Raw genomic sequence first — 102,582 nt, 5'->3', positions numbered from 1 at the left:
GGTTACGCTACCACAATAATTATTATCAGAAATAATTCAGTTTATATACCATTTACATGATTTATCAGATTATCTGAGAGTTTTTAAACTCACCATATTATCAACAATTTATTATTTATCTTTACATTATAATAAATAAATTGGAATTAGGACTTAAATATGCACACAGCATCAACAAATCATGAAAAGCTTGAAAAAAGACTGAACTAATCATTTGTCAAAGCAGTTTTATTAAGATTTACTGAAACATTAAATAATATCTTTGTAAAAAGTAATTCTTCGCTTTAAAAACTTACAATTGCCACATAAATTCCCAATTTTTAAACAAAGTAATCCAAAGGATCAAACGCATTGAAAATACAGAAGATAATGGCACAAAGAAAGAAAAACATACTTCATTTTTGCAAATTTCATTTTTTATATTATTAATGTTAAATTTAATAACTAAAAATAAAGTTACATCACAATAAACAGTGGCAAAGTAACAGATAAAAGCAATTTAATGTCTGTTTACACACAGAGTAAGAAAGTGGTACAAGTTATTAAACAAATAATAAGTAATATGGTATGTTTTAAAGGTGGTTGGTTATTTACTCTTTTCATTACAGTCTTGTAAAGCAGGAATTTGAATCACGTTACATATAGCAATAAAGGTGATAATTACAAGAATGCTGTATCTTTGGTTACATTATTTTAATTATTCTGATAACTACAAAAAATTACTTAATTCTATAAATTATAAATGCAATTAAGCAGAATTTTGACTTTTAGTTATTTAATTTGACCAAAATAACATAACATATAACTTGATTTATTGTGATCTTATGACAGGTCAAGCTGAAATAGTAAATCAAATGGAAATTGATTTTTCATTGTACAATTTAAATGAAAACATTGTGTATTTTTTATCTAAGGTTTACATCTGTCGAGGAACCTTGGATACAAACAGACTTCACGAATGTGGAAACGATTCAGCAGCCAACATAAGAAACGCTCCAAACCTAGACCATAACCTCCATGAGGACAGCTACCATACTTCCTCTGCAAATCACACAAGACACAGATAATTACTTTTTTTAAATTTAGTACTCAAAATAATCATACTGTAAATTAAATTCTAAAGCAACATAATGCTACATCACCCAGCCTGGTGTAGGTGGTTTAAAATCATATTTTCTATCACTACTCTAACTGGAAACATAATATTATCTGTATGAAATTAGACATATAACACTATAGACATTTAAGATTTGGAGCTATTTGCTTTTTAAAAAAGGGCTAAAACTCGCTTCATTTCACAGAAATATCATAATATAAGCTTACCATAACAAATTTTATTTTTTTTAACATACTTGTATAAGTTATACTAAAATTTATAAAACAAAAGTTGTCTATTTCCTCTACAACACAACTTATTTTGGGGAATCAAATTCATGAAAAAATAACAAAAAATTTCAAAATTGTTAAACAATTAACTTAAGAGAAATAATGAATGAAAGTAAAAAACAAGTTTAATACAATTCATTTTAATAACACTGGATTAATTTAATCCTTATAAATGTCACCAGCATTTTGACAGCCGCAGAAAACTATAGTATAATATACCACCTCACTCTTCAGTTTCTACACTTGCAAAGCTTGTTGTTCTTTATAACGTCTTACGCAATTTTTTTTGTAATGGTGTCATTTTATATCAAATCACTCAATTTAAAATTAATTGGTTCTATGACCATTTTTGACTGTAATTTTTTGTATACTCATTTTCTCTTTCAAAAATTCAAAGGTAATTTTTTTTAAATAGTTTTTATGCACTAGGTTAAATTTTACAATGCCCTGCAAACCAATTTTTGCATTTTATTGGCATTGTAATTTTTTCAATATCTTAGAAACTGACTTCAAGACTTAAAACAAAAACTGTTGTATTCAACACAAAATTACTACACATTATGTTATGTACATCATTTTCCTATCTTATATATTTATTCCTGAACATTAGCTCTGAATTAGAGCATTTGAAATACAAAAATTTAAATTTTTGAATAAGTATTTCACTGTGAAAGAAAGTGACATCAGTTCCAATATTTATAACCTTTCTTAACATAGTTCTAGAGAGCCTATTTATGAATTTTTAAGTCTGATGTCCTCTTCCTTTATTACTTCCTTGTACAAAGTGAAGGAAATATTGCAATCGTGAAAAATTTCGGTTTTCAGATTTCAACACAAATATCCATTTTGACCATCCCAAAATCCATTTTGACTAGATTCAGCATGACGTCGGCACGTACGTCATGTATCTCACATAACTCAAAAACGATTAGACATAGAATGTCAAAATTTTGTATTTAAGACTGCTGTAACACCTAGTAGTGCACCTCCCCTTTTGATTGTAATCAACTTGGCCAAAAAAGCCCAAAATCCAAATTTTTGGATTTTGGACTTTTTCTTAACTACAGTAATAAACCTGTGTTGAGAGCTTTTCAATGACATATCATTAGTGGTACTTATTTTCATTAGTTCCAGAGTTATAGCCAAATAAAATTTTAATTAATGAAATATTTGGATCTTACAAGTGGAAGGCACATCAGTTCGAATCTGACTTCATGTACATATGTTTTTTTTTTTAACTTAAATATATTGATTGATTAATTATTCACTTTTTGATAGAGAAAAAAAATTGTTTAATGTTTTTAATGATAGAACGATTTCGCTAATGCTTTTTTTTATAAATAGCCTCAAGCACATCCCAAATTAATGTCAAACTGTAATCGGCTATCATGTTAGTATTCCATTTCCCTTTATAGCGGCTTTCCATCAGCAAAATGTCTTGGTGGAAATGTTCACCGTGTTCGTCACTTACGTCTCCGAGGTTATCCGGGGAAAATCCAGATGTGAGTGGAGAAAATATATTTTCAAAGACATATTACATCCCATGGCTCTGTATGAAGTAAGAAGTTGAATAATAATATCGTGGTAATTATCGGATTTTTGTTTGCCAAGAAAATTTTTGCATACATCTTTAAATGAACCCCAAGCTGCACTTTCTACATTATTTAACATTGAGTTAAATACATCACCTCTGACCAACTCTCTTATTTAAGGACCAACAAATATTCCTTCTTTAATTTTTCCTTCACTTACATTAGGAAATTTCTGTGATGTACAAAAATCCAGGACTATCCTTCTTCATTGCTTTTACAAGATTTTTCTTTAGTCCTAGCTTGATATGGAGAGGGGGTAAAAATATTTTATTGGGTTGAACTAAGGGCTCTTGAATAATATTTTTCCCATTTGTTGTCTCGTTTATCTGTCGTCTCGTTTCTTCCACTCTTTGGTAACATAATGTTTATCCCTAGCTTGGCTGTAGCATTCGCAAAGAAAACATATGTACTTAGTATAGCCTAACTGCATGCCTAACAAAATAGCTATAACTTTCAAATCACCACATATGTTCTAGCTATGTTTTTCATAAACATTTTTTTTTTTTTGAATGTCTTTCATCTCATCATATGTCTCTTTCAAATTAATACCACAAGCAATTGATATCGAAGCATATTTGTTACCATTGTGCAGTAGAGCCACTTTAAACTACACTTGGATGAATCAATGAAAAGGCACCAGTCCTCATGTTTACGAACTTGTCCAAGTGCAACATAAGCTCATCAATATTTGTGCAATAAACCAAATTATTTTCATTTATAAAGTACTGAGAAAGTTCTTTTTGTTGGCTTCAAAAGTTGAAATTTACTTAAAAACAAAAAATACAAAACTTTCAAAGTAAATTTCAACTTGCAATCTTGATCCTAACAGTCCAGCTTGATTTGTTGATAAATTTAAATCCCTATCTCCCTAACTAAGTCATTTAATCCACCTTGTGATATAAGATGTGGCTTATTGGATGATAATTCAAAATCAGAATCATTGTTGTCTTCTTTAGTACTGCCCAATTCTTCACCACTGCTTTCAAAACATACATTCACAGGTGGCTCAGAAACTGGAATAATTTCACTGTGAGATACAGGCCTGATTGCAGATTGCAATGAAGGATATTTTACAGTATGTTTAGATTTTTTTAGAAATTCCAGTCATACTTGTTAAACAAAAGTAACATCAGTTACATGATCCTTTGGTTCACGCCAAACCATAGGTACACCAAATGGCAAAACCTTCTGTGTACCTTTCAGCCATCCTCTTAAATATACAGAACAATTAGTGCATACTATATGAGAAGCCGATGTCTTATCCTCATCACCAATTTTACACTGAAAGTACAAATGATATGCTTTTTTAATTAAAGGTGTAATGTTTTTTTTATTTGATTTTACGGTAAACTCACCACATACATAACAAAAGGCATCCACATCATTTACACAATTTTGAGGCATTATGACACTACACTGTTAACAAACTTAAATGACTGAACAAAATTAATTCATTCCTAAATCTAGTGCTTAATACAAACAACACAGCTGTGTTTTCAGCTATATGTTTTGACCTGCAGAGACATAATTAATCTTATCCAAGAAGGCTCACTCTTCATTATTAGATATGATGTCATAATATGTGACTATGATATAATTTAATTCTTTGTCCAGTATTGTTTATTTATAGCTTAGAAATAATGTTAACAAAGTAAACAATAAAAAATTAGCTAATACAACAATAATACAAACAATAAATAATACAACATAGGAGTTTAAAATGCAACTATACAGTAAAAAGTAAAAAAATTCTTTAATTAAAATTTAAACATTTTTCAAAAATGTAGGTGATAGAAAGATTCTGAGCTCATATTCATTACAGCATCAAAAAAACAGATTAAAATCATGTAACACATGTTAGGAAACAAAAATTATGTTTATCAGTGTTATTAGTCTCTGACTGTAAAAAAAATTTAACAAATAATTGTTCAATAATAATACAAAAAAAAAAAATGAAAAAAATTTGAAGTTACTAGTGAAATAAAATTTTAAGAACTTTTCATTTTAATTCAAAAAATGTTACATTCAGAGGTTAATAATAATTAATAAATCAATATATTTAAGTTAAAAAAAATATATGCATAATGAAGCAGAGGAACTAAGAGAAGTACAAAATTTTGCTAAAAAATGGGATGAAAAATATCCAGTTATTTTTTACATATGGCAACGAAATTGGTCTGGCATAGCTCCATTTTTTAGTATATGAAGTCTGATTTAAACCGATGTGTGCACGGTTACGGATCCAACACGTTCTCACACCACATATCTGCTTGAGCAATGTGAAACAAAATTAATATATAATCCAATATAAAATGCTATGGAAATTTTTAGGGCCATTTTCCTTGAGTATAACTGAATATTGCATCTTAGTATTTTGTGATGATATATAAACAGTATAATATTCACACACACAATATGGTTCAAATCGGTGTCCCGAAACCCGTGCCCTCCCCTTGTTAGCTACAGTAATATGGATCTTAGGTGCCTTATACCGATTTAACTTTTTATTAAAAAAAAGGTCACTATAGCAATTTTCTTTCAGAATTAGAAATAATTTGCTTCCGAAAAATAATTTTTTTTTAGACATTAAGCATGATCTTAATATAGTAGAATAATTTTATTTTCAAAGCCTATCTTGTTTTAACTTTCATAGATTCTCAAAAACAATTAGTCATAGAATACTGAAATTTCATATTTACAGCTGTTCTAACACCTAGTTGTGGTGCACTTCTCCCTTTTTGATTGCAATCAAAATTTAGAATAATTGAATGTTATATTGGTAATAACCATGTATATTATATCTGATTATTTAATGTTAATTAAAAATTATTATTTAGAATCATATAATTTTTGGATTTTCTTAGCAAAATCTTTTAAAAATTGTATATTTATTTAAAAAAAAAAATAGTTTTATTTAATTATTTGACAGAACAATAAAATACAATGTTATGTTATTATTAACTGTACATTTTTAAAATGTATTCTATTCAAAGTGATTGTTGAAAATTATTTTATTAATTACTGTTGACATTTGAATTAATTTAATTTTTTTCATCCACCATTTCTGGCTACCGGAAATGGTGGACAAGAGTACCCAAACGTACTTTATCATTTCTGGCTGCACTGAGTGCCTTTTCTGGAACTCCACATCAGTGTCATCAAGAGCATCCCGGAACATATCTACCGTTCAACTGATGCCATCCATGTTACGAGAATACGCTTTAATTTCCAAATTTGTGGTCAGGTTACGTTCAACAAGAGACCTCAACTCTTTAACGTAACGTAAAAGAATCGCCGTGTTATTTGCCATACATTTCAGCCACTTCTTAAGATCTTTACCATCACCAACTTCTTGTTCCCCCTTCTCAATTCGAGAAACCACTCGGGGATATGGAATGCCAACGACGGATCTGGACACCTTTGGATTTCTTCTTCTCTAGAAGCCGCCTGCGATCGGTGGGGGGGTGGAAAGATGTAACCTCTGTTTCCCAGATGTCTTCGGGAGTCCCTGCCCCGCCGCCATTCATCATCAATTTTTATTTAGTCGAATAAAGATCTACTTAAACCTATACCCTCATAGTGACAGTAACTGATAGTAACTCACAGTAACTGATAATTTAGCCAACTATTCGAACACATCAGTATATCTGCAGTGAAGTAATTGTATTAAACCAGATTGCGATAGCCGTCAGAGGGACATTCGTAAATTTTCCACTACCAGAACGTTTGATTTTGTATTATAGCAGACCACAAGAATATGTTCCACAACCACAGGCAGCTTGCTACATGACAATATTAAGAAAATGCCCGTTCATTTCAATTTTTACTTTGATAAGCAAAATGTATCTTTTTCACGGTAAATTTTTAATTTTATTTTTTGTGAATTAAATTTCTAGTAACTTATTTTGTCCCCATTTACCAACGGATATCCAGAAGCAAGGTCCATTTTCTTGCGCTCTGATTTTTGTAATTTAAGTTATATTTTTTATTCGCTTTAAGTTAAAACAGAAATTATACGTGAAAGGACAGCTTTCTATTTCTCAGTGATTTATAAAGAAGTGAAAAAGCTGTACCAGAACTGCGTTCTGGCACCAGTGCACCCCTGAATATCGTACTGTGTGTATCAACATTTAGACAGTGACAAGTACACATTTATGCCAAAAGAGTAGTTGAAAATATCAGGCGATTCAAAAAGGATTCACAACTTTAAAAGCATATAAAAGTTTATTGAGATAACTTACAGATTCGGTTGAGGTCTCATTTCATAGAAATACACATCAAGTTTGTCATCCAACGTTCACTTTGATTTGATATAGCTTCCATTTGTAATGCAATATACATCCCACCTGAAGTCGATTTCATTCCAGACTGTGGCCTGGAAGTCGGGCGTTACCTCTGCAACTATGGCTTTAATTCGAAGGCTTGGCTCAACAAGGTTAGCAGGCAAAGGTGGTACATCATTAATGAAACCCCTCAAGAAAAAAACGGGCAAACAATTGTTTTTGCAGGATACTTCCACACTGTAAGTGAGGACAAGCAATTGGTTTTTGGGCCTCTTTTCAACTTTCAACTAAATTTTTTTTGGGGGGTGATAAGAATTCACTAACACTTTTACACTGAAAATTTTTTTTTGTGAAAAGCAATGTTTTTTTGAAAAATTTTTTACTGAAAAAAATGTCACCCAAAGAACAAAATTTAATCATAAACGTAGGTAAATAAAAGTAAAGTTAACTGTAATATTTAGCGATATCACAATATGGCTAATTGCTGAAATGCCTGCTACATAAAGCCGAACGTTCAGAAATACAGCTGTTACAGAAATACATAAAATTAATGGAGGATAAAATATGACCAAGAAGAACTGTAATGTCAACGAGTAGAAGACATAAACCAATTACGCATGAAGTAAAAGAATATAATCAAAAATAATTAGATAGAAGAAACCTACCTACCTAATTGATATGACAGAGGGTTATGAGGGGTGGAAAAAGCTGACAACAAATTTGTAATACTTTCCTGACAGTGATAGTCAAATATTATGGTTATTAAATTCAAAAACGAAATTATTGATTTTAAATATATAGAAACACTTAATGGATTTCTAAAAAAAACAAAGGCTTAGGCTAGCTAATAAGTTATCTGACAAGCATATATTTTATAGAAAGCACATAAATATTTTTGAAAAATTTTTAAAAGGAAAAGTACGTAGATGGTAACATCTTTGGCTACTTAAGTAATAATTCTCAATGGTTATTTATTGCACTTTAATTTTTTAATTTTTTTTTTTTTTTGTATTATGATTCAAGATAAGCAATGCATATATTTTAAGAAGAAAAATAAGGTGTATGAAATTATAGATGAAAAAATATCAGACCCAGGCCAGGAACTAAACCTAAGACTGGTTGATTTACAAACCGATTTAACAGATCATTTAACAAATTTTGTAAACAAATTGTTCAACAAATTTTGTTTTTTATGAACTCATATTCTCCTTATAACGGTAGGGATTTTAAAACAAGTTAATCACTTTTCTTGTGCTTCATTTATTTCTTCTCTACTTTTGGAAAAATTAATCCAATTCAATATGCATCACATTAAATATGGATCAAAAAATTAAATACTTAATTTTAACATTTTTTAGTAAAAGTTAATATAGCAGAGTTTAATGTACTATAGCCAACCCACCGGGTTGGTCTAGTGGTAAACGCGTCTTCCCAAATCAGCTGATTTGGAAGTCGAGAGTTACAGCGATCAAGTCCTAGTAAAGCCAGTTATTTTTACATGGATTTGAATATTAGATCGTGGATACCAGTGTTCTTTGGTGGTTGGGATTCAATTAACCACACATCTCAGGAATGGTCGACCTGAGACTGTATAAGACTACACTTCATTTACACTCATCATCCTCATTCATCTTCTGAAGTAATATCTGAACGGTAATTCCCGGAGGCTAAACAGGAAAAGAAAGAAAATGAACTATAGCCAAAAAAAAGCTAATAGTATATTCATTAATTGTATAGCCAATATATACAATTGAATTTGTTTAAAATAGGTATTACGGATAGATTTTTTTTAAAAAATCTTTTTCGTTATCAAAGATAAGAGATAATCGTTTACAGTCATCTATTCTTCTATAATGATAGAGTAATTTGATATTTTGTATGATGTACTTTATCTAGAAAAATGTATCCAAATTGACATTTAAAATTTTTTTATATAAAAAAATAATCATTTTAAATCGTTATTTAAAAACTTTTTTGGGTATTGATCTAGTCCAAAGTTTTCAATATTTGGAAAAAGTACATCATTAGCGATTATAAAAAGCAAGTAATTAAAGAAGTGTAAGAAGTTAAAAATTAAAATAACAGTAAAACTATTTACAACGGTTTCTGTTTCATAGCAACCGTTCAAAAAGTATGATTAAAAAATAAACATTCATATTCATTATACAATTTTGAAAGTAGAAGACATGAGGACATAATTAGGAGAAATATTGAAAATAAACACAGTTAGTTAACAGTGGATAGAGGTATATAATTATTTTATATTTTGGATACTGGACGTAACATAAGGTAAATTTGAAAATATAGTTGTCTTTATAAATCTATAAAAAAATTCTATCTTTGACATGTTTGTCTCTATTTTTTTATTTAAATTTATTAAATATAATATTTAAATATATTTATATTAAAATTCCCTTAATTTCAGTGTTTAAATTTTTCTTTAGATATTTTAAGTTGTTTTTTTCAGATAATATTTTCATGTTAAATAGATTTTTTTTTTAATATCTTATTTATAGTCGCATCAACAATTAGCAGTCAGCAACTTATCAGTGCAACTGAGCCAGTAAATGTGTAGTTTTGAACAACCTCAGACCGACCGTTCCTGAGGTGTGTGGTTAACTGAAACCCTACAACCAAAGAATACTGGTATCTGGTGTTAAAATTAAACAATTTAATTATTATTTATATATTATTATTTTACATAATAAAATGAGTAAAAGAGTACTTGAATCCAGCCGACCAAATTCAAGACTTTATTGTAAGTAATGTTAGATGTGCATTCTAACAGAGCGAGTTAAAAACGTTAATACAATGTTAGATTTTCATTCTAACGAAGCGAGTCCAAGACTAAAGAAAAATTAAATAAAAAACAAAGGCTTCAACAAAATATTTCTTTGAATAACTGCTATTCCAGGAATACATACCAGTAAATATGCTTACATACACATTCTCCTCCTTCCCCAAATAAAACTTTTGGGGGCTGCAGATTAGCAGGCTCAGATTGTCTTTGTTTAAATGTTTTACAATACATTACATAAACAATAATTACTAAAATTAAATACGATAGTAAAATTCAGAGAGATACTTGATCGTAATAATCGTTTGTTTTCTGACAGACGACAAATTATTCAAATTACTTTTATCTAAATCTAATGTTTTTATGTTCACAGAAAATTCTATGTTGAGCCTCATCAAAATTTAATTCATTATTATCCAAAAATGTTGGATGCCTGCAACTTTCACTTGCATACTGTAGAGGGTTATTTCTATATATAATTTTGCTATTATTAAGATTAATAAGGTATATTCCTCGGAGTGTTTTCGTTATTGTTTCCTCACAATTTAAAATTTTACTTTTTTTCCTTTTGCTGCGGTATCGCCGAAAAATATTGCATCTCTGGTATTTATTTACTTAAAATTTTCATTAACTTCTAAAGAAATATTTACAATTATTTGCATTACTAGATTGAACAATAAGTTTTCACAATTTATTTCTTGATGCGTTATTTCAAACAAACATAAATATTTAGAGTACATTTTATCGCCGCATTTAAACCTATAATTTTTTTTTCCAATTCTAATTTTTGTCATAACAAATTTCTACTTTTGGTGTAATTGTCATATATTGTAATTGTTTTTTAGTGGAACAGAAATCATTTTATATAAATTAAAATCTAATTGTTCTACAATCTGCACCTTAAGAAAATACACTATATCCTTAGAATTAATCTTACAAATAACTTTTAATAAATTTTCGAATTGTCTTATATTTCCTAATCTTGGTTCCGATGACAGTCGGTTATATAATGCGGAAACCTTTTATATTTCATTAAATAACTTTCTAATAACGCTGTGGTGCAGCATTCAAAATTTACAAATGTCATAGAATTATCAATATCCTGAACTAAACTTTAAAAAATATTTAGTCCTAAAAATATTTGGTCGCCCAAACTACAGTAATTCCTTTTCTATTGTGGAATAATTTATTTCAGTATCACTGAGGGTCCAACTTGCATATGCGATGGGTAGATCTGTGCTGTCTTTATGGCTTAACAGTTCCGATAGCAAAATTGTTGGCATCTGTGGTGAGGTTAATAAAATACATTTGAGTATCAGCTCATTTGACAAAATATTTTTACACATTTCAAAACATTTTATATAATATGGGTTCTCAATGTACATTTCACATTCTTTTTTAAACATTTAGTAAGTGATTTTGTTATAGTAACAGAATTTTTTATAAATTTTATATGATACCTAATAAACCTAAAAATCCTTTTTAATTTCTGTTTCATCTAATTGAATTTTGAAATTTGCCTAATCTAACAAAAACTTTTTTTGTTCCTTTGAACTAGTTGAATAAATAAATAATACCTTCAAGATAAACAAGGCAAATTTCATTTTTAATTCCGCATAGTACATTAGTCATAATTTGTTGGAAGGTTGGTGAGCTATTTTTTTAATTCAAATGGCATCCTTAAAAATTCAGTGTCCTGTTTTTGTGGAGAATGCTGTTTTCTCTGTTACTGATCCACCTCTACCTGATGAAATGCTGTGGCGAGTTCCAACGTACTAAACTATTGGGTTTTTCCTACCCAGCTCGTCTAAAATGTTTGTTATATTCGGAAGCGGAAATTTATCATCTATTGTTTATAAATTTAATTCTACAAAATCAATCGCTTATCTAAATTTTTGTTTTCACAAGACGTCAGGTTTTTTCAGTACTATCCAAACTGGAGAGTTCCTGGGCGAATATGAGGATCGAATAATTTTTTTTATATATCTTGAATAAGGTTTCCGGCTTTATTTCTATATTTTTTGGGATAGCGGTAATTTCGCATGTAAACTGGTATCTCATCTGATATACGAATTTTGTTTTATTGGCTCGTAAATGTTAAATTGTTTCCTTCAATGTGAAATACATCTGCAAATATTTTTATAAACTAATATTGCTCCTTTCTCTTCAGAATTCATATGATCGAATTTTATGACGATTCAAATGTCGATAAAATTAATTTTTTCATTCCGCGACTAATCTTATTAAAATTACTACTCTTTATTATTAGCCTAATATTTATAATTTTTATTTATTATTGGTACACAATTATAGTAACTTAACGGTTCTGCTAAAATTGGTTTAATATATTAATTTTTTGTTTACTAACGTGGAATTTATTACTGTACAGTAGGTTACGTTGTCCTTGATCGTAATTATATGTTGTGGTATTTCAAATCCAATTATATTTCTATAAGACAATACATGACTTCACTGTTTTTTACGTTTCCTATGTGAAACCAAATATTTTGCATTGTGCGTACCTGCACTTTGGAACTTATTTTTTTAACAGATGTGCTCTGTTTGCATTTCTTCAACTATATTAAAATAATATATAGGCATTACTATCTTTCTACACGTTAATTTATTATTTACAAAATCTAAACTGATTTTCATTTCCTTCAAATCATCTAGTGCTAATAGCAAATCAAAATTGTTATCAAAATCAAATAAAAATAGTATTTATTAATTACTTATTTATAATAATTATAAATGTATATTTATCAGTTACTTCTTAATGATATTAGAGTAAAAATTCTTCTTTTGACAAATCATGGTCATGGTTACTCGAAAGGGTCTTTACCTAGATACTCTAAAGCCAATAAATATCTTACAAAAGATCTGATACTTCCAGTATCAATTAATATCCTATATCTAGTTCAAGCACCGATGTTATATGACAGTCATTAATTTCCGAATGTAAATTTGTAATTGAAAAACAGTTCCTGAGTTCATTCACTCAAAAAAAAAAAGAATCTGTATCAAATTCTACTGTTTTATTGTTTTTTAAACTAATTTTATTTTGTACATTGAGATTATCTATTTCTCAGGAAAGGTTAGCATATTGTTCCGCTGTTTGATGTAGATTCGTCACTCGTGCGTTACTATTATTTCCTGGCATTTGATATAATTTAGGTTATTTGTAATACTCGTGTGTGTTTCTTGAGTCCTTTTAAACTGAGGTCTGTGGTTCAGGTTGTATTTTGAGAGAGTAGTCGTCTGTTGAAATTTGGTTGTAATTTTTAAACTGCAATCTTACAAAGGAATTGGGATTTCTATAAGGTAATTTCTGGGTATTGAATTTTTTGAAATCTAATTTGATTTGAATTGTTGCGGGATTCGGTATCGGTTAAATCTAAAATTATTTTGGTTTTTGATTGGAGTACATTTTCTTACACATTAATTATTATTGCTATTAAAAACACATTTACTTATTTTAAACTAAAAAACATTCGTTAACATGCTTAAAGCATCTTTAAGTGAACTGCGATTTTAATACGTATAAGTGAACCTACCGGTTCTGCAAACAATTTAATAAAGACTCTTGAAGCTAATTTTCTTAACATATTCCCATACAACATTTGCTATTAGAGGTTCTCTGTTTGAAAATTTAATCATTTTTAGATCTTTTCATAAAAATTAAAAGGTGTTTTGTTCGTTTCTTATTGTAATTTTGCCATTTCTAAATTTAATCTGAAAAAATCATGTTTACCTAAATAAACGTTCAATATAACTTGTCTTTAACTATTTCAACTAATTTTAAAACAGGCGATTGTTCATTCTGAAAATCTGGGTTGCCGTTTACATAAAATCTTGTTGTAGCAAAATAGCAGTAAATTGATTTAATAAAGTCGGATCACCTTAAAATTCAGGGATCACGTCAAAATATTGGCTTTCTCGACATTGTTCTCGTCATTTTGTCCGAATAAGATTTCTTTCACACAAAATTTACACAAATCAAAAGCGACTAATAGTAGAATTCAAATTTTATATTAATATTTTTCTAATTACCATAAAATTATTTTGCGATCATAAACTACTTTTTACTACTTTAATTTTTACTGATTCACACTGATTTAATTTTTTTTTTCACCTTTTAATAAATTTAATTAAAAAAAATATAACACATACAAAAAATAAAATTATTTTGAATAATATGTAGTTATTCATTACACTCCTTAGAATAATATGATTTTATTCTCGTTGTTTGTTGTTTTCACGAACTATGGAAAGTGATGAAAAATGATGTCTATTAACTCCTTGAAGACATCCTACCGACTGCGTCAGTTAAGTTATTTCTTAGCGATGAATATTTAAAAAAAAAAACAAAAGAAACTTACTTTATTATACATATAAAATAATTATTTCACATACATATTCTTTCTATATTATAGTGGATATACCTTCCAAATACAAGACTCTAGTGAACTATGTTAGATGTACACCTAACAGTACGTTTTAAGCAAATGAATAAAATAATGTACATAAGAATGACTTCAACATATTTCTTGGAATTACTACTAATCCAGGAATACATACCAGTATTAAACGCTTGCATTTGCTAAATAATATCTTCTAATGTACATGCGTGCGTGCGTGTGTGTGTTTTATGTGTTTAAAAATATACTTTATACATAACTGTATGCTTTGAAATTAATTTGAAAATTATTCATTGTTATAAATTATGATTACTTAAAAATTAAACTTAACGGTTTAGTTGTTTTTCATAAACATTAGACAATGTTAGGAAATGCGTTGATAAGTGCATTGATGTCAATGGTGGAATCTTCGAACATTTATTGTTAATTAATGCAGTATAAAACACAATATGTATTTTTTAAAAAGAACAGTAGATTAAAAGTATTTTAATTTTTTGAAGGTTTAATTGTACAAAAAATTATTTTTTCTGCTAAGTTTTGTTTTTAATAATAAAAGTTGACTTTTTTTGTTTTTTACAGGTTTTATTACATCAGCTTTCTCATAATTGAATTCTCTACAAGTTTTGGTGACAAAATTTACTCATTTATTACTTTTTATTATTTAATTATTTAACAAAGCTGCACTTAAACTTAAAAAAAGTGTCTTTCATCATCGAATGTTTGTTTTACGCGTTCGTATACTATTCGTGTGAACTACCGTATTCGTGTGAAAACTACACAAATACAGTTCTTGGACCTGGTAGAATATTCGATTTTTTCCAGATAAAAAACATAAAAACTATATCGAGTTTACCCTTATACAAACACCGTAAAATTCATTCAGTTTGACTTCATTGGTCATGTTATATTTGTAAAACCATATTATTTATTATATATTCTTTCTCATTTGTTAATATATATTTTCAATATATATATATATATATATATATATATATATAATATAATATTAATAGTTGAAATGGTATAATATTACACCATGTCATATAACAATTGGTTGTTAGCATTTGAATTCTTAAAACTTGATATCTCGTGATAGATTGAAAAGTTAAATAAACTAATTAATATTATTTACATATTTAATTTTTAAGTAGAATAAATTAATTGATATTCACAATATATTTTTAAAAACAATAATAAATTAAATCAATTTTTAATACTTTACGGGAATATTTATTTTTATTTTATATTATAAATTAATCTTTTTGTTAAACCTAATTTTCGTAACTTTTTTTTCAAACGATAATTATAAACGTATGTGTAATAAAATCTAATTAAGATGCAGTATGAAAATTTAAAATACCATTGAATCTTTTACATCCTAAAGATAAAATTGAAATAAAATATGATAAAATTTTTGTATCTATGATAACGGAATATTAAACTTTCATGTATTTTTATGATTTATTTTCAGGGAGTTGTATCAACAGAGACGAAACGCCGGAGAATTCAGCGAGTTCTATCATCCCAACCCCCATAGGGGAAGACACCCAACTTGTGACGATTGCAGTTGCCACCCCCTCCCCGTTCTTAGCCCTGATGGGCTTTAACACAGGAGTCGTCTTATAGACCATCAACTGATTACACCTCACAGTAATACGCCAGGCCTCGGTTGGGATGCCACCGATGTAAATACCTCGGTATACATTTACATCGGTGATTTTTAACTCGGCTTTTGCCTTTGCTGCAGGCCTCATACAGACATCTTGAATGTCCTACATCGTTGCCCTCTAAACTAGCTAACCGAGTTCGCGGAAGCACGAACTAGCCTAGTTCTATATTTTACAGAGCCAATTTGTAAATGTCGCTTAGATCGAGGCAATAGTATTAATAACATACCAGCAGCAATGTTGTGCTCACAACAACGGAATTTACTCCTAGCTTTCTTAGTGAACTCATTTTTAGTTCATACTCCAGACTTAGGAATAGTTGCTCCGGTCTGGTCTACAAGGGAGAGGTGGACAGACTGCCTACTCCCACTCAGCTCCATCGCAGAGTCCCGTGACATTTACTTCATTTAATACTATCAAGATGTGCGCGCAGTCACCATTCCAACCCCGTAGGGAAAGCGCCTTGTGACGCTTCCGGTCGACACAGCCACCCGCATTCATAGCCATCCCGCCAACAGTGGTTTGCTCGTTTAAAATGCCCTTGTCGAAATGACGCTATGCCACGGCTGAATGGCCACACACAACCGGTAGCACAGTCGCTGCTCCACCGACAGCTTACAATCAGATTTTAACGCGAATTCTATCAGCGGAGATGAAATGCCGCAGAAGGGAGTGGTGATCAGCGGGTTCTGTCAGCGGAGATGAAACGTCGCGGAACGGGGTGGAGAGTCGACGGGATGGAGATATTACACATCCGACGAGTGCCAGGAGGGTAGCTAAGTGGGAGCCCTTGAGTGGAATATCGGGAGAGGGGAACTCTGCCGAACGGGATAGAATTTCATTGGGATGAGGGATGTACACATCCGACGGACGCCAGGATGGCCGCTGGGTGGAAGGCGTTGGATATGGTATCGGTCGGGCGCGTTAGAAGTGGTATCGGTCTGGATGCAGATTGGAGGTGAAACTGTCCAGTCAAGGTCACCATACTCAGCCTACGAGGATTTCAACGTACGTAACACATTTATTTGCAATGTATATATTTGCATTTATATTAGATCTAGACATTCTGATTATCTTTACTATTGAATATATCTTTCAATTTTATCTTCAAATATATATTTCTTTAATACAACTTTAAAACCTGGCAACATCATGCTGATGTCCTAATTATATATCATGTCTAATAAAATCTATTTAAGATGCAGATGAAATTTTAAAATACAATTGAATCTTTTATATCCTAAACATAAGATAAAATTGAAATATAATATAAGATAATTTTCGTACCTATGATAACGGAATACTAGGCTTTCGTGCATTTTTATGGTTTATTTTCAGCAGTTGTGTCAGCAGAAAGGAAATGCCGGAGAAAAGAGTTCAGCGAGTTCTATCAGCGAAGAAGAGACGCCGCAGAAGGGAGTGGAGATCAGCGTGTTCTGTAAGCGGAGATGAAACTTCGCGGAACGGAGTGGGTAGTTGTCGGGGTGGAGATGGGTAGTTGTCGGGGTGAAGATACTACACATAACATACAACGGGCGCCAGGAGGGTCGCTGTGTGGGAGACCTTGAGTGAGTGGAATACCGGTCATGGCATGTTGGGTGGAGTATCGGACGGGGCGCGTTGAGTGGGAGACATGCTAGATGAGGGAAGTTAGCTAGATGTGTGGTAGGTAGAGGGAAACGCTGCCGAGCAGGATAGTTTTGTTGGGATGAGGGATGTACACATCCAACGGGCGCCAGGAGGGCCGCTGGGTGGAAGGGCGTTGGGAGTGGTATTAGTCGGGGCGTGTTAGGTGGGGGAAGCGGCTCATCCAACGTGTGCTAGATGCGCGGTAGGTAGAGGGAAACGCTGCCGAACGGGATAGTTTAGTTGGGATCAGGGAGTACACGTCCAACGGGCGCCAGGAGAGCCGCTGGGTGGAAGGGCATCGGGTGTGGTATTATTCGGGGTGTGTTAGGTGGAGTATCGGTCGGGGAGTGTTGGGTGGGGGAAGCGGCTCATTAAAAGTGTGCCAGATGTGCGGTAGGTAGAGGGAAACGCTGCCGAACGGGATAGAGTTTCGTTGGGATGAGGGATGTACACATCCGACGGGCGCCAGGAGGGCCGCTGGGTGGAAGGGCGTCGGATGTGGTATTATTAGAGGTGTGTTAGGTGGGGTATCGGTAGGGGCGTGTTGGGTGGGGGAAGCGGCTCATCCAAGGTGTGCTAGATGTGCGGTTAGTAGAGGGAAACGCTGCCGAATGGGATAGTTTCGTTTGGATGAGGGATGTACACATCCGACGGGCGCCAGGAGGGCCGCTGGGTGGAAGGGCGTCGGGTGTGGTATTATTCGGGGCGTGTTAGGTGGAGTATCGGTAGGGTCGTGTTAGGTGGGGTATCGGTAGGGTCGTGTTAGGTGGGGTATCGGTAGGGTCGTGTTAGGTGGGGTATCGGTAGGGTCGTGTTAGGTGGGGTATCGGTGGGGGCGTGTTAGGTGGGGTATCGGTGGGGGCGTGTTAGGTGGGGTATTGGTGGGGGCGTGTTAGGTGGGGGTATCGGTCGGGGCGTGTTGGGTGGGGTATCGGTCGGGGCGTGTTGGGTGGGGGAAGCGGCTCATCCAAAGTGTGCTAGATGTGCGGTTAGTAGAGGGAAACGCTGCCGAATGGGATATTTTCGTTTGGATGAGAGATGTACACATCCGACGGGCGCCAGGAGGGCCGCTGGGTGGAAGGGCGTCGGGTGTGGTATTATTCGGGTCGTGTTAGGTGGGGTATCGGTAGGGTCGTGTTAGGTGGGGTATCGGTCGGGGCGTGTTGGGTGGGGTATCGGTCGGGGCGTGTTGGGTGGGGGAAGCGACTCATCCAAAGTGTGCTAGATGTGCGGTAGGTAGAGAGAAACACTGCCGAACAGGATAGAGTTTCGCTGGGATGAGGGATGTACACATCCGACAGGACAGGAGGGCCGCTGGGTGGAAGGGCGTCAGGTGTGGTATTATTCGGGGCGTGTTAGGTGGGGTATCGGTGGGGGCGTGTTAGGTGGGGTATCGGTGGGGGCGTGTTAGGTGGGGTATCGGTGGGGGCATGTTAGGTGGGGTATCAGTGGGTACGTGTTAGGTGTGGTATCGGTCGGGGCGTGTTGGGTGGTTGAAGCGGCTCATCCAAAGTGTGCTAGATGTGCGGTAGGTAGAGGGAAACACTGCCGAACAGGATAGAGTTTCGTTGGGATGAGGGATGTACACATCCGACGGGCGCCAGGAGGGCTGCTGGGTGGAAGGGCGTCGGGTGTTGTATCGGTGGGGGCGTGTTAGGTGGGGTATCGGTGGGGGTGTGTTAGGTGGGGTATCGATGGAGGTGTGTTAGGTAGGGTATTGGTCAGGGCGTGTTGGGTGGGGGAAGCGGCTCATCTAAAGTGTGCTAGATGTGCTGTAGGGAGAGGGAAACGCTGACGAACAGGATAGAGTTTCGTTGGGATGAGGGATGTACACATCCAGTGGGCGCCAGGAGGGCTGCTGGGTGGAAGGGCGTTGGGTGTGGTATCGGTAGAGTCGCATTAGGTAGGGTATTGGTCTGGACCAGATTGGTGGCGAAACTAACTGGATTGGTGGAATCAAGGTCACCATACTCAGCCTACAAGGATCTCAAAATTCAATGTACGTAACACTTATTTGCAATTTGAATTTCTGATTATCTTTAATATTGAATATATTTTTCAATCATCTTATCAAAAAATATTTCTATCTATGGTACAACTTCAAAACCTGGCAACATCATGCTGATGCCCTAATTTTACCAAAAACACTTGCTTCAGTTTTAATGTGTGAATTTGGAAATGATGGACAAAGTCTAATTACCTCTAAAAAGCCGTATCCTGTAATGTAGAATAATTATCTTTGGTAAGTGGTTTGTCTGCCATAAGCTACTTTACAAAAAATAAATATTTAGCATATTTTTTTTATTTTCTTCAGTTAAGACTGATTTGTTTTTTAAATATCAACCATCAATTTATGCTTCACACAGAATATCATTAGTGCCTGAAAAACTAAAGCAAGTGATTTTGGAAATATTAATGATACTAATGTACTATTTTCATGAACATGTTGCAAAAGGAAAAATTTAAATGAAAAGTTAAATGTTTAAACGCTTTGCCGTTTTTATTTTAGATATCGATATGTATCTCTATCTATATATGAAATAATAATTTCACATCGGGTGTGAAAAATTACTTCTATATCGTATTCAGTACCATCATATCTAGTTGATAACTAAAAGAAATATATTTAAGAAAATGATTACTTATAACAAAATAATTTTTTTTTATTAGAAGATTCAATTAAAAAATGGTATTTAGTTTATTGAATAAACATAAATAAAAAAGAAACGTTGCAGTTAATTTCGATGGTTTTTAACATTATATATTCGTATATTATTTATTTATATATGTATGAACCCTCGATACATTTAATAAAATAAAACAAAATGTGGACATTAAAAAATATTTTAGTGCAGATAGAAAAAGAACCTAATTTAATAAAATCTCTTTCCATTTTAGTTTTGCTGAAAATTTTGATACGTAAAATATATTTTACACTTAGTTTTTAATTATAGCCTGAAAAAAGAAAAATATTGTAAAAATAATTATTAAAATTTGACTCCTAATAATACTTAATGAATCCAATTTGAACACGTAAAAAAATATTCCTGTTATTAAAAATTGATTTAATTGTAATAGTTTACAATTTTATTTTTTATGAAATATTAAAACTTTGATATCAGGTTTTGAGTATTCAAATGCTAACAAACAATTGTTATATATCAATAGTGTTTTGCTGTAATATTTTCCCTTTACAACTCTTATAAATATATCTATAATTCATATTTATACTGACATAGATGTTATATATCTATATCAACTTTTATATATGTATATATTAGCGAGTTTCAGTAGGAAGAGGAAACGACTTTTGGTCAGGTTATTTTAGAATAATTAACTCAGCGTCAAATAAAGGGCAGGCAGCAGTACGTTTTGTAATGAACAAGAAGATAGGTAAGAGAGCAGAGTGTTTCAAAAAGCTTAACAATAGAATAATTGTAATTAGGATAAAATCAAAACCTAAGCCGACAACGATTATTAACATAATTATTAACATGCCTACAAGTGCTCATAATGATGAGTAGTGTGTATACGAAGAAATTGACGAAGCAATTAAACACATAGAAGGAAATGAAAATTTAATAATAGTTGGAGATTGGAATGCAAGCATTGGAAAAGGCAAGGAATGAAAATATTGTGGATGAATATGGGATGTACAAAAGGACTAAAGGAGGGGACCGACTCATTCAGTTTTGCACGAAGTATAATTTACTAATTGCCAACACCCAGTTTAAAAAACATAATAGAAGAATAACCACTCTTGGAAAAAGCCGGGCGATACTAGAAAGTATCAGATAGATTATATCATAGTTAAGCAAAAACTTAGAAAAAAACTCGTTGACTACAAAGCATATCCAGGAGCAGACATTGATAGCAACAGTAATTTAGTGATAATGAAATGTAGTTTGGGATTTAAAATCCTAACGAAAATGTGTCAGATGAATCGGTGAAATTTAGAGAAGCTTGAGGAAGAGGAGATAAAGATTTTTGAGGAGGACATCACAACAGGTTTGAGTAAAAAAGATGAGGTAGAAAATATAGAAGAATGGGAGAATGTTAAAAAGGAAATTCTTAAATCAGCAAAAGCGAACCTAGGCAGAACAAAGAGAACTGGTAGAAAATCTTGGATATCAGAGGATATATTGCAGCTGATGGATGAATGTAGAAAGTATAAGAATGCTAGTGATGATGGAAGGAACTATCGACAGTTAAGAAATATTATAAACAGGAAGTGCAAATTAGCGAAAGAAAAGTGGAATGAAGAAAAGTGTTCAGATGTAGAAAGAGAAATGATCATCGGTAAAACAGACAACGTGGTGCATAAGTTAAAATCTAATGTGTTAAATAAAGATTGTAAACCAATTTATAATACGAAACAAAAGGTTGATAGGTGGATGGAATATAATGAAGACTTATACGGAGAAAATGAATTAGAAACTGGTGTTATAGAGCAAGAAGAGGAAGGTGAAGAGGATGAAAAGGGAGTTGCAATACTGAGATCTGAATTTAATAGAGCATTAAAACATTTGAATGGAAGAAAAGCTCCTTGAGTAAACCGGATACCGCAGAATTACTGCGCAGTGTAGGTGAGGAAGCGATAAATATATTATACTCATACAAACTGGTGTGCAATATTTACAAAAAAGAGGAAGTTCCATCAGACTTAAAAAAGTGTTATTATCATGATACGAAAGAAAGCAGGAGCAGAAAAATGTAAGAATACAGAAAAATTATCTTAACTACTCACGCATCAAAAATCTAACTAGAATTCTGTAAATAATTGAGAGGAAAGTGGAAGAACTGTTGTCAGAAGACCAATTTGGTTTCAGGAAAAGTACAGGGACAAGAAAGCAATTTTACGCTCAGATTAATAGTAGAAGAAAGATTAAAGAAAAACAATCCGACATATATGGCACGTATAGACTTAGAAAAGGCATTAGTGTAGACTGGAATAAAATGTTAACATTTTAAAACGTTTAGGGATCAAGTATAGCGATAGAACATATGCTAACATTTACAGGAACAAGTGCAACAGTAATAATCAAAAAGCATAAGAAAAAATCAATAATAAAAAAGGGAGTCTGACATTTTTACATCAAACTAGCTGTTAACGATGTTAAAAAACAATTTAGATCCACAGTAACAGTGCAAGATGAAAAGATAAAAATGCTAAGATAAAATTTGCTGATGATAAAGTAACAATTTGCTGGTGATATATTAATTCTAGCCGAGACAGAAAAGATTTCGAAGAAACAGTGAATGGCATGGATGAAGTCCTTTGCAAGAACTACCCCATGAAAAAAAAAGAACAAAATAAAAGTAATGAAATATAATAGAAATAAAGTAGATGGACCACTGAATATAAAAATAGGAAGAGAAAATACTATGGAGGTAGAATTTTGTTATTTGGGAAGTACAATTATTAAAGACAGACAAAGCAGGAGCGATATAAATACAGGGAGCATAGCTTTATATGTAAGTGAAACTTGGACGATCGGAGTATTAAAAGCTTTTGAAATGTGGTGCTTTAGGAGAATGTTAAAAATCAGGTGGGTGGATAAAGTGACAAATGAAGAGGTGTTCGGGCAAATCGATGAAGAGGCATTTGGAAAAATATAGTTAAAAGAAGACACACTTAATAGGCCACATATTACGGCATCCTGGAATAGTCGCTTTGATATTGAAGGAACAGGTAGAAGGGAAAGGGAAAAATTGTGCAGGCAGGCAACGTTTGTTATATGTAAACCATCATTAAATTTTGAGACAAATTGAAAATAAATTTTAATTTTTAGATGATTTTCAATATTATGTACAACTGAAGTATCTCGATGGCTCGTTCGGGGAAACGGATGCGCTGTGCAAGCTGCCTGACGGAGACATCGTGATATTTGGGAGCAAAATATTTTACAATTAAAAAGACTATATACATATATTGATTTGATTATTTATTTTACAATTAAGACTAAATAAATTCAGAATACATTTAAACAATCTTATATCCAACCATCATTGTGATTTATTGATAGAATATGATTAAATTTTGAGTGAACATATGATTTGTTATATCGAATCAAGTCAGATATAATGAATACGTGTAACTCAGCTGTATTTAAATAATGCAGTCTCATTCAGTTTGTGCCATCACCAGGGTAAGATAGTGGTTGTTTGAAAGAATTTAAGTATTTCTATAAGCCACCTAATATGACAAATATCCATTCCGAGATTATAGGGTTCTGCCTATTCCGTGTAAGTCTTTACAAAGAAGACAGGCATTCACTTAATAGAGGCATTAAGACAGGCATTCACTTAAGACAGGCATTCATACATAAGAGGCATCGTTAATCCGATCAGTATAGATTTTAAACAACGTTAACGTAAATGATCGCGTAGGTGGGATGTAAGCCGCCCTCAGACCCGTTGTGCAATTGTCTTTCTTTGCCACTACCTCTCGTGCCAAGTAAAAATTATAACTGGAACTTGACCCTGAGTAATAATTTGAATAGATCTAAAATCCCATTCGGATTGTATAACTGCTTACTAAAAAAAAAATGAAAAAGAATTTTAAAGGCGGTCAATCTGCTGCCCCCTAAGAGAGCGGTTGAAAAATAACCAATGAAAACGCACATCCTTCTATCAAGGTCGGAGACTACATTTAATACGAACTGTCCTTGGAAACTAAATTTAAACCAATTAAATCACACATTCTTCATTCAGCATCACTGATGACAGTTAATGTGCACTGCCCTGGCAGATTACTTCTGCAACTACCCAATCAAAGTAGATAAAAATGAAATCAATGTAATGTAATGTAGCATCGAAATATTCGCCGCACTCAGAGTACTTTGGTAACTGTACAATCACAGTAGGAATGCCGATAAAAATTAAACCAATGAAAACACAGATTCATCATTTAATATCATTGATTACACATACTATGTACCGCCCTCGCAGATTACTTTAGTATCTATTACTTTAGTACCAACGAAAACATTCAATATCGTAGATTACAGATTACACCTAAAATACATGGCTCTCCTAGATTACTTCAGTATCTAATAATAAGAAAGCCGATAAATATTTACCTATCAGCGCTTGCGTTTTGGAGAGTTACTCAATTCTCGCGTGTCGGAAATTTAGCCGCCCACCAAATCCTTATATTTCACGGTTTATACCTTTTTTCACAGTGAGTAACGGAACTTCATAAAAAATCTATACTTTCACATATTTTAAATAAAACACATTAATAGAAATTAAAAGAAAATGTAAATACAGTAAAACATTAATTGCCATTGCTTTATATTTTATTATGTTTTACTGTATTTACATGTTTTACTAGAAACCAATGAAATCACAAAAGATATCATAAGACTTTAAAAATATCTTTTGATATTTTTTGCTTTTCTAGTACTGTTATTTAATAATTTTTCTAGTAAATACAAAATATTTGAATTCAAATTTACTAGAAAAATTATTTTCATTTATAATTCGAGTTATGTACTACAGAATCACTTTCCCATAACTCGAATTGAAACACATATTATGCACTCATGAAATTATGTAACTTTTTTCACTTGTGCATAATATGCTTCTTACAATTCTTGTCACATAATATACTATTCTAGATCAGTATTATTCATATCTTCATGAGTTGTTGATTACTTTGAAATTTACATTTAGAATTGATGTTCCTTCCCCTCTTAGTGAAATACTTGTGGAAAAATTTTTCCATTCTAAAAGTTCTGATTCAAAGCTGATTTTAATACATAAATATACAGGATAGTAAAATGATGTACAGAACATAATATGTGGTAATTTTATGTAAAATACAATGTTTTTGTTTCCAGTCTCTAAGTCAATTATTTTCAGAGATACTGGAAAAACCACAAATTCCAAAAATGCAAAAATTTATACCCAGATCATTGTAAAATTTAACCTAGCGCATGCAACTTTTTAAAAATAAACTAAAAAAATTAATTTTGAATTCTTGAAATAGAGAGAATGAATAAACAAACAATTATAAAAATCAAAAATATTGCAAAATATTGCAATAATATCAAAATATTGCAACCATCATTGGGTGACTTGACATGGGTTGACCCAATGATGTGCGATAATGGTAGTTAGGACATTAACAGACTAGTTTCATAAATATCTACCAAATATAATATTTATCCAGAAATACACTGACTTGAACAAAGGCTTCATATAAGCCTATTATTCACCAAGAAGAATTAGTTTAAGTTGATTTTAATTAATAAAATAAATTTTTTTAACTAATGAATTCTGTAACATACCTGATCAGTATACCAATAATATGGTGTCGGGTCAATACCCTCTCTCTCATAGCCTTTTAAAAGGTTTTCATAATCCCAAATACGCATTGAACCACCAACTATCTCACCCACTCCTGGTAACAGCACATCTACCTAAGATCATTAAAAATAGTGTAAGTTGACAAAATCAGTTTATTATAAACAAAAAAATATGAAGAACACTTTTAATCTACCCAATGCAAACTGTTCAGAATAAATTACCATTCACTGTTCCAAATTACTTCCTACAGAACTAACATTAACCTACTGATCAATTGAGTTTTCACTGATAACTGCAACAGCACATTTTAGTTATAAAAGAAAAACTCAAGATGATAGTAAGAAAAACAGAATAATATTCCCTACTCTAATCTCTATTCAGGGGGAAATATACAGGTTAAAGGATTATCTGTAGATAATCCTTTAACATTATTAGGCATTTATTAGGTCTTATGACCACAGCAACTGATAGACAGAAAATAATTAGTTTTAATAAAGTCTCAATGATTTATCACAAAACTAAACACACTATATGGTATTAACAAATAAATTACATGCTGATCAGTAGTTAACTGTAGCACCAACACTTATAATTTTTACCTGTATTAATTTAATCATCTTGGCAACAGCTTACAACAATACAACACACTTATTACAATTTTAAGAGTCATTACTGAATTTAAGAAAAAAGTGTGGCAATTTGGCGATTATTCATCAAGTAAACTGCCAGAAGCATTATCATTTTAGCACAACTACAGAAAATTTCAGAATGAAATCTGTTGAAAAATTATTACATAACAGAAAATACTTTATGTACACTGTCAAAGTCCTAGGTTGATAGTGTACTATCCTCATAAATGATCCCACTTTTTCATCACCTATTCCTTTCCCTTATCCTTGATCCTTCTACCCCATTTAATGGTTCTATAGGTGCAAGTCTGACCATAATATAGATTTTTCATGCTGAGAATATAGGCCTGAAGAATCACTGCCTTCTTAATGCCTGGGGGAGCAGCTACCTGTGGACACACTGAGGAACTCTGTTTCTAATCCGGTGATAGCACAGTAACCCTAATGGCTGAAGTAACCATTAGGTACAGGCAGGCATCCTACTCCCTCTAATAATCAGTGCATTAATATTAAAATTTTAAATACACATACAGTAACATCAAATAGCATTAGTGGTCTCATTTTCTAAGTACTATACAAGGTCTTCAATAAATAGTAACTTTTTCAACTCAGAAACAGAAAGCACTTAATCAAAAATGAAAGGGGAAAAGAAAGGAGTTAAAGGAGGGTTAATTTCTTGCCATTCCTTGCTGACCATCGTGAATTATGTTTTGTTTTTCTAGTAACAAAGAATTCTAAAATAAATCATGACTCAAAACAAATATATTTCTAACATTTATTCTCATCATGTAATGTGATCTTGAAAGAAAATATAGTGAATATTTTGGAAACTAATAAAATCCATCATACTGCAACTGACAGTGGTTAAATAATGTTTATTTTGCGTTCTATACAAATGCACTAAATTGTTTTAAATTGCTCTACCATATTAGAATTAATACAATATGCTACAGTATAATACTGTTACATCTAATTCTATTCATTTAAGCATTTTGTAGTTGGTGATTCATGTAGCTCGATAAATCTTTAGTGATTTAGCAAAAGCAAAAGTTAATAGTTCTAATTTTATTTTTTATTTTTAAATATTATTCTCATTACATTACATGAATTTTACTTTACTTACCAATTTTATTCTGGTTTTTCATTTTCAAAGAGACTGAAAGTATACATAGAACACTAATTTCAAACAAGAAAGCAACAGAATAGAATCTGTTAATTTTAAAGTAACACTTTAGCAAAATAAGAATATACAACAAAATAAGAAACAAAAATACAATATTCTATGAAAATTAACAATAACAATAACAATGTTATTACAATGTTTGGAAGTAGGTTCTGTCTTATTTTAAGAGCAACTATTAAACTACACAAATTTAAGATTTACCAGTGTTAGGAATAATGACAACAGACAATATAAAAATTGAATTTGAAGCATCAAATGGCTGGCTTGAATACTTTAAAAACAATAATGGAATACACTGAGGAATTAAATTTGAATGAGGTCAGTGATATTGATACACTAACAGTATTAAAATGGCAGAGTAAATTAATGTCCCTTAATAATAATGAAATACAAATAACATACACAATGATGATGAAATAGGGTTATTTTTTACTGATCTTAAAAATAACCCAAAATTTTTTTGCTTTTTTTTAGCCAAAATCATTTGCTGAGAAAAAGATGAAAAAAAATTAAGCAATTTAGGAGTTGCTTCATTGCATTTGTGAAATTAGATTATATTTTATTAAAAGAATTTTGAATTATCTGATTTAATCTTAATATGTGATTTCTATGCTTAATCTGCTTATACTATAGTGACATCACTTTTTTTAGTTTATGAAGCAATAGCTATTAAGTGGATACCTATTAAAGCAGACTTTTTTTGCTTTACCTTTTTTTTTTATTTACCGAGTACTTTGTATCATTTGCTATTAATTTTATACAAATAAATTTGTTAATTAACACAATGTACATAGTTTTAGGCTCTTTTAATCACACACCAATTTTATGTTGATTTTTTTTGGCAGTATTTGTTAATTGTTATTATTGACAATATTTTTATTTTTATAAATAAATACCCAGTTTTAACTTACTCCTTTTATATAGTCTACATTTAAAAAATTAAATGTATTGTTTTCTGTTTTAATTTTTTTTATAAATCTTTATAACTATTTAATCTTTTAAACATATCTATATATTCTTACTTCATCTGTTTATTGAATACTGCCAAGATATCACTAACATATTTATACCACAATCTCATTTTGTGGGTATTTATAATATCTAGCTTCTATAATATCAGCTTCTACAGAAGCTGCTGAATTCAAATGATAGGAAAAATGGAAAGATTAATTAGAAAAGAACAATTTTCCGTTTAATAAAACAATATTAAAATCACAATTGTACGACAAAATTACATCACATAGAAACTGAAAAACAAAGTAACGCATTTTGATGACTTTAAAAAAAAACACAGGCATTACATTCTGCGACTTCCACCTAACTAAATCCGATTGATATGGTATGGTCAACTCAGAAAAGAAGATAAGTTGGTAGTAATAACAACATTTTTAATGTCAAGAATGGATGAAATGAATAAGGATAACTGGAAACAAAATTGTGAGCATATAAAAAAATGAGCTGATACTGACTATAAAAAGATGGAACCACTATTTAACAAAATGACGGATAAGTTTATCATATATCTACACAGTGGTAGTGAAAGTGACTGAAGACAGTGACAGATGATCTGTGATACCTACACAGATGAGTTCATCTGTATAAATAAAGTACATACAGTGGTAGTGAAAGTAAAAACAAAGAAGATGGTGAACTTGCACAGGAACTGGACATATAATGAAATTTCAAATAAATTTTAATAATAAGAATAATATAACAGTACAAACAACAATGAAAACAATCGTACAAATGAAAAAAAAACGTTTAATTCTAAATAGAAAAATTTCTAAATATTATGCAAAAAAGAATTGTACAATAATAATTGTACATCTCTAATTATGGATGCAATATATACTTTCAAGCACTAGTTAAAATTTTATTTATTGAATTATGGAATAATGAATTATAACTAACAAAACATTAATAATTTAAACATGCATAAATAAAAGTTTAGCAATTATTATTGTTGTTCTATTAGATAGGTGTAAATGTTTTCAGGTACGATGGTAATGTAATCTCAACCTTCTCTAACACAAGCTTTTATTTTCCTTGTATGCACTGTACTTCACTGATGATTACAAGACTTAGATTATATGATAATTTATACATCCCCTACGTGCAAAACACTCAATTTTAGGTTTTTAAAAATACATCATGTGCAATGTATTTGTATTTAATTAATATTATACAATGTTGTTCAATACATATTGTATATATATATATATATATATATATTCATATTCACATTTTCAATATATGTTGTACAGTGTAGTTCAAATGTATCTAGTATACCCACTAGATCGTGGATATCAATTTTCTTTGGTGGTTGGATTTCAATTAACCACACATCTCAGCAATGGTCAACTGGAGGCTGTACAAGACTACACTTCATTTACGTTCACCCTCATTCATCCTCTGAAGTAATACCTTAAGATGGTTTAGGAAGTTAAACAGAAAGGGAGAGTATAATTCAAATGAATTTAATTTCCAACTTAAAAAAGTACTTTTTATGTTTTTTTCATTAAAAAAAAAGTGGCAATTTTGTAATAGATCAACTTTTTTACTAACTGAATGGTCCTCAGGTACATTATAAAAAAAAAGCTATGGCCAATGTTATTAAATAAATTATTAATTATTGACCAATGTCTAAATAAATTAAAGTTACATTTTTAAAAAAATAAATCAGTCAGATAGTTTTGGAGCAAACTTATTGTAAGAAGTGGAACATTGTACCACTTTCAATAGTACATATAAAAATACTAATTATTAATAATAATTTATTAACAATAAACATCAATGTTGTAAATCATTAGCTTTTGAATTACTATGAAAGTAGCTTTTTGAATTGTTTACTACGAGAACCAAGCTTTCAAAATTGAAAGAGACCTTCCAAGAACTTCAAAACAATTAACCATGAAATTTTTTATTGTCTTGAAAAGTAGAACTGTTATTTTTCTCTTTAAGTGAAAGGGAAAGCTCAGATCTGTAATGATAACAGGCCCCAAATTTGTTTAAGTAACATTGTATAAATGCAATTTTGTCATGCTGAAAAATACTTCTTGTCTGGATTAGATAAATAAAAGTACTTTGACTTTAGATAAATGAAGTACTTACTGACTCTGTAAGTTCATGGTTCTCTGGACACCGCTGCATATAAAAAGATTTTATTTCTACTGGGAAACGACAAAGCATAATAGGTTTATTTATTTCATCTGTCATCTTCCTCTCAGGCATTTCAGGAATATCCTGAAACAATAAATATTATACATTCATAAAATATCATATTAAATATTTGGTCAGAGGCCACTTGCACCAGCCACCAATGCAGAGAGGTAGCATCTTGACCTTTCATCCAGAGGTCCTGGTTCAAATTCCAGCCAGGCATGGCTTTTTTCATACACTACAAAAATAACATCACAATTTAATAAAAATACAGGATGGCGATGAGAAAGGGAACAGTTTTAATTTGATGTTGGCAGCCCTGTACGTGTGCCATAAGTGGAAGAAATATGTTGAAACTGTAGAGCAGTAACAAGACATTTAGTTGTGATGGAGCAGTGGAATGGTGTAGAGCATATGGTTGCTGTAAGGGCGTTTTACTGACATGGTGACAATGTAACAGCTACGCAGTGTTTCGGCGTCATTATGAAATCCTGCCCCATGGACAAGTTCCTTTTCCATATGCAATCAAAACACAGGTTCATAACTTATCTAAGAGACTGGTTTGACTCTGAAAAACATACTGGGCATGTACTGACTGTACGTACACCAGAAAACATTGATACTGTGAAAGCTGTAGTCGTAAGAAGTCATCGTTCGGTGGAGAAAACTGCCTTGTCATTGGAGCTCAGACGTTGGAGCGTGCAAAGAGTACTCCACAACCTGAAGTCTCATCCTTACAAAATTCAAATTGTCCAAGAACTGAAATCTAACGACTGAGTCACTGCATCTGCAATTTTGTGAAAAACTGTTGTCTAAAATCTGAGATTTTAGACACCGTGAAAATCGTTGGATGTCAAATGAAGCACATTTCCACTTAAATGGATATACAAGTAAGCAGAACTTCCATTACTGGGCACAAAAAACCCTACTCAGCATCACCAACGTCCGTTACATAGTGCTAAACTTACTATATGTATGGTGTGCAGTTTTGTGTCATACAGTGATAGGCTCTTACTTCTTTGAAGATGAAAGGGGAGACACTATGATGTCTCAACATTATGTCAACATACTAGACATTTTTTGCTCCTAGACTCCATTCTCATCCAAACCTTGACCTTCAGCAAACCTGGTTTCAAGAGGAAGGAGCCACCTTACACACTGCCTGACAGCCTATGGCAGCAGTGAGACATTTGTTTGGGATCACATAATTTCAAGGACTGCTAACATAGCTTGGCCGCCCAGTCTCCAGATCTTTCAGTCTGCGACTTCTTTTTACGGGGACCTCTGAAGAGTATTGTTTACCAGACTAGACCAAGAAACCTTGCCCAGTTCAAAACACAAGTTGAAGAGGAAATTGCCAACATTTTTGCAAAATTTTCAGAATCGATTTACTGAATGTGTACACAAAAATGGACAGCATTTAATTGAATTTTTAAAAACTAATGTATATTGAAATTTCCACTCTTGTAGAACATATTTTCAACATCAAATGAAGGTTAGTAACTTTACTTCATTTTTTTCTAATTATTTAAAATTTTCCCATTTCTCTGCACCACCAGTTATATAAGATCAGAATAACACAATGACAATATAGCAATAAAATCAACAGTAACCTGGATATGAGTAACTGTTCTCATAACTTCATAACACAAGATCAAATCCTAACCAATTTGAACAGACATCCAAAATATTAGACAGCAGATGAAACTTTTTTTTCATATCTTTCTTTAAAATGTTAGCATCCATGATAGGACATTTCCTCCTCTATGAATCATGAGACCTTGCCGTTGGTGAGGGGGCTTGAGTGCTCAGGGATACAGAGCAGCTGGACCGAAGGTGCAACCATATCCATATCGAAGAGGTATCTGTTGAGAGCCAGACTAAGGAATGATTCCTGAAAGAGGGCAGCAGCTCTTTCAGTAGTTGTTAGGGGCGTGAGTCAGGACGACTTAAACGGCCGTATCAACATCACTCAGTCCTCTGAGTACTGCGCAGCTGAAAGCAATGGAAAACTACAGCTGTTTTTTTTTTCCAAGAAAATGTGGCTCTGCATTTTCAAAAGCAATAATGGAGGCGCCTTCCTTGGTAAAATATTCCGGAGGTAAAATAGTCCCCCGTTCGGATCTCCGGGTGGGGACTACTAAGGAAGGGGTCACCAGAAAAGTAAAAAATAACATTCTACGAGTCGGAGCGTGGAATGTTAGAAGCTTAAAAAAGGTTGGTAGGCTAGAGAATTTAAAAAGGGAAATGGATAGGGTAAACGTGGATATAGTAGGAATTAGTGAGGTTCGGTGGGAAGAGGAAGGCGACTTTTGGTCGGGTGACTTTAGAGTAATTAACTCAGCGTCAAATAATGGGCAGGCAGGAGTAGGTTTCGTGATGAACAAGAAAATAGGGAGGAGAGTGGAGTATTTCAAGACGCATAGCGATAGTCATTGTAATAAGGATAAATTCAAAACCTAAACCGACAACGATTGTTAACGTCTATATGCCTACAAGCGCCCATGATGATGATGAGGTAGAATGTGTATACGAAGAGATTGATGAAGCAATTAAACACGTAAAAGGAGATGAAAATTTAATAATAGTTGGAGATTGGAATGCAAGCATTGGAAAAGGCAAGGAAGGAAATATAGTGGGTGAATACGGGCTGGGCAAAAGGAATGAAAGAGGGGACCGACTTATAGAGTTTTGCACGAAGTATAATTTAGTAATTGCCAACACCCAATTTAAAAATCATAATAGAAGAATATACACTTGGAAAAAGCCAGGCGATACTGCAAGGTATCAGATAGATTATATCATGGTTAAGCAAAGATTTAGAAATCAACTCGTGGACTGCAAAACTTACCCTGGAGCAGACATTGATAGCGACCATAATTTGGTGATAATGAAATGTAGATTGGGGTTTAAAAACCTGAAGAAAAGGTGTCAGATGAATCGGTGGAATTTAGAGAAGCTTGAGGAAGAGGAGGTAAAGAAGATTTTTGAGGAGGACATCGCTAGAGGTCTGAGTAAAAAAGATAAGATAGAAAATGTAGAAGAAGAATGGGAGAATGTTAAAAAGGAAATTCTTAAATCAGCAGAAGTGAACTTAGGCGGAATAAAGAGAACTGGTAGAAAACCTTGGGTTTCAGACGATATATTGCAGCTGATGGATGAACGTAGAAAATATAAGAATGCTAGTGATGAAGAAAGTAAAAGGAACTATCGGCAATTAAGAAATGCTATAAACAGGAAGTGCAAACTGGCGAAAGAAGAGTGGATTAAAGAAAAGTGTTCAGAAGTGGAAAGAGAAATGAACATTGGTAAAATAGACGGAGCATACAGGAAAGTTAAGGAAAATTTTGGGGTACATAAATTAAAATGTAATAATGTGTTAAACAAAGATGGTACACCTATATATAATACGAAAGGTAAAGTCGATAGATGGGTGGAATATATTGAAGAGTTATACGGAGGAAATGAATTAGAAAATGGTTTTATAGAGGAAGAAGAGGAAGTTGAGGAGGATGAAATGGGAGAAACAATACTGAGATCTGAATTTAAGAGAGCATTAAAAGATTTAAATGGCAGAAAGGCTCCTGGAATAGACGGAATACCTGTAGAATTACTGCGCAGTGCAGGGGAGGAGGCGATTGATAGATTATACAAACTGGTGTGTAATATTTATGAAAAAGGGGAATTTCCGTCAGACTTCAAAAAAAGTGTTATAGTAATGATACCAAAGAAATCAGGGGCAGATAAATGTGAAGAATACAGAACAATTAGTTTAACTAGTCATGCATCAAAAATCTTAACTAGAATTCTATACAGAAGAATTGAGAGGAGAGTGGAGGAAGTGTTAGGAGAAGACCAATTTGGTTTCAGGAAAAGTATAGGGACAAGGGAAGCAATTTTAGGCCTCAGATTAATAGTAGAAGGAAGATTAAAGAAAAACAAACCAACATACTTGGCGTTTATAGACCTAGAAAAGGCATTCGATAACGTAGACTGGAATAAAATGTTCAGCATTTTAAAAAAATTAGGATTCAAATACAGAGATAGAAGAACAATTGCTAACATGTACAGGAACCAAACAGCAACAGTAGCAATTGAAGAACATAAGAAAGAAGCCATAATAAGAAAGGGAGTCCGACAAGGATGTTCTCTATCTCCGTTACTTTTTAATCTTTACATGGAACTAGCAGTTAATGATGTTAAAGAACAATTTAGATTCGGAGTAACAGTACAAGGTGAAAAGATAAAGATGCTACGATTTGCTGATGATATAGTAATTCTAGCCGAGAATAAAAAGGATTTAGAAGAAACAATGAACGGCATAGATGAAGTCCTACGCAAGAACTATCGCATGAAAATAAACAAGAACAAAACAAAAGTAATGAAATGTAGTAGAAATAACAAAGATGGACCACTGAATGTGAAAATAGGAGGAGAAAAGATTATGGAGGTAGAAGAATTTTGTTATTTGGGAAGTAGAATTACTAAAGATGGACGAAGCAGGAGCGATATAAAATGCCGAATAGCACAAGCTAAACGAGCCTTCAGTAAGAAATATAAGTTGTTTACTGCAAAAATTAATTTAAATGTCAGGAAAAGATTTTTGAAAGTGTATGTTTGGAGTGTCGCCTTATATGGAAGTGAAACTTGGACAATCGGAGTATCTGAGAAGAAAAGGTTAGAAGCTTTTGAAATGTGGTGCTATAGGAGAATGTTAAAAATCAGATGGGTGGATAAAGTGACAAATGAGGAGGTATTGCGGCAAATAGATGTAGAAAGAAGCATTTGGAAAAATATAGTTAAAAGAAGAGACAGACTTATAGGCCACATATTAAGGCATCCTGGAATAGTCGCTTTAATTTTGGAAGGACAGGTACAAGGGAAAAATTGTGTAGGCAGGCCACGTTTGGAATATGTAAAACAAATTGTTAGGGATGTAGGATGTAGAGGGTATACTGAAATGAAACGACTAGCACTAGATAGGGAATCTTGGAGAGCTGCATCAAACCAGTCAAATGACTGAAGACAAAAAAAAAAAAAAAAAAAAAAAAAGATAGGACATTAAAACAACACAATGTTTATTACAATATTGTTAAACTCTTTCGTCACAATATTCTTAAATGCGACAACCATTTTTCAAAACAGAACCTTTTGTTTTTTACATATTTGGTCTGCTGTTTACTCTTTCTAAAGTAGCACTTCACAGTGTGTAATATTTTTTGGGTAATCAGTCATTTGATTAATTAGATGCAATCCTCTATTCCTTTCTGTTCTGCAGCTGTCTCTTATTCTCAACATAACTTCTATGTCTTAGATATTCTGATCTTATTTTCCTTTAGTGTCAACCATCCAAACTTCCTACTTGAATGAAATTCACAAAACTTTATATGTAATATTTTACCCAGCAATCTTGTCCTTTTCAAACAACATTCTGCCACACAAAATCTCTCTACTTTAATTCATTCTAATTGGATTCAATCAATTCACCAAATTTTCAAAATTTTCCAACAACAAAACTTTTCAAAAGTTTGTTATTTTTACTTATTTTCCTTATATCCATTTTTAACTATTACAAAGCATTATAACAGTTTTAAAAAATTTCCTTCAAACTCTTAACATATACATTAAATAACAATTTTTTTCTGAATAAATGCTCTCCTAGCTTATGCCAGTCTGCTTGTGCTATTATCTTTTCATCTGTTCCCAGTAATTTTACTACCCAAATAACATAATTTGGCATGTTGTGCTCTCCTGTAATAATATTACTAAACTAATCTAGCTTTCTATCATACCTCATTAACTTTTGTTTTTGTTTTTGTTTACTTTCAATCCTAATTTCTTCCCAATGTCATTTATTCTGTCTCATTCCTGGTTTCACACAAAATAATGATGTAATCAGAGATACACTTTTATATTTTATCTCTTGACTGTTCAACTAAAAAAAAATGTATTGGTTCTCTTACTACCTTTACCATACACAGATTAAAAAACAATGAGGACAGATAAATCCTTGTCTCATTCCTTTGTACTGAAATTTTTCTATCAATTTCAGCTGATATCACAATTACACATCACTTGCATACAAAAATTGCAATTAACACTCTCTAAATTTCACTTAAACATTTTATTCTACTGTACTTCAAAAAATGTATTTTCAAGATGTATGAATGATAGTAGTACCTTTGTTTTTCTTTCATCTGCAAAAAATTAACCTTACAATTAAAATTTCTTCGCATGAAACTATACTTTTCCTGAAACCATTGGTCTACATCCTACTATTTCTTTTGTATACCTTCTTTGTTCTTTCTTCTAAAAATTTTTAATTTGATAACACGTGGAAAAATTTTAATTTGTGCTTCTCACATTTATTACCTTCTTATTTCATTTCTAGGATAAAAATACTTAATACAAATCCAAAGATACTTTTCCAATCTCGTAAATTCTGCATAACTTGATCATCCTATTCAATCCTATCTTTCCTACATAGAACAGTAATTCAGATAATAAAATCATTGATTTCCACTGCATGACATGACAAATTTTGAAGTATAATATTGTGCATGCAGTATGACAACTAAAAATTAGGGGTAAATTAGCAGGATAAGCAACAAAGTAACTGTAATATAAAATCACACAACTATATAAATTATGCTTCAATCAGTAAAAGATATCTTCAAAATAAAGAAAAAAAATATTTTAGTTTAAAATAAAGTACACACAAAAAACTTCAGGTTTAACATTGCTGTTTCTATAAAAGACAAACAGAACAAAACAAGATGTGCTATTCAATTTAATCTGTAGTTACTTCAAACACAACTAGCCAATTAATATGATTTATTGAATACGAATTCTGGAACTTAAAAATTTAGTCAACGCTGATAACTTAGTCATAAATTATAAGCTTTATGACAGAAAATCTGACTCTGAAACTCAAGAGAAACCAAGAAAATCTGTGACATTTTCTTGTATGAATTCTTAAAACACATCTGCAAAGCAATTTTGCAAAAAACTTAATTTGCTTTTAAATAAAAAAAAAACGTTTCACAACATTCTATAAATAATTTCATATCTTTGTCATCAAATACACACACTTGATGACAAAAGGTTACAATTTTTGAGCTATAAGATAAACATTTCTAACACAGAATGTCATCCATAGTCATTACAGTTTATAATTTCATTATAAAAATTGTCTAATTAAATAGAAATGTATGGGATAATCACTTGGTTTTGAAGTACTTAAGTTTTACTGGAAACTTCTCCATTTAAGATTTATAGGCCTTCCCTAGGAAGCATATTCTGAGAACATACCATCAGTTTTTCTCAGCTAAAAGTTATTTAACTTGCATAATACTAGTTTCAATAATATACGACTTTTCTTGTTGTGTCAATAAAAATCCAAAAGATATTTTTTCAATTTTTCAAATCAGGACACAAACTGAGAATATAAATAGTACATAACTTTGATGTATTCATATTTTTAATAATAAAATATACCTCATACATTTAAATTTGGAAATTGTTAAATTATTTTAAATATAAGAGAATATATTATTAGAATGTATTTTTAGGAACACCATTTTAAAGGTAACTGAAATTTTCATAAAACAATGCTCTCATAGATTTAATACCAAAAGATAAAGACACTTCATTATGTTAGTCAATTATGCATTCCAGTAGAACTGAATGAGTTATATTCTGGTCACTGACAAGTCATTTCGTCACTGAAGTAACCACAGGCTGATCTCCAATAACAGTTACAAAAGATGGTAATAAATAATGAATTTCTAAGTATGTGAAAAATGTCAAAACCTATCTGGAATTATAATTCAGACATTCTGAATGCAAAACAAAAATGTTACCACATTGTCACTGAGATTTTATGATATTAAGAAATCACAATAATTCATTTTGTTAGGGATCTCATTTTTATATAATTTATTATAATTACAAACACTGTTAGCACAATAATCAGACCAGGACTCATTTCTTTAGAAGCTAGAGCTTCTCTGTGGATCATGCAATGTGTCAAAAGACACACTGTGGAGATCTTTGTTTCATATGTGCTTGTATACTTTGCAATCTTCCAGACATTGAATGAGTACAATCGGTGTATATTCCAATGCAATTTCCACTCTATGTGCCTCATTTATAAAATCATTTAAGATAGAAAATAATGCAAGTACTGTTGCTTTGAGTTCTATTGATTTACAGAAAAGTAGTTGTTCTACTGATGAAATACCACTGCAAAATCAAACAGGCAATGAAATAAGCATTTTTATTGCTACCTGTTGCCTCATCAAGCTTAATTGAAAACTATTTGTCACGCAACTTCCCAAAAAGCTGATGCTGTACATCTTCAGCTACATCACCAATTTGACAGGCAACAGAATCATTTGATAGAGGTATGGACTGCAATTGTTTGGAAAAATTATCTCCAAACATAGTTACTACAATCTCTATTGCAGCTGGCAAAATAAGCTCTTCATTAATGATGCAAGGCTTTTACAACTGGCTATTTTATATTAAACTTTGTAAGAGGCAAGTAGGGCTTTTATCATTCACAGACAAAATTTTTTTAAAAATGATATTTACTTTTCATATGATTTTAATATTAATTCAAAGAATTGTCGGGGTTTGTTAACGTACTCACCATGAAGTGTTTCCAAATGTTGTTTAATTTTTTTAAATAACGAAAATGGACCACTGAATGTAAAAATAAGAAGAGAAAAGATTATGGAGGTAGAAGAATTTTGTTATTTGGGAAGCAGAATTACTAAAGATGGATGAAACAGGAGCGATATAATATGTCGAATAGCATAGGCGAAACAAGCCTTCAGTCAGAAATATAATTTGTTTACATCAAAAATTAATTTAAATGTCAGGAAAAGATTTTTGAAAGTATGTGTTTGGAGTGTAGCGTTATGTGGAAGTGAAACTTGTACGATCGGAATACCTGAGAAGAAAAGATTAGAAGCTTTTGAAATGTGATGCTAGAGAAGGTTGTTAAAAATCAGATGGGTGGATAAAATGACAAATGAAGAGGTGTTGCGGCAAATTGATGAAGAAAGAAGCATTTGGAAAAATATAGTTAAAAGAAAAGACAGACTTATAGGCCACATATTAAGGCATCCTGGAATAGTCGCTTTAATATTGGAAGGACAGGTATTCAGGAAAAAATTGTGCAGGCAGGCAGCATTTGGAATACGTAAAACAAATTGTTAGGGATGTAGGATGTAGGAAACCGAAATGAAATGACTAGCACTAGATAGGGAATCTTGGAGAGCTGGATCAAACCAGTCAAATGACTGAAGATAAAAAAAAAGTTTCATGCTGTCTGCTGCCAAAACTTTTGAGCAAATGACATACAGGGGCCTTCCTTTCTTCATTTACTTCAAGTGCTGGTAAACCCAAGATTTAAATATTCTTGAGAAATTTTCTGGATTTTATTTTCAGAACCACGTTCATCTATGCACTTGATGCTTCACTCTCATCTAATGCTCGCTTACACCCACTTAAAAATTTATCTATGATTCTGTATAAATTTAGTGCCTTCTACAATTAACACACAAATTACTACATACACATTCACAATAGATTCAATAACAATAGAAGGATTGGATTGACTCAACTGAGACTGTCTGGAATCGAATGAGGTGCAGCATTTATACACGTTTGCACAGACGTTCCAGAATGTCCAAGACAAATCGGAACTTCTCACAAAGCCACGAGAATGTCCAATATGGTGGATGTAAGACAGAGAGCAATAGAGAGGCATCAATTCTGGTTTTGTCAATGCAGTGGATTGGTGTTGCCAAATATCAATAAATTTACTTATTCTTGGTAATTTGTAAGGTTTGTAATTAAGGTTGTAGTGTAGCTTTAGTGTCAAAATACATTATGAAAATACTCAAAATACATTGTATACATTGTTATTGTATGAGAGGGGGGACGCGATGAAAATTATGATTGAAAGGTTGAGAAACACTGCTATAAAACACAGATCTTACAGTAAAAATTAAAAGCCAATTTTATTTATTCACAAATAAAACCATTTATTAACAAAATGAATTAATTAAATCTGTAAATCCCTCATAACTATGAAATAAAAAAAATGAAATCTATTCTAAGAAAATCAAATTAGCAAAATTTACTCATTTGTTAATATTTATTAATATGCTAAGAAAATTTATTTGTAGTAAAGCAAATCATATTTCCTACACAGGAAAACGGAAATCTGTTAATATCAACTGAGAATCTTGTAATGGTATGCTACCATCCACAACATAGAAAATGAAATTATACATAAAAATCAGCAGTACTTACCTCTCCAAATTCATAAAATGATCCATCTTCTTTTGTTATATTATGTTCCTTTAGATATTTAATAGCATCAGAATAGTTCATCCTCAAGAATGGCTTCGTTGGAGGTTTAAAATTCTAAAATCATATAATTCCATTAATATGATTTTTTTATTAGTCAATTGAATCATACTAGTGATTTGTCAGTAAAAAAATAAAAAATACTATTTACTAAATTACCAATTTTAATTAAAATAAATATTATAATAAATATTATAATATTATATTAATATTATAATATTATAATAAATATTAATAATTAAAAATAATTTGCATCATACATTTATCGTTTAATGAACAAACACTGGTTATTATTAAACAAACTGTTTGTTTTTTTCCATTTAAAATTTCTTTAACAATAAAAAATTACATATCAGATAATACAACATTAATAAAAGAAATTACAGTAGTTTTTCAAAATGGCGGCCTCATTCAAAATACACGCATCCAGGTATCTTTTCACAGACGGCTGGACTCTTTCAAAGATGCCTGGTGTCTGACAAATCCTCTCAATTCCATTTAAAATTCATTGGTACAGTTCTCTTATGGAATCCATGTGTGTGTTGTATACTACTTTCTTTACACGGCCCATAAGAAAAACAAGAGGATTGAGATCAGGAGACCTTACAGGCCATACTAACTGGGCCTCCTCAACCAATACATGTTTCAATTTCATGCTCTATTTAAGTGATCTCAAACTTTTAATCTGTAATGAGCTGCAGCCCCATTAAGCATGAGTTTAGTTCATGTATTTTGCAACCATTCTGTTGCGTATGTTTATTGGCAAATCTTCCAGTAAAAGTGGAAGATCAGCCATAAAGTAATGCAAATATCTTTCACATTGAGCGTTTCAGGTAAAAAAAAAAAGACAAATAAGTGGTCACCTAGAATACCACACACATTTATAGAAAACTGATATTGGTGATGGTTCTCTGAAATGGTTATGAGGGTTAATGTTTCAATTGACCTCATGTATGTGTTGTGGGTGTTAAGAATGCCCAATTTTTAAATCTGCTTCATCAGTAAAGAAAATATCATTAAAAAATGTTGGATTACCATATTTTCAGACAAGCCATTGGAAACTTGCAAACGAAGCATTTTATGAAATGTGTTTATATGAACTTTTTCTATTATTTTCACAAGTAGAATAAGTTACGAGGAATAAGTCCTGAGAGAAATTTATGATACACCTGTATATGCAATTTCTGTAACTTAAAAAAATTTAATAAACATGCAGAAAAGTTATACAAAGATGTAATGTAAAAGTCAGGTGTTTTTTGATTTCATGTGAAACATAAGTAAACAGTCTTTTTTATTTACACTTTCCCTCAGCTTCCATAAGGTAGAAAAAATAATCAATTATTCCCACTGCCCACACAGTAATTTCTTTAAGTGGTGGAAGGGGTGTAAACAACCTATTACTAACAATTCCATTTTAACAAACCATCTACCAAACTAACTTTATAAAAACAGTCTTTATTGCTAACTAACTAAAAATTTCCCCTTCAACACAAGAATTGGACTAGATAATTACACTCAAGATGGTATGACTGGTATAATTACTATGACTGGTATTGCTTATAACTTAAGTAATAAGATAATGTAAACCAACAAAATTTTATATACAAATGCACGCAGTGGAACTTGGTGTTAGCATTGTTCAAATGACAAAACAAATTCTGACATTATGTCCAAGGGACATTATAAAGATATCTGAATAATATTTTAAATAATATAGATGGACAAGTGGAAAAACTGAAATTACACCATATATTATTTCATTACAAATGAAGATAGTCTTTTTAAAATTGAAGTATTTACTTTTGCTTACAGAAGTAATCTGTAATTTTCTTTAAAATTTCTTTCCTTTAAAACAAACTCTTTCTAAGTAGAGATAAAACAACAAAATTCACTATATTAATAACAAAAAGTAATTCATGAAACGGGTTTCAGCATAACAGTTTCATTGCCACCTGCAATGTAGAACAAAGAGAAAATGATACTGGTATCAACCTTTTGTTCAATTTCTTCAGAGTATTGTCTCTTTCTTTTTACTTCCTTGATAATTGGTGAAACGCTTGGAATATTTTTATCTAGTCATCCACTGGCTAAACGAAACAATTTAAAAAAAATAAGTACATTTTTAAATTGTTCAGGTAACACACATAACAAACTCTGACACTGGAAAGCCATTTTGTTTTTTTTCATCACTGTCAGATAAATTGTTTGCAACTGTGTTTTTTACACACTTCACAATTCCATTACAACTTCAATTCTACCATCACATCAAATAAATAAATTGCAATCATAAACAAATTCTCACCATGAAACCCCTCACAAAATTATAGTCTAGTCAGTAAGGATTGTTTTGGTAAAAAATTAGTAGAGTTTAGGGAAGTACATGTTTTGTTAGATTAAATGTTTTTGTAGATGGTTATTAAGTATAACTTGTTTATATGCGATTAAATAAAATTTTAGCTAATTAGACAAAATGGTGGCTGTTCAAAGGTGGTGAAGATCAGTTTTTCAATTTTGTGGGCCAAGATATATTTCCTATGTGAATATGTTCTGAATAAAAGTTGTGGGCATTTGCAGTACCTATAAAGTCCTTAAACGTTGAATTTTGTTAATTAGTGATTGCAAAAAAGCTGAAAACCTTTAAAAATGGCAGTTTTTTGCAAAGCCAATAATATTATTCCAAAAACATTTTTATTATTTTAAAAGTTTTCTTGGAATTCTGAAATCAATGGTTATACAAGAAAATTGTTTTTTTCTTATTCATTACTGAGATATTGTAATGTTTTTATACAAAAAATCTTCAGGTAAAACTCAACTATTTTGGCTTTTAAGAACTTTTTCATGTCCATTTTAAGTGCAATCTATTCTTCAAGACTTGTACTTTCAAATGGTGAAAAATTTTACACCAAAAATTAATGTAAAATTTGTATAAACCTCTTCGATAAAAAGAACAAAAAAGAGAGCATGCTTACGCAGTAGTCATGGAGGAGGAAGCGGTTCCCCATATACATGCACAAATAAAGCTGAATTCGTAACTTCAATCGTTTTTAAATAAATCACCTAACAAAAATTAAAAAAACAGCATATTTTACAAGCAATAGTTTCAAATACCCTCATTTAAACGACATGTTTCATTCTTATATGCATTTACTGGCTGTGTTACTACTTCCATATTTTACAATCAAGAACCAGAAAATTTAACAGAAAAAACAAAAATTTATTATGAACTGCTGCTAACTGCGAAAAAATAATTGATAATGGCTTGGAAATTATCAAAGCCATGTATAGCTCTAAAAGCAATAGGATGTACAACAACAAACATGATAGGAAGATGTCATTGAATGAACTGAGATTTGTACACTTCAAGCACCCAAGAATGAAATCTTTTTTCAAGTTAGAAAATTTGCCACCAACAGAAGGTGCCTGTGAGTATACTTGCAAGTTTAAGCGTGGCAAGAGAACAATTTCAACCCAAGCAAGTACGGCTGGATGCTAGGTGACAGTGGCTTAGAACTGTGATATTCGCTCGACTGTCTCATTCCTGATGAAGTTTTAAAACAAATTTCTTGCAGGTGTAAACAAGGCTGTACAAAACAGTTATTAGTTCTCTAGTAAGTTTCTTCAAATATCGGCCTTTTTTTACCCTATTGATTGGACTATCAAAACAATTAAACAATTCATATTAAATATTAACATATTGTTCCGTTCCATGTCGAGCCGTCTGGTGCTGCGATCTAGTGGGTGCTAGTGCTAACCGGAAAGTTAAGCTCACACTAGCATGCTACGTTACAACCCCGCTCGGTGCGGTCACATTTTTCTATTCGTCTGAATGGACAATCAGTGTTACTCATAGTTACTAACATTCAGCGCTCGAATCTGATCCAAGGCATCCACGTCATACTCTTAGTTTGGATGGACTCCATTCTTTGTTCGGATGAAAGTTAGTTTTAATGTTTTATTTAATTTTATATTTTTTTATTTTTATATGTCAAGTTATACATTATGTTACAATTCATTTCATTAACTGTCAAGATGACAATTCATTAAACCATTATTCAACAAGCAAGGCGTTGTCTTCATTCATCACCTACGACAACACAGTCCAACCTCGCTCTAAAATCTACCACATATAAATTATTATTTATTTATTTTAATTTTTTTCGTATTTGTTCTTTGATTATTTATGTTAACATTTTTATGTAATGGATACCCCAACTTTGTTTTTTCAGTTTTGTTGGATCCCTCCTCAACTCACACCCTATTAGAATATATTTGTTGTTTTTCCCCATCATAATTTTTAGAAAATTAAATAAAATGTTTTAGTTAAGTGTCAAACATTATTAATTTGCATCAGACAATAATATAACTTCACTTGTGTCTGCCTAAGGAAAATCCAGTATTTTATAGTTACAGCTGACATATAGTGTGTTACAGCTGACATCATCTTTTAGAATTAGTAATGAATTAGTTCATTTGTGTAATCAATTGTGAATCAAGAACTACAATGAGTCTGAGCAGAATTAAAATCCTTGAATTAGAAACTCTGAAGTTAACATAGCATCTCAGAAATTGTAATTATATTCCTAGTAAATACATTCACTAGGAATAAAACAACTTCTCCATATTCTAAAAAAAATAATTTTTTTATTAAAACTGAATTTTTTAAGAAAAAATTACATTTTTACTAATAAAAAAACTGATATAAAAAGCAAGCATTATAAAAAAATGTTACATTATTTAGACAAAAGAATAAGGCTACGAGTAATTAATCAGAAAGTTTTACATCTTATATTCTAGTTTCCACAAAACTACACATTTTAGAACAAAATTTGAAATAAGAGTAAAAAATAAATTAACTGTATTTACTGACAGGATTCAACAAATAAACAAGTTCTCCATCAGGCGAGTTGAGGACACGGTTAACTACATCACATATCAAATCTTCAATTCTGTCAAGAAGTTCTTCAAAAGTTAGAAATGGGCTTTCACTCTCAACATGGGTATATCTAAATAAAATTAATGAAAAACATACCCATCAAACAAATACTGTGAAAATACATGAATTAGTTGAACAATCATTAACATATTATTTTATAAATGCTGTATCTATGGGAACATGCATACATGGGTGTGCATGATTGTATGTGCATTATACACACAACTCACTCATTCTCTTAAATTTTTTGTCAATGTTCGGAAAATTTTAGCCACTCATTTTTTTTATTCTAAAAACCTAGTTTTTTATTGCGTTTTTTAAAAACCAAATCAATTAATTTTTACACATCGAATGGATAGTTTTGCAGTAGGGATCTTTTTTTTGTTGTATACACATAAACTCAACAACTACATTTTGAAGAAGGTCATCAGGTCCAGTAATTTTCAAAACTCTAACCCCGTTTTTACCAGAGTTGATAATGAAACTTCATAAGTGTTTTCTGAATTAATTCATGTACTACTTACAAATTGTGCTCGCTATCAGTTTACTAATACTGTTTTACATCAGTTTAGCATTGTTGATTATGTGTAAATTTTGTAATTAAATTGGAAAGAACAGTGAAAATGCAGAACAAGCTATTTAAGTTAATTTATAATTCACAATCAATATAACCATATAGATTAAAGTATGGTAAACAGAAAAAATTTGTTAAAAATAGAATATTATGTTTTATAGAAATTTATTGAAAATTTAGTATATTTGAACATTATGTAGTTACAAACACAAGTCGACAGTTCACATAATGTTCATGAAGATCTTTTCAGAAAGTATAATATTTTTTTACAAAAAGGTTATTTTTAATATTAATATTTATTTTTAATATTAATAATTATACAAGCCTGTTTGTTTTTCATTTTTGGTAAATGATTATGTATTTTTTTAGTGCTGAATCAAAAATAACCTTCATTTTTTCCATCAGGTCAGGATTTATTGCAAATAAAAATTTCAAAATTTGTAAAGAAGTTGAAAAATTATGAAAATGTGATTCAATAAAATAGATAATTTTTTTTTTTTATAGCTAAACAGTTGAGTGAGCCAAAGAGAAGGATAGGGAGGGTCATTGACCCTTAATTTCTAATGAAAATTGCCACAAAATAAGCCTAATTTCTATTATACTATATTTTTAAATTAATTTATTTTCATTTATTTAATTAATTTTTATGAGGTACATCATGCCTTTGGAAACCAGTCCCCCTCTTCACCAACCCTTAATGAACAAAGTATGTAAAACACTAATAATTATATTCCATGTGTCAAAGTTTCTTTGGACAGCTTCCAAAGCTCTGCTTCACGCTTTTCCATCTTTGTTCTCTACATGGTTCATCTCAGTATAACATCCAGCAATAGTCTGCCAACACCATAGTTGTTCACTTTCCTTGATACTTCCTTTCCATTTCTTTCATGCATTTCCTGATGTAATCTCTCACCCATCTCTTCACTAATGACATCCAGATTTTCTGGAAAGTAGTCAACATGTAAATTTAGGAAGTGAACCTTCAAGTTCATGGAACAGCCTAAATTTTTGTACTTCTGCAGCAATGCAGAAGTACAAAAATTACTTAACTTCTCAACAATTGATTTGAAGTTCAGATCCTTCTTATTGCCCAGAAACTTGGTTACTATGTCTTTAAAGGCTCTACAGGATTCTTTTTCTGCAGCTTCCATTTGTTTCACAAAATTATCATCTTTTGAGAAGTTTTCTAATGTCAGGACCAGTAAAAATACCCTCTTGGAGTTCGGTGGTTGATAAGACTGGAAATTTGCTAGAATGTATTTAAAATATTTACCTTCTTTTGGTATTGAAAAATTGCTTCATCAAGCCTAAGTTGATATACAGAGGTGGGAGGAAAACTTTATTCAGATCTATGAGAGCTTTTTGGAGCACATCTTTGGTTCCAATCAAATGAAGCTAATGAAGCTCTTTTTAGCCAATCTTTTCTTATCCAATGATTTTCTCTGTCTCTGCTACCCCATTCACATAAAAAACATGGAAAATTTGTATATCCTCCTTGCTGTCCTAAAGCATCGACATTATTTTGAGATTGCCACATGTAATCCACTTATGACTGTCATATTTAATTTCATCGTGAATTCTAAACTATCGTAACCCTCTTTTACATGGACAGAATGTCAATCAAGTATTGATGGATATATGTTCCCATTGTGAAGAACAATTTTGAGGCTTCTTTTGCACGAATCTATGAACAGTCTCCAATCGGTACTTTTGTAAGGAATGTTAAAGCAAGTAAAAAGTCCAAGTACATCAGTGCAGAAGATTGATTCTCTTTCTTCTGAAAAATATGGGGGGAAAATCCTTTTCTCTGTACCTCAACCAGGAAAATGAGATGCCAGCTGCTAGCAGATTCTTCTCTTTAAGCCTCGAACCAAGCAATTCTGAATTTTCTTTGGTCAGATAAGTCTTGAACCAAATCGTTTAGTTCAGACTGTGAATAAAACAATGTTATCAATAACCTCAATGTTATCTTCATTTAAATTACCACTGGAACCATCTATTTCGGGTAATTTTCTGGTGGAATTGGTACTGGTATGTCTATAGACCATGAAGAACTGGGCATAAAGCATATGGCATATTTGGAGAGACAATTCTGTTTTTATTCTTCAAATTGAAACTGTGAACACCAGTCGAAAAGTAACAATCATTGGTGTCATTTCATGGCTCTCACCAGACCATTGGAACTCAAAATCTGAACACTTTTTGTTCACTCTTTGACCTCCGTCTAATTCCTTCAACACATGTGTAGCAATCATAATGCAGTGCCCAAGTTTTGTCTCTTGATCTCCTATTTTCACTCCAAAATATATGAGGTATACTTGTCAAAACTTGTTATATTTCTATTTTGCCTTTCCATCATTTACTCACTACAAACATAACAAAAAGAATTTGTAGAATTTTTGCAACCTCTTGAAGCCATTTTGAACAGCAAGTTTGCTTTATGGCCTGAAAATATATTTTCCACAGACAAAAATGCATTGATCACAGAGGACGAAAATAACTCGATTTACACACACTGTTGGTTGAAACAACACTAATAGTAGTTGCACAATGCAAGAGTGGTACAGACAGCTGCTAATAAATATGTTACATCTTGTTATGTCTTGTCACAACCTGTCGGCTAAGCTCTCCCACTTTCTCATCATTTTCAACCCAAACCCTTCCCCACCATGAACAGTTGAGTAGTCTGAACACCACTTAAAACTGTAGCTATAAGAATTCATAGTAAAAGCCCAAAAAGTGAATATATTATATTAATTTATTATTTAAAAAAAAACAGTTTTAAGTCTATTTTATACTATCACATTTTCTAAATTTTTCAACTACTTAAAAATTTTGAAATTTGCGATTTGCAAAAACTCCTTACAAGATGATAAAAAATGAAGGTTATTTTTGGATTCCGTGCTAAAAAATACATAGGAATCAATTATCAAAAGTTAAAAAACATTCCACAACCCAAATTTTGCAGGCTTGTGTTATTAATAAGTAACATTAATTACAATAATAACTGATTAGTAACAATATTATATTGCTAGTATTAATGGTAATTATTATATTATTAAATATTAACCAGTCACAGTACTATTCATCTAAATTTGACCCATTTGAAGTTAAGAGCAAATGTATTACTAGGATAATTATATGTGTACTGGAATAGGCATTGTATTGCAATCAACTTTCATACAAAATAATTTTCAGAATTAAATTTTCTACCAATTTTATTACTACTTTATTTCTTTATTGGCAATTGAGAAAAGTTAATTACATTAAACATCATGTATTTCAACTACAATTTTTTGAGTTACACAATTTTCTTAAAGACTGTAAAAAATACTCCTGGGGCAATTTTTCTCCTCGTCAACTATCACATAAAATCTATAATTTATATCCAAGAATTACAGCAGAGCATTATTTTATCTTTGGAACAAATATTAGAGAAATATTTTTACTAGCTTCTTAACTCAATATTTCCAGATACATACCTATATGAACTTTTTGCTTTAGATGACTCTTACGTGGCAAAATAACTCCTAATCAATATTTATGTGCACACAAATGTATGCGTGACTGTAGAAAAAGATGAACATCCCAAGCTCACTGAAGGTGAAAGCATTGAAAGCATTATGCGACACTTTCATTTTATTCTACACAGTAACTGGATCTATAGTGAATAGCATTCTACTCAAGAGAAAACAAGTCTTAACTAGTGCCACTTGTATCTCAAATACTTTTTTTTCATGTCTCACAGATATAAAGTGTAAGTCATTAATTAATAGCAGTTTCTTTAAAAAATAATGTACTATATACCATGCCTCTTCTCATTAGGGGACTCATTTTTAATTATTTTTTATATACTGCTTTTATTTGTTTTACAAAGATTATCTAAATTTTTATAATCTTTTTTTTTACCTTTAAGTTGTGAATCTTTACTACTGGAATATAGTTAGCATAGAATCTGAAAGTCCATTAAATATTTCATTTTACACTATTTGAAAACATTTTCACACAGAAACAATCAATGGCAAACACACAATAACAGTTAGCTAGATACCAGATAGTACTGTGTTCATACAATCACACAATTAAATGTTATTCAGTCCTTCCCATTTTAACTAAAGAAGGATACCATAAACATGCTCTTTTCCCACAGACCCTGATTCCTTAGCATTGCAGCAGTTTAAAAGTACTGAATAGCAATAAGATTTCTAATAATAAGGATGTAAAAACAATTTTTACTGATTGGGTAAGTAAATCTTACATTTCATTCCGTTGCTTGTCTTGTAAGATAACATTGGTATACAAAATTTTGTCCTTGGCCAAGTAAAGGTGGTATCTAAATATATTTTTCCCCTTGAATTCAAAAATATTAACAGAATTTTTCTATCACCCTTAGATTTCAAGTTATACCCTTCAAGTTCAGTGTTGGAAATTATGCAATTACGGTATTATGCATTTATAAAACAAATTAATAAAAAAATTGTATTGATTAAGCATTTAAAAATGTTTAGTCTGTTATGAAAGAAAAGCTGCAATGGTATAGAACAATACAACTGGATGCATACATCCAGCTGTTTTGACTGCTGGATGTGATGAAATTATAAATGAGTGAGAAGATGGCTTTCTTACAGACTTAGTCAACATTGTTTGTCAAAATGATGTCACAGCAACATCTGTTTTGATTATAATGCCGTAATTACTGCTTCAAGCTATTCATTGTTCTTCGTTCAGTGTTCACTCTGCTGACACATCTGTACATCTTTTGTGTGGATGTGCTAATAAAGTATAGTTCAGTGTAAATGTTTCTCAGTTATGACGTATTCAAAATTTATTCATCTTTTGAATTCAAGACATGTGTGAATATTTTTTGTAGTGTTTATATATTGTATGATTTTGCAAAATGCCTGGAAAAATGTGTAAACCCCCAAGAAAGCTTTTGCTACATTTTTAGTGAGGTAACATTAACATTTCTGAAATGTAGTTTTACTTCTCTCATCAAAAATTTATGAGCTTTATTTTGGCTGTAAATTTGATGACCAAGACAAACATTGAATAATTCACATTTGTTGTGTTACTTTTTCAGACCCCTTACAAGCTGACTGAGGGTTCTCAGCTTATGAACTTTGCTGTACCAATGATTTGGCAGAAACCAAAAGTTCATGTCATAGATTGTTGTTACTTTTGTCTGACTAATATTGTGGGCATTAGTTCGAAGTCAAAGCACACTATTTCACAACCTAATTTATCATCTGCCATGGGGCCTGTGGCTTACAGTGAAGAATAGCCTGTGCCTAAACTACCAGAAAATATCATACTTAGCAATGATCAACAACACAAAGATTTGGCAGAGGATAATAATTATGTAAGGATTGATACAACTATGATGCTTCATGTTCATCTGGTGAATAAGCAAAATGTACTTGTACTTCAGACAATGTTACACATCTCATCAATTACGCAAAGTACCATTGTCAGTATGGTATTGGTTGTTGAAACAGCATATTTTCAGAACAAAACTATTTTTTAGCTCAGAAGGAACTGTTAAAACAGAAAATGCATCATTTTTGATCTAAACGTATACTGACAACAGTGGACATACTTACAAAGGTAATTTTATAAAGAATTTATACACATGAGTGAGAGCATAAATATGTGTATGTACGTGCATGCATATATACAAGAGGAAATACCTGTTGAGTTCAATCTGAGGAATATGTAAAAAAAAAAAACTCCAGTAGTTTATTACTTTGGTAATTTCAGTATTTATTTGTTAGCAAAATCCAATATCAACTGTAAAGATTATTTACTTAAAATATCTTCTTCATAGCAAAACAAATTTGTACAAATCTTTAAATGTTGCTTTCTTAACAAATTTTTAATAATTTATTTTTCTGAAAAATCTACTTCTATTTTATGATGAAGTATTTAATTACTCTGGTCTTCTACTAATACAATTTCAGCCCTTTATACACACCAAATGTTTGGGAAAGAAAGGAAGAAGGGCATGATCTTTAAGACTTAATTTCAATTAATAAGACATTTAAATTTGATTATTACAACTTTCTTGTATACAATGTACCGGAAGCAATTAACCCCTTAATGGTCTTTGCCAACTTAAGTCAATAACCAAGAAATTTATCAAACGTGTTTCTGTCAAATTATTTTGAAAAATTTTAATATAAACACAAGGATAAGTGAACATATTTAGTTTTCTAAATATAGGTATATACAATTCATACTTACAGGTGATAAACAATCATACTTACAGGTAAATAAACTGAATGGAATGGGTCAAACATTTCTGACATATTTTGAATTGTGTAACATCAAATAAAGTCAATGGGCAACTGAGCAATCTACTGACCATTCCTTGTACTAATAGCATACACATTTCAATCTTGATTTATCATCATTTGAAGCTTCTGACAACAAAATCATGTATTCAAAATCGCGTAAGAAAGCATTAAGCAATTTAAACATTTAATAAATATGTATATGTGTATGTGTACATTTAATGCTTACTATTTACATAAAAAAGGGAGGCAAATTTGATTCATTGGAATTTCAAGAAACCTTAGTTGAGGAAATCATAAGACACACAATGAAGACAACCAGCCAAAAAAAGAAGACCTTCCAATGAAGAAAATCCTCTACAGCTCATCCATTAAATTTTCCAGATGCTGAACCACTTATCAGTGCTAAAAAGGGTGGTTTATGGGTATCAACCCATGAAATAAGAAAATCTTCTTATTATCAGTGTACTGAATGTGATGTAGGGATGTGTGAAGTGTCATGTTTTAAGAGTTACAATACTTAAACAAATTTTTAGATAAAAACTTTATAGTTAAATTACATATTTTTGACATATTAGAATCTCCTGTAAATTTTGAATAAAATATGTTGATAAAGGATAAAAATTAATAAAACTATGGTTTATTTTTTAATTAAAGTTTTAGTTTGACCATTTCAATTTAATGGATTTAGAAACTATTAATGGACTAATCTAACTAGCCCGAAAACTAGAAGAGGTTACATATCTATATATAGAAAATATACTAAAATCCGAGATATCTTTTATAAAATCTGTTACATTATCCGTGCATAAATGAAATGCTAATTATCTACAAAAAAAGAAATCTTACTCAGCAAGATGTCTTCTTGTGCGACTTTGTTCAGCTCTGTAACTCTGTGCTATACAGTAAACATCTCCCAATGAAGGTAAACAGGTTTCAAGGTACAGCTGTGAACTCTGAGTCAAATAAGCTTCTTCACTGCAATTATGAACAAAAAAAGGATCAAACAAATATAAAAGCAATAAATGCATGGTTTAAAAATTTTTGAACTTTTAAAACAGTAACTCATTGTATCAAAATTCAACATAAAAATGGGTAATACAAAAAAGTTTACATCATATTAGTGAATTTGTGTTTTTTTTTTAATAGGCATTATAGTTAACATATTCTACCAGATATCACCTGTAAATTACATTAGATTACATTACTCTACTTGTAATGCTTATGTGTAACCTTGGACCTTTCTGAGAACTCAAGTACAATATATTTCTCACACCAGCATGCATATCATATATGCTGCCTTATATACAGAGTAATATTAAAGTATGGAAACAACTTCATATTTCAAAACTGAAGGATACTAGGAGGTAGAAACAAATGTGAATACGCTTAATGCAACTTGTCAGCCAATAGGATTTTACAGAATATCCAGGAAAATTTTGTCCAATTAGATAATTTATAGTTTCAGCCAAATGAGGTGCCATCTTGGTGAACATTTATTTACTTACATTTTAAAATTAAACATTGTGATAAGTAAAGTAAATAATACCAGTTGACAAAGTCTGTAGTAGTGTTCCAAATTATTAATTATTGTATATTATTTTTATTATTTATTATTGTAAAGGCTAATATTAGTGTTTGGGACATTAATTCCAACACTAGCAGTTAAAAGTTTGTTACTGGATATAATTCTGAATGTAATATGAAATAAAAAAGTTACTATGAGGCACTTTCCCTCATTTCATTATTGCAATTTTTCCATAATTGCAACTTTGATTGCTTGTAACTCGAGAACAAAGGCATTCATCAAGAAATGGCTTTTGCCATTCATTTTTCTCATAATATTATGCATTAAAATTATGCATCATGCACCACCTTTATATTTAAAAAAAAAAAATAGCTTGATTCAATGTAATGGATCCAGGATGGTGAATAAAAATTTCAAACTTTAATAATCTTATAGCCATATAGATCGCCTGTTTTCACTTCCTTTTTTTTTATAGAGGTGCAGGAATTCCATTTACGAGCACCTAAGCAGTATCGGGCTCACTAACAGGTTCTGCAAGAAGTTGTTAAAGTACATATGTATACCTGCACACTACCAACTAAACCTCCACCCCTGGCTACCCAACCTTCCCCGTACCGCTAGTGAAACATTTCATCAGGAAGGGGGTAATAAACCCCTCACACACAGTTAACACCACAGAAAAGATTACATCAGACCTTGCATGTAAATACAAGATCACATGCCAGAAACATTCATACATTGTACATCACATTAGAAAGACATCAAATACAGAACAGAAAATACACAATACAGCACATAACACACAGTACAACAAATATCAAAACATAAAACAGCACAAAATACAAAAAAAAATCAATATATGTACATCATAATGCATAATACATCATAGAAAGAACATGAAAAACATCAAAGCATTGTAAATACTCAATATACATACATCATAGCAGATAAGTACATCATAATAGATCACAGGATACACCATAAACACTCAAAATACATATTCATATCATTATTTTCTTACCACCTGTGGTCACCATCATACATACAGGCGGACTACCCCTGGCCTCAACGCACCCAGCCGACCCTCACACATACAGGGGGTGTTTCCACCTCCTAGTGTAGCTCAGTTTTGAGGGATATTAGTAATTTCTTAATATCATCAACAGCATGGCATAAAAATCAATGATAACATGTAAACATCACAACAGCAACATAGAACATAATGAAGAAATAAGAGTACCAACTGCAATCATAGTATATTAATGCACCGATTACCAATACACAAAAAAATCTATGTGGTAATAAAAACACAACTAGACTAAGCAATAATAAAATACATGAAAACATTTTTTAATACCCAAAATAATCTAATTTAAATAAAGTTGATCCACCCTCAACCTGGGTCTGCACTAGAGTGGGAGTAGTGACTTCAGTGTAACCTCTACTTGCATAATGTTCCCTAAAAGCTTGCAGAACAACTGACCTCATTTTTAGTATTCGTGCAGTCTGAAAACATATAATACAACATTAAAATTACAATTAAATTAATTTAATTAAAAAATTATAATACAGAATTATAATTATATTTACACCAATATATTCAGTGACTTTTCTAGATAATACTGAATAGTATAAGCTATTAGAAAACCCAAAAATTTTATTAACTGTAATCTAACACCTTTATAAATAACAAGCCTGCTTGTTATGATTTTATTGTTCCTTGTATTATATATGTACTCACTGATCTGTTGAAATACAAACTGATTAATTTTATTGCATTAATAATTTTGTATTGCTCTTCTTCGTGTAGTCCATTATTAATGTAAGCACCAATCTGGACAATTACAATGTCATCTACAGCGACTGTAGTGAAGAGCCAATTGACTCAGAAAATCAATCCCTTAAATTCTCAACTAAAAGATTCTCCATCAACCTGTTTCCTGAGACAATTCCTTTCCTTTAACTTTGAGATACAGAAGTCAATACTTCTCTCAATGTGATAAGTACTAAAGCTATTTCCTCTTAACAACCTTATCTCTGTACTAATATCAAGCCTATATGTGAACTTAATCTAAGAAGGTGACAATTATCTCTTCTTCAAACATAAAATATGGCTACATAGGACATTCCTCAATCACAGAAAATTTAATCTGATCTTTTCTGTTCAATTTTTTAATTCTACGATTGATCCTCGATCATCATACACACACTATCCCTTGTATATAAAACCTTACACCCATCAAAGAGAAATGATGCTGATTAAAATGCCATTATCAAGGATTCTTTGTCAATTTAACAACATATATTTTGTCTTCTTAATATTTCATGTTGTAAACCAAAACACCCACTTACACATTTAACTTACCTTACTAACTAATAGTAACTGAAATCCTAAATAGTTTGATTTAATGAAAAACAGATAAGGGAGCACTACAAACTACTTAAGGATATAGTTAATATTTGAACAAGATATCTAAAAATATGTTAAGAAATGCTAGTACATTCAATAAAAAAATTCCAGAGTTCATTTAAAAAAAACACCAAATTCATTGAGAAAGCTGAAAATAAAACCAAGTTAATTTTGAAAGTCATGAATTAAGGAAACAAAAAGATATCTTAAGATTACTATTTCACAAAACAATGTTAACAGATTTTTTTATTGATGTTCTAAATAAAGTAAGGAAGTAGGGAAAGAAATGTAATTGTAGATAAGCAAATTGTTAACGTAACTTGTTGGAAAAATCAATTTTAGAATCAAATGAACAGTACTAAGACGGAAGAGATTATCAAGACCATAAAAGAAGACCTTCTTTAAAATGTTATGAAGATTTCATGGTTATATTATTAAAAAGAAATTTCAGACAGTGGATGTAATATTTAAACTTATGAGATGTGCAGAGAGTCCTATCTTACCAAAAGTGGCCCAAGATAATTCCTCTCTTTAGATCAGCTGATACGGATAATAAAGCTTAAATAAAACTTTATTTCTTAAATAATGCAGCTATAGGTGATACATTATTTTAAAAGATTATAGAATACTTGCACATAGTACATTCAAATGATGAAACATATGAAGCTTTTTACAGATACATAGTACAGATTCTGAGTTGGACAAGAAATATTGGGTGTGGCTATGTTAGCATAAACAATTTTACAGCTCCTAGACGAGAAAGGATTGATGACTACATATTGTTTTATTTTTTTTTAGATATTAGAAAGGGTTCTGATGGTTTTTCATATGTTTGAAAACCATTTAAAAAATCTTCAGTTTGAGATGTTTTAAATGGTTTTTCAAATATCATTCTTTACAAAGGATACGGTAAAGCTATTTCAGTCATACCAACAGAGAAAAAGCAGATAGTCCACATCGAAGGAAATCTGCCAAATCCTGGCTAATAAATTGTGAGTGCTCTATTTCGATATAAGGACCTACTTTATTCTTAACACTTAAAGGACTTGCCAGATAAATCTAACATCAAAAGTTTTCTAATTTACAGACAATGCTGTATTTATTTTTAAAAAATTTTAACCTTAGAAGATTTATAGCTCCTTATTACCAATGAAGAAATAGATGTGGAAGAATAGGATAAGATAGGATGTGTTAAATTAAATGAAAATATGATCACAAATACATTTTTCAGCTACATTAGTTGCTGCCACAGATTAGTACAAAAACAGAGCAAAATACCTAAGCTTTATCTTGGACCTGAAAACAGATTGGAATAAACATGGAAAAATGTTCAATGTTCAATTTTTTATTACACAGGAACTGTAGATGCTAAGACTTAAACCAATCGCTGAAGAAAAGGGTCCTGATACCTAGTTTTTTGCCAACATATATTCCTATTTAATAAATAATACAATATTATGGGCATCATCAAACAAAAAAACAACATTTCTTTCACAGCAAAAGGAAACTATCTGCCTTATTCAATTATAAAATCCATGAAGAGGGCATAAAGCTACGAACAGATGCTGCACAACTGTTGTTAATAATTGTAGATAACAGCTTTGTATGTCAGTGTCTGCAAACATACATATAGATATAAAATTATACTTAATGTCTTTTTAAGTATGAAGTGACAGACAATTATGCCATGAAGTACAGAATATTTGTTAAAACACCAAGATTTATGAGTTGCATCAGTTTTAGAATGTTATCATGCTGCCTCATGAAGGATACCTTCTAATAAATTTGCTTAAAGAAATTCCTCAAGACTACAATCTTTTACAGGTAATACAAATGCCAGTATTCATACTACTAATTTTATTAAGAACTGGGATGGCTGATATGAATAGTGTTGCTATATATTTTTATATGAAAATAAATTTTTATTTTCATAAAATATAAAATTCGTATCTTGTTCAAAAATATATAAAAATGCATCAAGTGTTTATAGAAAAACAAGATAAATTAGATAAAACTAGATAAATCAAGTTTTCACATATTTGAATCTGAAACTGAATCTGAAGATGGTTTAATGACCAAAAGATGACTTTCTGATTAATTTTAGGTACAATTTTCACCAATGAAAATAGTAGCAAAAAAAATTCAATAACTTATTTTTTATTTTTAAATGTATACTACCCCAATAAATAATAAATAGTAAATGTAATATACATTTTAAAACCTCTTAAGCATTATTATCATTTTTTAACACACACTAATTCTTTTTATGTTATTACTCACAAGATTAGTTTAAAAAAATGACAAAAATACAACTGATTCATCCATGAGCTGGAAATGTTTCTAGCCCGACCTGCTACATACAAAATAGTTAACATTACACAACAGCAAGTCAAAAAATATCTACACTTTTACCATAACACCTTCAAGGCCTTCAAGGCCTTCAACGCCTACTGTGATGAACCAGACTGTATTACTTGCCTTCTGGCTATTTCATGTCCGCTCTGCTAGCAGTTTGCACTGCACCAAGGAATAACAATAAGCAGGGATCTACTAATTTCTCTAGTTGGAGGGTGTGAAAGGGACTGAAATTCATCATGGACTTTGTCATAATTCACGGACAGTGCTTTATCATATAAAAGCTGTTTTTGTAGATAGAGAAGTTTAAAATTGGCCAGACAAGTGTGACGCACAAAGAGGGAGCAGGACATCTGTCAACCGCAATCACGGACCACAAGATTCACAAGCTAGTGATTATAGTAGGTGATGTTAAGAATGAAAAGAGTTATATTAAAGGTGATGATGTTCTTTAATAATGACATGAGTAATAACTCGTATTTTTTCTTTCTGAATTGTAGTCATGCAAAGAAAAATATTTAAAGTATTATTTCCATTAAAATTTCAAGTAGTAAATGTGGTTAAATAACTAATTCACAGATTTTATCAGTAGCATTAGATATTTATTTACTCCAAATTACCAAAAAGAAGTAAAAAAAGAGTTCATCAATAAAACCAATAAAACATACATTTTCTCCTCTAATCATAATGTGTCTGTTGTCTAACTGTACATCAGGATGAGCGTCTTCATTCAATATTGTATCTGCTCCACCAGCTGGTGCCAGACCAATTAATTCCCAAAAATCAACATGTAGTTCATGACCACCTGGTGCCTAACAAAGAACACATTTAAGATTAAAAAACTTTTAAATAATCAATCCTATTTTCTAAATGTATAACCAGCATTAAATTAACCTATTAAATTCAAACAGGTTTCCTTTTTTCTTTAAAGTGCATTATTAACATACAATTACTTTAAGGCATACTGCTTATTTTTAAAATAAATTCACCATATATTAAGTATATAACCAAGAACGCATCTACAGGTAGTTGAGCATAAAATTTTTCAATTTTAGTCTGCCTTAAAAAAAGTGAAGACAGAATTTTATTAACAGAAAATATTCAATGCATCACGAGAACACAAAAATGCTGTAAAAAAATGAGAACAATGAGAAACGCAAGTCATGAAGTTAAAATCTTTTAACAAAAGTAAAATGAAAATTACTAATGAAATACCTTGAAAATCTAACATAAATAAAAATGTGTATAGTTTCCCAAATACTCTAATTTAGACTTATGGTTTTCAAATATATAGTTTTTTTGAATATTTGATACATTTTTAGAATATTAATAATTTGAAAATTGAAATATTTTTATAAAAATCTAAAATTAATCTTGGGAGACTGCGATTTTCAAACAACAGAAAAGAACACCATACTATGGTGCTTATGCATTATTCTATAAAAAAATTACAGAAAGCTTTCCAATGAGAACTAATGGGAATAGTGCAGAAAACATATTACCAAATAAAAACAGAACAACTTAACACCACTAACAAAAAATCTATACTATTATATAAAGAAGAAGAGGTTTTTGTTTGTTCAGGATAACAAAAAACTACCTGATCGCAACTAAATTTTTACCTATGTTTCCTGATATAAATGAGATTTTTATATATTTCATCTCAAAAAATTTTTAAAAAAATATGTATATATTTTTGTAGTAGTGAATATTTGCCAGTTGAAGACAAACTTTAATGAATTGTGAACTGCAAGTGTCTATCACTGTATGAGCTGGGTTAAAACTGAATGGTTATGAATGTCTAAAAACCAATTTCTAGATTTTTGAAATTCTGAGTTTCATGGATTAAAATCAATTTTTGAATTTTTTTCAAAACCCTGTATTTTTTTAATTTCTTGGAAACAAATGAAGAATCAACTTGATTTTTGGTGAATGTGAATAAACCATATTCTAGATTTTTGAAATTCGACCTTGAAAGGGATGAATGAAGGTAAAAAAAAATTCTGAATAATGATTGTAAATTTTCCCAATCCCACCAGACTATAGTAAACAAGACCACTCAGTAGATGTGGGCTTGCAAATACCCTTCAGAAATAAAAAAAATACTAATAAAATAAATATTTCAAAACCATTTTTGGGTTTTTTTTAATTCCGATTTTTTTAAGGGGTGCGAAAGTATACAGCGCTGAGGCTCAATCAAAACAACCACTGTCACAGTTACTGTATGTGTGACTGGCAATACTTGCCCCCAGTTACTTTACTAAAAAACAAAAAATAAAAAGATTGACTGCTACGGGAAACACAAGTAACCATACAGCACAGGTAAAACTGCAATGGAGAGCTAGTAGTAAATAAGCCAGAATAGTACATAAGCTACCAAATTTTTTTTTTTTCAAATATACTTAATAGAGTAATAAATGTGCATGTGCATGTGCATGTGTGTGCGCGCGCGCGCGTGCGTGTGTGTGTGTGTGTGTGTGTGTGTGTGTGTGTGCTACTCTTGATGCTACTAATTGGTTTCAACTAAAATAGCATTTGCTGACTATATAGGATACTTTCTCTTCTGCATTCATATTAAAAATAAAAAACAGCTAAAATTGTACCTTTATATATATATTAATCTACAGCATTTAAAATATAACATAATGAAAAGAAAGTTCAATAAATCAAATCTATTCTGAAAACAGACATGATGCATTTGCTTTGTTTACAAAGCAAATTACATTTAATACTAGATTTTACATTTATACACAATATACATTTATACACAATATAAACCACAGATAGTCACAAACACTACTAGGATTTAAGTACTAGAGTATCTCTGCAACAGCTGCACTGAGGTAAAAAGTAAAGAAGAAAAAATGTTGCAAGTAAATAAGGTATGATATCAGTCAAGGACTGAAGTGGAATCAAAATGTACCAAAATCATGTTCAGCAATGATTTATAAAAGCTTTTCTACAATACAAAGCACAAAATGAACAATGACAACACTAATATCAAAGCAAATAGAAACAATGGATATGAAAAAATGTTAGGAAATATCAAAAGAAGAAAGACAGAATGCAAAATTGGCTGTTTGATAACAGAAGTGATAAGAGACTGATATAGCTGGGACTATTAACCCCTTGTTTCCCGCTGGTCACTCTATTAACCACTGGTAATCATATTTCAAATTCAAATTTCTCATGAATCATTTAACATAGAAAACATATTTTTATATGGATTTAATCACAACGCCTTGAATTATGAGAAAATATAATAAACATAACAGTTGTATATAGTGCAGATATTTCACAAGAGATCAAACACACAGTACTTTTTTTTTACTGATGTCATTGTTTAAGTCGTAGTATTTTGGTATATTTTTGTTTATTTGATTCTTATATACATTAGCGGTTTGTTTTATCTTTTATATAATTGCTATGCAAACATAAATTCAAAAGAATAACGAGTGAATGTGACTTTTATGAAAGGAAGCAACAATTTTAAATTATTATTTTTTTTAAACCATACTGTTCTTTCTTCAAAATATTTTTATACATGTATCAAAAGCAAAAAATTTATATATATATCAAAGTTAGATTTTATACAACCGTACGCACGTATACTCCTTTACCTTTACCGAAATCTCAATTTTTTTTAGTTACAATTTTCTGAAATGTAGTTTTTTTTTTTTTTATTTATATATGCAGTTTTTATCGGATATAAATAAATTTTAAGTCAAATTAACCAGAAAAGTCTATATATTATATGAATATAAAAAAACATAGATCACTGATCATTTAAAAAAAAAAAAAAATTAAATACTAAAAAAAAATTGTAATTTTTTTTATACCATATTTGTGTTGCGCAACATAATCAAATATTAACAAAAATTAATTTTTGTTGAACAGTATAAATTAATAATGCATTGTTAACATACCCTAATTTTTTCAGATTTTTTGGATGAAAAACAATTCAGTAATAGCGAGATAAACAAACCTTTACCGAAATCTCGATTCGCGCGTGAAATAAAGCAGGTGGTTAAGGGTTAAAAGAACAGAGGAAAGATGTAACAAACAGAATGTTTTTCAATGGGAATCATAGGAAACACAATTGTATATACTATGAAAAATTTTAAATATCAAATAAAAAGGTACATCAAGAAGGGAGTAAATAGATGTAAAGAGGAATAGAAAATGAAAAATAACTCTTTAAACATCCACTTCATCTTATAATCAAGGAAGAAAAAAGGAAGTAGTATAAATAACAAATTACATAACAGACAACCCAGTTTTTAGGATGATTAATTTAACTACTTAAGTTCAAAGTTTATACATCGGAGTATGGTATAGAAAAATGTTGTACAAGTGAAGCAGAAAATTTTGAAGATAATTGAACAAAATTTTATCAGCCTTTAAAATAATACTACCACAAACTAAATAAACATACAAAAACGCTCATGAAATGCATTATCCTCCTACTTTTGGTCAGAAACTTAAGTATAAATAAATACTTAAGTTAAATAAATAGGAACTTACGTATACTACGTAACTTTTACATGGTAAACCTGACAATGTAGATTTCAGTAGTAAATACAATTTACTTACACTTTAAATATACCATGATTAAGATAAACAGCTGTTCAGCAAGTCAAGTAAAATTATAATAACAAAGTGAGTAAAGTACAAGTAATATAGAGTAATAAGTGTGAAAACAACATTTTTGAAAATCAAACGGTAACCACATTAAAAATTATAACATTATAATTGAATAGTTTTCTATACCAATAATTACTACTACAGAACCAATTAAACTTCAAATAAATTTGTTAGAACAGATTCATTGATCCCAATCAAATTGACAGAAACGAAATCACAAAAAACAATTTGAGGTTTTTGTAAAATATTTCATACAACCATGAATTTAAAACTAAATAATTTAAGAAACTAATCAAGAACATTTCAAAAGATAAAAAATATATCATAAAAAGTAGAAAAATATAGTTGTTTTAAAAAATAACATCATCACAAAATTAAATCACCTTAGTACGTAACGCTTTGTGATGATGCAGTGTAAACAGAGTTTAATAAAAAGGATTACATAATGAATTATAATTTTAACATTTTAAACATGACTGAATCAAATTTATTCTTAAAATATAATATTAAAAGAAAAAACTGAAATTAAAAAACTGAAATAATAAAAAGACAATATTGTACATTACAGAACTACAGAACAGAATGAGTTAGAAGCATTTTTAGTAATGCCTTCATTTTGAGCTAATGGTGAAATTAATCGCACGGTTTCTTAAAAAACTATTAAAACCAATTATGTTCAGAGGAAACTTACAAACAAAAAAATAGATCAAACTACTAATACATTACAAGTATATTATAATACTTACAGTCTTTCCTTCTGGAATAGGTTTAATTATCCCATATAACCTAACAGCAGACTCCGTTGACAACACAAGAGCTTCATATGTTTGGCATAATTCATTCATTAAAACACACTGAAGGTAGCCAGATCCATCTCTTAAGGTTATAAACATTAATCCTTTCCCTGCAGTCATACAATAATAATAATAATAGTTATTCTCTGCCTACTACTACCTTTCAAAAGATGTAATTAGCCTACACGCTGTTCACTACTTTTTTTACAATTTTTTTAGGTCTAAAATGATGATATACACATAAAAATTTTTCCAAACAAATTGCTCCAAAGAAAATTTTCCTAACAAATTCCAAACTTTATAATCACATGTTACATATATAAAGGTTTAACACTTAAGTAGGGTTTTTTTTTTTGTATATAATACTTGTTTGTAAAAGAAAAAGTAACTAGAACACTGGAAAGCGAGTGAACTTTGCAAAGGAACAGGTGTGGTATTTTGTTTATATAATAATCCTTTCATTCTGTATTCTCAAAAAAAAGTTGTAAAAATTAAAAAAAAGGTTTCTTGGGCACTAAATTCCATGATCATCTATGTAAATTAAGCATGTACAATTGGATAACAAGACTGATAAACTAAAGTTCATGGGGTATTTGAATTTAATTCAATAGATGATCAGTGCATCACTATTTTTGATTTTGATTATATTTGGTATATGGTAACTACCCAATTTGTAGTGGCCAAAAAATATTTTTTTAATTAAAAATTTATTTTTTCTTGAATAATAGACTATTTTCTAACTCGCCAACAGGTAAAAACAGGCATTTTCATCACTTTTTTCATGAGGTGTACCATTCTTATTTTACATCATACATAGGACAAAAAATGGCTTTTTTAAAAGAGTAAAGATGGAACTTCATCTTAGGATACTCAAAATTCATTTTTTTACATAACCAAATCTTGTAATGTGTTCTGAAGTTACATTTACAAATTGTTTTTTTTTAATTTTGCGCACAGAATAAATAATACGAGTAACAGGCCTGTTTTTACCTTTTAACTCTTAGGTACTAGTAGTATTTATAAAAAAAATTGGACTGTAACCGAGTGTCCTTCATTAAAAAGAATCACCACCAAATCATAAGATTTTGAAAATGTCTTATTTTTCGGGCCAAAAAAGCACATGTGGGACGACAGGTGGCAAAAAACTGAAATGTTTACAGAAATGAGTACTTTTTATGTACTTTAAAACCACATTAAATTTATTTTGTTACTCAAAGGGGTGGCAAGTAATGAAGCCAACAAAACCGCTAAAGCCATTGTTCCTTCTAACCGTAAACAACGTATCCAAAAATACTGATATGCATTTTTTTCAGATTATAAAAATTACAACTAAACCCATTAAAATAAATAAACTGATAATTAATAAATAGTCAATTATGGAATGATAAATAATAATTACGAAATGATAAACAATTCACAAACATAAACAAGTTGTTCAATTCACTTTTACCTTATTTTACTCCCGCTAATGAAAGTTATAAATAAATTTTGCACTTTTTGATAACAAACTTAACATAACTTACAGCTCCTGCCATATTTTTATTGAGCAGTACTGATAAGTCATTCATCTTTGGTGTAACATTATGTCCTCTTCCACTAGTTGATAGAAAAAGCTCTGAAGGCATGAAAATCTTTAAAATATTTTCCAGTTTACATGGGTTCAACTCAGTCTGGGTTCAAGGCTCCAGTCTTCAATCTCCTGCTTTCGTTCTGACATCAATAGATTATTTACCTCGGAAATGTAGCGTTCCTTATGTTCATTAGCCAAGATATCTATTTGTTTGACTCCGGCTATAACACAGACTGCTTCCTGTGAGACTGTTCTATAACTGCCTATAACAGCCAGCAAGAGAAGTCGCTGGGCCTGCAGCAAAATGTCCACGCAATACCTAAAAGCCATGTGGTGAGCCCAGGCAGGCACAGCATACACCATAGTAGCTTCACTGACACCCTTGTAAAGGATACGCAGGTACAGTAATTCAACCCCCAATCGGGATAAATGACTACGGATTCCATAAAAAGCATCAGTAGTCTTTTTTGCTACATACTGTAGATGTTCCTTGAACTGAAAATTCTCATCAAGGATAACACCCACGTATTTTTGAGCCGTAGCATACCGAATAGGGAGACCATCCATCCAAACCTGGATTCGTTGGGAAGCAGCCAATCGGCCGCAATCGACGTGTCTCACAAGCATAAGCATCTCGGAACTGTACCTCGTTATGCGAATCCCCTTCAATCAGTAGCAGCACGTCGTCAGCATAAGCAACGACACGACAAGGTCTTACGAACCTCCGAGCCGCCACCACCACACAGGGAAATGGTCAGATGGCTGAAATACTTGAGAGCACGTCTAATTCATTTCGAGTACACTTATGCTTCTGCATCTGAAACAGGGCAGAGGGCCACCATAAGTTGTTAAATGCCCCGGATATGTCCCGAAAAATCCCTACTACTTATTTACATGGACTAGAGGAAACTATATCCATCACCTTTAGTATGGCATCCTCAGTGCTCTTGCCTGGTCGAAAACTATATTGGTTCTTCATTAGCAAATGATCAGTGTCCAATCTAACATTAAAACATAAATATAGGGGACCTTCTCAAAAACTTTGCCAATCACAGGCAAGAGCGTTAGTGGACGGTAAAAAGAATTAACCAAAGTTTTTTCAATTTTGGTTAAATTTGAAATTTTTGTCATATTCAGAAGTCGATGGGCTCACGATTGTGAAAACTCTGTGGAGACTTGAAAAATGTTTTGTTAGATGGTAAAAAAATTTCCAGATAAACAAATTTGACAGATAAACATATCAATGAAAATTCACAGCTACTTATAGCTGTGTTATTACTTATAACACAGCTATTTATAGCTAGTGTTGCTATAAGAAAAAATACATGTAGTATAAAAGACATGAAGCGTGCAATATGAGCTATTTATTTACATAAAATCTTGACAGATGAAAATCCTTCTCAAGGGGTTTGTCCATGGAACATCATGGATTATCATAGAATAAAAAGTGCTGATAAGAAAGCAAAAATAGTTTATTAACATGAAACTATGAAAAAGAGAAAAAGTACTCAACCAGAATATAAGGATGATGAGAAAGAAGACCCAGACAATGGAGAATATGGTGCTGGGATGCAATGACCTCCAATAAATGATGTTTTTAATCGTTTTCCGAAAATTGCATGTTTTTTAAATAAGACCCATTATCCCACGAACCGTTTAAAGTAGGAAAATTAAATTTTTACAGTGTGTTTGTGTATGCAAGACACAGATACTGAGTTTTTTTAAGACATAATGATTTATATTTTTAAGATACATAACTTTTTGTGCAAAAAATTAGCTTCAAAAAATAGAAGAAGAGGAAGCTTCAGAAAACTGAATAAAAATATTATGTGAAAAAATATTTGAAGTAAAAGTATGAAAAAAATTCAGTATCTAAAAGACCTTAACTGTGCAAAATTTCCGTGGTTAATTCTTATTGTGTCCTGAGATAATGGGTCTTAAAGAAAAAAAAAACTACCGAGATACAAGGTACCATGTGCTCTAAGTAGTTTTTAAAAAATTAACAAGTGATTTGGAAAAATCAGACACCTGAAAACAAGTGATTTGGGTAACAAAACGTAAGAAATAACCTAAAATAGCATGAATACTTTATTCACATTTGATGTAATACCAAGCATGAAAAAATTGTTCATTTCTACCATCTAAAATAATGATACTACTAACAAAAAATTTTAATTATATATTCCCCCTAAAAATTCAATCAAGAAAATTTTATCAATTCAATTTCTTACACCTCTGACAACATCAGAATTTTATTTCAATCAAAAAATATTCACTAAAACGGTCTCTTTATACGTACAAATGTAAGTTTTAAAAGATAAACCACAGAGAATGTGTATATAAAAAGATATGTTAACAAGTACACTCAGTAACATATGATTAAAAAACTAACTCAAATATTCTGATTTTAGTTAACTGTTTCAGCTAATAAATTTAACTACTGTATTTACTCACACAATCTTCACTCACGTATAAGTACCACACCCAAAATTTTAAGGCCATTTTCTGTATTTCTTTAACCCACTTGTAATTTTCACAGGGTAAAATTTTTGTGGAACAGCAATATTCCTAGAATACCATCAGCCACCATAAAACCAGCAACGCAGTAATTCTTCCTATTCCACTGAACTTATCAACAAAAGGAGTTGTTTGCCATCAAGGTAGACTCGTTCACATACTCCTCCCCACCACTTCCCTCACCAGTGCTTGCTCTACAAGCACATCGCATGAATCTTATTAATTCCTTTCCAATTTCCAGTTAGCAGTTGAAAATAAAATATAAAAACCATATCATGGCTTTCAAATTCATGTGACTAATTTCACCAAGAAGAACGAGAACCAAGCTGCTGAGGGAAATTCATGTAGAATCTCATGCGAGATATTGGCAAAAACAGAAGCCACTTACAAAAACAAAAACATTCTTGCCGTGCATTTCGGGACCCAAAAGATGGAAAACATCAAAAACTAGAAAACAAACATTTCCATTATATGCAGGAATTATGTAATTATGGCAACACAGTCAACCACTAAATGTTGCAATATTGTGCAAAAGTGATCATATGAGCTAAAAGGATTCTACAGAGTGAGTTCAAAGCCAATAGCAAAGGTTTGGTGCTTCATGAGAACAACAAAATTTATACCAGAAACTGTACTGAGATTAAACAAAGTAGTTAACTTGTGCGTAGTCAATTTGGTATGACCATGTTATCAGAATATGTCAAAAGAATGGATATCTGTTGTTGCAAATTGGCAATGCAGATCAAACACCAGTGTACTTCAACATGCCGAACAATACCACAATAGAAGAAAAGGGAGCATCCAGTGTGCCAATAATTACATCTGGTGCAGAAAAAACTGTTGCAGTGTGAGCTACAAATTACTCCAGATGGAACCAAACTACCACCATACATTATTTCTGAAGGAAAAATGGTATCTAAAAGTTTAAAATTTCCTATTTATACGCATAAAGTGGCAAAGGTAAAAGGGTAGATGACCAGCAGATGTTTTATTGGACTGAAAAAATCTAGAAACGATCAGGTGCACTACTTCACCTACAGTCCATTATCATGTTGGACAGTTTCTGTGGCCATTTGATTCAGAAGATAAAGTCCTGCCTTAAAGAAGCAAAAACAGACATGGTCGCAATTCCTAGTGGATTAACATCAAAGTTGCAGCCCCTGGATGTGTCAGTCAACAAAACTTTCAAAGGACACAAATGCCACCTGTACGCAAGATGGATGTCTGAAAACAAACATGAGTACATACTGATTGGGAAAATTATATGGCCAACATTAAATGTAATATGTGCATGGAACCTAAGTGCCTGGAAGTCAATTCACTAGACATCATTGAAAAAAAAATGTAAAGAAAACAGGGAAATGAAATGCACTTGACAGTATACTGAGGACAATCCCTGCTTTGCTGGCTAACAGTTGATGATAATGATGATGACATAACAGAGTCTGAGGATGGGGCCAATACCAGTTATAATGACAGTAATCTGTAAGGTATGAAGTTATTCTTAATTTTCAAATTAATGCTATGAAAATTCAATCAGTAATAGCACAACATAATAATAATAAATAATCAAGATTCAACAAAATGTTAATCTTGGGTTTTTCATTTAAAGCTAAATATAACCATTTTAGTGTAATTAAAAATTGTAATATATAAGATGTAAATCAAATTCAAATGTGAAAAGTTTTTAATTTTTTATTTCTCATATAATTTATGCACCCCTATTTTACGACAATTTTTTTCTTCTAAAAAAAGTGTGTAAAATACAAACATAAATAATGTATTCATTCTAAATATCTCATACACCATTATCAGAACATTCATGAACATTATTTATTTTTATCTTGGTGAAAAACTGTATTATTGGAAGAAAACTGTAATATTACAGTTTTAATTAAAAACTTTATACTGACTAAACTCAACTAATTTATTGAATTCCTTTTTAAGATCCAAAACACAGCAAATGACACCTTCTGTCAAATAAGTTTGTGTTCTAGATAAAAACTTACAAAAATTTTGAGTGTTAGAACAATTTCATAATGTACAAATCTCATTCAATATTCAACTCAAGCTAACACAGTTTTGGATAAAATTTTTTTTCAACCATAATTTCAAATAAAACTTTTGTTTTACAAATAGCAATAATAACATTAATACAAATAAAAAAGAACATGGACTTATTCACTATTAACAGTAAAGGGAAAATATACTTAATACTCAATCAAAAAGAGTACCTATACACAAAAAGAAACAAACACAGTGCTAGCAATAAAAAATGATACTATATTATGCTATTATTCTACGCTAAAAAATTACCTTGTCTCCGCAGCCTGTGTACCCATCCATATATTTTAACTCTTTCATCCCTATACTTAGTACCATCAATGATTTTGATCTGTTTTGCTTTTGGTAATGAAGGATCTTCTTTAATCTTTATCTTTTTTGCTTCTTCAAGATTTCTTTGTCTTTGTTCAGCGTGTTCTTCCTCTATTCTAGCCTTTTCTGCATTTTTAATGTTTTCACGCATCCATATTTTCTGTATTTTCTTTAACTGGGCTTTTGAAATCACTTCAAATTTCTGTAGAAAAAACATTTTACACTGCTTATAAACCATAACCATTAATGAAATATAAATCAAGTTTAAATTGTATAAAGCATTTCACTATTTGAAAATCAGAATTATTTAAGTTTCCATTTTAAATGTTGCAAAATTTACGTTTATGTGGCATATTTCTGTTAATTCCTGAATCCACTAAACTGCTTACCAAAAGATGATGAAATTAGAGGATAGTAAGGATTACACTAGTATTTCCAGGAAGTGAAGTAAATTCTTTCATGAGTAAAGGACAGTAAACATTTTTTGTAGGCCTAGCGTAAGAGGATAGACAACATCAAACCGGTACTCCAGAGGTTTAGGGAAATTGTGCTAGTAATTAACACAACCTGTCTTCAACTAAAATTATGTTGTTATGTTTTAACCCAACTTTGTTTGCTTTGCTGCATAAAATCCAAGGCTTTTCACCATAAGAAAAATTAAGTACAATTTTTATGAAAACCTAAAAAATGTGTACTATTGCCAGCCTCAGAACCTTTTAATTAGTGATCCCAATAAAAAATTCAGGAAATACCTTCTAGAAAACAGTTCTACAGACATGGGAATAGAATCAGAATTACCACATTTTGCAAGCTATGAGAAATTATTAACAGTTAGTACACCTAAATAACTTTAGTAGAACCATGTTTTTATGCTTCTCACTTTGACTTCTTTCTTTTTCCTGTTTAGCCTCCGGTAACTACCGTTTAGATAATACTTCAGAGGATGAATGAGGATGATATGTATGAGTGTGAATGAAGTGTAGTATTGTACATTCGCAGTTCGACCACACCTGAGATGTGTGGTTAATTGAAACCCAACCACCAACAAAGAACACCGGTATCCACGATCTAGTATTCAAGTCCGTGTAAAAATAGCTGGCTTTACTAGGACATGAACGCTGGAACTCTCAACTTCCAAATCAGCTGATTTGGGAAGGCGCGTTCACCACTAGACCAATCCGGTGGTGTATTTCTCCTACTGCACTAAACGAACTCCTCAACTTCTTGTACATATAAATTTATATATATATATAGTGGAGCCAAAAAAAAGGAACTGTCAAAATACTGTGACAGCAGAAAACAATGAAATAGCGGTGGTTGCTGTGGTCATTGTAGATCATGTCAGTTCAAGAAGAATTTTGCATGACTCCGGGATATCAAAAACCAGTGTTCCGAGAACATCAAAATACCTGAAATTCCATCCGTACCATATTTCATTTAATTAAGAGTAGTATTTTGTTGATGGGTGCTGGAAAAAATGCAGGTAGATCAACATTTTTTTCTTAATGTTCTATTTTGCAACGAATCGGGTTTTATTTATAAAGCAGTAAACAGACAATATGCATTATTGGGCAGTGCAAAATCCATGGTGGCTAAGGGAAGTAGAACATCAACATCCACAGACTGTCAATGTTTGGTGCAGAATCATAAGCTGAACATTAATCAGACCGCATTTTGCAATCGAAATTTGAACAGAGAGAAATACACAGATTTTCCACAAAATCAGTTACCTTTACTGCTTCATGAACTACCCTTGGAGAAGAGAAGAATGAAGTGGTTTCATCATGATGGCTCTCCTGTACATTATTCAATTATCACAATTTTGGACCGCGAATACAATGATCATTGGACTGGTCGGGTTGGTCCAGTTCATTGGCCTGCTCATTCTCCCGACATTACTGCAGTAAACTTTTTTTATGGGATTATCTCAAAGAAAAGGTTTACATAGAAGTACCACCATCCCCTGAAAAAGAGAGTCTACAACAAAAGTCTGTAGAGATATCACGTGAAAAACTCTATTAAATGTTCATGGATCATTTTTAAATCGTATCGAAAAACACATAGAAGCAGGTCACCACTTCAAACATTTGTTGTTATAATTTATGTAGAGTAAGTTTTTGTAATTATTTTAAATAAAAAGCATTAAAAAGTTTGTTAAATATCAGTAGTCATTAAACCAAATATTTTCATAGACTCAACATAATTTAACTGACCAAAGTGTGCAACACATGCAGGCTGTTCCATACAGGTATGTACTATTTGATTTAAAAAATGCATTAAAACGTAAATGGATTTTATTTAGGTTAATCCTTTAACTGATTGCTTTTTATTTAAAATTTAATTTTTTTTAATTTAAAATTTAACATCAGCTAGATGAAACTCGTCAGCTGGGCCAGACCTAATGAAACTAAAAGCACCAGTTTATATGCCTACACAGCAGTTTTGAAAATTAATAACTAAAAAACTATCAATTTTAGAAAAAATCTGAAATGTGATTTTGATTTCTTTTGCAAAGAAATCAATTCTGCATAATAAAAGATATAGGTTCCTATTTAAAAAAATTAAGTTGGCCTTGAAATGACCTTTATTTGAACTTATCAAGGACAACATAGATTGTGAACATATCACATCTTTTGTGTTTTTGTTCTTTGTTCAAGAAGTGTAGAACGAAACAAGAGCATATCTTTCGGCGGTTCATTTTTTCTGTTAGAATTGTACATACTGCACCTTTACTGATGTTTAGCTCTTCTGCTATGGCGCAAAGGATAAGATTAGGTTGGTGTGCGCACTTTCGCAATGTTTTCATCATGAACAGCTGCTGACAGCCTCCTGCTTCTTCGTCATCATCCAACAACTCTCTACCATCTTTAAACCACTTCCACGTGTATATTGTAGTACGAGATACGGCTTCATCACTGAACGCTTGCTGTATCATAGAATAAGTTCCAACAAACGATTTTTAAGTTGAACACAAAATTTTATCGTGCTTCTGTTCCATGTTGCAAGCTTGCACACGGTTACATTAACAGAACGTATGCTGCCAAATATAACTCAAGACTGAAGTGATGAAACATGATGAAATTTTGTAAAAACACTCGTCAGACATCGTGCTACATAGTTCCTTGATTGTCTAACATATGGTGCCACTTGTATCGACTACAGAGATTTATTTCAGGAACTTTTCAGAACTACTCTGTCTCTCTTTGTCTGCATGTGCCCACACGTGCATATGTATGTGTACACAAGGGCTGTTTTTTTAACATCCGATGGGTTATAAAAAAAAGACTCGGTAGAAACAGACTTGCATCCTTGCCCACTTTCATCATTCATGTCCATTCACCCTTCTTTAAATTTCCTACACCATTCCCATACACCACCATCACTCATAAAGTTTTCACCATACACTTGGCTCATTGTGCAATGGATTTCAGCAGCGCTACATCCTTCTGCTTGCGGAAAACAATCACACTTTACAACTCACAATTGACAGCAGCATAGATTGTGGTGACCATTTTCAATTGCCCACAGCATGGCTCAGACTCAGACTGATGCAATGGAGCCAGCAATAGCAGAGGTTGTGGTGAGGGGTGCACAATCCCATGATGCACAGACCTGGCTCCCGCCTATCTCTTTGTTTATTTAGATGCACGATCGGAGGTTGAAAAAAAACAGCCCGTGCGTGCGCATGTGTGTGTCGTGTCTGTATACATATACATATAGGTATTTCTGAATTAGTTGTATAAAAATAATCTTTAATAATGAAAAAAGTAATTAACTTACAGATATGTTAGATGCAACACTGAATACAGTATATCTTCAAAATTCACGTACAAACATTCAGTACGGCTGGCTACCTTTTGTAATATGCAAATGTCCCATCTGTAATCAATTTCCTGCCAAATTGTATGAAGCATGTCTTGATCTATGTTTGTGTTTTCTGGTGCTGCAGCTTGTTGACATTTCCCGGTGTTTCTGGTGACATTTCTCTATATGGTGTTTGTGTCTTTAACACAAACACCATATAGAGAAGTCCATTGGAGTTAAATCAGGAAATTGTTTCATCATTCCAAGGCTAGTCAGCACTTTGCTATTGAGATGCGTAACAACTGCACAATGATAATGTAGTGGCACACCATCTTGCTGGAATATGAATTCTGTACCCATACCCTGTTGTAATTGTGGCATTAGATAATGTTCAAGCATGTCCAAGTACAATATGACAGTTACAGATGACTTGGCAAAAAAGAGCAGACTGTAAATTTTGTGGCAGTTAACACCACAAAAAACATTCTTCTTAGATGAGTCCCGTACATGTTTGATTGTGTACATGTTGATTGATGTGGATTATGCTTACCTCATATCCGAACATTATGTCAATTCACTTTACCGCTAGTGTGGAAAGTTGTTTCATCAGTGAACATGAATTTTATGGTAATAGCAAACTTTGATTCATGAATTATAGACATTTTGTACATTTTTTAAATCACATTTTTATTGCTCTGAACAAAATTTGAGAAGCCTTAATTTTAATGTTGACAATCAAGCAACAAATTAGGAAACAGGGAAAAATTGAACAGGAATTTGATTTTATTTCATAGAAATAAAACTCACAAATACTTCACCATCACAGATTATCTCCTAGACATAGTCAAAGAAACTTCATATTAAACAAAAACTGAAATCCATCTATTTCTTGCAAAAAAAAGAATCACTTTTCTAAAAGTAGTAAAAAGAATATTTTTATATGCTTTTATTTAACTTGTTCTGTGCACTGTGTCACACGAAAAGATGGTCAGAATTTTGTCAGCAATATTTAACCTACTACCGGATGAAATAAAACTAAAATTTTGCAAACATGCTTGTTGTCAATGATAACGCATTTTGATTAAAAAATTCCATAAAAAGATTTATTTTCACAGAAAATTTGTTGTTTGCAAATGATGGAAATTCAAACTGCGTATGCGTATGAAAGACTGACACAGAGTGCCAGTCAGCAGTGCTTTCTGCTAAGCACTGCTGAGATGAGTTATATATGGATACCTGTCAACTAATTAGTGAATCACTTCCTTTAGATTTATGCACAAATGTGTTTGAGGTGGTTATTATACATATTCTCTATTTTTTTTCTATCCTTAATGTATTTAAAATAATGTATTATTTTTTGTAAAAAAAATTATTCAAAAATAAATAGTAACACCTCTCTCTCTCTCTCTCTCTCTCCATATATATATATATATATATATATATATATAAAACTAGATACAACACCACAAACTATAATTTGTGCACATATTTAAAACTGACCTAACCTAACATTGTTTTGAATGTTACTTGTGTTCGGAATACTGGAAACCCACTTTAATAAAACTTGGATTAATTAGTCTACTGTATGTGGCTACAACAGTTTTAAATTTATTATTTTTCTTTCACAAAATCAACAGCCAAAATTTAAATCAAGAGAAGAAACTATGAAATCCCTGCACTCCTTTATGGATGATTTCTTGCAAAAGAATACAGGTTTCATTAAGGTAAACTTACTGTAGAATTCCAAAGATGGCTTGATTTGATAGAAGCAGAGACAATGAAGCATTGCAACAAATGCAATACTCTGCTCATTATTTACAACACGTCATGGAAATTAAGACTATCTGCAGCCACACAATAAAAATGATATTCCTTTTATTGTTTGTTTAGAGAAAACTGCAGACCAGAGTATTTGGTAGATGAAATCTATAACTGAAGAACCTACTGCAGGAGTAAAGGAAAAATTCTACTGAGTGTTTTGAGCTGCTTTTAATAGAACAATTGTTTTGATAGAATATTCAATAAGGAAATATGACACAACAAAAAGTAACAAATAAAAGAATAGAGATTTTAGACTGGAACGAAATGTTTACAATTTAAGGAGACAACAGGTTGGAATAAATGGAGAGATTATTTATAATTTATACAAGAATCATGTGGCTATGATTTGAACAGAAGACTGAAAGGCAACTTCTGCCTTAATATTTTTAATATAAATAAATTTTAAATTTTTTTTATATAAATTTTAAATGTGATCTTTTATGATCACATTTGCCTTTCATTGCACTATCAGTATGTGATGAAGGTAGTTGGAAAAGTAGTTATCGGCGATCTGCTAGCCAACAAGTTGATCATTGTCGATCAACTTATCACAAAGTTTGAATTAGAAATAAAACATTGAAATATCAAAATAGCAAACCTTGTTTTCTTCTTTTGAATCAACATAAAAAATAGGGAATGGTTCTTTGCCTGCATGCCTCATAGCCTGAAGAACAGTTTTAAAAGGTTTCACTTCCGTTCCATTCCCCAATTCATCACTACCAAACTTCTCTGATGTATACAACTCTCCATCTGTGGAAATTTAAAAAAAGTAAAAATCATAACTTATAATGAATCTCATTATAACTAATATATGAGTTACATCTACTGTTCGAGTCTTGCCTCTTGATATATTGAGAGGCTAATTCATCACACTTTAGTGCTGGATCATCAATAAATATACAAATATTTACATAATTAGATATTTTATTTAGATCATTGTTTTATTACTAACATTTAATTTTAAACACATTATACAATAATTTACACTGAACATTCATTAAGTTTTAATTTTGGTTTTAAAAATATAATTTTTAACTAACAAGACAAAATTATGTTCTTGATGTAAAAGAAACATTTAAGAACCAATCTGTTAACAAATCAATTAGATATGGAAAAATATCATATACCTACATTATCGAACATCTACATATCAACTTTTGTTCACTTACTAGTTCTAAATAAGTTGACAATACAAGAAAAAAAAAAAAAAAAACAATCCAAGAAATATATAATAAATCACATATGTACTAGATAAATATATGTTAAGAGCAACCATATACCTGAAGTCACCAACTTGAAATAAATATAAACCAGAGAAAGTTTACAATGTTTAATTCTTTCCCTGTTACTCCAAAATTCAGGATATTTATAACCTTGATGGTTAAACTATTCAAACACACTAGTCTCACAGTCATTAGGTAATTTTAGTTTTATTAAAATAAATCAGAATGTCCATGGTTTTTCCACAAATGCAACCATTTAGAATTTCAAGTAATGTGAAACCATAATGCTGTCTTCTCCGACAAGTATCCTGATACATCATCTTGTCAGAAAGAACAGAAGGTCAGATACTGTGAATACAGAGATGAAATAATCAGATAAGGGAAAATAAATTTAAGTTCAATAGAACTGATTTTTAATAATCAAGAGAAGGATAGTAAATATAAACTGGTCATTTAGACTGATTATCCATTCTCAGTTGATGATTCTTACATGGAATCACCAAATGAGATACAGCTAGATGTGCTTAATCCCACTGAAGAATGTATAAAACTAATATATTTTTATCACCTCCATGCAGGTGATCTCTTTCATTTTTTACTTTTCTTTATTTTATTGGAAGAGATTAAAAAGTTCAGATTTTATACTTTATCTGCATCAGAAAATGATCAGAAGAAAAAACACAAATTGGGATTCAGTTTAGCAAAACATGACCAATAATAATTAAAAATAGGTTTTTAGTAGATGTATTTCAAATTTCAGATCTTAAAAACAACTGTTAAGTTAAACCAGTTTTTTGATTTAATATAGAAAATAACTGCAGGGCGTGCCTACAGCAGTCCTCCACAGCTAGGCCCTCCAGACGGTCGACGTCCCAGAATGGATTAGGTTCCCAGAACTGATTACCTCTTGTGAGGTAAGATTTTTTTTTTAAATGATGAAAATTGATAAAGTCAAAGTTAAGTTAGAAATTTAACTCTAGAAATTGATATTAATGAATCAGGATTTTCTGCTAGTGATCGGTAGATTCCAGTGTCTACTTTTTGATTATAGTTCATTATTTTATGAAGAAAAACGAGCACATAAATAAAAAATACGTAATAAAAATTTTAAAACACCACTCTTAAACACACTAAAAGGTAAAAAATAATTTTAGAACAGTATCTCAGAATGGATGACAACAAGCTTTGATGGTGATATATAAGATTATGTGAGTCATAACTTCAAATTAAAAATTTGATGTTTTTGCCAATTTTTTCTTATGCGTGTTTGCACCCCACTCTTTAGGTCATTCATTATAACAAAAAAATTGGCAAAAACATCTAATTTTTAATTTGAAGCTAAGAGTTTACATCACCAACAAAGCTTGTTGTTAAATTCATTCTGAAATATCATCCAAAAAATTATTTTTTACATTCTAGTGCATTTAATTTAAGAGTGGCTCATAAAAAGTTTTTTATATATTTTTTTTATTTTCTACTTTTTAGTCTTTGTAAATTTATACCTTACAGCTGCGCTAGTGCACAGGTTTGAGGGGCGTATTTAGCAAAAGATGGGATCGGTACGTTTTACAATGGATGAGAACAATCAAAACATAGGGCTAAACAATTTAATTTCCGGATAACCAATATCCAGTAAATCAAGAGTATAACCGATACGTTAACAGTTAGCGCTCAAACTGTTGATACATACGCCGTTTGAATCGTGAAAATCGGATGAGCAGGTGCTGAGATATTACGGTGGCATCCCATTGTACCTGCTCCCAAATTTCCAAACGGCACCCTGGAGGTACTTGCAAATATTATCATCCGACAAGTACCACTGGGAGTGAAAGGGGTATCAACAAGGGGGTCGAACAAATTTTTCAGACCACTAGAACAGTTTTCTAGATATCTGCAATTTTTGTCTGAAGATTCAGATCCAGTTAAAAAGTACTAAATTTTCCAAAAATTTCCATATATATATATATATATATATATATATATATATACAGACATATATTTCTCATATATATACAGTATATCAATATACAGCATGAGCAACATCATAGAACTGAACCCACAATGAGAACGCTTCCCAACACTATTTATTAAAGACTCACACAACTAGAGCGACAAGTGGATGTGTATGTTACTATTGATTGTTGCTGCCATTTGTCAAGTGGTTACGTGTCAGTGCAGTAGACGTTTTGTTGCAATGTAGTATTGTGAGTGCAGCTGTGTCTGTGTAAAATGTCTTATTCAGTCCAAAAGAAGGCAGCTACAGTTGCGGTCTACATTCGTTCTGGATCGTTTGAAGAATCACTTCAAGTGACCGTAGGAAAATTTCCAAATGCCTGCATCCCAGCGAAAAGTAGCATACACAGCAGAAAATTTCACCTCTGCGGTGGTGGCAGCGGCTGAAGCCGCCTTTCCTAATGACACTGGTCTGAAACATATATCTAGTTGGTGGTCTTGGAATCTGACAGCACTGAAGCAGTCTGTGAACTAACTCAGAAGCAGTCTGCACAACGAGAGGATAATCCCGATCGGTGTGTGGCCCAAACTGCAGATTACTGCAAAGCGAGAACTAGGTATTTTCATAGCATTAGGTCCTCCAAGCATAATTCCTGGTGCTTCTTCGTTCAGGAGCAAGGGAATAGAGACCCTTGGGGTGTTGTGTATAGAGCCCTTGGACATAAGCGCAAAAAAGATGTCCTCCTGTCAGCTCTGTCAACCAGCGAGGGTGTGGTAATTGATAAGGACCGTGTCCTTAATATTTTGTTGAATGGTTTGCTCCCAGATGACACTATGGTGGGTAGGTTTCATACCACCGTCGAGATTTCCGAGACCAACATACAATCTTCTGAGATCACTGAGGTAGAAATGCGCCAGGTGATCTGTAGCATGGCACAGCACAAGGTCCCTGGTTATGATTGTATCACAGTGGAGCTCCTCGTCTGAGCGCTTCCAGTGGTCTTTAGTCCTCTAACTAGAATATACAATAGGTTCCTCTTCGCCGGTCACTTTCCGGCATGTTGGAAGCGTGGAGACTTGGTGTTGTTCAAAGGTGGCGACAAAGATTCAACTATTAGTTCTTCTTACTGTCCACTAACACTCCTGCCCGTGATTGGCAAAGTTTTTGAGAAGGTCCTATATTAGCATATTAATGTTGGATTGGCCACTTCTCATTTTCTAATGAACAACCAGTATCGTTTCCGACCGGGCAAGAGCACTGAGGATGCCATACTAAAGGTGATGGATATAGCTTCCTCCAGACCATGTAAATATGTATTAGGTTTTTGTTTTGGACATATCCGGAGCATTTAACAACTTATGGTGGCCCTCTCCCCTGTTTCAGATGCAGAAGCGTACATGAAATGAATTAAAAGTGCTCTCAAGTTATTTCAGCCATTGGATCGTTTCCCTGCGTGATGGCGGCTCAGAAGTTTGTAAGACCTTAACTAAAGCGATGCCCTCAGGGCAGTGTTCTGAGTCCCCTTCTTTGGATCATAGAATTCGATTCCATGTTGCGTTTAACTATGTGGTTGTCGTGTCATCGCTTATGCTGATGACGCACTGCTACTGATTGAAGGGGATTCACATAACAAGGTAGAATTCCGAGCTGCTTGTGCTTGTGAGACACTCCGACTGTGGAATCTCAAACATAAGATGATTTTCAGCCCAGAAAAAACCACAATGATGTTGCTTAAGGGCCGATTGGCTGCTTCTCGACAAATCTGGGTTCAGATGGTTGGTCTCCCCATTCAGTACATTATGACTCAAACATACCTGGATGTTATCCTTGATGAGAATTTTCGGTTCAAGGAACATCTACAGTATATAGTAAAAAAGGCTGCTGATGCCTTTTATGGAATCTGTAGTCATTCATTCTGATTGGGGTTGAATTACCGTACCATGCGTATCCTTTACAAAGGTGTTAGAGAAGCTATTATGCTGTATGCTGCGCCAGTCTGGACTAACCACATGGCTTTTAGATATTGCACAGATATTTTGCTGCGAGCCCAGCGACTCCTCTAGCTGGCTGTTATAGGCATTTATAGAACAGTCTCCCGGGAGGCAGTCTGTGTTAGAGCCAGAGTCAAACCAATAGATATCTTGGCTAATGAACATAAGGACCACTACACATTTCCAAGGTTAAATAACCTATTGACTTCAGAACAAGGGCAGGAGACTGAAGACCAAGGCCTCGCATCTTGATTTCAGGCAAGTCAGGTGGGACGAATCCCCCACTGGTTGCTACGTGCTTGGTATAGTTCCTATAGTTTCTAATTTAGGTGCGATTAAATGGGTTTCCCCCAACTGGTATATCATACAGTTTCTCTCTGGACATGGAGTTTGGCTAGGTTTTGTTTGGTGGATTCGAGTCAATGCCCGGATTGCGGGACTGATGATACAGTGGACCACGTCCTCTTCATCTGTCCCCAATACCAAGTTGAACATTCACAAGCTGTTAGGGAACCTGAAAGAATACATTCCTTCCTGGACCTCCGTAACAACTGGATGATCCGCAATGAATTGTCTATAGTGGCTGGTTTTCTTCACGCCCTTGTAATGTGTAGGTCTGCAGAGGGAATTTGATCAAGGTACTCGATCGTGGTAGGATTCCAGAGGGCTAGGGTTCTGGCTTAGGCATTGGATTGGTTGGAGGTAGGTGCATTGGCATCGTGCCACGGTTATATTGGTATTGTTTGTGATTCGATTAGGGGCTCCAGCTGGTGGGGTGGGGGCTGCGCTCCTGTGGTATGGTAGCCCATGCAACCAGGGGCATGGCTTCCCTCTGCCAGTGGCGGTTCTGATCGTGACTTGGTAATGCCGTGCGAGACACTATGATGGGACTGGGAGGGGGTGCAAGGTTTGTCCCCAATTCCTGCGCGGACCAGAATGAGGTTGCATTCCCCTTGTTAGGGGACCTAACAAGGGTCGACCTTTAAGTCAACCTAAACTGGTCGACTTATTGGGTGTCTTCTCCATACGGGGTTGGGATACACATTTAGTTAAAAAATGGCATACAACAGATTTGTTTCAAATGCAAAACGAAATAAGCAACCTTCCATTAGAACTCCACAGGTCATTGCCGATATTGAAAGCAGAATTACTACCAGTCCAGAAGATGCTATTTTCAAGGAATTCTATGTGCAGTTAACTGATAATAAAAAAGAATAAAGCTTCTCCCAACAAGACAGAACAACGTGTCACACATCAAATGTTTCACTGAATCACGTTCATGCACAGCTTTCAAAAATGAAAGAGCTGTCAGCTGTGGACGGTGGCCTTCACATCCCCCAGAGTTGTCTATTTGCGATTTTTTTCTTTGAGGCTACTTAAAGGAGAGAGTATATGCATCTAATCCTCACAATATTGATGAACTGAAAGTGAACATTCAACGAGAAGTCAATGCAAATGACGTTTTGTGTCAGACAACTCTCAAATGATCAGTCGAGTACAAAGTGCATTGATGCCCAGGGTGGTAGGGTAGAGCAGGATGGTAGTTTTAGTAGGGTAAGATTATTGCAAAAAAATATGTGAAACATATTCCCAGGATTGTGTTTAGATAATAGTGATAAAATTTAATTAAATAAATAAATATTAAACATTTAAAATTTTCCAAAACCAAAAGAATTGTTTCATCAAATTTACTAATGTGAAATTAATCACATATAATTAAACAATTATATAAATTAATCGTGTAATACAAAAATTTAGATGTAATATACTGAGGATATAAAATGAATATGGATAATTATTGCCATTTAATCAATATTAATTTATGTTTACCTTAAATAACCAAATACAAGCACAAAAATACTCTTCATTAGTATTTAATTAATCAATCCCTTTACATACACAAGAACACTATTATCAGTACGTAATTAAAACAAATTTATTACTGCATATACATGGTTCCAGTGGCCCTGGTCATTACCGACATCAATGACAAAGTGAGCAGCTGATTTCATTAGAACGTGGCAGGCATTAGACCAACTTTATGTCATTTTATGATAATTATATATGTTATTACGTGCATATGTCATTATATATGGCAATGCGTACACCAATATTATACTCTCTAAACCATGGCATATATCAAACGCTGCAGCTTTTACGCAGTATTGTTCCAAAAACAAACAAAACCTATTTCAATAGGGATCTCCAAATTTTATAATCAAAACCATTGATTTTAATTTAATTAAAAGACAGACAAGGTTGACAGAATAAAGAATCTCCATACATTCCTAATCAAAAAAGGTCATTAATCACATTCTATCTCTAACAGTATCTTCACTTGTAGTCTGTTTCCAGAGTGTAATTTTGGAGGATACTTCTTAACAGAATATAGAACAAAATTCATAATAAACTCAATTGCACTAATGAGAATGTTATTATACTGAAATAACCTCAAGAAGAAAATATCTCTTAATCCTTTAAAAGTTTTTGGTACTTTTTAAATCATTTTTCAATAAAACTTGATGGCACTATTAACCTATGAACAAAATGTATTAATAATGAAAAAATTGAATCATGCACCCAACTAATTTTAAACTAATCAAAAGGTTATTTCAACTGTAGTAAGTTGTACTTTCAATACATTAAACTAAATTTCACTTAACGTTAAGCCATTATTAACTATTTTTCTATTATTTTTAAAGAAAAACTATAAAAAATTAAAATTGAATTGAATTCTACACCCAGGATACAAGATAAATAAACAGGTAACATATATTTTCAAATAGTTAAAATATTTTTAAAAAGGTTTTAACTCAACTTCAACCATTTTGAAGTCAAAAAAGAAGAGAATTTAGGAAGAAGGTATCAAAAAATTACTATTCTACAGAATTCTACAATATAATCAATTTATAGAAAAAGATAAATTACAATAAAGTTAAAAAGTTGCTCTCCTTAATCATCCTAAAAAAAAATCTAAAAAACAAATACTGCTTTATTGGGGGCAATATCTTACAGAAACATTTCCCACTCCATGATTAGGATATATCTACACATAATAGATATATAATTATATATAAAATATTATGCAACATACTATTTTAAATCAAGTAAATCCTTTACAAAAATATCAGTCACCTGTTTTGAATAAACAAAATACAATTGTTTAATTTCTTGGTCTAATTTAAATAAAATTTTTTTTTTACTCAAATGTTTTTCATGGTACAGTGTAAGAAACAAATGAGAATGTCTCCATTAAGAGAAGACATAATTTTTTTTAAGAACATTAAAACAAAATTAAAAATTTTAACCAGATTCTCAATAACTAAGGATTTGAGAAAATGACTAAGATTTTTTTTGTACTAAATTTCAAGTTCAATTTCACTTTGTTTCTCAGATTTGCAATCATTAGAAAAGATTTTCACCTTAAATTTAATACTTCAGGGAATGAACTCGTAATAAAATTATTTCTTAATATGCACCAATGTTAATCAACGAATTTGGATAAATCCCATCAAACTGGAGTGGATCAAACTTAATTTTAATTTTTTTCAAAATAATTTTTCATTTAAAAACTAAAAGAAATTAATAAATAATCATGTCTAAAAATAATATAATGTTATACAATATATAAACAACATATGTTAAACAAATTTTCAAAGTTGTTATTAGAACACTTGAAGGTAGTCCAAATTCATTATGGTCTCTCGGCCACATTTATCAAAAGTTTTTCTGGGTAATTTGAAAAAGTTATAAAATCTTCAATTAAATTATCAATGAAGTTCATCAAGTAAAGCCGACTAAAAGGTGTTTATGTGTTGAGGAGAGATGCCCAACAGTTTTCACTAATCACTTCTTTTTTTCATAACTAAGTACAATGACTGTTAAGAAGACTGTCTCATTGTATTACAAGTCCTAAAGAGAACTGTAAAACTCTGCAAAGTCTTAATCTTAATTTCTGACAAGAAAAGTGATTAAACAAAACCTGCACAATTTGTTTTGAAACTCACATCTTTGAGCAAAATATTTTCAAAATTTTAAAAATTGAATTTGTACATATAAAGAATAAAAGGAGCTGATATATTTGTAGTCCATCATAAAGTACAAGTTTTTATCAGAAAAATTATTTTCTGGAACAGTGAAAAGCAAAATTTGAAACTGACTGCTATGAAACGTTCCAAATCTTCCCAACAAAAATAATGTAAAATAGGTAGATGACAGTTTTCCAGGCTCTTTGAAAATATTGAAATAGAATTTCAATTTGCAATTTCTTGAAAAAATAAAAAAGTGGCAGCAAAAGTGGGTTATCATCGATTTCAAGAGACAAGATAAGAGAGATTCAACAAAGGCTGAAAGATTTGCATACCTCTTCCTACCTTTATTCATAATAAAACATGTTACTATTGAATCATTCTGATAACAGCAAAGTAAAAGAATTTAATAAAGTGTAATGAATTTAGTTGAATAGATCATTTCAGAAATGAATTTAACAAAATGGAAACATTTAATAAAAAAGTTGGGTACTTACGTATTAACGCCACCGCAGCTACAGCTGCTGTTTAGGTTATGTTGACTTTGTGTACTGACAAATCGTACGTATATCAAAATAACCTAACTAAATATAACCTACGCTCGCCTCTTATAATTAACATTAAATATGCATAATATATACAACGTATTAATAATATAACCTTAATGTTATAGCACTGAAATCCAATTAATGTTAATCCACCGAAATCCGATTGACTACGTTGTTTTTAAATAAAGCTGTAGCTATGGTGGCGTTAATATGTAAGAGGTTAGCGAGCGAAGCGAGCGTAGGTTATATTTAGTTAGGTTATTTTGATATACGTACGATTTGTCAGTACACAAAGTCAACATAACCTAAACAGCAACTGTAGCGTTAATACGCAAGTACCAAAAGTTGTACAAGAAAAATATATTATTTGTATTTAGGTATGAATATGTAACTAACTGTTCTTGTTCAATTAAAATTTTATCTTTTCCTAGCAAGATAACTTACAAATGTTTTAATATGGATTAATTTTTCCAATTATTCAAAATCTTAACATAAAATAACAACTTCACAATAATGCATGATCCACTGCAAAGCTGTTTCTAAAATGCTCCTTAAAAAATTACAATAATTTTTCTCCTTTCTTTCTTAAGTAGCCTACCTAAATTGCTGAGTAATCTGACCTTAGACATTCATATAACTTATTTTCATAAACAAAAATTTATGTAACTAGTTATAATCTTTGGTTTTATGTGAGACTGAGACTGAACTATCAATAGAATAATGAATATATATGTCAATCAAAAGTCGCTAATCATTACAGAAACTGGTAATTGGTGTAGTGACAGGAATAGATTCCTGGCTTTTAACTGTGTCATTTCTTCTCTTAATCCACCTCATTATCCTAGTTAAAATACATAAAGCATATTGCTTATTTTATTATTTCATAACTGCAATAATAAAATAATCTACATACACACAATTGAATGGAAGATATGAAGCAAAGAAGACACCACTGTATATTTTCATATTCATTGCTCAATTACAAAACTCTTGCAACAAAGCAGCACTTTGACTGCTGGTAATGAAAATTTACGACTGAAAAATGATCCCAACTTTTTTATAATTAAAATGTAGTGTCACAAAGCATGAATACATTCTTTTCACTGAGAAGCTCTATTATACTGCATCTTTTGTATGCTTAAATTTTTTGATCAATTTTCAAAACAATTTAAAACTTCTAGAACCATTAATAAATAAACTACATCCTATCAAGTCTACTAACCTCCTTTTTACTTGCTTGTATGAAGTAAAGGAGGTAATTGTAATTGTAAAAAATTTTGGTTTTCAGATTTCAACAGAAATATCCATTTCGACCATCTCTGAATCCATTTTGACTAGTTTTGGTGTGATATCTATACACATATATCAATGCTGAAATTTTGTATTTGGGACTGTTATAACATCTAGTTGTGCACCTCCCCTTCTGACTGCAATCAACTTGGCCAAAAATGTCCAAAATCAAAAACATTAAGATTTTGGACTTTTTCTCAATGGAGTAATAAGCCCTAGTGGAGAGCTTTTCAACGATATATCATAAGTGTTACTTATTTCCATTGGTTCCAGAGTTAGAGCCACATAAAATTTTAATTAATAAAATATAAGGATCTTACAAGGAGAAGGCACATCGGTTCAAATCAGAATTCATAAACATACATATTTAACTTTTTTTTTAAATTTAAATATATTGCTTTATTAATAATTATTAACCTCCGATTGTAAAAAAATGTTTAACAATAAGTAATAATTCAATAATAACAACACAAAAAAAAATCTGATCTGGACATCACATAACCTCCTTGTATGCCTATTAAATCCAAATATAATAAATCCACATATTTCAATAATTAAAATTTCATTTGGCTATAATTCTGAAATCAATGAAAGTAAGTACTATTTATGATGGTATATCATAAACGGTATGTTGAAAAGCTCTCAATGTGGGCTTGGTACTGCAGTTAACAAAAAATCCAAAATCCAATTTTTTTAGATTATGGGCTTTTTCTGGACACTTCTGATCCAGTCGATTGCAATCAAAAAGGGAGATGCATAACTAGATATTACAAAAGTCCTAAATCCAAAATTTCAACACTCTACAGCTAATTGTTTTTGAGTTATTCAAGATATGTACGTACAGACATGACACCAAAACTAGTAAAAATGGATTCAGAGATGGTCAAATGGATATTTCCGTTAAAATCTGAAAACCAAAATTTTTTGTGATCACAATACTTCATTTATTTCATACAAGAAAGTAAAAAAAAAAAATCAGAAGTTATTAGTGAAATAAAATTTTATATACTTTTCATTTTAATTCAAAAATTTTTACAGAGGTTAATAATTATTAATAAATCCATATATTTAAAACAAAAAAAAAAAATATATATATATATACGTATATGAAATCGGATTCAAACCAATGTGTGCATGTTTATGGATCTGACATGTTCTCACTTACCACCACATATCTACTTGAGGGATCTAATATTTCAGGTAAGATTGTTGAATTAATAATTGTATAAATATTTGATAATAAAAAATAATATTTTAGCAATAGTGTAACTGCCCACTTTATTTAAGAATTGGAGGATCATATCTCACTTTCAAATGAAATAAGTCTAAATGAAGTGCAGTAAAACAATGTGTACATGTAATTTAATAGGCGTACAAGGATGTCATATGGTGTCCAGATCCAATTTTTTATAATTAAAACAAAGAATATAATTCTTTTGACTAAATATTGAACTTTATGACTTTCAGATTTATAGTTCCAATTTCACTACCCTTGAATCATTGTCTTTTAAAAATAAAACTAACACTGACATAATCAACTTGTTACAAAAAAATTATGTCTATAAAGAATATTACTTTAAAACAGGGTGTGTTTTGTGGTCCCAGAATATAGTTGCCATGACTTTCCTTCAGGACTGGGCTTGTTTGATTTTTTTCAATTTAGGTGAACTGTAACGATGCCACTGCCTGGAATGATGTTTCGTCTCAGCATCGACTTACAAAATCCATGTTTCATCACCAGTGACGATATGGGGAAAAAACTGTCTCCCTCATGGTTATATCAGTAAAAAAAAGCATGTCCAGATGTCTATTTGTGATCTTGGTGAGCACTTGTCAACACTTTCAGCATTCATTGTGCACACGGTCTGCAATAGCCTAGAGTGTCTGTTTCAAAGACAACACCGTTGAAATGTTTTTGAAACTTCTGGAAATTCTACAGAAATATTGCTAATCGCATTGCATAATTTTCTCACTTGCATTCACACATTCAATGAAATTATCAGTCTGAACACTAGCCCTGCCACTTCTCTGTTTGTAGTAAACAAATGAATCCCCTTCCTTAAACTCACGACACCAATGCCTTATTTTTCCTTCACTCATTACAGTAGGTCCATATGTTCCATAAAACTGACAATGAATTTCAGCACCATTATGACCTCTTGCATTTATAAAATTAACCACTGATCGAACTTCACAACTGATGGAATTTGTTATTACTGCATTCATTTTAACACACTGTCTCACAAAGGCAAACAACAATGAACTGACAGCAATGCGGTTGTTACATGCCCAATAGACCACTTAAAGCTACTGCACATGTACGAACCAATCAGCGTTGCCACTACTCGAGCCAATGCTTGAGAAGAGGTAGGGGTAGGCAGGTGTACATGATCACTAGTGATCGCATTTCAGTAGCCAACATGGTTTCAACTGAAGCACATCATGGTTTTGCCTGTGTGCATATTTTGAAAACAACCAATCTATGATTACAATGCAAATAGCTTTTCAGGATGGTTTAACATTCTGCACAAAATGCCATTCCTATTGCAAACACAATTCGATCCTGGGTTAGGCAGTTGGAGAAAACTGGTAGCACACTAAGAGGTACACATGGCCAAACCAGGTCCATCAAAACTCCAGAAAATCTGAAGCTAGTGACAGCAGCAGTCAAGCAATTACCAAGACATTCTGCTCAGAGACATGCTGTTGCCTTGGGATGTCAGACCACAGTTTGAGAAAATACTGCATTGCAATTTAATTTTCAACCCTTCAAAATAAAACCGAGTCAGGCAGACTACTACACTAACCGCCAAAACCTGTGTGAGCAAATGCTGCAAAGATCACCCCCAAGGAGCCTTCTTCAGTAGCAACAAGGCATATTTTCACTTAAGTGGAACTAAGAATAAGCAAAATTTCCACTGCTGTGCTAAAAATAACCCCTAAAGTTTTCACTAAATTCCATTACATTCCCTTACATTTAACGGTATGGTGTGCCATATCACAATTTGGTGTGATAGTCATGTACTTGTTTGAGGACAATGTGAGGACCGTAAATTCTGAACATTATGTCTCAATGTTGCAAAATGTTCTGCAGCCTAGAATGGAAGAAACTGATGAAGATAAGGTATTGGGGGGTCTTGAGGTTCCAGCAAGATGGGGCTATAGCTCACACAGCCTGAAATTTACTCAATGTTTTGAGAGAAATCTTTCCAGGATATCTGGTCTCTCTAAGGGATGATGTGGGTTGGCCTGCATGGTCACTCAATTTGAGCATTTGTGATTTCTTTCTTTGGAAATATCTGAAGGAAAACATCACCCTCACACCCTAACAAACCTAAGGAAGTGGATTATTGAAGAAATTATCACCATACCCAAATTATGCTGCAATATGTGTGAATGAACAATAGAAAGCTTCAGAGTCCATCTGCAACAGTGTGTTGCTGCTAACAACCGCATATTGAGGACATTATTTTCAAAACTTAATGATTAGTAAATGTTATGTACTGCTGATTTATAAAATAAGAAAAATTTTCTCTAAATTTACCCCCATTACTTAAATTAAATTACCAGTCCTTTTTTATAATTCCTCAAAACTGCTTAATCAGTTCTGCTGCACCCTGTACATTGAAGCTCAAGTACATAATAAATATTATGAACACTGAAAATAAAACTAAATTTCTTTTTTACTAATAATGATGACCAGCAGTGAAGCACAACAAAATTAATAATGTTTAATGGGAATAATGAAAACGTTTTGAAGCAAGTAAACTCTGATAAGTTGAAATCTTGTTTGCTTTGAAATTAAATAATCACATTGTATATAAATATAGAAATTCAAACATCTAATTTTAAGTTCTCTAAAAAATATAGTGTAAAACTTGGCATCTTAATGCCAATCGCTTTTTTCAAAAGCAACAACCATTTAGTCCAGCAGTGCAATAAATTATATACAATCAATTTTGTGACAAACAACTTGTAATTATATAATTTATGATTATAAATATGACAATTTAATCAGTACAGGCAGAATTATTGTTTCTAAATTATACAAATAATTATTAATTAATAATAATCAAATTATAATTTAATTCACAAGTAATAAATTTTATAATTTGCTTTAAGCAAAAAAACAATCCCTAAAGAACTGTTCTTAATCCAGTACCTCACATGTCAGGGACTCCTAAATCATACCAATTTTTGCACAAACCCCAAGACACATTTTTATAGCTTTTCCAGGTTTTCATTTCATTTAAAAAACTTAGAATGCGTTTTTTATTAACATTCCACTATCTGAACTGTTTACACAAAATATTATATGGAATCAATGAATTGATTTGTTGACCTTTTTACATGATAATTTCAAAAGAGCTCAGCTGATCTTATGTAGCTAATTTTCTATCCAGTAATGTGTCAGTCAAATTAAGAAATAAGATAAATCTAAATTTAATTTGTTTTAATTTAACTTGCATAATTATCAGAAATATGGATGGTAAAATGGTGTTCAGCAAGGTCAGAAATCTGCTTATAACACAAAGTACACCTATTGATCTGAGAATGAGATTTGCAAGATGTTTTGTTACGAGTGTGGTATTGTATGGAGAAGAATCATGGACAAAAAAAACTCGATATGAGGAAAGTTTTGAAATGTAGCCATGGAGGAAAATGCTAGATATCAACTGGCGAGAGAGTAATTAATGATCTGGTCAAGACAAATATAAATGAGAATAAGAGTATCATTAAGACAATACAAAAATGAAAGGCTAATTGGATAGGCCACATCCTTAGACATGCATGTAATCAAAAAGTAATAACTGAAGGAAAGATTGCAGGTTTGATAGGAAGAGGAAGAAGTAGGATAGGAATGTTGAATGATTTGAAAGAGAGATGAGGACACTAAGCTTTAAAAGAAAAAGCTCAGGACAATCCATCACAGAGAATGCTGTTTGTTGATACCTGTCAATAGTCAGTTCCACTAAAGAAAAAGAATTATGAGACTCACCTCCAGACTCAGGCATACTGCCTTCTCTTGTCAGTCCAGATGAAGAAGATAATGATGCTGATGTTGATTCTGTCGTAACTACAATGTTACGAGAATCAATACTAGAAGGATTAGTGCTTCTAATTAAATTTTCAGCAGTAGTTTCTACAGTTGATGTTCCATACCACTGAGAACAAATAAATATGTTATTATAATGTGTATATAGATTTAAAGAAGTAATGTTATCACAATCTAATAATGATACATGAATAACAAAACTATTTAACAGTAAGAGAAAAGTTAATATCGACAAATTCTAATATTAAAAACAGATTAGCTTTCAATCGCTCTTTTAATGAAAATTTTGGTATTTTTCATATTTGATACTTATCATTTTAACACTTTAAAATACTTACTTTACTATTAAAAAACATAATAGTACATATCATAATCTACACTTCTTATCAATTGTTCATATTTACTTCTTATCAATTAATCACCTAATTTGCTGTATTATGAAACCAACATATTTTGATTATTTTAACTTGTTGATTATGTAACCAACATACTTGTATTTTGCTTAACTCAACAACTTCTAGAGATTGTTCCTCAATTTACTACAAGAAAGTGAAACAATCTGTAGAATAATCATCAGATGCATAAATGCTCTTATTCCCTCACAAAAAGGAAATTCATAAAGCTTTTAACACATTTTAACACAAAGTCATACAGACTCATTCATTCACAAAGTCATACAGAATCTAAATTATAAGACATACAATCATGTTACACATATCAGACAAAATATTTTATCTCCATAAAAAAAAAAAAATATGGAACACAAAAAAGCTACATCAAGTATGATAAATGCTTGGAAGAAAAATTATAAGGATAAACAAGAGATAAATATTAAAATACACTACTGACAAAAAAACATTGCTCTTTGACATAGGATAATTACTAATAAATGATAATTAAAGAACGAGTGAAAAACATATTTGTATAGAGTATTTTTTTTAACATACATACATACACATATATATATATATATATAAAACACTCCCAGTAAAACATAAGGATTCCAAAGTAGATAATACATCTAAATCGGTTCAGCCATTGAGGTGCTACGATGGAACAAACATACATACATACATACACCTTAAATATTCCTTTTTGGGCAGTGCGTAATAAATTTTATATCAAAATTTATTTGTTTTAATATAATTCAGGCCTCAAAATTTGTCCAACATTATGACATTAATTTGCATAGTTTTAACTACAAGACTGATCGCTAACAACAGACAATTTTCATTATGATTATATTACAGATTAAATCAGAATATTGGTAGTTTGAAAACACGCAATGTTTATAGAATACAAGGTTCTTTATATCCAAGATTACACTATCAACTTCTCACTACGTCAGCGACACCACACCAATTGAGGAATTAAGAAATTAATCACACCATAAATCCTACAGCATGAATTTAATTTATTTTACATCTATATCTTCAGTAATGTTTTACTGGCATTTGAGGAGTATATTTAAATAAAGTATTTATATTTATGAATGTTTCTGGAAGGGTATCTAAGTGAAATCATTTATTAAGTGTAACTAATATTAATTACATGTCCTGCAGTCATCCATACTCAAACAATACTGCAAATACTGGGGCTATAAATACTTAAAAACTATGAATAAAAGAAATTTTAATAAAATTCTATTGGGTCATTCCATGTTAAATCAACAAGGCCCACCACCTGACCAACTGGGATTTTTTATGAAATTTTGAAAAAATTAACTGTTGATAGAGTAATACGAAAATACTGAATTTCAGATTTCTATTATAAACTGTTTCATTTTTAAAGCCCTTCAAATTTGCTGGAAAACTGCAAATTTTGACTTTCAGCAGTAGTGTTATTAGGTCAACATAACATTGTTATTTATTAAGGTAATGATAAACCTATTTTAAAGCTTATTTAATGCTCTTTTTCATACAATATACAACAAACATATGTTTACATAAATTTTGATTTCAAGGTCCTTTGACCTTAAATTTCAGGAGAAAACGGGTTTTTTTAAATAAAAAAATATATGTTATTCGTAATTCTATGAAGCAGTTAAGAAAATTTGAAACTGGGACTGCTTTGGGATCAGGAGATAAAAAATAAAATGAGTATTAATGTTTTAGTAAAATATATTTTTTTTAAATTTGTAATTAGTTTTATAACAAGACTGCAATGAATAATAATTAAGTCAAAATGAGGCTGAAAAATCATTATACGTTATGTTTAAAAGTGAAATAAGTTAATAATTTTAAATAAAATAATAAATCTCATACATTTTCAAATGTTTAAAAAACCCAAGTGTTAAAACATGTATAAAATATAATTCTCAAGATTCACTTTCCCTAATACAAGACGCTGCAATAATATAAATAATAATTGCACAACTAATAATTAAAATATAATAATGCATGACTTTACATAATTACAGTTATGACGTTTATAATTTGGACATATTGACAATCTTAAAATCTTACACAATATACAAGAAATAAGGCAAATCAATAAAAATTTTTAATTAGTTTTAATTAATTTATAGCATTAAATTTAACAATAGTCTGATAAAATACATCAACAGCAATTATCTATTGATTAATGCAAATATACTGATTAATTTTATATAATCAGATATTTTCATTGGTTTTCAATTATTGCTACTTAAAAATTATACCACTAAATATTAGTATTAAGTTAAATTTTAAAAGAGTATTTATGTGTTTATTTGAAATAGCTAGTTATTTCACTGTCAGTGTTTCATTTGCCCGAGTAGTTTCCTTTTCGGATAATGTATACGTATGTCCAGCAGTAGTTTCAGATTAACTTTCGTTAGTACTTCCTGTCAAGGTAATATTATCACTGTACGCTAGAAAAACGTAAAGGGATGGACCTTGAGGGTGAAGAAAACTTACTTCCACTTCTTCAGTCTATTCATTTGTAAATAATACACACAAGCCAACCATCAAGCACCATTATAAATGCACATGACAAAAAACTTTTTATATCAGAAATTTCAGAAAAACCAACTTTTGTTTCATACAAAACTTTATGTTGTTCATATTCTTCATTCTTGTTTTCAGATATCCTTTCTCGACTGGTAAAAAAGCATACAACTTTTGAGTACCTGGGATCGCCAGAGCTTTTGCTAAACAAGGTGCTAAATAATTTTCTTCTTTCTAATATTTTTCATTTGAAACAAATATGAAAATTCATATTTTTAATATTTGACTGAGCCCAATCATAAAGCTGAGCGACTATTGTTATTTGATCTTGATAAGGACATTGTAAACTTGCTTTTGATGCTAATTTTTTAAGAGTACCACCAAGACCATCACATCCACTCTTGCCATGTGATTGGCAAAGAAATGCCACCATTCCACCTTGGTACCAGTCATCCTTATCATATGTTAAATTCACAAAATTTTTTGATTTTTTTTATTGTGCTGCTGAGCCATCTGAGAAGTAAATTAATTTATTCACAATCTTATAATTTTCTTTTAAAAACTGAATTTATTTTTTTTGAAAAAGATGAACTGATAGTGTCGTGCTTAAGGCAGTCAGACATAACAACTAAATTATCATTTAAAGTGTCTGCAAATTCTTGTCTTTTAAAATAAACAGCGAAAGGATGAATTGTAGCCCTGTTGATTGATCCCGTGAAACTCTTGGGTTTCATCTTGTAGCACAAATGAATAATTTTCAGCAGTCACATAATGTGATAAAGATTCCTGGTTCAATTAGTTTTTAAACATTTTAAGAAGTTTGACTGCTGAGACAAATTATTGAATGTTTAGTTGAGACGTGTGACAGTAACACTGAATATTTGATAGTGGTAGTGAATTTGATAGTGACAAAAGTGATGAAGATTTTTTGCCAGAAAATCATAATGAAAATAAAGAAGATTCTGAACAGAGTAGTGGCGATAGTGATGACGATATTGATATACAAGAAAAAGACATAGATTGGAGATGGAAAAAGTGATGATTCTTCTGGTGAAAATTTGGTTTAAATTGGTGTAATCTCTTGTTTTTAATTAGTTGTTTTTTCCTATCGTATCATGTAATTGATGGTTCCTGGGAATTCATCTTGTACTTTTTTGATACTCCAACTTCATGGAAGAATAAGAGTTATTTTAAGATTTCTATCCACTGTATAATTAAATTTTTCTTTCAACTGTACAAAGATTTCGCTAAAAGGTTCAACTTGAGATGAAGTCTAAACGAGTTTACTAGGTACATTGAATATTTTTTCCCTTAGTGATGATTCAATTTTTTAATATTTTTGACAAGATATGTTTTCTCTTGAAATTTTTTACATTTTACAGGTGATTTCCCAATACTTAGACTCTCACTGAGCCTGTCTAATGATTATAATAACATCATAAAGGGCTTCTTCACCTACACCTGCTGCTTCTTCTTTTTCTTCTTCTGGAACTTTATTACTAATTGAGATAAGTTTTTCACACACTTATCATAAATTTTCTAATCGCTTTCTAAACTTGGATTTTTTCTGTCATCCATGTTAACACTTTTCTTAAATTTTAGTAACATTATTATGACTTACTTCTTGAAATGGATTACAACATTTATTATTGTAAAAAGTTGCCATACTTCAAAAGATACCCAACTTAAAACACTGTAAGTAACTACTTAGCATTCAATAAACGAACACTGAATATCTTAATTTCAAGGCAGGCATATTTACACAGTGCTCATGCTTTCTTACTTCATATTACTCCACAAATAAATTATTAAAAATAAATCAAATATTTTAGATCATATTTAATATTGTTTACTCTAAAACAATGTACACAAACTATGACTAAACTGATAATATAGTAAGCTTCAATACATTTTGCCTTTTAATTTTTATTAATTACAGGAATCATCGCATTACATCATTCTTAGTCATTTGACTGAGTTGAGATAACACTATTTCTTATTACTGGGAAAAACAAATGAGCAACATATTACCCCATCACTTTAGTTTCTTTCTGCAAGACATTTTATTTAATTTTGCAAGTTTAGCCAACAAAAATTTAACTATCTATCAGTGGGGTCAAAACCCCACAAAAAAGATTTTCTTGTTAAAACAGTGATAAGATTTTTTTTCTCTTGATGCCAATACAGCCCCAGTTTCAAATTTTCACAGCTATTTTATAATATAATGATGAATAAAATATATTTTTCATAAAATTGAACAAGTTTTTTTCAAGAACAAACATCAAAGACCCTTGAAATAAGAGATTTATGTAAACATAGGTTTGTTGTATATCATATGAAAAAACATCAAATAAGCTTTAAAGTAAGAAAAAGTTTATCATACTGCAAGCCTCTGTGGCGTGAGTGGTAGCATTTTGGTTTTTCATCCAGAGGTCCCAGGTTCAAATCCTGGTCAAGCATGACATTTTCACACGCTACAATAACTGTCATTCATCTCATCCTCTAAAGTAGTAAGTTTATCATCCTACCTTAATAAATAACAAAGTTGTCGATCTAACACTACTGCCACAAGCTAAAATTTGCCATTTTCCAGCAAGTTTGTGACGGTCTAAAAACAAAACAGTTAATGATAAAGATCTTAAAATCCGTATTTTCTCACAGCTATATCAACAGTTAATTCATACCAAATTTCATGAAAATCCCAATCGGTCAGGTTGTAAATGGTTAGGGGTTATCCACCTTGTTTATTTGACATGGAATGACCCTAATTTTAATAAATTAAATATTTTATTAAGTTACATTTTTATTTTACTTAAAAAACAATTTTTTATTTATAAAACAGTAAAAATTACTTACTGAATATTTAAAATCTGAAACCTCTGATTCCAAAACTGAAATATGCTTTAAAGAGAAAACTGTAGCGAGAAATTAGTGATTTACAGAAAATAAAGGCCAGTTACAAAATGTTTTTCCCTAACCTGTAAGGTCTCTTCCTTTATAGGCCAGAAGTTGGCTGAATAAGCAAAGAATCAACTAAGCATTAATTATTTACACAATCATTTATTTATTTAAGTAGTTTGACACCAGTATTCTGTAATTGTTTTATCAACACTCCTCAAGTAAGGGCCAATCATCATAATTCAAGAATATGCTATTGCAGTTTCTGTAAATTACAAATGAAAATATCACAAAAAATTAAGAAATGAAGAATTCCTCAATATGTTAAATGAACATAAGCTAAACGAAAATGATTACAAGATTAAACACTGGATCTTCATAAATGGATACGATTCTGTTTAATTCCCTAATAAGAAGGTTATTTTTTAATTAAAAACAGCAATTTTCTGCTTATTTCGAACATCAAGTAACACAACAATTTTATTCATCATAAGTGAATTTTCTGATTTATTCAATAGTAGGTTGAATTTCTGATTCAGCTCTTAAAGTAACATTGTTCTATGGAAGTGTTCTATACACAAAATTGTTTATATCAGAATATACAAGATTCATGTATTAATAAATATAGAGCACATAAAGTACTTTAAATACTTTTCAATCACTGGGCTGATCACTGAATACAAGGCCTTCAAAAAATTGTACACTGTACCTGATTCCTCTAAAACAAATGCAGTTTAAAATCAAGAACTGAATTAACATTTTTTTATGGCTATCTTTAGGATTTAGAGTACTTCACCCACTTTGTCAAGCATTTTCCAGTTTTCTAGAATATGCTACATAATGAATGAGAAAAAAGTATATGTTTCTACCAGCATTATAAGTCAGGTTCAATGAAAAGTGTAAACTAACCATATTTATTAAACAAGCATAAAACACCATACAGAAACCACTTGCCCAACCACAGTTAGTAAGCTAACAGAGTTAAATCAAAATCGACAAAAGGGTAGTTTTTATAAGCAGGCATAAATACTAAGCAAAACAACAGAATAACACATAAAATAGCAAAATGAAAGAAGCACCATACAATCGCAGAACTTATTCTATCTGCTGCTATAAATGGTGAATATTATGATCAGTAAGTCTACTGGGAATCTAGTTTCAAAAGTATTTTGTCAAATAACACCATCAGCTGCAGAATATAACTCAAAGTGAAGGACATAGGGATTAACAAATTGAAAAATTAAAAAAGAAGAAAGTTGTTTTCCAGCTCGATGAAGCCAGACAAAAATAATAATGCTCACTTGATTTGCTACATTCTGTTTATAGCAGTAATACTTATCACAACTAATCACCTGGTTTGAAAAAATATTTTCAAAAAAATATAAGAAGAAATGTTTACGGATTAAAGATTTTTTAAAGCCACTGCACAAACTTAATTTAACTGCAGCAGAAGACTCTCAGTGAGTTGTCTTGTAAAAATACATAGAAAACAAAATTTAGCAGCATGGAATTAGAATTTTGGAAGTATTAAATGATGAATATACAATCTTCAATGGAAAACTCGAAGAATTTAATTGTAATTACAAGTTCATATTTGTGCAAAGCTCAGTTTTTAGCAATTAGTGATAAAATCTAAGAATCATGTGAAAATTAATATGCAAAATAAATTAGCACAATTTGAGAAAATTTTCAATGATCAACAGCCTCATCCATCCCACTAATTATAATTAGTTGAATTAATTTTTTTATGGTCTAAAATGTGTTTTATTAATTTTTGCCTAACCCTTGGCTATTTTGTAAAGTGTACTTGTTAAAATTTGACAAAAGAGCACCTCGAGAAAATCTGGATTCAACAAGGGTGCCAAAAATCGAATTACTGCTTTAGCGTATTTATGTGAATTATAAGGCATTTCCCACATTGTGGTCCTGCAAAATTCCTGCTGCTTTTACATAACATCATGAAAGTTGTCTAGCAATTTCTATTATTATTTCAAGATTAAATTGAATCTCATTACTGAAATCAACTTTGTTATACGGTCTAAAAAAGAATTATTACTCACAATGTCAAGTATACAACACACCTTAAATAGACCAAATTTTTTAATTCTGTTACTTTTATAAAGTCATTAAACATGACACAATTTATGGAATTACCAATTACAACTTTCTCATAGACAAAAATGTAACTACAGATTATTAATTTTATTAGTCTTTTTTTTAAATTGCATTTGACATTTTGTTAAATTTTCACAAACACTATGATCACATTAAAGTACTATCACACATGGCAACTGATGCTACCAAAATAAAATAACGAACACAAAAAAAGCATTTATTCAATGAAAAAATGTTTCTCAATTATAAATTTTTATTGAGTATATGCAAAAATGAGCTCTTTTTTTTGTTGGCTTTTTTCTACCCAAATTTATTTCACTTTACTTTGACTAAAAAACTATTTGTGCTATTTTTTACCAACATTACATCATTCAATATTTATATTTTTCCCCTTACTAACATATCTTTGATTTTAACTTCGTAAATACAAATAGGGAAACATTAGCTCAGTTCTGTACCTTAATTTCGGTGTATTGTCTCATTTCAGAATCGAAAAAACAACAAGCACCAAAGACAACGGAATAAAATTATACATGCTGCATTAATAGTTTTTAAATATCTGCATTTTTAAACACTGCAATATCTAAATGGAAAAGCAGCACAGCTCAGTTTTGTACCTTGAAACTAATCCCTCCCCGGTTAAAATACAATATGATAAAAATATGTTACCTTATTTCCCATTTACAGAAAACCTGAATACGAAGCACCAAAATGAAAAGAGATTAGCTACATAACTAAAATATTAATACATTTTTAATATTGTTTTTTAAGATGATGCAATATCTAAGTGATAGAGTTTCATCAATAGCGAGGTTGCGACCTACCTTTTTTCAATGAAAAAAAAAAATTTTTTGTTGCAATGAGTTCTATAATTAGTACAACTGTAGTGATAAGTTAAAACTAATTATGCACTACTAACTGGTAATACTAATAACAAATACAAAGACCGATATGTTAAACCGATAACCTTAAAACTACACGCCAACTCACTACCAAGCTGTAATATGAACACGAGTACGACAACAACTTGCACAAGTTGGAATCGTTCGTATAGAGTTCGCCAGCTGTAGGTTTTAATTTTTTTTTTTTTTTTAAATCCGTGACCATCGTTAGAATTCTTCAGAGATGAAATTAATGGCAATAGTGTGCGGGATTCGAATCCGGGACCTCCAGATGAAAGGCCGAGACGCTACCACTCGCGCCACGGATGCCGGCTAGGTGTAGCTTAAAAAAAACTATATATAATTTTTTAAGTTATTCTTTAGTTGATTTGATCATACCACTTTAGATACACTAGTTGAATTTTTATTATTAATATATATATATATATATATATGGAATGTTTTTTAGGTTTTGAATTGTATAGTGAAAAGACAGTATAGTAGAACTTTTTTTCCTGTTTAGCCTCCGGGAATCACCGTCATATATTACTTGAGAAGATGATATATAAAGTTAAGTCTTGTACAGTTTCCGATCGACCATTTCAGAGATGTGTGG

The 102,582-nt window shown here is 31.3% G+C and overlaps 1 protein-coding gene across 3 annotated transcripts; it reads right to left on the bottom strand.

Moving 5' to 3' along the window:
- Nucleotides 1-210: 210 nt before the first annotated feature.
- AsnRS (asparagine--tRNA ligase) lies at nucleotides 211-102,104 on the bottom strand. 3 transcript variants are annotated; one of them, XM_075370373.1, is made up of 13 exons: nucleotides 101,910-102,104; nucleotides 93,089-93,254; nucleotides 77,654-77,805; nucleotides 71,371-71,632; nucleotides 64,920-65,077; nucleotides 60,198-60,341; nucleotides 56,122-56,270; nucleotides 54,086-54,214; nucleotides 46,307-46,442; nucleotides 41,383-41,496; nucleotides 31,009-31,140; nucleotides 26,067-26,198; nucleotides 211-1,041 (listed from the first exon to the last, which is right to left on the bottom strand). In XM_075370373.1, the coding sequence occupies exons 2-13, from the start codon at nucleotides 93,102-93,104 to the stop codon at nucleotides 910-912; spliced, it is 1,656 nt and encodes a 551-aa protein (XP_075226488.1). In that variant the 5' UTR covers nucleotides 93,105-93,254; nucleotides 101,910-102,104; the 3' UTR covers nucleotides 211-909. The 3 variants fall into 3 exon arrangements, with proteins under 3 accessions (XP_075226488.1, XP_075226479.1, XP_075226470.1); XM_075370364.1 differs by lacking the exon at nucleotides 101,910-102,104 and adding an exon at nucleotides 101,755-101,901; XM_075370355.1 differs by lacking the exon at nucleotides 101,910-102,104 and adding an exon at nucleotides 101,544-101,582.
- Between the last annotated feature and the right edge of the window lie 478 nt (nucleotides 102,105-102,582).

Source organism: Lycorma delicatula, chromosome 1 (assembly GCF_047948215.1).
Source record: "Lycorma delicatula isolate Av1 chromosome 1, ASM4794821v1, whole genome shotgun sequence".
NCBI classification, from domain to species: domain Eukaryota; kingdom Metazoa; phylum Arthropoda; class Insecta; order Hemiptera; family Fulgoridae; genus Lycorma; species Lycorma delicatula.
The sequence above is the reverse complement of the archived record's forward strand: the minus strand, read 5'-3'. Positions and strand labels throughout refer to the sequence as shown.

What these genes read in the sequence shown, in the direction of transcription:
- AsnRS (XM_075370355.1), bottom strand. Translation starts at nt 101,567, where the DNA reads ATGAGACAATACACCGAAATTAAG. An exon ending in CAGTATGCCTGAGTCTGGAG is followed by an intron (nt 77,806 to 93,088) that starts GTGAGTCTCATA and finishes AAATTTCCACAG; the next exon opens with ATGGAGAGTTGTATACATCA. An exon ending in ACACAGGCTGCGGAGACAAG is followed by an intron (nt 65,078 to 71,370) that starts GTAATTTTTTAG and finishes GTATGACTGCAG; the next exon opens with GGAAAGGATTAATGTTTATA.